The sequence below is a fragment of the Phycodurus eques genome, chromosome 5 (genome assembly GCF_024500275.1).
Source record: "Phycodurus eques isolate BA_2022a chromosome 5, UOR_Pequ_1.1, whole genome shotgun sequence".
Taxonomy (NCBI): domain Eukaryota; kingdom Metazoa; phylum Chordata; class Actinopteri; order Syngnathiformes; family Syngnathidae; genus Phycodurus; species Phycodurus eques.
The window spans coordinates 16,618,127-16,721,445 of NC_084529.1; the positions used below are offsets into that span (position 1 = coordinate 16,618,127).

A 103,319-nucleotide genomic window follows, 5' to 3' on the forward strand; every position below is an offset into this window, starting at 1 on the left:
CGCTAATTTCTTCTACTGACCTCTTTGGCCTCGTTTGTTGAGGCTGTCTTGTAATGGTTCATGTAGCACATCATCCCATGTGGCACCTGCTTTCATCTCACCACTCCAACCTCCTGAAATGTGTGTATGTTTGCGTTGTATGTGTTTTACATTGTGCTTAATCCAAGTCACTGTTTTCATCCAACCATTTTCTATTCCGCTTATTCTCATTAGTGTCACGGGTGAGCTGGAGCCTATCCCAGCTTACTTTGGGCCAGAGTCATCAACCAGGGGACAGGGCACATTTCGACAAATAAGCATTCACACATTCACATCTATGGATCATTTTGAACCTAAAATTAATTTTCAACAACAGCCTGTCACTGAAGTTGCTTGTCTTGTCTGGAGATGGTCCTGTACCGTAGATGTTGTGGATTGTTCACGATGGACAGAAGCTTGTTCAGCGTCCTCCTTTCGGCCACAGATGTCGGGCTGTCCAACCCTGTACTCACAACAGAGCCTGCCTTGGTCCTCAGTTTGTCCAGGCAAAAACACAAGATTGGGATTTGAACCTCCAACCACCGAACTATGATACAGATGTGCCCCATTGATGAGACATGCTGTCAATTTGGCTCCACTGAGTGGACTTCCTGTTTCATAATTAAAGCATTCTACATGAAAGGTCCTCATTCACCAGAGTTTCTTATGAACAAATGTCTTCTTTTTAGTCCTACTTAAGAACATTTACACGCAAATTCGTAACCCTTACATACTGTTCCTTTTCCATGCACACATAGTATGTTCTTGGGCAATTTCGACCCGAGCCAAGAATATCCTCATAATAATTGTCTATTTGAAATTATGAGCTGCGGATCTTTTCAAAATGTATTGATTAATCCTTAATTAGTGTTTCAAAGAAAAGGGAAAGTTTTTTTTTTTTTTTTTTTTACATATTTTGATCAAAAACATCAACTATCAAAAAATACAAAAAATATGATTTCCTATTTTACCTAAGGCATGAAAAAAATAAGAGACATGATGATTTTGATACTCTTTCATTGTTTCAAGATTCCCCCATTTCCCTTTAAAGACAATCAGACGGAGCTCTTTTCAAACATCTTCGAGGCATTTGTGATGCAATCAATACAAAATTGAGCTGACGAAACCCGTTTTTTGATGCAGAAATGAATCTGCAAGCCCTTAACTCATGGGATGACGTGGCTGTCTTCCTTCCTCAGAGGAATTTTAACAATTGATTTTCAAAAAAAACAAGCCAATTAAAATGTTTTTTAAAAAATCATTATTTTCACTCGTCATTGTCTAAAAAAAAAAAAAAAAAAAAGCATCCATACTTTATACATAGTAATTCATTGAGGAAATGTCCTCGCCTTCTGCCCTTGACATGACAGGCTAAGGTGGAAAAAAATGTGGGCGGGCCAAAATCAGAAAACAAGCGTAAATTCAAGCATTTATCAACAACACCCAGAAACGTCGCCAGCTTCTCTGGGCCCGAGCTCATCTAAGATGCACTGATGCAAAGTGAAAAGGTGTTCTGTCGTCCGACGAGTCCACATTTCAAATTGTTTTTGGAAATGGTGGACGTTCTGTCCTACGGGCCAAAGAGGAAAAGAACCATCCTGACTGTTATGAAAGTTCAAAAGCCAGCATCTGTGATGGTATGGGTCTGTGTTAGTGCCAATGGCATGGGTAACTTAATCTGTGAAGGCAGCATTAATGCTGAAAGGTACATACAGGTTTTGGAGAAACATATGCTGCCATCCAAGCAACGTCTTTTTCATGGACGCCCCTGCTTATTTCAGCAAGACAATGCCAAACCACATTCTGCACGTGTTACAACAGCGTGGCTTTGTAGTAAAAGAGTGTGGGTACTAGACTGGCCTGCCTGCAGTCCAGACCTGTCTTTCATTGAAAATCTGTGGCGTATTATGAAGCGTAAAATACGACAATGGAGACCCCGGACTGTTGAACAGCTGAAGCTGTACATCAAGCAAGAATGGGAAAGAATTCCACCTACAAAGGTTCAACAATTAGTGTCCTCAGTTCCCAAATGTTTATTGAATGTTGTTAAAAGAAAAGGTGATGTAACACAGTGGTGCCAGCTTTTCTGGAAACTATTACAGCCATAAAATTCCAAGTTAATTATTATTTGCTAAAAACAATACATTTCATCAGTTTGAACATTAACTATCTTGTCTTTGTAGTGTTTTCAATTAAATATAGGTTGAACATGATTTGCAAATCATTGTATTCTGTTTTTATTTATGTTTAACACAACGTCCCAACTTCATTGGAATTGGGGTTGTAATATGTTTGATTGTGTTTCATCTTTTAAATATATTAAGACATTTTCTTTTTGCACATCCTCTTTTGTCAATTGATGTAGTGACGATAGGGTTTGGAGTAGAGTGCCATAAAATGGTGGCACTTGCTTGACGTTGACTGATGGGGGCAACGCTGATCCTCCCTGAGGCCCACATGCCACTTTTGACCCCCGCTGACATCCGCGACCCTTTTCAAAGTCAAAGGATGACGCATATTTTCAGCGACTCACTCCTTGCTAACACAAACTACAGCCTGGGGGCTGTTTGCGGCCCACCGTCCATTTTTTTATGAGCCCGCGCCATATATAGTGGTGCAAAGAGATAAGTGTGAGACCCGATTTACGACTTTTCTGCGACACAAGCCGTTTTTTTTTTTTTTTTGGCTTGCGAGCAAAAACTTCAGATACAAGAGTATGTTGACAGTGAACTCAACTCACTTCACGACAAGCAGTAGTTTAGCAGATAGTGAGCAATTTGTCAACCATACAACTTTGCCTTCCGCTAGCTTAATGCTAAGACGCAATGCAAAACACCATAGATGAGCTAACGAGGAGCATCTATGTAGCGGTGTTCCGCATTAAGCAAAGAATATTTGAACACAAACTGTTCAGCAACTTGTAGACAGACAATATAACAATATATTCTTTATCCTTTAAAAAGAATGACTAATATTACTGCAGATAACTGAGTCACTCCCAGTAGTTGTGAAACTCTTCTTCGTTTCTGTCTGCTTGATTGTATTATATTGCCCCCGGTGGCCAAGCAGACGAGAAGGAGCAGCAATAAATTCATCATGATGCACAAATTGTTTAATTCTTCAGATTCTGTTTAATGATGCTATTACAATATGTTTTTAGAAAGTGGAATATTATGGTGTGCTATTTACCTTGTTAAAAAAAAAAAACATGAATTTTTTTGGAGGGGGGGGGCTTGAACTGATTAATGGCCTTTTGAATCATTTCAATTGGTAAAGAATAGATGACACGGAATGAATTAAAATCATGTCTCAAGGCACCATTGTACTAAGAATTCAGATTTGACACGGCCTGTGGAAAGTGTTGGCGCAGTGTTAAGCTTGTTTCATAAATTCAAGTCGAAGAATTTCAGTGCATCCTTTCCATTTTTCTGTGTGTCCCTTGGAGAAAAAAAGTTTGGACACCCCTGCACGAAGCCAGTGTGTACCCTAACATACAATCCACCCATTAATTGACACATAGTTTAGTTTTGTCAAGCGTCTCACCATTTAACCAAATATGGACACAGGTCTTAAGAGCGGAGCGTGTTGTTTCCACTTCCAGATGTCGACTTTGTGGGAGAGATTTTCTGCACTCCGAAGTCCATTGATGATGTTTTTAAGAGCTTGCTAAGTGTGCTCATGGAGGGCGAAGCGTCGTAAAAAGTAGTCACTTTTGTGCCCGTCATAAAAGAGTCATATGGACTTCTTTGAGGATGAAGCAGGGAGATTCGCTACGACTCACACACGCACACACTGTAACACGTACATTATATTATCAAGAGTTGTGTCATAATTATAAATTTTATTTAACTATTTTTTTCTTAAAAGTGATTGATTAAAATGTATTCATTCATTTCTTTTTATTCATTGATTAAATAATCAGTTTCTGGATTTGTTGTAAATAAAAAAACTGTAAAATGAAAATCTACATATACATTTTCAAGTTTCTTTTAACAATATTTGTAATTGTTTATGATTGTAAATAGTAACATTTTAAAATGGGAATGAATTTGTTGTTTTGTTTAAAAAAAAACCAGTACGTTTAACCTATATTCTATTGTATTACATAATGTATAATTATTAAATATAACCAATCATATTTAAAAATGAGAAAAGTTAATATTTTCTCATAAAAATAAATGGACATATTTTGCATCCAGATTTTATCTCTTTTATTGTATTAATTAATTAATGATAAATTATGACATTTGAATTATCATTGTTTTATTAAAATGAACAATTTGACATATTTACATACAAATGTAACTATTTTATTGTGTTAAATAATTGGTTAATCAACTATTATTAATTAGTACTGAAGGAATAATATTTTTAAATGACTGAATTCTTATTGTATAATTATTTTGAAAATAAGTATTAGATCTTATATGTATGGAATTAAATAATTCCTTCACTTGTTGTAATTACATGCATTATAAATAATGAGGGTAAATTATTTTATTAAAATAAACCATTATACACATTCTTATCTGCACAATGTAACTATTTGTATTGTTTTAAATATTTTTTATTAAGTTTCATTAATTGTGAATAAGAGAATGAGAATGAATTATTGCATAATTTAAATAAACTATTTTACATAGAGCCGCTTTGTATTGTATTGAATATTTTTTTAATTCATTATCATTAAATTAAGTACAAATAATTTTTAAAAAATGCAAATAATTTTATTATTAAAATAAGTTATTTTACTTTTTTATTTGACCTCATCTACAAATGTCCTGGCCTATCTTTTTGTTTTAGAAATCAAAAGTGGCCCTTGAGCACAAATGTTTGTCTTCACGATATGAACACGCAGACCTACAGATCCAAACAGTCCCCCGTTGATGCACCAATTAAGTGCTGCCACATGGAAGTCATCGAGTGTGAAATTGAAAACAGGGACGCTGTCGCTGCTCCACCTTCGCAGCAGTCAACCGGTCGACCTCGCCTCGCAAAGCAAGCGCCCGCAAATCAACTTTATCAAGATGAGTCACACGAGTCACAAGATAAGCTTGTAATTGACTCCACGGAGTCCATATTCGGCAATTGTCCATAAAAGCGTCTAAAAAAAAAATTATGTAAATTTGCCCAACAGCTGTGCCCGAGTTGCACTTTTCAACAGTAATTAGCCACGAATGTTCCCTTTTTTTCCACATACGAAGTTGGCACTGAGTTAATTACTCCTGTAATTCTTAGATCAGGACAATTAAGTCATAAACTAAATCAAAGACGAGTTACGAGCAGGGGCAACATGAAGACAAACAAAGAGCTTTGCAGTTTACAGTCAACTCTGGGCTCAGCATGTAGCCACCCCCTAGTTGTCATTTTAATGAAAGCCGTGCTCCGCAGCAGCCCTGCGCTCGTGAGCAGTGGCTCATTTGCACGAGAAAAGAAACATAACGTCTCCATTCATTTCCTACAACCGTCACATTCAAAATGTCATCCCTTTGGTCTCCAAGGACCGAGCCGAGTCGTAATCATCTCCAATAAATCCACTCTTTCATCCTCTATTTCCCTTTCCCCTGTTTTCCTACTGTTCAGTTGTAAATTTCAGGCTCTTGTTTTTGGCTTTGGAGATGATATTTCTGTCAACAGTCTTGACGCTGTCAAAACATAGCACACGAATTTCTCTCTCGTACCCTCCTCCTCCTCCAACCCGAATTAACCTCATCACCCAGGTTGTCAGGTGTCAAGCGGGGAGGGCACAGAGGTTTCTGAGGGGGGGGAGGGGTCACTCCATCCCCCTGAGGCGGAGCTCTTCAAAGGCTAGCTGCGGGGATGCGCACCGTGTCGGGCCGCTTTAATCACCCACGTCGTCGTTCATCACCGAGTGACGGCGGAGGTCTCGCCCAGCATTGCGACCCTTGCCTTGAGAAGTCATTGGCCTTTTGTCTGGTCGTTTTAAATTCTAGCGGGGTACAGTGAACCGAATACCGAAAATCCGCACATAACTGACGCCCGCACAAAAAGGTTTGTAGTTGCATATCGATGCCACAAGATGGCGGCAAAATAATATAGTGGGACCCTGACTTACGAACGACCCGCGTTTTTTCGAGATATTAGCCGTTGCTTGGCTGATTCTTCTGTCTTGAGTTGCAAGCAAAATCGGAAGTCCACTGTCTTCACGTTAACACATAATTCAAAACGGCATAAATGCGAAGGAAACTTGCATCAATGTCGCAGTGGTATAACCCTTTAAGCAATGGATATTTGAGCACAAACAAACAGTATTGGTATGAAAATATGAATGAAGCACTCAAGATGTGGCTCTTGGTTTTCATTCATTAATTTAATATTTTTTTAATTTTATTTACCCCTTATTCATCCAGGTAAGGCAATTGAGAATAGATTCTCGTTTGCAATGCCAACCTGGCTGCAGACAGCAGAGTAAAACAAAGCAAAATAAAAGTAAATACAAATAAATATTAAGTCATGTTTAAAGTAATGTAGCCCATATTCTGACAAAACATTAAACAATATATTAAAACATAACACAGAAATATTGAAAGTAGTAATGTACTGTAAGCATCATAAAGAAATTCAGACAATATACAGTAAATATTCAAATAAATGATGCACTCTGCACAACAAAACAATTTAACAATTAAATAAAAACAATACCCTGGAAATATTAAAACCTAACTTTTAACCCTAACCCCATACTTATATACTGTATTTAACAATAAAATCAATAAAAACTATTAAAATTAACCTTTAATTTATTTGTAAGCATGAAAGAGCAAAGTAATGTAGCAATAATATAAAAAAAACAATCAATGTACTATGCAAAACAAAGCAAAATAATAAAAAAAAAAAAATCACATTAAATATCTTATCTCTCAAATTGATGTTAATGTTGATTACATACTTGTTATTGAAGTAATTCTCACGAAATTTGGGAGAAAGAATCCTGTCTTTTGCATCCAGGATTTTTATTTTTTTTTTAAAGTGGAAATCAAGAGCAAAAACAAAATGGTTGTGTTCATATTTCCTTTGATTGTAGACTTTCATACCACTCCTGAAGAGCCACTTGGTGTCACTAGTGAGCCTGTGTGAAATCTTTTTGCCAGAAGGCCCTGCCGGCATGTGGCTTGAGACTTGTTTCCCCCCCCAAAAAAAGAATCAGTTTGCACAGATTTCGTAAATTGTATCAAGGATCTCACACTAAAGCTTCGATTGCTTGACGCACGATGGCTGCTGCTCGTCATTTATGTGCATTTGTGTACAAGAGTGAGGGGAAAAAAAGTGAGAGCCGTATCGACTTGAAACAATAAATACGTAAATGAAGAGCAAGTTATCAAAGTTCAGGCGGAATTGTTCGGGAGGTCATTGAACCGGAATAAGAAATTAACACACAAAAAACACACGGAGGAAATGACTTGAGTTTGTCGTCGATGCGCTAAATTAATCACGGCCTGAATAAATGGATTAGCGGGAATGCTCTGCATGTTTGCACACGTATGTGCACGCGTATGCACACGCGCGCGCACACATACACACACAAACACACTCACAGTGTTGGGAAGATGACTTTGGAAATGGTTACAATCACAACTTACCCTGTTGTAAATGTAATAGTAGTGTAACTATTTCAATTCCTTGCAAAGTACAGTGATACGTTTGATTACAGGACCCTTGGATGTTTCGTCTAAAAAAAAATTTTTAAAAAGTGTCAGCAGACAAGATGTATTTTCGGGGTGTGAGCTTAGCTAGCTAGCTGCACGTCGCAATTGCGCCGGATAACCACTGATGCGAACCAAGGTGGGAAGGGCACCCTAGTGCGTCACTGGGCGCCATATTGTCCACGGCTAAAAGATCAAGAAAACTCGAACTCTAACAAAAACAGTTTAACGCTGTATCTCGACAAGTGAGTTCTACACCGTTCTCAGTCTTTGCACAGCTTTTCAACAATTCTCTTCAGACATGTATAATGCATTCGGAAATAAATCTCTGAATTCAGTTTCCAAGGTCTTTAAGTAAAGGTGCTGAATCAGTACTTCTACTTTTACCAGCGTCTACATTTGCATCGGTACATCAGTCCTTTACATGAATACAGTTTACAGCTGTATCTTTACCTACGTACTGAGCGTGAGTACTTTTGCCACCTCTGCATTTTATAGGAACAACAAGCAGTGCACACATCTCTTCCCTCCTTTCAAATGGAATGGCATGTGTCCTGCGCCTCGCTGTGTTGTCATGGCGATGTGTCATTTTTCTGCACTTGTTTTTTTTTTTTTTTTAAAGGCTCGGTATGCAGCACACAAGCAGCCGTTGAAGGTGAAGGTTGTTTCCATGTTAACAACGCTTTGAGAAAAGCTTCGTCGTGCACAGGATTCCAAAGTACGTCTTCCCAGCGCGGGCTTATTAAGTACGCCTGTGTTTATTATTCTGCCCGATCGATCGCCTTTATGGGGGCCCTCAAAATGCGAAAAAAAAATGCCCCCCATTTTTGCCGGCGCCTGTATCCTGGTGAAAATGTAATTTTGGGGATCTCATCTCATCTATTGTGGGCGGAGCATTAAATCAAAGTTCATGACCATTTCGAGGATTTGGCTGCTAGCAGCATTAATTATTATTAATGTTATCATAGAAGCCTGCTCAGACTTTGAAAATAGCATTTTACTTTTGAGTCATTTTAACCCGCTTGAATTTCTCATTTTTTTAATCAGATCCCCCCTCGCTCTTTAATTGCAACACTGCAACAAAGCCAGGCATTAGTAATCGGTGAAGAGGAGAACGCCTCACTAATCTTATTTAGAGTTAATGGAAGACAGGCGTGAATAGGCCGGCTTGACTGTCTCATCATCTTTTTTTTTCCAGACATATTACACACACGCAGACACAGTAGATATTAGTAATGTCAGCGGATGATTAATTATCACATGTATCGGATATAGCCGAGTTAATACTCTAACAAAGGGGTCTTATGTAATCGACTGAAATGTTGATGTTGCTTTTTCGTGCTGACAAAAAGATAAAATAGCGGTGCAGTTTAGTTGGAGTGCCCCGAATTTGAAACCAATTTGTGGTGTCTGTCATCACATCTTGCTAGACTTTTTTTCAGCCAGCATCAAAAGGGAAATAAATGGTTGATTGTGGATTTTTGGTCTCCAAGTACTTTTTTTCTGTCTCGTGATAGGTGGGTATTGCAATAGTCACATGGATGATAAGTGTCGCTTCAATGAAGACAGAGAGTTGTCAGCTTGGTTTTTCTTTTTTTTGGGGGGTGGGGGGGGGGGTCTGTTTTTATGTAAAGGGTGTATCAAAAGTCACTATCCCCTTCCTCATTTGGACAGATATGAGGCTTAGGCTTTGTAGTTTTTGTAAGCATGCCTTGGCTATGGCTCGCCAATCAACAGGAGTGTTGCAAAATTGCTCCTGGGCAAGGAGTTTTTCCTGTTACTGACTGCAGTTCAGTCCAGTGCAGCACTCCAGATAGTAGATTGTGGTTGGCTTTGCGAGAATGCCTGCTCTAGTAGTTCGGTGTTTACATCAGTTGGTAGGAGTAACAGGCCTGTTTCGAGAAACTTCTAGTAGCTGTAGAAAGTTGCACTTGTTGTTGGAGCAGTGTGATGGCATTAAAGCTTCTCATACTCACGCTGAATTGCAGTCAGGGACAGAAAATCTTCTTGCCAGGCGAGAAGATTATTTTTGTTTTGCATATATTTTTTGTAATATACATGGTACCATTTGTTCTTTTATAATACCTTCTTATAATTGTTTATAACATTTGTATATAGTTAATGTATTCAGTAATTGTTAAAACTATTTGTCTCATGTTTAGAATATTATATATAGTTATAGTTATTGTTCACAACTGTATATTTTGAAAGTACTATAAAATAATAGTTTATTTTGTTTTGTTGTTGTTTTTATATTTTTATTGTTTTATTCCTTACATGTTCAAATTCAGACAATCAATCAATCAAAACAGCTAGCTCAGACACATTTTGGGAAATAGGGTTAACACATTGTCTTTACAGTTGATCAAGGTTTTATGATGGTGACCGTTGAATAGTGGTCATTATGCGTGTTAAACTTTTAACACACACCTGTAACCACTCCTCCATATAAACACAACCTTTTGTTCAACACAAACACACAGAGCCACATCCCCAACAAAATAGAGAGAAAAAAACATGATTATCAAGGCAGGCAGACAAAACAAAGCATTGTGCCGATGAGTGTTTTCCTATTACAGTTGAACAGGAAGCAAATTCGGACGAGGAGCGACTGGATGCCAGGTGCAGTGAAGTGGCCGCTTTGCATATCAGAGAGCTCTGTTACGCTTGCATGTGTTAGCCGCCGCCAAACGAGGGCTCGGCGGCAACACTCACCTATGCAGGTACTCGTGCACAAGATTGAAGGCTGATGTGTGAAACAATCGGACAGGAGGAAGCCCATCTCCATTATCGTCGTTGGCCCCGCCATACATATTCAGATTGGGAGGTCGTTAGCAAATGAAAAGTAGTTTAGCATGACAATGAGCCCGTCAGGTCACCGGAGGAGAGGGAAGGCATTCCAGCCTGCACGTAATTGGTGCAAGACCGCGGGGAGGCAACAATGTACAGTGCCGTTGCCTGAATCTGGCTGTCTATGTCTGAAAGAAACATCTGCTTGCATAATGGGGCCATTGTTATTAGCCCGCGTCTGTCTGATATTGAAATCGGACATACAGATGTTGGTTTACAGCAGAAGTGCAAATATTCCTGGATTACAATTCCTCATTCATTCCTATCTATCTATCTATCTATCTATCTATCTATCTATCTATCTATCTATCTATCTAGCTAGCTAGCTAGTTAGCTAGCTATCTAGCTACATTGGGTGTAAAAGTCAGCACACCCCTTCCTGTTCAAATGCCAGGTTATTCTGATTCGAAAACTGAGACCAAGGTAACTTATTGCGAAGCTTTTTCCACCATAAATTTGACCTTTACAATGCAATTGAAACAAAAAAAACCTTGAGGCTTCTGCTAGAAAGAGAAACAAAATGGCAGGAAAAGCCTAGTAGAACATCTTAACTTTGCTTGGAGTTAACCAGAGGGACTTTAAATGGGGGCAGGCATGTGCTGAGTCCTGATTCAAATTAGTTTGAGTGTGATTGTGTAATTCTAAGCACAGCCACATCCCCGATTGGAACAGGGTGTGTACACCTAGGCAACCACATATTCTCGGTTGCTTATTTTTACTTTTTAAATGAGTTATACAGGTTATTGTCACGTAAAGAGAGGAGCTGGACCCAAGAGCAGGCGGAGGCAGATTGTCATGAACAGTTTTATTTCGGAAGCTTAATGGAGGTGGTCCTGGGTGTGTTGGCAGGCAGTGGTGTGGACGGGTGGCTGGCAGTGGGGAGAACAGGCGGCTGGCTTGGCGGCAGGAGTGATGGGGATCAGGAACACGGGGAACACTGGGAACGAGGAGAGACAAAGGAGTCAAAAAAGGGAACAAGGAACAGTGTGGCTTACTTGAGGCAGGTGGGCCGTGGTACCGCTTGAGTTAGCTGCAATACTTTGGCGAGGATTTACGGGAACAGGCAGGCTTAAATGTAGGTTGTGATGAGGGTTGATTGGAGACAGGTGCGTGGCTTGAGGAGAAACTGAAACAGAGAGGGGAGGGGAAAGAGGACGAGAGGGCGCAAAGCGCCATCCAGGCTCCAAAACAGTACTGCAGGGCAGTACATGACAGTACCCCCCTCTCAACGGACGCCTCCACCCAGGTTTCCCTGGGTGAGCCGAATAGAAGTCATCCAGAAGAGACTGATCGATGATGAGCTTCCGGGAGATTCAAGACCACTCCTCCTTGTTTTCCCTAAAATTCTGATTAAAATAATGTTTTCCGCCACTTCATTAAAACAAAAACAAAAATGACATTATTCAAAGTTTTGTTTTGGGGAATTGTTTTCCCTGTTCTGGGCTTGGCTTTATTAGTCCTGAAACCAAAAACATATTTTAAAAAAAAAAAATCCAGAATCAACTTCCACATAAATGTATGTTTTCGTTTACAGACAAAGGGAAAGTAAAATTCCTCTCACCTGGGGGGATGGCCCTTTACATATAATGTTTAACACACTTTAATAAAACAAAACTTTTGTCTTGTAAACAAAACCCTACATACACTAAGTACATAAGTTACCAATTTTGGCAAGGAAAATAAGTCTACATCACCAGGCTTTAGGGGTGCCTTGTTACATGTTAAAATGCCACCCGTACACGCAAACCCATCGCTGATGGGGCTTTTGTAGCAGAGGTAGAGAGAGAGGTATTAGAGAGTTAAGAGTTAAAAGTCATTTGAGACTGTTTGCTCAGCAGATAACTCCAGTGTGCGGCAAGCTTACAGGAACAAGAAGAATGTAAGAATACACTTCAAATGCATGAGAGTTCTTTTCCCCAAAAACTCCTGCCATCCATCGAATGAAATTACACGCTCCACCATCTACAGCGCATGCTCTTTTACTACCTTGATATTATCATGTAGGTACAGGTGCCTCTTATAGAACCATAACCTCTCAGGGCGTGGCTAAACGCTGGAAACGTCAACATTGCTTTTGGCTGCTGTGTTTAATGGGAACAGACGGTTTCCCTGTTGAATTTTCTCCACTCTGTCCTGCTCCAAAGTGGACACAAATCATATTTACGAGGATCCTTCGTGTTGCTTTTGAACCTCCACTGGTGCAAATAGGAACATGTTCGTAAGCATGACGTCGGGCCCAGATGTTCATCACGGGCCAAGACTCAGCAAGACTGATCAGTAATCAAGATCTACAGCAGTCTGATCCAATTTACACTCAACGTAGAGAACCAGCCACGCTCTACTGCGTCTCTTTCCCCCAACTTCTCTTTGCCTTTCTTTGTCCTTTCTTCTCTCTCATACACTCTTCTTCTTTTTATAAATATATATGTAATCTCTTTGGCCTGATTTGTCCACGGAGCAGAAAGTTATTAAGTGTCAGAGGGGGTGACAGCATGCTGATGGTTCAACCTGAGAGGACACAGGCTCCTGAGCACGGACACTCACCGTGGTGACACGGATTTGCTCATTACAACTGTGTGCATGCGGACACGTGTGTGCGTTTGTGTGACAGTAGAGACAGACTCCAAAGGACAGAAGGTGATGCAGGTACTCAAATGTACCTAGTAACTTTGATTCCGTTTTTTTAACCCCTAAACACCTAATTTTCCTTGCACACAATAGTATGTTACGGGTCAAGAATATCCTCATAAGAATTGTCTATATTAAATTATGAACTACAGATCTTTTCAAAATGGATTAATAGTCTGTCTAATATTAATAAATTGATGACTAATCCTTAATCAATGTTCAGAGAAGAGGGAAAGTCTTTTTTTTTTTTTTTTTGCTTTATACCATTCGTTTTTGGATAAAAATGTATACTATCAAACAATGCGGTGTCCAAGTTTACCTAAGACTTGTGGTGAAAATAACAGACATGGTGGTTTTGATACTCTCACTGTTTGGAGATTCCCCCATAGTCCTTCAAAGACCAACACGTGCAAGTTTCTGCGGGAACCTGTGCAAATGTGGTGGAAACAGAGACAGTTCTCGGGATTGTTTCAAGCCCCATCTTGAACACTGTTTCCACTGACTTATAAAAAAATATGCACGTTTATTGTCATGTTCTGTCTGGATTGTGTTTTTATATTATTTACTTTTTTGTTGTCAGCTGGCATTTATCTGTGTGTTTTTCTTGTTTCCGTTAGGGAGCACGGTTGAGCTGGGTGGCGTGAGCAAGGATGTGCAGACCTGGGAGCAATTGGCAATCACCTCTCAGTCTTAAGCACTACGTGTACACCAGGAAGACACAGATCGATTCCTCTTGTTTCTTTGTTGGAGCCGTTTGCCAGCTTGCATTCTCTCGCCCCAGTATACGTATTTGGTACTACACCATTATACTCTTTGTTTTTTCCTCCTTATTCCTGTGAGTTAAGTGTCTTCCTGGCGACCCGCCTTGCTCTTGCTTCCCATTACCGTAACCACGTGTGTTCTTAAGGTCTCTTTATACTAACGCCGGCATTGCATCACATGACCGACGAATTGGCCCGCGTGGCCCCTCTGCGTAGCTTGACGCGCACACGGCAAAAATTGTTGCTGCGTGTCGAACGACGCGGAGATCATCTCTCGTGATTGGTCCATTTTATTCACATACTGTGATGACGTACTCAGCGTGTCCCTTGGTTCTACAACCCCAATTCCAATGAAGTTGGGACGTTGTGTTAAACATAAATAAAAACAGGATACAATGATTTGAAATCATGTTCAACCTATATTTAATTGAATACACTACAAAGACAAGATATTTAATGTTTAAACTGATAAACTTGATTGTTTTTAGCAAATAATCATTAACTTAGAATTGTATGGCTGCAACACGTCCCAAAGAAGCTGGGACAGGTGCCAAAAAAGACTGAGAAAGTTGAGGAATGCTCATCAAACACCTGTTTGGAATTGCTCAGTCATTCACAAGCAAAGATGGGGCGAGGTTCACCTCTTTGTGAACAAGTGCGTGAGAAAATAAGAAAATAGTCGAGCAGTTTAAGGACAATGTTCCTCAACATACAATTGCAAGGAATTTGGGGATTTCATCATCTACGGTCCCTAATATCATCAAAAGGTTCAGAGAATCTGGAGAAATCATTGCATGTAAGCGGCAAGGCCAAAAACCAACATTGAATGCCCGTGACCTTCGATCCCTCAGACGGCGCGTGATCAAAAACCGACATCAATGTGTAAAGGATATCACCACATGGGCTGTGATGGTATGGGGCTGTGTTAGTGCCAATGGCATGGGTAACTTACACATCTGTGAAGGCACCATTAATGCTGAAAGGTACATACAGGTTTTGGAGAAACATATGCTGCCATCCAAGAAACATCTTTTTCATAGACGCCCCTGCTTATGTCAGCAAGACAATGCCAAACCACATTCTGCACGTGTTACAACAGCGTGGCTTCGCAGTAAAAGAGTGCGGGTACTAGACTGGCCTGCCTGCAGTCCAGACCTGTCTCCCATTGAAAATGTGTAAAATACGACAACGGAGACCCCGGACTGTTGAACAGCTGAAGCTGTACATCAAGCAAGAATGGAAAATAATTCCACCGACAAAGCTTCAACAATTACTGTCCTCAGTTCCCAAACGTTTATTGAATGTTGTTAAAAGAAAAGGTGATGTAACACAGTGGTAAACATGACCCTATTTGGAACGTGTTGCAGCCATAAAATTCTAAGTTAATGATTATTTGCTAAAAACAAGAAAGTTTATCAGTTTGAACATTAAATATCTTGTCTTTGTAGTGTATTCAATTAAATATAGGTTGAACATGATTTGCAAATCATTGTACTCTGTTTTTATTTATGTTTAACACAACGTCCCAACTTCATTGGAATTGGGGTTGTACATACCATCTACGTCGCCACCTTCTCTATCTATTTTACAGCATAATTAAACGTATCATCTGGTCATCTAGGTCCATTTGTTCCAGCAGACACTGTTCCACGGTCGCCATTGTTGTTGCTTTGTTCCTTGTAATAACGGCTACCGGAAATGTCCCAAAAAAAAGCAGAGGAAACTCCACCCTGTGGTATCCTAGCCAATACCAGTCGTAGCGACACCCCCGTCTTGGAAGTGAACTGCAGTACATTTACAAAACTGCGCGCGTGGGTTGCGCTCGAGTATAAAGGCAAACTACGCGAGGGACAGCTGCAGTGACGTCAGCGTGCTCGCTGTCCGCGCGAGTATAAAGAAGCCTTTAGTCTTCGCTTTTTGTTGTGGTGCTTTTGTCTGCTTTTTGCCTTGCACCAAGATCTTCAGTTATTTTTTTACTACCCGTTTGGTAGTACTTTATGGTCCCTAGTTTTGGCTTTTTTTCTGTTTACTTGTTACTTTTGTTTGTTTTTAGATAAAGACAGTGAATTATCACAACACTCTGTTACTGCGTTGAGGTCCAACCTGTCACAAAACGTTTCACCGTTTCAAGATTACCACCATTATACACACTGGTAAAATACGTTTTAGTAGACATGGGTCAAATTTGGCCCGCGACAGTTTCAGAGCACACAAACTTTGTAGCACCTGTAGAAAAGAGTGACAGTTTTCATTTTCATTTTTGTGTGTTTTGAGTCATTTTAGGAAACGTCGTCAACATTCAGGGTGAAATAAAAATGACAATTAGGGTATTTTTATTACTGTCATTCATGCAAACAGGTCAAATTTGACACATGACACATTCAAACTATGGCAGTAGAGATGAACACTAAAATCATCAATCATCAATCCCTTACTCCTGTTTTTTTTTCAATCGCTGTGCCTTGGTCAAATGTTTGAAGTCCACGAAGTCAATATTTTTGATACCGCAACTGTTGACTGTACAGTGTGTGCATATGTGTGAGATTCTATCCAGCTTGATACATTTGATACTGACACGTAGAAGAATTTGCATGCGTGAATATGACACGTGCATGTGTGTGCAAGAGTGTGTAAACCTCATTAAGCACACTGCACGAGATCGGCCAATAACACTGTATTCTCCTTTTTTTCTCCTCCTTCTCATCATTCCTGTCTTCTGGCATCTCTCCCTCAAAACAAACACAGGCTCACTCAAATCAATCCGACCCGGCAAAATGGGATTAATTTGAAGCCATGCATCATTAGGGTTAGGGTTAGCCCTAACCCAAACTCCTATACATTCAACAAAGAGAATTACACGTGGATTTTAAAACAATCGCATAGCTTTCCCTCATACAAACATCCGCTGGCTTAATGCTAACAAGTAATGCAAAACACCGTGAGGTATATTTCAAAACAAACATCGAAGCCACACGTAGACAGACAATATAACAATACGCACAGGCATTTATTCTTTCTCCTCTGCAAAAAAAATGACTGCGGCTTAGTGAGTTTTTAAAATCTTTTTTGTGTGTCTCTCTATTATGCTGTCCCAAGGGGCGCAAGGCACACACACCAAAAGGAGCAGCACAATATCCATTGAATTGAAGCAAAAACATTCTATTCTATAGTGCTATTTTCTTGTTCAAAAACACATTTAAAAATGTGTTGTATTTTGGCAGGCTGCAACAGATTAATGGTATGAGCGTTTTGAGTTCTGACGAAAGAAATGAAACTCGTATTCCAAGGCAGGAACCAATGTATACAGAAGTGAATGTGAACAGCACCAGCAAAAGTCAGCAGCATTGTATGGAGCAGGAAAAAGAATGATCCACGTTTCAATTGATATGTATCATTTTGTTTTGCTGCATACAATGCTGCTGACTATTCTTGCTGCTCAGGGAGATTTTTATTCATTTTAGAATATCCAATGTAAGGTGATTTTTTTTCACTTATCTTAAAACATACACAAATTATTCTCCGTCCCATATCCAAGAAAGGACCCTATGAACCTTTTAAATAGAATCTGATGTCAGGTGATCAAGCCACCAGTCATTATTTTACTACACACAAAATGTATTTTTCTTAGTTAATGATGACGATAAACCTTTATTAATTCAGCTGTTAACGCCTCTAAAAACAATACATTATACAGTATACTGTGACAGCAATACAAATAACACACTAGCAAGACAAACAAGGGCTCGTTAAAGTGTTGCCCGTGCTCTTCTTAAATTGACTTATACATAATGCATTATTTGTATTGTGTAAGTGTACGGTAATTTGCGTGTATCTTGTACAGTCTGATGAAAGCAGCATCACGGGTGTCCAAAACAGTTGTGTTAAACTTCATTCACTTTTCTACAGCAGTTGCTTTAAAAAAACAAACAAACAAACAGCCAACTTCAGCTTCATGCTGTTGTTAGTCAGCAGATATTGAAATGATTTACATCCGTTTTTGTAGCAAGGATTATTTCTTCTCAGAAACCATGGGGATATGTTTAAAAGGCATTGAATTTTTAAACAGTTGTTACAATAGCAATGTTTACTCGGGCTAGAGCAGCTTGAGAAAAAAAAAGAAAAAACCTTTGACGCAGCACTGTGCACAATAATAAATTAATTTGCTGTCAGAACCCACTGATAAGTGCCGTCTTAACATTTCATAAAGGTTCTGCATTGAGTTGAGTTTTTTTCAACTATTTTTAAAATAACAACAGTGTCACAAGATGGGGAAAATGCAGTAGCTTGAAAACATCAAAATAGTTTTTAACACTTCAGCTAAGCTAACTTCTACTACATATTAAAGGGGAAATGGATGGAAATTTTTTAGGTCTGAGGAGAGAGAAAACTCGAAAAAAATAGACTGCGGAAAGTCAGTTTATGAATGAGCGCACATTTTAAAAAGATTTTCATACAACGTTGCAACAGTGATTATTCCGTTGTCAGAACTGACTGTGATATGGTAAAACAAAATTCTCAGACTTAAAATTAAACACTGTTTTTAAAGTGTGACGAGCAGAATACTTCGGAAAATCAGTTTATGGCCAAGGGCAGATATCAAAATGATTTTCGTACGACTGTGCAGCAGTGATTCAGGATCCACTGTGATATGTTCAGAAATTCTCTGGCTTGAAATTACAACCTACATTGAATTTTTACACTGAGTTGAGCTGGGAGGAAAAAATAAATAAATAAAAAATAAACACAACAAGACAAGAATATATGTATAAAGTTTCTAAATACGGCCAGATATTCAAACAAATATTTCAGCAACACAACCCATTTGTTCAAACATTTTGTGACTTGAAATTTCACCACGACCCTATAATTGCTGTTAAAATAACAAATGAGGAGACCTCGGTTTTACATGGTCTGAGAGGAAGGCTCCCCTGTCCCACGCATTGAAAAGCCCCTGAAGTAGTCAACGGAAACCTCAAGTGGATCGGCTGGCCATTTAAATCGTGTTTAAGTATGTACGGCTGGAAAGTAGTTGGCCAAAACTATTCAGGAGGGAGGTGTGTGTGTGTGGGGGGGGGGGTTGTCATGGCCAATGGAGACCCAGCTAGACTGTGGTTTCCCATGACCCTTTCTAGTCCAATCGGAGGGCTCTTCAAGTTGGAACGAGTGCCAATGACACTCATCCATACACACACTCGCTGACCCACTGTGGTCTTCTCGAATGTGATCTCAGACTTGCTCAGTGGCTCCAAATCCAGTCAGTGGAGATAATCATCAAGCTCAAAGAAACTTTTGTCGCTCATCCCGGTGACGGAATCTTTTGTGCGTGTGTGTCAGAAAAACTCCGGATCTCTTGGCGGCAAATCAGACGTTGAATATTGATAGGACAGGCCCGTATCTAAAATATGAATTTGCTAATCAGAGCTAATAAATATTTGACTCGTGGTGGCGACGGCGCAGATGAATCGACATTTGGGCGCTGAATTGTTAATGCGATACAGCACGCGTCCCGTCAAGAAGTCCAGTCATCTCTGTCACCTGACGTCATTTTGGTACCGTCGCATGTCGTCAGCAGTTTGAACTTCTTTTTAACATTCAAACATTTACATTTGGGGACCAATCCATTGTTGAAAAGTTACCTTCTTAATTTCACTCGTACAGTATTTTACGTGACCCAATTTTTTACTCATCAGGGCACATCATTCTCTCTCAATAAATCCTAACAACAGTCGTAATGTCATAATTTGCTGCCCTCCAAAAAAAAAAAATAATTTTTACGTTTTTAGTAAAGGAATGTAGCACCGTATTGTATGAAAACATAACATTAAAAATTAATGTTATGAAAATAGAAAGGTTTTATAAGGGGTAATTGCTGTAGTACTGGATGAGTGTGTTGGTCTGCCTTTAAGGGGTGTGGCCTAGTGAGTGACATCAGGAGCTAGACTTGTTCTCATTTTGTATTTGAGTATTTGACTGTTTCTCCTGTTCAATAAATAAATGAAATGAAGTTTTATGAAAAGGATGATTTCCGATGACCCTAAAACCTTAAGTAGGGTGGAAAGACGGGTATGTTAGGTAAGTCAGTGAGGTAAGTATTATCGGTAGGGTAGGTTAAGTCAAGTATGTCAGGTAGGCGGTTACGACATATAGGTAGATAAGTCGTGTAGGTAGGCTGTATGTAGGATACATATAAGTAGGTTGTCCATTTGGCATGGTAGATAATAGAGCAAATAGAGCTGTTCTACATGCTAAGTCATAATTAGATAACTTCCATCCCAAGTGGTGTGTATCCAAATAGGTGTAGCTTTCAAACAAGACAGTAGCGTGTGTGTGTGTGTGTGCGTGTGTGTGTGTTTGTGTGTTCAGCTGTTGCACTTGTGTGTTTCTCCAGTCCACATGTTCAGGGAATAGTGATGCGATGTGTTTGAAGTGCGGCGGCGGCACCAACCCAAGTGTTGCATGCCGCCGGATGGCTTTGTTGCCACATGAAACGTCGAGAAGAAATGGAGGAGAAGGGGCGGGGGGGGGGGGTGGAGAAAGACAGAGCGGGAGTCACAGCTGAACCCAAGTAACCCTCCGACGCTTTGAATTTGAGCGAGAATTTAACTCAAAGTTTAACTTTTCCTGATTGTCACTTCCCCCCCTAACTTTTGCGGCAGAACACTGGAGATGCAACTTTGTCACGTGTTGTTATGTTATAGTCAATTAGCTAGGATAGGTCGGTAGATACATTTGTAGTGTAATCGCTGAGCCAAGTACGAATGTAAGGTAGCTATGAAGTTAAGTTGGTATGGTAGGTTAGGAAGGTAAATACCACCCCAATTCCAATGAAGTTGGGACGTTGTGTTAAACATAAATAAAATCAGAATACAATGATTTGCAAATCATGTTCAACCTATATTTAATTGAATACACTACAAAGACAATATATTTAATGTTCAAACTGATAAACTTTCTTGTTTTTAGCAAATAATCATTAATTTAGGATTTAATGGCTGCAACACGTTCCAAAAAAGCTGGGACAGGTGGCAAAAAAAGACTGAGAAAGTTGAGGAATGCTCATCAAACACCTGTTTGGAACATCCCACAGGTGAACAGGCTAATTAGGAACAGGTGGGTGCCATGATTGGGTATAAAAGGAGCTTCTCTGAATTGACATTCACAAGCAAAGATGGGGCGAGGTTCACCTCTTTGTGAACAAGTGCGTGAGAAAATAGTCAAACAGTTTAAGGACAATGTTCTTCAACGTACAATTGCAAGGAATTTAGGGATTTCATCATCTATGGTCCCTAATATCATCAAAAGGTTCAGAGAATCTGGAGAAATCACTGCATGTAAGCGGCAAGGTCGAAAACCAACATTGAATGCCCGTGACCTTCGATCCCTCAGGCGGCACTGCATCAAAAACCGACATCAATGTGTAAAGGATATCACCGCATGGGCTCAGGAACACTTCAGAAAACCAATGTCAGTAAATACAGGGTCGCGGGCGTGCTGGAGCCTATCCCAGCTGTCATCGCGCAGGAGGCGGGGTACACCCTGAACTGGTTGCCAGCCAATCGTAGGGCACATACAAACAGACAACCATTCGCACTCACAGTCACAGCTACGGGTAATTTAGAGTGTCCAATTTATGCATGTTTTTGGGATGTGGGAGGAAATCGGAGTGCCCGGAGAAAACCCACGCAGGCACGGGGAGAACATGCAAACTCCACACAGTCGGGCCGGGGATTGAACCCGGGTCCTCAGAACTGTGAGGCTGACGCTCTAACTAGTCGTCCACCATGCCGCTGGTCCAAAAGCCATCTCAGAATTCTTTTTTTTTTTTTTTTTATCATCTTTTTCCAATTTGATAGCAGACGAGTGAGTGTTTGCGCACACTCAGAGCAAGATATGCTGTCTACATTCCACATTCCTAAGATCTGACTTCTCAAAGACGAGACAGCTGCGCTACGCTGCACGCGCAAGAGGTGGGAGTGAGGGTGGGGAAAGGCAAGGTGCTTTTTTCCTGCGAGTTTCAAAATATACCCACCCAGGACCTAATGACTCAGTTCGGTAGCAAATTTAAGCCAAAATGAACACATACAGAAAGTGTGTGGGTGACAAAAGAAGCCACACAGCTATTTTTTGCTTTCGGATATTTTGAAGACTTTTTCAAAGTGCCTGACAAATATTGATGCCTGGCGTATATTCGCTTCAGCCTGCACGTCAACGTCAGTTCGCCTGTTTACCCTCGAGCGTAAACACACACGCACGCACACACACACACACACACACACACACACAGAGGTGGCCCGACTGCACAATAAGAAGTCAACATGTAACACCATGAAAGGGAACATTCTCATGTAGGATTTGCAACGGAATGCTGGAAAAAACAAAAACATAAAAGACTTCTGCAATGTTTTGATTAGCGCCTCAAACGCATTGTTGTAGACGCACCCCGGAAAACTAAGCAACCGATTTGTCTTGCAAGACAACAAGATAACATACCTAATTTACATATTAGACATCCCCTGCCGAGAATAACGTTGAAGTAGCCATTGATGGCTTTGCGCAAGGTAAGGAGAGCTGCATTGAGTGTTAGCTTCTGATAAGCGACGCTTACATGATTGCTCAGTGAAGTTGGCGAGTGTTTGGCGATGTGTCCATGCGCCACATACACGCAGTACAGGCCCTGCTTTCCACAAGAGGAAGCTCCCTTCCTTCCCTCAGAATTGCATTTTATTCTCGAATCCTCACTTCCTTCCTTCCTTCACTGAAACCTACATTTTTTTCCTTCCTTCCTTTGTTCCTTCCTTTCCGACCTTTTTCCAGATCCCGACACACTTTTTTCACCTGGCATCTTTTCCTTCCTCACCTCTTTCCTGCCTTCCATCCTTCTGTCAGACCCAATTTCTATTTATGATCCTTGCATCATTCCATTGCTTAAGCCTGCTTTTTTGCTTTCCTTCCACCTCAGACATGCTTTTTATTTTGCATCCTTTTTTTCTTTGCTTAAAGCTACTTTTCTGTCTTCCATCGTTCGCTACATTTCCAATACTGCTTTAGACTTTCATTGTCCTTGACTCAAATCATTGACCATTCTTATTATTAAAAAAAAAAAAAAAAAAAAGGTAATTTAACAACATGGATACAGCAAACCCTCGCGTTTAAATGTTTTTTTCTATGGAACCCATCCTCACTTATTTGCTTGGAGGAAAGTATTAATTGGTGTCCAGGAAGTATTTTGAGGTGATACATCTCGACAGAGAGACTAAAATATTTGTTTGTCTGGGAGGAGCTAAATTTAGTTCGGGTCGTTAGTGGAAGTTAGGTAGAGTATACGCAGCATGTACACATGCTCTTCAGGTGTATTTTCTCTGATGAAAATCACCTTTAAGACATTTATTTTCAGGGTAATGTAAAACGAGATGTTAAAGTGTTTCGAGATCAGTGTATTATTTACAGTTACTTTTCATATTACAAACGTTTTTGGGGGGTGTCTTGCATTTTTTTCACTGTTCATGGTCATGTCTCCTTTGAAGTCAAAGATGTGAGCAACACACACAAACTCAGGTAATTACCTTTAACATCTGAACCGGGTTTCAGTTGAACTTTTTCCTGCAGATGGCGACTGCCGTGCTGCGCCATCCGTCTTCTTCACTCGCTCATTTGCTGTCACCCACAGCCTCGCCGAGGCTCCCAGCCGCCCCGCTCAGCGTTTACGCCGCCGTTCTCGTCTTAGACCGCGCATTCTGTATGGCGTGTCGTTTTGGTATCCTAAGCACTTCTCCTTGTTTATGTAATATGCTGAAATGAGTATCTGTCACTCTGTGCAAAAAAAAAAAATTGTGATTAATGTATGATGCTCCACATACTCAAATAGCGGGTCCTGCAAAATCAGCTATCCTATTCTATGAGAAAATCCGAATATCAGTGTAGATAACTTTTCTGCATAACTGCCCCTCCAACTCTACATACAACTTACGTACACAAAAACTTCTATTAGTACAGGATATGCCACCATTTGCTACCATTAAGAACACTTTTAGGGCAAAAAATAACCCCTATGTCTTTGGCAGACATTGTACAACATGATTTGGCTCGATCTTCTCAAAGTTTTGTAACAATGCGATTAAAGGTCGATGAGGTGTGGGCAGTTTTTTCTGCTAAGAAATGTTTGGTCTGTTTAATAAGCAATTTTGCTAAAATGTTATGGATGTGTTTCAGTCCACTTAGGCTGTGTGCCAAGTTTAGTAATCCTATCTCTAAAATTAAGGCAGCACGGTGAGTGTCTGCCTCACAGTTCTGAGGACCGGGGTTCAATCCCCGGCCCCGCCTGTGTGGAGTTTGCATGTTCTCTCCGTGCCTGCGTGGGTTTTCTACGGGCACTTCGGTTTCCTCCCACATCCCAAAAACATGGATGGTAGGTTAATTGACAACTCTAAATTGCCAGTAGATCTGAATGTGAGTGCAAATGGTTGTTTGTTTGTGTGTGCCCTGCGATTGGCTGGCAACCAGTTCAGGGTGTACCCCACCTCCTGCCCGATGATAGCTGGGATAGGCTCCAGCACACTTGCGACCCTAGTGAGGAGAAGTAGCTCAGAAGATGGAGGGATGGATCTCTCAAATTAATGTCCAACATCTACTGTCTGAACTCGCTTTTGTAGGAAGTTGGAATTGTGTTTGATTGTTCTAGCTGAAACTTTACACACTTCCCATTTCATGCAAATTTGCAAAAGAAAAATACATTGGGCCGTATTTTGTAGAGCGCAACAAACTGAACCTGTGTGAGAAGTTTCAAGTCAATCTGACCTTTTGAGGTGAGAGGCATGGCAACACTGTCATGTTCTCCCCGTGCCTGCGTGGGTTTTCTCCGGGCACTCCGGTTTCCTCCCACATCCCAAAAACATGCATGGTAGGTTAATTGAAGACTTTAAATTGGCATGGCAACACTGTCATGTCAACACTGTCATGTTCTCCCCGTGCCTGCGTGGGTTTTCTCCGGGCACTCCGGTTTCCTCCCACATCCCAAAAACATGCATTAATTGGAGACTCTAAATTGCCCGTAGGTATGAATGTGAGTGCGTATGGTTGTTTGTTTATGTGTGCCCTGCGATTGGCTGCCAACCAGATCAGTGTGTACCCCGCCTCCTGCCCGATGATAGCTGGGATAGGCTCCAGCACGCCCACGACCCTTGTGAGGATAAGCGGCTCAGAAAATGGATGGATGAATGTGGAGGCAATCAGGCCTGAGCATGGCCAGTGAAATTGGACTCAGCTTTTCAAAAAATCACAGTCATCTCAATTTCGCAATGACTTTTTTTTTAAATTATTATTATTTTTTTTTTATGTTGGGTCTGATTAGTTTGGAATTTTAGATTTTTTTCCCCCCCTCATAATAAATTAAATTATCAGCTAGAAACTGCATTTGTTTTTCATTTGGCTTGTCAATATATAAAATAAGCTTGATGATCCAAAACATATTACCCGTACATAATGTCCGCATTTTGACATTTGACGGTAAAAAAAATACCATAAAGGTCATTCTTTCACCTTGAAATGTGCTGACTTTTCATAAAGTGACCCAAAATAAACGAAAATAAAATATTTGAATATTTCATGTCATTATTTTTTTCCAGGTGCCACAACATTTGTGTACACTTTGATAATAAGGCCTGTAAATATTTCTAGAACTATTTATCTGGCAGGACTCGAGCAGTGGTGGCCGATGGTTGCCAATCAAGTTACCTGAATGTCTGTAAAGGTGTACCACAAGGCTCTGGACCACTGTTGCCTTCCTTGTATATTAATGAATTCAATGTTGGGATCAAAAACAGTTTCGTGGATGATGCAGTCATCTGGTCAATCTCTCTCTGTTCTGCAAAACATGCAGTCTGATTTCTATGCAGACTTGAAAAATTTAAATTGGTGTGCAAATCAAACAAATTCTTCACACACAAAAAAAAACCTTGCTGTTGATTCAAACAAAAAATATATAATTACTGTTGATGAGACTTATTTTAGAAAGTTTTCGTGTTAATAGTATCTGGATTTATGACAAGTTGTCAAACAAAAACTGTTATTGGCAATCTTTACGGAAATAAATCTCTTCTTCAATATTGTAGAAAGCAAATCAGAAAAGCTAATTTTTTTGTCAGTTTTGGACTGTGGAAATGTTGTTTATGCTGTGTATGTATGCGCAGCCCTCTACATAAAAACCACTTGATAAATTTTATCATCCTGCAATTAACTTCACGTGTGACATACTATGTGTTCATTGAAAAGGAACAGTTTGTCAGGGTTAAGTGTAAAAATATATTTAAAAAAAAAAGGGCAAATACTTTTTCACATCGCTGTATGCCCGAAGCATGCAATTACCTGAGTGCAAGTGACTAACTGGCGGCGCTGTCACCTTTTGGATGATATTAGCAGCAGCAGGAGCATTTGACATCCCACGGGGCTGCTTAACAGTGCAGAAAATAAAGGCCCGGAACGTCATCAAGACCCGTTGACAGTGCGCTCGCTGCTACTCAGTGGTCTGTTTTGGAGCCGGCTCCGCCAACTGTTAGCCAGCATGCAAAGTGAATTTACACGCCGGCCCAGCTTGCGTTGCAAATGGTCCCCCTGCTACTCGTGGAGGAAGAATAATAGGAGGTGTGTCCTTTCAAAGTAAGATGAGCACCGTATGTAAATCACCACAACGACCTTAATTACTTTTTATTCTTAAACAGAGTACACAGATAACATCTTGAGCGACGTACATGGATATCTGTTCGCAAGATTTAAACCATGTTTCTTCAAGGAGAGCCACAGTCGCTGATGTACTTTGTCGTGTATTAAACGGGACAGTCAAACACACAGATACAAAATGAAAACACTTGCAAGGAGCATGGAGTAGACACTCACGCTGAACTAACTGTCAACCTAACTGACTCCAGCTCCTGATTTTACTCAGGATGCGCATATCAAAATACCAATACTACAATGTGTGTATGGAATGACATTAGATTTGTTTTTTTTTTAACCATCAGTCCTAAGAAAGTCAGCGCTGAGGAGTCCAAAATGATGTCCATTGAATTAAAGCATGAAATAAAATGAAAAATGAGCAAGCGTGCGAAAAAGGCAAAATAAATGAGATTGAGGTTAGTGAAAGTAAAGTGGAAAAAATGAACATAAAAGGGAAACAAACTGAAAAGCGTAAATCCACAGATAATGATGATTATAATTGCATTGGGAAATAAATTTTTTTTCTAAACCCCCCCAAATTTTGAGTAAGCAGGGATAAACCACCAATAAGCGTTTTCAGGGGAGTTTGCCGCCCCCCCCCCCCCCCCCCCCCCCACACACACACACATAAAAATGAAAAAGGAAACAAAATTTAAATTGAGAATTTCTTTTTTTTAATTGAAAAAAGAAATGTCAGCGGTGAGGTGAACCTGCGGGTGCCAAACCGCAAGTATGCGAGCAACCACTCAACAGTACTATTTTTCTTTCATTACAAAAAATGATGGTGTATTTTTGGTGGCTGGAACGGTTTATTGGCATTTCCATTCATTTCAATGGGGAAAGTTGATTAGAGGTACGAATGATTTGAGTTATGAATGTTGGTTTGAAGGTTCCATTTGCAATTCATGTGTGTACCTAATATTCCATCTGTTTTACATTCACACCCAAAATATAGAAGATAGACATACAAAAGGAGGAAATGACTCCACTTATGCGCATCAGACTATTCAGCGCTTAAGAAGTTCATTTTCCCAAAACGGCTCCATTGCCTCGGTTAAACGTTCGCATAAAATCGCACAGGTAATTCCACACAAACACAAGCTGGCACATATGGTCTCATCGAAGTGTTCACTCTTTAAAAGCTGCAAGCTCAAAGAGGATGGCAAACAAAAAGCAGGTGGATTTTCAAATTACAATATGAGAGGGCTTTGTTTTTTTTAAACAGGCATCTTGAAAATTCATGGCACAAGACAATAATCATCCATCCATCCATTTTCTGAGCCGCTTCTCCTCACCAGGGTTGCGGGCGTGCTGGAGCCTATCCCAGCTATCATCGGGTAGGAGGCGGGGTACCCCCCGAACTGGTTGCCAGCCATTCGCAGGGCACATACAAACAAACAACCATTCGCACTCACATTCATACCTAGGGGCAATTTAGAGTCTCCAATTCATGCATGTTTTTTGGATGTGAGAGGAAACCGGAGTGCCCGGAGAAAACCCACGCAGGCACGGGAGAACATGCAAACTCCACACAGGCAGGGCCGGGGATTGAACCCCGGTCCTCAGAACTGTGAGGCTGACGCTCTAACCGCTCGTCCATCGTGCCGCCCGACAATAATCATATTCCACTTTTTTTGTTACTTCCATTTTTCTTTCAATGAGCTTGAAAATCCCTGCACAATTTCAAGGGCAAATATTTGTTATTCAAACAGGCGGCTTGGAAATATATGCCAAATTTCAAGAATTATTGAATTCCACTTTTCCTTTATAATTTGCAAGTTGTTTTAAACTAGGTCGACACTTCACTGTAAAAGTCAAGCCAATGCAAGTGAGTGTTTTTCAAGCAGGTGAAGAAATTTTATCCCAGCTTTTGCTTTATAACTACAGTAGTGGTTGTAGTTTTTTTGTTTGTTTGTTTTTTAAACAGTGCTTAAATTCATGACACATTTCAAGCTCAGATAATTTATTTTCAGACCGGGCTTGAAAATTCCTGCCATATTTCATGCCAAAATAAACTTCTGATGCTTTTTTTTTTCCTTTTTTCTTTTTTTTTTTTTTACACTGCATCCATCATGCTCCAGGCATGCAGGACACACATTTACTTGTCAACGTTTTCCCTTTTCTTCATTTTTGAGCACAATAATGCACAACCTGTCATCCTATAATTAATTTGGGAAGTTTCTAGCACACCATGGAGCGTAGATAACAGAAAAAGCTGCTCCATTGCCAAGTTCCAACCTGGGCATCGCCTCAAAGCTCGTCATAGCGGCCATCGCAGAGAAGCCGGAAATAGCAACATGAAACCCAGGGACACGTGGGCGGCATCCACTCGTCCAAAAGCATCGTTTTCATTCATCGGCCTTTTCCTAACTTTCTTTTGTGTGTCACCTTGAGCGAGGCGACACAACAATGTTGAGAGGGTCGGTGTACCTGAGCTTAATGCTTCGTAAATAGCAACTGTGATAATGAAGCAGATGGGAGATTAATGGACGGGGGACGATTTGGACGCTGTTCAAGCATGCGTGTCGCCAGAGATAACAGGATCTCATAGCAGATCATGATCAGACACGCTCAAAATAGGAGGATTTACAATAGGTATCACACTTATCACCAAAAATAAATAAAAAAAATCAGGGCAACAGTTCGACATATTTTACTTTGTAGTAATGTTTTGTCAGCAGGACTTGAAAATTCAAGCTCGATGTCAAGTGTTCTTCAAAATGGGTTTGTCAAAGCCATGCAATGTTTCATTGTTTTGATTTTATTTTAACTAATCTTGAAAATTAATTTCATGTCAAACCAAAATTATTGCAATCAACTTTTTGTCTTTATAGTTTAGGTGTTATTTCAGCTGGGTTTGAAAATTCACTCCAAATGTCAAACCTAAATATTTGTTTTCAAAAAGGTGGTTTGAAAGTTCATGCCAATTTAAAGGAAATCATTGTATTCCATTTTCTTTCCTTTCTAATTTATTTAAACGAGGCATGTTAATTCATGCCAAAACGTCATGCCAAAATTTTATTTTGAAGGATTTTGCAAAACAATACAACCAAGGCTTGAAAATTCATTTTAAAAGTGAGGTCAAAGTTACTGCGTTCCACTTTTTTTCTTTATAATTTATGTGTTATTCAACCAGTGCTTGGAAATTCAGGCCAAATGTCAAGCCAAATTTTTATTCTTCAGTAACTCTATGCCATGGTTCAATGTTTAACTTTTTTTTTTTTTTAAAAAACAAAGCTTGAAAATTCATTCCACAGTTTACATCATAGTTATTGTGTTTCACTTTTTTCTTAATAATGATGTTATTTAATCCGGGCTTGGAAATTCATGCTAAATGTCGAACTGAAATGTTCGTTTTTCACACAGGTGGTTAAAGAATTCCTGCTAAAATGTTGAAGTTTTTTTTATTTATGTTTTTTGAACACAGTTTGAAAATTCAGGCCAAATGTCCTGCCAAAATAATTGTATTTCAACAGTTTTTTTTTTGTTTGTTTTTTAATCCATAACAAATTTCAGGTCAAAATAAGTACAATTCAACCATGATATGCAAAAAAAGAAATAAACAGTACATTGGTACTCGTAAAATTACGAGTTTAATTCATTCCATGACCATGCTCTTAAGTCAAATCGTCCAATCAACTTTCCCCTTTGAAATGAATGGAAATGCCTTTAATCCGTTCCAAGCTTTAGAAAACACCATACACAATTTTTGCAACATGTATTTAAATAAGAAACATAGGCTTCAACAGTATTGGATGGTATAAAAACATAGATAACAGTAAAGTATTAACAAAATAAAATGTAAAAAATTAAAATAAAAAACATTTCCCTTATTGCGAAAAAAAATAAAATAATAAATAGATCACTCATTCACCTTAATATTTTTCACAGTTTATTTGCTTCGACGTTTGTCATGGGTAGGGGTCCGCATCTTGGGAATTATTTTAATACCCTTTCGCTGGCCTTCATCAACTGCTTCAGTGTAGTACAAATCGTACAAGTACTACGCTCGTACTACTTCGCCAAGTCAACTGCAAGCACATCTCGCTCGTAAGTTGAGGCTTCAATTCACTGGACATCGTCCACTTCTTTTCAGAAATCGCTTTCGTAGGATCCATTTTTAGAAAAGAAAAGTAAAAATTCCTGCACAAAAAAAATAAATAAATAAAATGCGAGCCCAAAACACAAGAACTAGCTGTACTTTCACCGCCAGGTAACCACGTGAACTGACAGTGGCCGGATGTTGTGAAGTTCGCCGCTTCCGGCCAGCAGCGCGACGGTTCGTAACTTGCAAAACTTGTTAGGTGGGCTACTAGTAAAGTCAACGTACACCTTTACGAGTAGAAGTATCACTCTGGGTTGCTCTTTTGGGGCCCATCATGAAAGAAACATTTGTTCCTATTGGATCAATTAAATATTAAAACGTGTGATTGTGAACGGTGCCCTCTTCTTTTAAGACCGAACATGAACACACGCACACACACACACACACACACATACACGCACACACAGATCATTACTGGACTTAAAGTGGTGAGACAGCCGCCTGTTCATCACTGCAGTGATGGTCCCGGTCTGTTTCATCAGTGCTGACAGTGACCACGTCTCACTTTTGGGTCTCTCTGCGAATAGCTCGCTCGTCCCTCAGCCTGACAGTCAGCTCTCATCTTCCCCGCCATCATCATCATCATCATCACCATCAGTGTCATTATCCCAATTGCATTTTGTCATGTGGATGTGAATACGTATGCAGCTCGTGCACATTGTGCTGTGTTTGTGTGAAGACTGGTAGGAAAGAGTATATTCGTGTAAATAATATTTTTTTTTTAAGTAACTAGAAGATGTACTGTAAGTGATGATCCAGCTCACGCAATGTGACATTAAAATTTAATTCAGAATTCCAAAACTCACTGGCTGGGTGTACCCTCCCGATCTAATAAAAGCGGGACCAAAATAATTCTGGTTTTTCTCCCCTCATACAGTGGTACCATGAATTAGGAGTTAAGTTTGTAACTTGATTCACTGGTGTCTTAAAATTAATTTTCCCCATTGAATATAATGTAAATGCCATTAAGCTATTCTGGTAAAAATAATAATAATAATAATAATAATAATTGTTAAAAAATATGTAACCTGTTGTTTAATAAGAAAAACTTTAATTTTAATTAAATAAATTTTCATCCACTCCGCCTCATCCCGCAATAGATGAAATCTGTGAAGTAGCAACCACCAGCACTGTAATAACGTCCCCAGACTCTTATCTTCCCCGCACTCCTAATAACTGCTACCATAGTCTTTTAAACACATTTTGCACTCTTAAACACATTTTAAACTCTTAAATGTGCAGTAATGCACAGTAGTACTGTAAACTATGCACATTTTATTCCTTGTAATATGTGTTTTAATAATAATAATAATTATTATTATTTTTACAGTTTTAATGTTTTAGGCTACGAAGTGTTTATTTTCTCACAAAAGAATTACAGCGTACACTCAAAATCCCACGATATGATGAATTATGCATGGTATGAATATGAAAATGAATATCTGCAATGCACTGAATCCGCAATAGGTGAAACACGTTATGAAGAGGGAACACTATATGTCCTTTATTTAAGCGCAGTTTTTAATGTTCAAACTGTCCATAATGTTACAGAATGGCTTGCAAATTTGAAATGTAGCTTTTAGAAATAAAGCATCTACCTTGTTTTTGAGGAACACCTGAGTCTGCTACGCTACTGTATTTTAATGTTGGTAATGAAAACTTGTTTAATTTGAGGTGAAGCGTCTATGGGTCAAAATACTAGAAAATGAGGTCCATCAAGGAGTCCGTGGCTCGGCCGACTCAGCCACACACAGGGATTTGTGAACGTAAATATTGAACAGGTTTAAACATTTTTACCATTTTAGGAAAGGAAAAAAATCACACTTAACACATTCACTGCCATTGACGTCTTAAGAAGTCAAATATCCATGTTAACTGGGAAGGCTGGCAGTGAATGAGTTAACACACCCCACACCACAGGATAATCCCTCAGGATAATCCGATAGCGACATCCCATAATTTGGCTTTGGCTGATTTTGATTGCAAGGGGAGAAAACGCTCAAATTTGGCCTGATTATTGGTATACGTGTACCCCACTTTAGAGGGAGAACATGAACAATTTTCTCTTTTTATTACACATTGATAACAAGTCAGGTGCTCATCACAGACTTTTATTTTCCTTATTACACAAACAGGCCAATCCCAGGATAAAACAAAGTGTCACGCCGACGCCAGTAAAGCTCGCCAAACTATGTCGGCCACAACAAAGTGCATGTTTTCAGAGTGTTTTCATACAGTTGAGCAGGATAAGAAGCAACGTAGGAAAAAAAACAAAGAGCAAGACTAATTATAGGAGAAATCCATCCATCATTAGATATATATTGATATTGACTGAGACATTTCTTGGAACATAATTAGTTAGCCAGTGAGTAAAGTAAGGTCAATTTCTCATTGAATATTTGTTTGCAACCTCTGAGGTCGCCACCTGCTGGCCATTACTAAAGATGCCGCTTCGAGTAGCCTGAAAGACACCTTTAACCCTGACCTACTGTTTGGGCCCATTTTGGTATTTAACAGCAATCAGTTTGCGCTAATGTCTTTCTTTCACATTGAAATTTGATGATTGTTCTTAAAGGGTGGCAAAATGCACAAAAATAACAATTTTATTTTGAAATGCCCTTTTTTGTGCTAGAAAGTTTGTGTACACTGAGGCTGAGGATTTTAGATTTAACTTATTGCAAGGATTTTCTTGGCCAAAATTGACCTGGAGCATACTACTGTATGTATGCATGGAAAATGAACAGTATGGAAGGACTTAATTGATACAGTTCTGCCTGTTCCACATGACTTTTTGCACTGGCAAATTAACCTTCAATGTCATCTAATATAAGCTACACTGCCACGGAACAAGGCGATAATGTATCGAAATGAAATGATGAGCTGATGCGTGAGGGGGTGAGTGAATAATAGAGCACAAATGACTGAGTGACATGGTGTGTGAGTGTGTGTGTGTGTGTGCGTGTATTTGTGTGCATGTTGGCTGTTGCGCATTAAGTGGCGGTTTGGCCGCTGTGCTCTGCCGCTGCTCTTATTGTCAGTATGCTGCTGCAGACCGCCTCATATCATTAATCAATTATTCACCACAAGCCTGTTAATGTTTCATGAGCGAGGCTGCTGCGGTCAATTACTAATGAATCGTGCTCGTAGTCAGAAAAGCTCTGAGTAGACCACAAATCACAAACTGTACACTGCATTTTGGGGTGCGCGTGTGGGCGGGGGTCTTAGTGTTATTATGTGTTTTTTCTCGAGAACTGAGTTTGGGTCTGTGACACTTTTACAGTTTTTTTAAGTAGTTTTGTGTTTGTTTCCAGGAGTGAAAATGAATAACATGAGCAGATGAACACCAGACAGGTCAGTGCATGTTTTATGAAGTCTGTGTGTGTGTGTGTGTGTGTGTGTGTGCGTGTGTGTGTGTGTGTTGGCCCTGCAGTCTGTTAGCCATCCCTGTGTACAGAAATTAATTACAAGACCACCCGTTTGGAGACCCACACAGCCCAAAACAATATGACCGACAGTACCATTGTACAGTACGTCCGACCTTATTTTCTATCTAGAACTGTTTTAATGACAGACAACATAAGAAGGATTGGGTATTTACAGCCCTGAGCTCCACCCCTAGTCGCCATGGTAACGAAATCCTTATATTCGCTATTGACCTAACAGGTGGAGGGATAACAGGTGCCCTCAAAACATCCTTCCCGTTAATTTCACCAAGATCGAAAATAAGTGTGCTGTAGTTCTTGATTGTAGGGTTATTTTGACAACTGAACTAAACTGACTAGAAGAAAAAATGCATGTGTTTTCTTTGCACAGTGGTGCCTTGAGATATGAGTGGAACACTCTTAACTCAAAGTACTCATATCGTGAATCATCTTTCCCCATTAGAAATGAATGGAAATGGCGTTATTCTGTTCCGGCCTTCTCAAAAAAAACCGAACATAACATTCTTGTCATGTGGGTTTTAATAATTATTTTGTACATACATATATTAAATACATAATTTCATAGAATGTAAATAATTAAACACTTTCCACATCATGATTAATTCATTGTAGCTCCTTCTGGTGTGTGTGTGTCTTGGACAGCGGGGGCAGTATAATACAAACACAAATGAAGAAGATTTTCATAACTCCTGTAAGTGACTCAGTAAGTGGCACCAAAATTAGTCATCTTTTGCAGAGGATAATTAATATATGCCTGTGAGTATTGTTTGTTATATAGTCTGTCTGCATGTGTTGATGAGCCGTTGGTATTGAATATCTGTTGCTTAGAGCGTTAGAATACCACCGCATAAATGCTATTCATTAGCCCGTCAATGGTGTTTCCTATTATGTTTTAGCTTCGAGGTAGTAGACTTTAAAGCTATACTATGTGGTTATGTGTAATTCTCTTTGTTTTATGTTAAGTTTGACAGTAACCTTCAGCTGAGAGTGACAATAAAGAGGTTCAAGCCTCTTTTTTTTTACATTTAATTATATGCCGAACCGCTGCTTGTTGTGCAGTGAATTGAGTTTTCTGCCACCATACAGTGCTCATATCTCAAGTTTGCACCCGCATGTCAAAGCTAAAAATTGGTCGAAGGAGAGCTCACATCTCAAAAATCGCAAGGCGCCACTGTACTTAATTACATTTATAATTTCAAATGTACCTGTAGCTAACAAGCGAAGCGTGGAGAGTCTCTGTTGCCAAAAAGTGCAATCATTGAATTGGGCGGTCATTGGCAACAGCCTTTCAAATATCCACACTCATTCATTAATTTCTCGTGCATTTACTCTCTTTGTATTATTATAATATAGCTATGTTGTCCATGTTAATCCACTTCTTCCTTGACAAGTTATTTGTGGTTCAATTAAAAATAATAATGCAGTATTGTACTGTCTATCTGGAGCCTCACAGTGTGTTTCTGTGTGAGGGTCACTCACCAGGTGTGCGAGTGCGAGTCGCCGGCTGTAATTTTCTCACAATTGCCCGGTTCACTAACAATTGCTTTAATAAATATTGGGAGAACTCGGCCACATCACAAGTGGCTACGAGTGCAAAAGTCAATGGGAGCTTACGCGCACAAGTGTCGGTCGGGCCAGCAGTGGGCACACTTGCGAATCGTGTGTACGTGTGTGTGCGTGTGTGTGTGTGTGTGTGTGTGTATGTGCGTGTGCGCGTATCACTCCATCTATCTCGGGGGCTGGAGACGGGGAGCGAGGCGCGTGTGAAATGAAGCACGGCTAATGCTATTAGCGCACGGACGCAAACCATCTGTGGGGAATCGGAGAAGGAAGCGCACGCGGCCCCGGTGGACTTACTTCCTGCTACATGAACCGGCGATGAGGCGAAGCACACACACACACACACACACACACGGTGCCATGTGGTCTTCAAATGGTCCATTTTTATTGACTATCATTACTATAGCTTCCTGCATTCATGTCTTTCTTTTTTCTCTTTTATTTCCATCCATCCATTTTCTGAACCGCTTCTCCTCACTAGGGTCGCGGGCGTGCTGGAGCCTATCCCAGCTGTCATCGGGCAGGAGGCGGGGTACACCCTGAACTGGTTGCCAGCCAATCACAGGGCACATACAAACAAACAACCATTCGCACTCACAGTCACACCTACGGGCAATTTAGAGTCTCCAATTAATGCATGTTTTTGGGATGTGGGAGGAAACCGGAGTGCCCGGAGAAAACCCACGCAGGCACGGGGAGAACATGCAAACTCCACACAGGCGGGGCCGGGATTGAACCCGGGTCCTCAGAACTGTGAGGCTGACCCTCTAACCAGTCGATCACCGTGCCGCCTTCTTTTATTTCCATCTTTTATTTATTTAAAAAAAAAATAATTCCCGTCCGTCTGTGGGGAAGTATTGGGCACAAAGCCCCCCTCGCTGAAGGACCCTTATTGGACAAAGCTTTGCTTTCTGGGGCTCGCTGCATATATGCATGCTGCGCAGACAATGAGGCCCTTATTAGTGTGGCCAGCATCTCGCTCACTCGCTCTGGGATGCGGTCGGGGGAAAGCTGTGACCGACACTGTGCGAAAGTGCGTGCGTGCGTGTGTGTGTGTGAGTGGGTGCGCAGTTCCCACCTCATAGCTGCACACATGCGAGTCACAGGGGTGTGAAGTAGATGCTCTTAGTCCTCCTTTGGTCGCTTAAGTGATCAATCACTGCCTGATCACACGCAGTTTTACCCTGCAGCGTGGCAGCACATCAGGGGCGGAGACAAAATATCATCTATCGCATCACAAATCCATACTGTCCAAGGAGGCATACTTATTAATGACTTTTTTGAGCCACTGAGGACTAGAGCGGGACAACTACTTTTTTTGTAATTTTGTGCAAAAGTGGTTTTGTAGTTTTATGGCTGCAGTAAAATCTGAGGGATTTATACCTGGGTGATAAATATGTGGATGTGATTACTTTTTTCCGACTGCTTGTTTTCACAGAAATCTTGTTTTTTTTCTCAGATTTTGGCATTTTGGCAAATACAGTGCTGCCTTGAGTTACAATTATTTGCTTTGACATGCAAGCGGATATTTGAGATGCGAGCGCAGTATTACGGCAGTTCACTCAAGTCAACTCCACAACAAGCAGCAGTTTGGCAAATAGTGAACAATTCTTCAAAAAAGAGGCTTCGAGTTGTTTATTCCCGGTTGGATTTGACCGTCAAACTAAACATAAACGTAACAAACATAAAAACTAAACTAAATACAGAGAATTTCACTTTGTGTATTTAACCAAGCCAAATTGACTTTGTCTTACGAAAGTGTGCTAATGCTGACACACAATGCAAAACACCATAGACTGGCTACTGAACAGCATCGCTGCTGCGGTGCCCCTTTACGCAATGGCTATTTGAACACAAACTGTGGACCAACACAAGTAGACAGATAATATAACAGCACTCACAGTCACAGGCAAATATTCTTTATCCTCTGACGACTAATATTTGTGCAGCTTACAGACGAGTATCTTGTGACCGTCTCCATCCATCCATTTTCTACCGCTTATCCGAGGTCGGGTCGCGGGGGCAGTAGCTTTAGCAGGGACGGCCAGACTTCCCTCTCCCCAGCCACTTCATCCAGCTCTTCCAGGGGTGAGCCCGAGGCGTTCCCAGGCCAGCTGAGAGACGTAGCCTCTCCAACGTGTCCTGGCCCGATAGGACTCCTTCTTCAGTTTGACGGCATCCCTCGCCGTTGGTGTCCAACAACGGGTTCGGGGATTGCTGCCACGACAGGCCCCGACTACCTTACGGCCACAGCTCAGGTCGGCCGCCTCGGCAATAGAGGGGCGGAACATGGTCCACTCGGACTCAATGTCCCCCGCATCCCCCGAGACGTGGGTTAAGTTCTGCTGGAGGTGGGAGTTGAAACTCCTTCTGACAGGGGATTCCGCCAGACGTTCCCAGCAGACCCTCACAATATGTTTGGGTCTGCCAGGTTGGACCGGCATCTTCCCCCACCATCGGAGCCAACTCACCACCAGGTGGTGATCAGTTGACAGCTACGCCCCTCTCTTCACCCGAGTGTCCGAGACATGTGGCCGCAAGTCCCATGACACGACCACAAAGTCAATCATCGAACTGCGGCCTAGGTTGTCCTGGTGCCAAGTACACGTGTGGACACCCTTATACTTGAACATGGTGTTCGTTCTGGACAATCCGTGATGAGCAAAGAAGTCCAATAACAGAAAAGAGTCCAACCCCTCTCGAGAGGACTGGTACCTGTGTGTGGAGGAGAGCCCGACTATATCTAGTCGGAACTTTTCGACCTCACGCTCCTTCCATGCCAGAGAGGTGACATTCCACGTCCCTAGAGCCAGTTTCTGTAGCCGGGGATCGGATCGCCAAGGTCCCTGGCTTCGGCCACCGTCCAGCTCACACTGCAACCGACTCCTATGGCCCCTCCCACAGGTGGTGAGCCACCCCATCGGTGCAGGCCCGACCACCAGGCGCTAGCCTTCGAGCCCCACCTCCAGGACCGTACCGTCTCCGTGTCCTGTATATCCATGTCTGTATTAAACTGCCCCCAGGTGGCGAAGGCACGCACAACAGAAGAAGCAGTGCACTGGTCATTGAATTGAACCAGAAAATCAGGCAAAAAGTTTTAACTCTTAACATTCTAAGTAATTATGTCCTTACTGTATGTTTTTATGAAGTACAATATCATCGAGTACTATTTTTCTTAGTAAAAAACACTTTTAAAAAAAAAAAAACATTTTGGGGAGGCTGGATCTTAATTTGTTGGCTAACCAAGCTTGTCACTCAATTTACCCCAAAATTGTCCACCCTCTTAGTACTTGTAATCACGCTCGTTTACGAGAAAAACAGTAGCACATCTACAGCCGTTAGCGGCAATCAGAGAGCGCTCGCACAGTGTATGTCTATGCACTCCACTTACATTGCAATACAGAAAATCAGGCCTCTCCACAGACCGTGTGTGTGTCAAACAGAGTGAGGAGGCTCTGTGACTCAATCATGCATGAAGAGGATTTTCTGTTCAATAGGCACTGCAGACGTGCATACTTGCATTCTAATGAGCGCGCGTTGTCATACAAACAAGTTGGCCCTCACAGATTTTTCCTCCTCACCTCAGGCTTTGGACTCGTTTACACGTTAGCTTTGGATGGCCATCTGGAGAGACAATGGGTTTGAATGCAGAATCACCTGTTAGCTGGCACCTTAAGAAAGGCTCTGTTTAGGGGATGTAACATGCCTGAAAACTGATGGATTTTTTTTTTAATGCAGTGTCCAACACAACTCACTTGGCAGCGCCCCCTGGAAGGTTAGAAAAGAAAAAAGGAAAAAAAAGCCCCCATCACCAGTGTTACTGATCGAGACGAAATTACAATTGGACATGTCAATGATGACAGGACACTCGGGAAAGTCTCGAGGACACATGCCCAAAATTCAGCAGGAAGTCGGCCATTGTGGTTTGAAGCGACCTTTTTTGCCAAATTCCATGTTTTTACAAACTGCTACTAGTGAACTGACCCAGTCAGAAGTATCCGACACAAATGCCTGATCTTTTGCATATCCCATCTAATTTGGACAAAGAACACCGTTTAAGTTTGACCATTTTGAAGAGTTTTATAAGTAAAAATAAAAAAAAATAGCCCCCACCACCAGTTTCACAGATTGACACAAAACTTGGTGGACATGTCTAGCATGACATGACACATGAAAAAGTCTCAAGGACCCATGCTCCAAATTAAACAGGAAGCTGGCCGTGTTGGTGTGAAGCAGCCATTTTGGGAGAATTCTATAGCATTGACAATGGAATTCAACCAAGTGAATCTCATTTAGAACCAGGTATGTAGACATGTTGGCGACGCTTAATTACAAAACATTTTCGCCTATACCATCTAAAAATTTGCCTATGCCATCTAATGTGGGCGTAGCATGCTGTCGAAGCCACCAGTTTCTCCAATCAACACGAATTTGGGTGGACATGTCTATCATAACAGGACGCATGAAAACGTCTCAAGGACCCATGCCAAAATTAAACAGGAAGTCTGCCATTTTGGTGTGAAGCAACCATTTTGGCCAAATTTAAGAGTTTGTACAATCACCAACTCCTACGAGGGAATTAGCCAATCAGAAGCAGGTGTACTAGAAATTTGGGACGTGACATTGCCAAGCTTTTTATCCTGCACCATGTAACACGGGCAGAGCCTGGTGTCAAAGTTTGATCATTCTGAGGATTCGCTGCATGGCTGCTTGCATCTTTTTAAATTTTGTTGTTGTTGTGTGCTTTTTTAGTGGACTCGCAAGTGGACAGATGGTTGAAGATGAATTCTGCATCTCTTTACTCCTCATCGTCGCTGTCTACTGGCTGGCTGTTGAGCCGAGTGGTAAACATGTGCAAGGAAGGATGGCGGTGGAATGGCTAAGTTTTCTTTTTATCCAATAAAAATGTCTCCGTGCAAAGATCAATTGTTGTTGCTAGGAGACTGAAGCATCCTTTGGCAGCGGGCTTCAGCTCACCACGTCTGTTTTTTCCCTCCTTCCCTCTCTCTTTTTCTCACTCTCTCTCTCTTTCTCTCTCTCTCTCGCCCTCTCTCATATACAACCACACATTCTTCCTCCCTCACTCTGTCTCTCAGGGAACACACACGCACTCACTCACACACAGCGGCAGCATCCTCTCTCTCAGCGTGACTCCTCCGGGGATCGCAAGTAGACCCAGTCAAACTTCCAGCAGAGAAGGGATTCACTACAAGACAACATAAAGGTGAGTAGGGGGGAACAACCGTCCCTTCATTCTCTTTCTTTGCTGGATAAAAGAGGAAAGAAATTTTCCGCAATTGGTGTTGAACTTTGATTTGTTTTGCTTCTACTGGTCGCGAGAAGATGTTGTTCCGATGGTTCCCTGCAGCAGATGCAAGCTGAAATGATGCAGTCGGGTGTTGGAACTTTGCATGGAAACGCAACGTACGCCGCCGTCATGTGCATACAGGTGGAGCCGTCTGATAAACGTGGTGTCTTGCATCACAATCCTATTAAAAGTGCACTGACAGCAACAAATAGTTGTTTTTTTTCTGGCAAGTAAAGGTGCAGAAGTAGCAAGCAGTTGCATCAAATCTGCATGAATTATGTCACGCCGCCCTTCCAATAGGCTTAACTTTGTCGTCTGTTAGAATGTGACACACTTTAAATCAAAGGAACATAGAGAGCTGCGTGTTATTGTAGAAGTGTGACCTTGCTTTCTCCTTACTTTCTAAATGAATGCGCATTGATATTGTTCGTATTTGGGACTGACTGCAACATTAGGTGCACCTGTACATCTGGGAAAAAAATTCTGCCTTTACAAATACAAAAACAGCACCTCGAAACAGTTCGAAACTTACCTGCTTTTTATTGTTATTCTATATACATTTTTAACAGAAAATTTGAATTTGAAATTTGAAGTCATGGAAAATAGTGACAACCAAATAATTAAATATAATGTAAAACTATTGTTCGATTTATGTTTAAACGGATTTGGTGGGGAATAAAAATGCTTGTAATATCTATACCTATAATGATACAATTATGGGAAACGAAATTGCGATATTTATTAAAAATCAAATCATGTATCACACTGGGGCCGGTTTTCTGTCTAAATGAAAAGAACAAATCCCTTAAAGGTCCCCTTCTACCAGTTTTTATTTTTCATTTTTCATAATATTTGATTTCCTTTTATTGGGTTTGTAGGATAACTTGGGTTGGAAATGCCCAGAATGTTCTTCTATAAGCTGTTCGAGTTGGCCTTTTCCGCCGGGCATTTGAGATTTCTCATTAATATGCAAATTAAATTGGTGACGACTCTTAATTGTCCTTAGATGTGAATGTGAGAGTGAATGGTTGTTTTTCTATATGTGCCCTGCGATTGGCTGGCGACCAATCCAGGGTATACCCCGCCTCCTGCCTCAAGTCAGCTGGGATAGGCTCCAATTTACTCACAACCTATGGATGGAAATTGATGAGTTCCTTTTTTCATGCAAAAATCTGTTGACGACCACAGAAAATTGCCAATAAATGTCACAAGATGTCCCAAAGCACTTTTTATATTAGCCAATGCGATGGCCTGACTACATGAAGCCCCTCCCCACAGTTCAAGATGCCGCCAGATTTCATAAAAATATGGATTTTGCGTGAGCACAAAAACAGCCAATATGTGTGTTTTTCAAAGTTATAACAGAAGGTAGAATGTGGGGGTTCTCTAGTTTCAAAATTCAGTTTTTGCTTATGAAAACATATCACTAAAGTAATAATACGTCTGACAATTAAGCAATGTAGTCTTTGTTTTGGTGGAGTCTTTGGGGTTGCGAAAGTGTACCCAATCTTTTGTCCAGTGTACAGTATTGTCATATCATTATCATTATAAGCCTAATAGCTTAACCGCCAAAGTCAATTTTTTTATGTTTTCGAAAAACAAGAAGTCCAGTTGCCTCGATTCAACCTTTGCGGATTGCCGTGACCCAGATGACTGAGAAGCTCCACAAACATAAAGGAAAAAAAACACAATTTTCAGCAAGCACATTGGTATTTTTTTTCCTGTGACAATAAGTTAAAAACGACATTTACTTTTAAATATTTGTTTGTGTGTATGTGTTTCTTTGATCATCTAAGTAAGAGCGGGTCAAACAAGGTGTGGGAGTGGGTGCGGGCATTTGACGCGTGTGTTGAACCTTGACGATACACTTGTGTATGGGTTTATGTGTGTGTGTTCTGCATAGATGGATTTTGTGTGCTCAAAGGCAGTGTGCATTTATGTGAGAGGGGGCGAGTGTGCAACATGGCCTTGTGTTTCAGCAATTCTGCACTGGTGAATATGCTTACATGAGCTCCTGTTGGAGCACCTTGATGATGATGATGATGATGATGTGTGTGCGTGCGCAGCCTTGTAGCTCCCACCTCTTTTCTGACTGTATGCAATCTGCCTCAGCAATGGGAAAGTAATAGTATTGTTATAGCTTAAGTGTGTGACATACAGTATTGAGTGTCTCTATGCTGTGATTTTTACACACACTGCATTTCTGCGGCGATGTCACAAATGAGCCAAAGAAAAAGCAAAACACAGGTGTGGACTACTTAACTAATTCACTGGCAGCCGTTTTAGAGCATTTTTTGCTGATCTTTCAGGAGCCACAGATTGTGTGTTCTGTGACAAATACAATCATGGAACCTGCAAAAAGAAAGCGCAGACTCTTTTCTTTCAATAGAACACGGGTTGATTTCACCAAAATCACCGGTTTCTGACAAATATGCAGAGGAAATGAGCTTTTTGTGAAAAGCAACACAACAGTGACTTTTATGCTAATATTTTTTGCTTCAGTGACACCTCACCCCATAAAAGAACAAAAACAAGACTGAGAAAGGGCTTTTGATGGTAAATTTGGAAGAAAAAAACAATTGGAACAAAATGCCAGTAAGTAAATCTGCGCGTCCCAAACCGCAAGTATGCGCGGGCGCACACATACTCCGTTTGAGTGTCAGGTGCCTAAAGTTGTCCAATTTTTAACGTGTTGCCATTTCCATCATAATTGACGTGACGAGCCGATATTCACCCCCAATCTTCATCTTCCACTCAAAAGCCGTGTTGCTCTCAAATCCAAAGAAATGCAACGGGGCCATCTTCAGGGTTCTGTTAGTCCTTACAGTGATTTAAAAACCCTCTTCCACTCCTACCCGTTGAGATGTACAGTACACTTAAGCTTACCTTTTCCATGATGATGCCGGTTTAAAATTTGTAAGGCTTGCTAGTCTCGTGATGACGGTTTTGGTTTGACTTTTGAGACGTTTTTCACCCAGAACGCATTGTACTTTGTGTTAGTGAGAATGGAAAACCTTTGTTGTTGTTGTTTTTCTTTTATGACAAAGCCTTTACCTACAGCACCAACTGTGAGAGCTTGGATGGATGGAAGGATGGATGGTCTTTAGTCACAAAATCCGGTCACCATCAGTTCATGTGTGTTTTGAGGTCCCATTTTCAGTTTTTTTGGGGCAGCTATTTTGCTAAATTTCTTTTTTCTAACAGCGGGTCCTAAGAAAGAGAGTTCTGAGAAGATGAAGCGGATGAAGGCTGCTGAATTAAAGATGGGAAATCGTAGAAAAACACAAGCAAGGCGTGCGATTAGTCGACTCGGCGAACCATTCCGAGCGTCGTACTTTTATGACGTGTACTGAAGCAGAAAGAGTCGATAGTTCCTTCCTCACCTGCGCCTTGTTATCCCCGATGACCTCATACTTAACCTTATGCCTGATTCTGTTTTGACACCGTTTCGTTGTACATTGTCATCCCGTTCCAGCATTCCTTCACTGAGTCATTGTAAGCCCTGTTTGATTATTGTTTTGCCACGCGTTTTTGGATACTGTTGCCTTGGCTGACTGCCAGGTAAGGTGAAGTCGGGTTTGACTTCAACGTGTGTTTGATGGCGAGTCAACTGTATATTGGGACGATACCAATGTTGGGGGAGGGGGTGAATGGCTATATAGTAAAATTACACGTCATCTTTATACAGCCCCTCACCAAAATGTAATAACAAGGAATTCTTCCTTGTGACAAGCAGCTCCCCAAAGTAACCTGAAGTTGAAATCGCGGGCAGGATTGTGATGAATGAGACCGTACTACCGATCCATCCATCATCCGTTTTCTATAGCGTGTGTCCTCATTAGCGTGGCGGGTGAGCTGGAGTCAATCATGGCTGACTTTGGCAGAGAAGCAGGCTACATGCTGGACTGGTGACCAGTCAATTTCAAACAGCCATACATGTTCAACGTTCACATCCATCAATTTAGTCTTCAGTTGACCTAATCCTAACACGTTTCCTCAACTGAGATTTGAACCCGAATCTGGAGACTGTGAGGCAGAAGTGCTGACCAAAACACGTTTCCAAGACCGTACCTTTTAAAAAGAGCGAGTTCAGTAGAAAATCCTGTAAATCCATTTATCTAATTTTTCAAAGGACTCCAACTATGTCATGAACCTCAGTGGTGTAGTTTTTACATTGTTCTGCTAACTAACTCATGGGGAAAACAATACTTCTTGCCTTTGATTTTGCACTTGGTCATGGCACAAGATACTTTCCAGACCGGTCAGTTAAAGTGGAAAATCCATGATATAGAGAGACTGGATTAAAAAAAAAAAAAAAAACATGATTTTGAATAGTTTTACTCCTCCCACACGCTTTAAGCACACTTAAAATTATGAAAATACACTTTTTTAAAAAGTATTCTTGAGCGCCTGTTCTCTCTCACACACAGTTCTCCAAATAAGAGGCAAACTGTTTATTTGTCAAATCTAGTTGAATTTTACCAAAAAACTGACACACAAAAAACAAAAAGGAATTAAATATTGTATGTTTAAACATTTTGCCTAATGAAAGTTAACTAGCTTAATGCTAACATATAATGTGAAACACCATAGATGGGCTAATGGAGATTAGCATAGATATTACTAGTAATTATAAACCTTCAAACAAATGCAACTTTAACACACACGGCGCAGCAACACATTCCAACAGAGCTTACAATAATACTAAAATTCATATATTCGCGCTGCTCTGTTGGAACAACAAATATTAAAACGGCAAAAGGTGGCACACTGAAGTGTCCTCTTCTTCTTTGCTCTTACTTATGCCGCATCTCTTCCAGTAGAGCTCAGTGCTGCCTGGCGTGTTGTGGTTGTGTGGTGGTACTACACTGAAGGCGCACAACTCTAAATTCAGACTACCACGAGTATAAAAAAATATATATTTTGACAAACACAGAAGTGGTTGCATGTCTGAAATGTTCGTACGGTGAATGTTGGTATGTAGGCGCAGTATAGTTGTGGCGCGAACTGTGAACTGCAATATACAGTAGTAACAAGGTAACCTCTTTTTGCATCTTTTTACCGTAAAGTTAAGAGGAGCACTCTGCTCATTTTACAAGAGTAGGTTAAATAACCTCCAGCCTTGTTTTGTCTCCACATGAAGCACAAATCGCACAACACCTAAAAAGTGGGACTTCATAGAAATGAATTGCTCAAGTTGTCCTGTAAGTTTAAAAGTAAGTTTTAAAAAAATTAAAATATTTAGGGTTTTAACATCCGTGTGTGTATCAATTTGCATCTGAGCCATAATTATAACATTAAACTAATTACCTTGGAGGCTTCCTGTAGTGCTGTATGCTTTTCAGGTTTTTGTTTTTTTTGGGTGGGGTGTCGGTGTTTTTTAATATTTTGCTGTTTCTTCTGCTTTAATGAAGAGCGCCTGAAGATCACTGCTGCTTCCGTCTCTCTCTTTCTCTCTCTCTCTCTCAAACACACACACACACACACACACACACACACACACACATAAAGGGTTCGCAGTGAACAGCCCCCCCCTCTACATTCAGCGCCATTCATACGCAGACGTTCACTGAGCGGGGAGGAAAGGCCAGTGGGATGTTCGCCTGCGATGTATTTTAGGGAGATCAGACTCTTAAATAATTGATGAAGTGGAGCAGAGAATTGTGTGTGTGTGTGTGTGTCATCATCTCTCAGGTAAATAAAGGTGTGAGACATTTTGTGTCTCGTCCACAGCTGAGACTGGGAGGGCTCTGAGAGCTCCGAATGTTGTCAGCTGGCCGTGATCCTAATTGGACCAAAGGGTGCAGAAGTGGGTCAGTGTTTGTATTGGGGAGAGCAATTATGACAAGAACTACAATCAACTCAGGCACTTTCTCTCTCCTCTTAGAAATCCAGAGTTTTGATGGCACTGAGTCACTGCCGTCTTCTGCTATTGTTTACTTCATCCATCCATCCATCCATCCATTTTCTGAGCCGCTTCTCCTCACTAGGGTCGCGGGCGTGCTGGAGCCTATCCCAGCTGTCATCGGGCACGAGGCGAGATACACCCTGAACTGGTTGCCAGCCAATCGCAGGGCACATACAAACAAACAACCAGTCACACTCACATTCACACCAACGGGCAATTTAGAGTTGTCAATTAACCTACCATGCATGTTTTTGGGATGTGGGAGGAAACCGGAGTGCCCGGAGAAAACCCACGCAGGCACGGGGAGAACATGCAAACTCCACACAGGCGGGGCCGGGGATTGAACCAGAGTCCTCAGAACTGTGAGGCTGACACTTTAACCAGTCATCCACCGTGCCGCCTGTTTACTTCATATTACACTCAAGTAAGTTGCACACTTTTTAACATCTTAATCGAGTATCCCACACACAAGATGAAAAAAATGCTATGTGCACTCAAGATGACCACCAGAGCACACCACACACATAACGATATCTCCGCTGATAATCGTGAGTATCCTCACTTGAGCCAGATATCTGTCGTTGTACCAAGACTGACCTGTGAGAGGCAGCATGTTGCCACAGGGCGTCATACAAAGAAGAAGAAAAAGTAATTGTAGAAGAAGAATAAGAAGCTATGCTAAGAGTTAGTTTATCTGGTAACCACAGTAGTAACTTGACTTACAAGTTTAATTTGCTCTGTGACCAAGTCCATCCATCCTTTTTCTTTACCGCTTATCCACACTAGGTTTGCGGGCGTGCTGGAGCCTATCCCAGCTATCTTCGGACGAGAGGCGGGGTACACCATGATCTGGTCGCCAGCCAATCGCAGGGCACATAGAAACAAACAACCATTTGCACTCACATCCACACTTACGGGCAATTTAGAGTCTTCAATCGACCTACCAGGGATGTTTTTGGGAAGTGGGAGGAAACCGGAGTACCTGGAGAAAACCCACACAGGCACAGGGAGAACATGCAAAGACACAGGTGGGGCCGGGATTTGAACCCCAGTCCTGAGAACTGTGAGGCAGACGTGCCAATCAGTCATCGACTGTGCGGCCCTTTGTGACTAAGTATCAAACTTAATTTTCTTATACAGTGGTACCTCAACTTACGAGTGATCTTATTTAAGATTTGTTTTGAGATGTTTACAATTGTTTTTTGGTCTTAATTTGCTAGCAAAACATTTTGGAACAAGTAGGTGGTGGCAGTGAAATTCACAACAAGCAGTAGTTTGGTGAATGTGTGAACAATTCTTCCAAAAAGTGGGTTCAAACTGCCCATCGCAGTTGAAGTTTACACGAAAAGCAAACACAAAACAAAGGAAATGACCAGTTTTATATTTAACCAAGGCGGCACGGTGGACGACTGGTTAGAGCGTCAGCCTCACAGTTCTGAGGATTGGGGTTCGCCTGTGTGGAGTTTGCATGTTCTCCCCGTGCCTGCGTGGGTTTTCTCCGGGCACTCCGGTTTCCTCCCACATCGAAAAACATGCACGTTAATTCAAAACTCTAAATTGCCCGTAGGTGTGAATGTGAGTGCGAATGGTTGTTTGTTTGTATGTGCCCTGCGATTGGCTGGCAACCAGTTCGGGGTGTACCCCGCCTCCTGCCCGATGATAGCTGGGATAGGGTCCAAGCACGCCCGCGACCCTAGTGAGGAGAAGCGGCTCAGAAAATGGATGGATGAATACTTAACCAAACCATGTAACGTTTTGCCTTAAGAAACTCTGCCAGCTTAATATTAACACACAATAGAAAACACCATAGATGGGCACACATAATTAGCAATGGTTCCGAACTTTTAAACAGCATATATTTGAACATAAACAATGGAGACAGAGAACACATGGAGACAGAGAATACATTAATACTCACAGGCATATATTTTTTATCCTCTCCAAAAAACAACTATCTGCCGCTTAGTCAATTTCTGTGTTTCATCATCAAATCTACGTGTATTATGCCTGTATGTATTATAGTACCTGTAGCAGCTCTTTGTGACTTCACATTGTATGTAATATTGTGTCTCACCTCTTTGCGACGCCGAATTGGAACATTGTGTAGCACCTCTCATGCTTCCACCGCCGCAGCGTGGATATGAATCAAGCAGGAGCCGGCTGCCACGCATTTAAATGATGCCTCGGCGATAGCTTCCAGGGTCATTACGTGACATTTAGGTTTGATAGATGTCACACCCAGAAGGCTAATTCTGCTTTTGACGAGCCGGCCGTCAGCACGTTGATGGAATAGTCGTCTGACAGATGGGTTCTGGGTTCCAATCTCGGCTCAGGTCCTCTTAGGTGGGGTTTGCATTTTCTCCCCGGGCTTGTGAGATTTTTCTTCAGCTACTCCAGCTTGCTCCCAAATTCCAAAAACATGCATGTTTGGTTTATTTGAAACTCCTAATTGTAAGTGGGGAATGCTTGTTTGTCTTCATGTGCCTCGGCCTGTCACGATAATTACTATATCGACTTATTGTTCGATAAATAAAATAGTTTAAAACGATAGTTTTTCCGGATTCGATAAATTGTCCTTGTTGTGGTGAGCCGACGTAGAGATGGACGACTGTGTCATTAGCCGCTAGTGGGCGGACAGGTGTGCTGTTGGCTGATTCCAGTACTCCACAGCCTTGCTCCATGTGCAGCGCGTAGCACACAACAGAGACACTTAAGGGAAAGTTAACTGTTTATTACATTCACTAGCCCTTTGCTAATGACCTAGCAAGCTAAGGCGCTAAATAGCTCACTCCACTGCTGCAACATCGTTTAAAACATCAGAACCTCTCTCCGAGTTGTTGTGTAAGTCCCCAAATAACATAAAAACGAGAAAGTTAACTGCTTATTATGTTCGCTAGCCCACAAGCTAACAAGCTAACGAGCTAAAGTGCTAAAGAGCTAGCTCCACCACGGTGACATAATTTAAAACGTCAGCGCCTCTCTCCGAGTTGTTGTGTGTGTGTTAGTCACAATTCACACACACGGTGAAAGTTAACTGTTTATGAAGCATAACCTCAGTGGTCACGTCATTCAGCTAGTAGTACAGCAAATGTATTTGATTGACAGGTGAAGGGCGCCTCTGCCTCTCCAGCGCCTTCAGCGGACCAACTACACAGCTTGAAGGTGGGCCGTTTTTTATGATTTCAGAGGCAATCACAACATCGATTTTATCGTTTACCATGAGTTTTTGGAAAAATATATCATCCTAAAAAAAAATCAATGTGACAGGCCTTTATGTTCCCCTAACAATGACTAGCGACCAGTTTATTGTTTCACTATTTGTGACCTGACACCGACTGGTACCCAATCTTTTGTTTGTCCATATGCGCCCTGACAGTGAATTGCTCAAAAGACGGAAAAACAGCTGTTGGGAAAAACACAACCAAATAGAGCAGCATACTGTAGCTTTGCTGCAATGTAATCTGCTGCACTTGGTGCACCAAGGTGGTCTACGCGTCAACCCTGCATGGATGCGTTCTCCTGCACAGCACTCCTGCCTCTTAGAGGACGAGAGGATCCGGTGATGGAGAGAAAAAAAGCCGGTGAAATATGAGAAAGCAGTGTGTATTTCATGTGTCCGTCAACTGCTCTTCTCTTGCTCAGGATTGTCTGTATTGTTTTTTTTCTGACTGTTGTATGTCTGTCGTCAATAGGTGTGGTGATGTTGCTACCTGCCATCAGCCATCTGCTCCGTTCCATCTTCTCTCAGGTGAGGCAATTTACAGTGTACATTGGTACCTTGACTTGTGAGTTAAATTTTTTCGTGACCAAACTCATAACTTAATTTATGTCACATCAATGTGATATGAACAAACAAAAATGTCACACAAAATCTACACACCTAATAAAAATAATTTCATCTCACTTTACTCCCAAATGTACTTGCTCGTTGTGAAATTTTGGCCTGTTTAAATTTTGTGAGTCAGAGCGTCTGACTCACAGTTTTGAAGACCGAGATTCAATCCCCGGCCCCGCCGGTAGGGTGTCTTATTACGTCATCCTTGTGCCTCCGGGGATGAAGAATCAATTTGCACTTAATCCAACTGTTACATTTGAGTAACAGTCATTTGTATTATTTCACTTCCTCACCCAATGAGAATCGATCGAGAATCAATAGGGAATCGGATCAATAGGCAGTGCTGATAATGGAATCAAAATTGCGATATTCTTCCTTATTCCCATCGCTATTTTTTGTCAGCATTCTCAAAATTCTTAAAAATTAAAACTATGATTTCTACTGCAGTTAACACTAAGTGCTTTTTTTTTTTTTTTAACAATAACTCCAACTTTGGACTTGTACAAAACATCTCAAATGTGATTATTTGATTTACAAAAGAGCACATTTTAGCCTATTATAAAAATAAATACATACATTTTCCACCCTATAATATGACAATGCAATATATATATTTTTTAAAAAACATTTTGTTCTTGTTTGAATCATATTTTAGCATCTTTTTTTAATGCAAGCATTGATTTGTTCGATAGAGGAACAAAGTCAGTGGTTCTGCTTCTGATTGGGTCTCCTTTGGGCAAATTCTATAGTAGGAATTTGTCAGAAATGTTTTCAGTGTTCATGAAATTATGAGGCATATAAATCAATTCATGGAAAGTTTAGAAAGTAGTCAGACTTTGACATTCAATAGGAGCTCAAAAGTGCACCTCTTTATTATTTCTGCAAGTTCTGCAATATTCAGAAAGTAAAATAATGTGCTGAAATTTGCTGGCTTTGCTATGGTGATTGGAGGATTTTTCCAAGAAGATCGAATGAAGCACACACTCAATAGGAGATGCTATTTGGCCCATTTTGAGGAATTGTTCAGAGTCCTCGCTGCTTTTATATAACGACACCTCAACGTCTGTTGCGTAAAAGTTAAACACAAAGCACATACTGTAGCTGTTTTTGAGTCTCAATGCTGGATGCGTGATCATCGCACAGCGAGTCAGCTCGCCTCCTGCGGGTTTTGTGACGGGAAAAGATGAAGACGAGAGCGACTCGGTCATACAAATCTGACTTCAAATGTCTTAGTGCCCCGCTCCTTTTTAAATCGGTCGTTTACGGTGTTTGCTGAGTTTTTCAGACATCTGTAGCAGAGAGAGTGAGGGAAGAGGAAGACGAAGAGGGAGGTGGCAAGACATAGAAATAGTCTGCTTTTAGGTCAACTCCTGAGAGAAGCTGCAGAGGTGTGTGTGTGTGTGTGTGTGTGTGTGCGTGTGTGGGGGTGGCTGTTTGTCTTTACGTTTTACATGTGTGTGTCTGTGTGTGTCTGTGTGTGTGCGTGTGTTTGTCATATTACAGAGTAGAGTGGTAAAGATATGGCAGCAGCCTGAAGAAAAATCTCTGCTGCCTGCATCCAAAGGGAAGCTTTCATCCTCCTACCTGCCCACACACACACACAAACTGAGATTCGCATTCAAGCTTGCTCTTATCGCCCAAACCTTTGTGATTCTGAGGACTATTTTAAAGAAGACATGTTATACATTTTTTCTCATAATTTTAAAAGAGTGGATTGTTTTTTTAGCTGCCCAATTACACTTCATTTAATTTAAAGAATCTGTAAATGTGGTGGATGTAATATTTTTATCTGAGAAAAGGCTTTGGCCTGAGCACAAAAACAACAAATATCTGTGAAATGGCAAATTCCAGACCGCGAAAAACTTAAATTTTACTGTCGTATTTTGCTGCCATCTACAGTAGTAGCATCACAGAACTAAGTTGAAGTGTGTTCAAGAGCTTCATTTAGTCCAGGTGAATTTGCCTATTCTGAACCGTGAATAATGCAGGGTTTTACTGTGCTTTGCTGACATCTTAAGGCATCTTGGTGCCAAACAACTAAATTGAAGTGAATTGAGGAGCTTCATTTAAAATAGGCGAATTTGCAAATTCCAAACTGTGAATCATGTAGAAGTTTGTTGTAGTGCTTTGCCGCCATCTTGAGGCACCTTGGTGCCACGGAGCTATGTTGAAGTTAGTCGAGGAGCTTCATTTAGAATTAGCGAATTCGCAAACTCCGGACTTGGAATAATGCAGGGTTTTACTGCAGCGCTTTGTTGCTGCTATCTTGTGTTATCTCGGTACCAAGAAACTATGTTGAAGTGAGTTGAGGAGCTTCATTTAGACAAAAGCAGTACCTGGCCACATATCTTGTGGCATCTATAAGCAATCATAAACCTTTTTAAGGGCGGTGGCGGCAATTATTTTAAGCATTTTCGCTATTAGCTTCAGTGTTAGGTCCCTGTCGCAATGTACCTCCTTTATTACTGCTAATCCCTGTAGCATGATTTACCACTGCTGTGATCAATTCTATTCGATATGATTCCGATCAAAACTATGATTCAGCTGAATGTTGGTACTTTGGGTAAACAGGGGGCTTGTGGGGGGGTGGGAGAAGTGTGACCTTTAATTCCGTTGGCTGATTGCGACCTTCATGTTTCACCTACACTTGGCCGTCATTAGCATGCGGGCCAGACCTCCGAGCTCAGCCATATCGATCCGATCAGTTTTCTGTGTAACACGTGGAAGTGGATGATACAATTCAAGCGATCGTGGCCACTTTACTGCATTGATTCTGACCTTTTATGCACCACAAGTCATTGATTCCACCATTCCACTTTGCGATACATTAAAGAACCCGTTGTTAAGCTTCCTAAGCATGATAAGAACCGCTTTCAGGTACTAAAAAAAGCACCTGAAATACTGTAACATTTTCTTGAAATCGGATGGGGGCATATTGTGGAAAAATGACTTTTTAATAGCTTGTACACAAATGCCGTAGTGTAGTCTTTGGAGTGCCCGCCCACCTATCAAGTGTGAAAATAAATAACCAGGTAAATCTTTTGTGAGCTGCCTAGTTCCAATAATGTGCCTATCAGCACTGTATTTTTGTGCCCATGACTTGATAGCTAAGCTGGGCAAAGATGCGCAATTTTCAAGCGGCGGACAGTCAACATGGAGACACTGTCATGTCAGAACCAAAAGTTAAGCAGAGCTGTGGTGTTGTTGGATGCACACATCATCGTTAATTTCTGATTATCAGCACATACACAAATTTAACCATAACCCTGGTCACCACATTACTTTCCTTAACGACAAAACATTGCTGATAATAAAATAAAAATATTTCAAAAATTAAGAATTTCTGTTTTTAGATGAAGTCACTGATAGTGTAGTGGTGCACTCGCCTGACTTTGGTGCGGGCAGCGTGGAATCAGTTCCCACTCAGTGACGGTGTGAATGTGAGTGCGAATGGTTGTCCGTGTCTATATGTGCCCTGTGACTGACTGGCGACCAGTTCAGGGTGTAGTCCGCCTTTTGCCCGAAGTCAGCTGGGATAGGCTCCAGCGCCCTGCGACCCTAACCAGGATAAGCGGTGTTGAAAATGGATGGATGGATGGATGGATGGATGGATGTTTTTAGATGAGCCAGATACATATTATTTAGCAAATGATGAGTAGAGTTATTTCAGGGGGCGGAGCCAGGAATTTGGGGGGGCTGATCCAACTTTTTGCTCCTTTTACCACGATTTCTTCCCAATGAATGCCCACGCGCGAGGGGGGTAGCCATCGGGGTGGCCGACCTTATCTCTGTGGTGGGCGCAGCCACCCTTGACCGCCCGCTGGCTCTGTCCCTGCCCGTTCACACTCGTTAAAGGTTTGACAAGCGCAGCATGGGGTGAACATCTCGTCCTCCAATAACACCCCAAATGGGCGCTAGATTTATTGCTGGTCGCTTTTTAGGGAAAAATAGTTGGAGGGGTGCAAAAGTCATTAGGTTGGCAGCACTAAGTCGCCCTCACTTAGTCGCAACACCCTAGCCCCGCCCCCGGTCGTTAGAGTGATGAAGCCATACTCTGCATTTTCATGACACAGAACCAACCCCCTAAAATCGGTTTCATTCTTCTTGCGACAAATCAATTGCCTTTTCTCCACATGCCCGTGTTTCCTGGTGTCCCGATTTCACCTAAAAAACTTCAACAGAGATCAACTTACTTTGAGACCATTGAGTTACGACGGCCACATTTTGAAGGTGTTTCTGGTGTGTTCTGCCCGATTAAACCAATTTGTGCTTTGATTTTTTTCTTGTTTCAGTATTTGAGGTGAAAGTCCGGGATCACATTAGTGAAAGCGGCAGCCGAAACAAGGCCTCTGATAGCTTTGATTGAGTCGTGAACTTGGTAGTATCAGATGTCCTTGTTGTTACACACACAAGCATGAACGCACACTCGCCTGAGGAGAGTGGAGAAGTGTTGCAAGCGAGATCAGATTAGAGCAGCTTTTCTTATTTGTGCTATGAGAAGTCTCATGTATCAAGCAGTCATCTAAGATGGTTTATCCAGATGCAGCCAGGGACGCGCGCACACACACACACATACACACACGCATACACACACAGCCCGAAGAAGAAGAAGGGTGGCCATGTGATCTCAAGGCTAGCCGACTGGAGATCAGCAAGGCACAATCTCCAAACAATTCCAAATCCCTGTTAGTCATGGCAGCAGATGTATCGCTCCCCACTCTCTGATATCAAGTACACCCTTGAACCTTTAGGGCTACATTGTCTCTGTACGCTGAAAGGCACCACTGACTTTTACAGCGCAGGTTCTTATAACTTATGTGCGTTGTTTCTGACACACGACAGCGACGCCCCGTTCATCGCAGGGAATAGGTTCCTGACCCGATCGATATACCGCAGGTGAAATTCTAAACGAAGGATGCACCGTTACCAATATCGGTGACGATACTGTACATCGGTGCTCGATCTAGTTAAAATGGTCAGATACTACAACACAGATGCGACGCCACTATAGCAGCCCGACATATACTATTCTGCCCTACCTGAGCGTGTGGTGTGTAGTATAAAAATAACTCATAAATTGGGGCACTCGTGAGTCAAGGTACCGATATGTAATTGATCTGGATTACATGTTGTCTTCCGCCCTGCAGGACTGATTTCCTCATGGTGTGTCCCTCAACGTGCACCCCTCTTCCCGTCCTCCTTGACCGTTTCATGGGCCTCCAAGTGACCCCCGCCGTTCCACCCTTAACCCCTCACCCTTAACCTTCCACCACCTCACCCAGCCCCCCCCCTCTCCCCCATCTGATCCCCTACCGCCGAACACCCAACCATGGTGGCCCGCGCTCTCGTGGTAGTGATGATGTGTCGAGGCGTCCTGCTGTCTGTGGGAGACCCGCCATCGTCGCGCCGGGAGATCCGCATGGAAGGCGACCTGGTGCTGGGCGGCTTGTTCCCCGTGCACGAGAAAGGCGGCGGCATGGAGGAGTGCGGCCGTGTCAACGAGGACCGAGGGATCCAGAGACTGGAGGCCATGCTGTTCGCCATCGACGCCATCAACCGGGACCGCCTTCTGTTGCCCGGCGTCACCCTCGGCGTGCACATCCTGGACACGTGCTCACGAGATACCTATGCACTGGAGCAGGTTGGCACACTGATACTCTCTTAAATACTTTTTTTAAATTTACTGTAGACCTTTTCACCATAACGTCATACTGTACCTGGAAGAAAATGTCTTCCACAAGGTTTGGTTCCCAGTCTGTCCATTTAGGAGTGCCTACTCTGTCTTTAAGCAGTCTTGCTAGCTTCTCTGTACAACAATTTATGATCTCCACTTGATTTATCCGTCTAATCCCTCAGAGTAAAATGAGAAATTAAACTGCATACATTTTAATTATATATATATATATATATATAAAACATTTTTATAAAGCTGGAAGTGTTCTAAAACCTTTGACCGGCAGTGTATATGTGGAAATTAATCTTAATCATCAAAATTAATCATTGCTGTCTTCCGTCCTCAATGTGGTATTTCATCAATCGATAAAAAAAATAATAAGAAAATAAAAATTTAAAAAAAGCCTATTTAAATGTTTCACTATTACTATTTTCACTTTATTGTCTAATAAAACATCCAAGCTTTCAATACAGGTAATGATGACACCACATAATAGTTCAATGAGAAAAAGGCTGTGACAGGCTGACGTGACCAAAATGTGGGCGAGCCAAATCTGGCTGAAAATCAAATATTACATCAGAAAAAAAGCCTAAAATTACTAATAGGTCTATTTGGGAGGGATTTGTTTTGTCTGCAGACATCATTTGTAATTCCAGAACCATGAAATAAGCGCCAATGTTGACAGTATCAGAGAGTTCCTTTATATTAATTACATCACATGTAATTCATTCTTATTGGCTACCACATAAACAAATTGTATCAAACATTTCCCCTTTACAAAGATGATAACATTAATTACGGCATGCTGCTTGTGATGACCAAGTCTGACGAGCGAACGGCACTTGTGTTTTTGCAGGCGCTGGAGTTCGTGCGCGCGTCGCTCACCAAGGTGGACGACTCGGAGTTCATCTGTCCGGACGGCTCTTACGCGTTGCAGGACGACAGCCCGCTCGCCATCGCCGGTGTCATCGGCGGTTCCTTCAGCAGCGTCTCCATACAGGTAACGAGTGACGCCGTAGTTTGAATGTGTGAAGTATTAAAAAGATGTGAATTATGTCAGGTATTTGATTTCAAAAGGTAAGTTGATTTAAAAAAGATGTGGTGGAAATTCAAACATATTTGACGTGATCATTGAGGGATTGGCTGATTAATTGACCTTTCTGTAGCTTGGCACATTATTGGCACAGATGTGCTCTTTTGACGCCACTAGCACAACTAGCCTTTTTTTTCCCTGCTAAATCACTCGTACACAACCCAACCAAACATTTTATACACACAGTGGTTTATTAAAAGTCAACACATATTCACATATTTGCAGATTTAAATTTGATTTATAAAGTACTGCATGATTTGGCTCCAGCTCCTCTGGCTGAGTTCATCAGCCAAAGAAACAGCTCTGAGCGTGTCACTCGAGGCTCTGTCAGAGGTGACTGTCTCATTCCTCTGCGCAGGAGCACTTTCAGTAAGTCAGCCTGGTCAGTGAGGAGCGCTGGTGAGTGGAACTCAGTACCTGAGGAGGTTAAACTGCTTACAACATACAAGGCCTTCACAAAAAAACTGAAAATGTGGTTAGTTAACACCTATAGCTGCTAACACTAAAAGACAAGTATGTTATGATGTTGTTTTTTTTTTTTTTTTTTTTTTTGTTATGATCAAATGATTTGTGGTTTTATTCTCTCTTAATTGTATAGTAAGTCTTTATGTATCCTGTTTTATATTGTCTTGTAGATGTATTTTACTGCTTTTTTACATCATGGCCAGGGGACTACAGATGAAAACTAGCCTTCTGGCTAATTCTGGCTTTTTTAACCATGTGTATTTCATGTGTTTTATGAAATTGCATTGTCCTCTTTCGAATAAACTGATTAAAAAAAAAAAAAAAAAAAACAGCCCTGTTCTAATGCCAGATATTTTGATGTAAAAAAAAAATCAGACCAAGACAAATTATTTCAAAAATGTATGCACCATTAAAGACCTATAGCCTTCACAATTCAATTTAAAAAAAAATGAAGAGAGGGGAAATAAAATAAACAACTGAAATAATGTGCTTGCACAAGTGTACACACCCTCCTATATTGGGGGACGTTGTTGTGTTCGTAATTAACCAGTCAAATTTAAACTCTTGTTAAACAGAAGTTAGCACACGCTTGCCACCATTTAAAGTGCCACTGATTATTTTTCTAATATTTGTGTATTTTTCATCTCATATTTTAGAATTTGCTGTGTCCTAATGTTTTTGTATTTTTTTCTTAATATTTTTCGTTCTTTTTTTAAAGGTGCATCTTAATATTTTTTTTCATGATATTTTGTTTTTTTTTTTTATTATTTGTATGACTTTTTATTTATTATAGTTCCTATAATAAAAACATTTTGTTTATATCACAATTTTCTGAAGTGAATTCTCGTGAAATGATTACTTATCATACTGCAATTTTATTCCATTAAAATAATTATAAACTTTTTTTCTATTCTCATAGATCACACGTTTATTTTACCATCAAGACTTTTTTTTGCCCGTAATTTTAAGACTTTTTCTCATAAAACGTCTTCCCTCGTAAACTTTTATCCTCTTAAAAATCCACTTTATTCCCTTAATATCATACTTGGAGCGTCTCTATAGTTGCTTGAATAAATCCTCGCTTTCTTTTGAGGGTTTGGTACAACAGATGAAGAACACAGAGGGCTGATTAAGCATTTGGGTGCTGACAGCCGACTTGTTTGTCGGCCTGTTATGTGCATTGTGAGGCATCCCTGCTGCTGGCTATTTGGAGACTCCGTGCTGACCTCAGCCTCCTCCTCATCCTCTTCCTCCTCCCTTTCCTCTTCTTCTTCTTCTTCTCCTCCTCATCCTGCATCCTGGGGCAGCCACTGAGAACACCTCTGCTCCGTCTCTGCTGCTGAGAATCCTCCCTTTGTTGAGCCAAGCAGCGCTCATCTTACTCAAGTCGATGCGGCTATCGTACCCCCGTGTCAGGGATTTGCTAATGGGACTGGAAAACATAACAAAACATAACAAAATAGAAGACAAAAAAAATACATAAATATTAGGGGGGAAATGAGATGAAAGACAAAAATAGTGTATGTAAAAATAATATGCAGGTATTTTAGATTATATAACAAAAAATTAAAAAGAAAATACACAAATATGAGGAGAGAAAGTCAAAAGTATGAGATGATAAATACACATATTTATTTATAATTTATAATATTATTACTAGGGTTGGGACTTTAATGCATTTATCGTGATTGATTAATTACAAACCAATTAATTAGTTTAAAAAGAAATTACGCATTTTCTAATCACATTTTGTGTTCCAAACAACGCGGAACATTTGTCAGTTTTTCTGGTATGCCGATTACACTGATGCATACGTCAGCAATCAGCTACCAAAATTGGGCGAAATAGCGTCGTCAATTGTTGACTTTAAATGTCATCATGACGACTTTAAATCATGTCACAGATTTTTTTTTTTTCTCTCACTAGGTTAACCCAAATATGCCGTCATACAAAACAATACACAATATTTGGAAAATAATAAAACAAAAATCTTAGATTAAATATTCAGAAATGTGAGGGGGGAAAAAAACAAAAATATTGATATGCTCTACATATATATATATATATATATATATATATATATACATTACAAAGTATTATTACAACGATACAGTTTAGACAAAAGGCTTAGATGAGTTTTACAAACAGTCAGAAATAAGTCAAATACAAAATAATCCTCAAAAAAGTATAAAATTTGATTGCAAAAGAATACAAAATATGAGACAAAAAACAACAATGAGAAAAAATGAGAAAAAAATAAGAAGAAATAAGAGACAAAATCTTTGAAATACACAAACGTGAGGAGAAAAAAAGTGTAACTATTTCACACAAAATATAATTACAAAAATAAATGTCAAACATTTGTGTCAATGTTGAGGCGTGCGTGTTTCTCACGCTTTACTGACAATTACAGCGCATTTATCCTTCCTCCCGCACACGTGTGTGCGTGTGACTTGCATTTCAATCAGAAAATACACACACACAGCATTTCTCCACTGCACCTTTTTTTTTTTTTTTTTATGTCGGCAGCAAATTTCTCCAGCATCTATTGCATTTCCATGGGTTCCTCAAGTGGGCACGTGTTGGTTGTTCAAGGGGCAGCTAATGGAGCAATGCGGTTCTGACCTTCACTGACATTTAAATCAACGGCCAGCTTGAAAGCATTAAACCTACCCACACCGTCATAACCAGCCATCAATATGTGTCTGACTGTCTGCGTGTGTGTGTGTGTGTATGTGTGTGTGTGTGCCTGAGTGTGTGTCACTTTTATAACGAGCAAAATGATCACAATATACAACCCCAATTCCAATGAAGTTGGGACATTGTGTTCAAAAACAGGATACAATGATTTGCAAATCATGTTCGACCTGCCTTTAATTGAATACACTACAAAGATATTTAATGTTCAAACTGATAAAATTGATTGTTTTTAGCAAATAATCATTAACTTAGAATTTTATGGCTGCAACACGTTCCAAAAAGCTGGGACAGGGTCATGTTTACCACTGTGTTACATCACCTTTTCTTTTAACAACATTCAATAAACGTTTGGGAACTGAGGACACCAATTGTTGAAGCTTTGTAGGTGGAATTATTTCCCATTCTAGCTTGATGTACAGCTTCAGCTGTTCAACAGTCCGAGGTCTCCGTTGTCGTATTTTACGCTTCATAATGCGCCACACATTTTCAATGGGAGACAGGTCTGGACTGCAGGCAGGCCAGTCTAGTACCCGCACTCTTTTACTACAAAGCCACGCTGTTGTAACACGTGCAGAATGTGGTTTGGCATTGTCTTGCTGAAATAAGCAGGGGCGTCCATGAAAAGACGTTCCTTGGATGGCAGCATATGTTTCTCCAAAACCTGTATGTACCTTTCAGCATTAATGGTGCCTTCACAGATGCGTAAGTTACCCATGCCATTGGCACTAACACAGACCCATACCATCACAGATGCTGGCTTTTGAACTTTCATAACAGTCAGGATGGTTCTTTTCCTCTTTGGCCTGGAGGACACGACGTCCACAATTTCCAAAAACAATCTGAAACAGTCCTCAGTTTCCAAACATTTATTGAATGTTGTTAAAAGAAAAGGTGCCGTAACACAGTGGTAAACATGACCCTGTCCCATCTTTTTGGAACGTGTTGCAGCCATAAAATTCTAAGTTAATGATTATTTGCTAAAAACAATAAAGTTTATCAGTTTGAACATTAAATATCTCCTCTTTGTAGTGTATTCAATTAAATATAGGTTGAACATGATTTGCAAATCATTGTATTCTGTTTTTATTTATGTTTAATACAATGTCCCAACTTCACTGGAATTGGGGTTGTAGCTAAAGGAAAATGTTTTACATGTGGAATTTGCTAATGGGAGTGGTGCAAGTCAATACATTGCCAAAGTTATAATGCTTGGAATATTACAAAACTATCTAAAAATGCATGAAAGTTAAAAAAAAGAAATGCAAAAATAAATACAAAAATACAACATTATTAGAAAAATACATATTTCTAAAATAATGTATATGTAAAAATATTTGGAAAAAAACTATTAAAAACTAAAAAAACTAAAATTATACACGGAACTATGAGGAAAATGGAAAATGATTGGGAAAATATGTATATTTGATATAAATACACAAATAATAGGGTGAAAGGCAACAATTTTAGATTTTTAGATTTAAATTTGCACATATTGTATTAGAAAAAATACAGAAATGTTGGAAAGAAAATAGAACAAATCCATCCATCCATCCATCAATTTTCTGAGCCGCTTTTTCTTCCGGGCATGCTGGAGCCTATCCCAGCTATCATCGGGCAGGAGGCGGGGTACACCCTGAACTGGTTGCCAGCTAATCGCAGGGCACATACAAACAAACAACCATTCGCACTCACATTCACACCTACGAGCAATTTAGAGTTGTCAATTAACCTACCATGCATGTTTTTGGGGTGTGGGAGGAAAGGAGAAACATGCAAACTCCACACAGTCTGGGCCAGGGATTGAACCCTGGTCCTCAGAACTGTGAGGCAGATGCTCTAATCAGTCGTCCACCATGCCGCCAATAGAACATTGTAAATAAAAATAAAAAATCTTTGACAAAAATATACAAATATATTTGAATGAAAATATACACAAATATGAGAAAAATGGTGCCAAACAAAAGCAGTAATTCTTGGAATTTTATGAAATAATCTACAAATACATTAATGTTAGAAAACAAATGTAAAAATAAATATGAACATAAATTATTAGAAAAATGCACCAACATGTTAAACAAGAAATGTACGCGGAAAAATATTTGGGAACATTTTAAGACTATTGAAAAAAATATCCACAAAACTAATAAGATGTATTACAAAAAAATATATTTATGTGATATGGATAAACGAATGTTAGGGAGAAATACAAAAATGTTTGACCAAAAATTTGCACATATTAGAGAAAAATAAATCCAGAAATACTGGAAGTAAAATGCAATAAATATTGTGACAAACATAGAAAGATATTTCACAAAAAAATATAAAAATATATTTGATGAAAATTGAGAAAAATGGCGTATAACCATAGCAGTAATGCTTGAAATACGAAAATACTAAACAATAATATATATTAATATTCACTGCAAAATTTTCAAGCCTTAATGAATATGCAGTTTCCACCATTTGTAAGCATCCCATATTTTCTGAATCCTCGTCGTTCTCCATTGCCTTTTGCTGTGGTGGCTCGTACCAGATGGGAGTATCCATCAAAGAATGGCTGTGTGTTTATTTGCGCCAATGTATGCATGTTGGATTATTCCTGTTTACGTCTTTGCAGCCATCTGTACGTGTTTGTGTGTGTGTGTTAGTGTGTGTGCGTGTGTGTCTTTGTGTGTGTGTGCGTGTGTGTGTGTGTGTGTGTGTGTGTGTAGGGCGTTGTGATACTTCCACTGCCTCAGAAAGCTCAGATGATACATGAGTCAGTCATGTATGAACTGTTAGTGCGAGTGATAATTTAACAATCCGAATTAGCCACTCGATACTTTTCAATTTAGCTGTGTAACAATTCTAAAACACAGGCTTCCGCTTACTATGCTGTTTTCTTGGCAACTTGAGGGCTCGGCTGCCTCATGCCACAGCAAAGGGACACGGAGAGTTCGCTGGATTATGACCCTTGGTAAGGAAAATGGAGCAATAAGGTTCATTTAAATGACACATTGGAAAGTACTATTAATAACAACTGTGACAAGTCTAAAAATAAACTCATGAGTAGCAACACAGGTCACTTCAAAGTTCAGAAAAATGATCTTTGAAGATTGCAAAGAGATTTAGGGATTTAGTCACTTTAAAATGCATACATTTATTGAAGTCTCTGCGCCATTTGCACAATGGTCACTGTACCAGACTATTGTTCTATTAGTCATTTCAAACTGCACTAAATTGCTAGAGTACTCGGCATCATTTGCACAATTGTCAAAAAAAAAAAATGTATCAACATTACTTTTTTTAACCTTTTATTGCTCAGTGACTGTTTTTATGTTTTTATGTCTCAAAAGTATTCTCTGTCAATTGATCGTCTGTTGTCGTACTAGCGCGGCTCCAACTACCGGAGACAAATTTGTTGTGTTTTTGGTAAACAAATAAAGATTCTGATTCTGAAGGTTAAGGGCAGACAGGGTCGGCAAATGAAGATCATTCCATAGAATCTTGCAACCTTGCACAGTGAACAATCTGAGTCAGTGAACAGCAGCTCCTCAAATAGGTTCGTATAAGTAGAAAAATACTCTAAAGTACCAAATCGACCTATGTTCATGACATTGTGAAAAATGTACAAATATTGGAAAAATCTAAAATTATTTGGTGAAAGATTTTCAAAAAATAGGGACTTATTAGATGCAAAAAATATCTGATGTACTCGTCCACCGTGCTGCATTTACTTTTTGTTATAACTATACAATGTAGGATAGAGAGCACAAATTTGACTAAGTGTCCTCAATATCACCGTTACGTATATTTCTGTGTGTGTATGTGTCTTTGCACTTCCTACTCGTATATTCACCGTTTCACATTATGCATGATTGCCGGCAGCAGCAACCTTCCAAATATATTGACATTTTATCTTTGAAAGGGAGGGGGGGGCAAAATGCATTAATTACAGGATCATTTTTTTATGGGTTTTACACTCCAAGGTTCTTTTTTTGAGCAGTCATTTTTTTATCAAACCTTCATTAAGGCGCTTAATTAAAAACCTACACACACGCACACACACACATTCAAGGAGGTACTCGCCAATACAAAGCAGCGAGAAGAGGAACACAAGTAGAGTATGTGCTTGTACGTGTCCATCTCGCTGAATATTTCCGTATTTGATGTGTTTTGACATTAGTGAAACACATCATTAGCTCCTCTGTATGCACATGTCTTTACTTGCCATCCAACCAGGAGGATTCCTTACAAAGACACATTTGGGGATTTTCTGGTGACGGTTGGGCTGCAAAAGGTTTGTTTTCATGCTTTTGGTATTTTTTTGGTGTTTTATTTTTTTGTTTTGGTTTTGTTTTTTTTCCCCCCACGAGGCTGTATTAGAGCTGTGAAGGAAGTGGAAGGTACACTCGTTTTTTTTAGCTCGACGAACTTTATCGTGTGGAATTGCCAGGGGCCGCTGTTTGCGTATTCACAGAGTTAAATCAACATTGTCAACCAGCCAGGGAGATTTACCCGGTTTTTCATAGAAGTTCTATCTATCTGTGTTTTTTCACAACAGCAATCCCGTGCTATCTTTTTGATAAATATTTTTAAAGGGAAAAAAATTATGAGATGTGTTTTAAGTGAGACTTTTTGACACATATCAGTTGGATGTTTATTTTATTTAGTTAGTTTTATTTTATTTTTAAAATGTTTCATGTATTTATCTTTTTATATATTTTATATATTTCCATATTGAATACATTTTCATTTTGAGACATTTTTGTATTTTATTATTTCTGTATATATGTTAATAATTTCACATATTCATTTATTAATATTTTGGGTAGTAGTAGTAGTAAAAGTAGTACTAGTGTTAAATAATCACCTGCTATTGATTGTAGCGTGAGTATGCCCTAAATATAATTTCTAAATGTATTTTTATATTTTCGGGAGAAAATATAAAGTGTTATGTGTCCGCTACACTCAAATTGACAAGCATAATTAATCGGATTGATGATGAAGCGCTGCCTCCACAAGTTAAATTCCACCCATGATTTTACTGTCTTGAAGCACACTCTGTTTTCTTTTCTTCGAAAGTAAAATTCTAACTCGGGACTCAAAACAGCTGCGCCCCTTCTCGTCACCCTGCAGTAAAGAGGGCCGGGCGACCGACGGCCTGATTTCAACAGGGCAGTTAAATAAGGGAAAAGACCTCGTCTGATTCTTGATCTTTGGAGTTTGAGCATGCGAAGACACCTGAGGACTGTTTTCAATTGTGAAAAGAATCCATAATATGTCAGCTTTACGCCCTCTCAAAGTTATGACTGTTTTAGGTTATTCCAAGAAAAGGAGGCTATGTAAGGACAGGTCCCCCCCCCCACCTGCCATTCCATTCTAACCTAGGGAAACACCTGATGGAGAAACGTTCTGATCTGTACTTAAGAAAGTACACGGGGTCCTCGATTTACAACGGTCCCAAAATATCCATTTTCAATGTCACGAATGCCGCTCAATGAGCTTATTTATACAAATATTTACTGTAATTTTTACTTTACTACTATTTAAACGAAAGACTGGCGCGTTCCGAATTACTGTACATACGAACTCAGGTTGCATTGCCATCTTAGGGACAGAACTACATTGAAAACCGAGAACCCGCTGTACAGATATTTTGTAAAGATGGAAGCAACATAAAAAGAAGTAAAGCAATGTGTCAGTCAAGTGACTGAATGGGCTTTTGGAACCACAGTCAAAATTGTTGGAGAGGGTCGGCAACTAATACAAACTAGTTGGCCTTCTCCTGTATCTCTTGTGACACAAAATCTTTGAAGATCTCGCTGCCTCCAGGCGTCATCTTCACCATCTGCCCTCCTCCATCCAGGTTGCCAACCTTCTCAGGCTCTTCCAGATCCCCCAAATAAGCTACGCGTCCACCAGCGCCAAGCTCAGCGACAAGACCCGCTACGATTACTTCGCCCGCACCGTGCCGCCCGACTTCTACCAGGCCAAGGCCATGGCAGAGATCCTGCGCTTTTTCAATTGGACCTACGTCTCCACGGTGGCGTCAGAGGGTGACTACGGTGAGACCGGCATCGAAGCCTTTGAGCAGGAGGCCCGCATGAGGAACATCTGCATTGCCACATCCGAGAAAGTAAGATCTGATGATGATATGAACCAGATTGTCCGGAATCAGAAGTCTTGAATATGCGCTGATGCCGAGTCTGAAGCTGCACCATTGACAATGAATGGGCCACTTTAACCTATTGGTTTATCTGGATATGGTTTTACACAAGCAAGGTTTTGATTGCCGTGGTGTTATCAGTAGTGAATATAAAAAGAGTCATGGACAATACTACAAATGATAGCAATGCGATACCAGGTAAAATAGAGATTGTATTTGACAGTAAGGGAATTACAGTAGACATGATGGCAAATAATAATCGATGATGTCATTGATATATTTTTCCAGTTGTCAACTCGCTATGTGCGCTTTTGCCTACAAACACAAATTTCCTTGCTCACTTTTCCCGCCTATCAGTTGCACTGGCCCACCCTCCAACTCATTCATCCAATCATATTCAGACACTCGCTCATCCAGTCACTTTCAGATACCGTGTAAGAACGTGTGAAACTCAAGTTCACCTAACGCAACTGCAGGGTCGCTAATAACGCATTGTAGTAAACTTGCATTTGTGTTATGCGGATTGCTACAAGGGTTTAACAATTACGACTGGTGAAGGCTTGAGCGAAACACTGATACAAAAACAAAACGAGAATAACTCTTTAACAGTCAGATTGACCTTGTATGTTGGTGGCCGCTTTTTTTCACGTGACTGACCGTTGAGTTCAAAACCTTGGATCTGCACAGGTGGGGCGTTCTAACGCCAAGAAGTCCTACGAAGCCGTAATCCGCCAGCTGCTCCAGAAGCCCAACGCCCGCGTGGCCGTTCTGTTCCTGCGCAGCGATGACGCCCGAGAGCTGCTGGCCGCCGCCGCCAGGCTCAACGTTTCCTTCGTCTGGGTGGCCAGCGACGGCTGGGGGGCGCAGGAGAGCATCGTCAAGGGCAACGAGGTGACGGCGGAAGGAGCCATCACGCTGGAGTTGGCCGCCAACCACGTGCCGGACTTCAACCGCTACTTCCTCAGCCTGAACCCCAAGAAAAACTTACGCAACCCCTGGTTCAGAGAATTCTGGGAGCAGCGCTTTCAATGCTCCCTAGGCGGTGGCGGAGGGGAGACGCCGCTGCCCCCGTGCGACGAGGACCTATCCATGGACGAGAGCAACTTTGAGCCAGAGTCCAAGATCATGTTTGTGGTGAACGCGGTGTACGCCATGGCCTACGCCCTGCACAATATGCAGCGCAGCCTCTGCCTCAACACCAGCACGCTGTGCGACAGCATGAAGGCCTTGGATGGCCGCAGACTCTACCGAGACTTCATCCTGAACGTCAGCTTCACAGGTAAGACGACATGGAGACTGTAAAGACGGAAATGTAGGCCACTGGTGGGAAGAAGCCAAGTAACCAAATACCTTGTTACTGTGCTTAAGTTGGGCGGCATGGTGGTCAACTGGTTAGAGCGTCTGCCTCACAGTGCTGAGGACCGGGGTTCAATTCCTGTGTAGAGTTTGCATGTTCTCCCCGTGCCTGCGTGGGTTTTCTCCGGGCACTCCGGTTTCCTCCCACATCCCAAAAACATGCATGGTAGGTTAATTGACAACTCTAAATTGCCCGTAGGTGTGAATGTGAGTGTGAATGTTTGTTTGTTTGTATGTGCCCTGCGATTGGCTAGCAACCAGTTCAGAGTGTACCCCGCCTCCTGCCTGATGATGGTTGGGATGGGCTCCAGCACGCCCGCGACCCTTGTGAGGAGAAGCGGCTCAGAAAATGGATGAATGGATGTGCTTAAGTTGTTTTCATACTCACGGCTTGACACCTGCGGATTTAAAATAAAAAAACATACATGTACATTGTTTTTTTTCCCAGTGAAATTATAATGGGTGTCAATTATCCCATTGAGTTTGGCAATTCGTATTTGTGCTTTACTTGAGTATTTCTTATTTTGACGACATTTTACTTTTACTCCCTACATTCAAAAACAGATGTCTGTACTTTCTACCACTTTCTTCAAAATTAGCTCGGCAACATGACTTGTAGATAAAAGTCAACCGCGGTTGAGATCTTCCTTGACTGATTGGATGAGATCTCGTGGCGTGGGGGAGTAGTGGTTGGCAAATCAGCCTCACAGTTCTGAGGTCGGGGATTTAAACCCAGAATTCTTTTGGATTGGAGGAGGAAGACGGAGGACCCGGAAACAACCCATGCAAGCGGGTTGTTTCCGGGTCCTCCGCCTTCCTCCTCCATTCCAAAAACATAGATGTTAGGTTTGTTGAGGGTCCATACATTTATTACACATACACTTTTTTACTTTTACCTACAGTGGGTACGGAAAGTATTCAGACGCCCTTAAATTTTTCACTCTTTTTTTATATTGCAGCTATTTGCTAAAATCATTTAAGTTCACTTTTTACCTCATTAATGTACACGCAGCACTCCATATTGACAGAAAAAAAATAAATTAATTGTTGACATTTTTGCAGATCTTTTTAAAAAAGAAAAACTGAAATATCACGCAGCCATAAGTATTCAGACCCTTTGCTCAGTATTTAGTAAAAGCACCCTTTTGAGCTAATACAGCCATGACTCTTTTTGGGAAAGTTTTTCACACCTGGAATTGGGAATCATCTGCCATTCGTCCATGCAGATCCAGTTCTGTCAGGTTGGATGGTGAACGTTGGTGGGCAGCCATTTTCAGGTCTTTCCAGAGATGCTCAATTGGGTTGAAGTCAGGGCTCTGGCTGGGCCATTCAAGAAGAGTCACAGAGTTGTTCTGAAGCCACTCCTTCGTTATTTTAGCTGTGTGCTTAGGGGTAATTGTCTTGTTGGAAGGTGAAACTTCGACCCAGTCTGAGGTTCTGCGCACTCTGGAGAAGGTTTTCGTTCAGGATATCCCTGTACTTGGGCACATTCATCTTTCCTTCAATTGCAACCAGTCGTCCTGTCCCTGCAGCTGAAAAACACCCCCCACAGCATGATGCTGCCACCACCATGCTTCACTGTTGGGACTGTATTGGACAGGTGATGAGCAGTGCCAGGTTTTCTCCACACATACCGCTTAGAATTAAGGCCAAAAAGTTCTATCTTGGTCTCATCAGACCAGAGAATCTCATTTCTCACCATCTTGGAGTCCTTCAGGTGTTTTTTAGCAACTTCCATGCGGGCTTTCACGTGTCTTGCACTGAGGAGACTCTGCCATAAAGCCCTGACTGGTGGAGGGCTGCAGTGATGGTTGACTTTCTAGGACTTTCTCCCAAACAGGTCGTCTCCCAAACTGGTCATCCCAAACAGCTTCCATTTCAGGATTATGGAGGCCACTGTGCTCTTAGGAACCTTAAGTGCAACAGAATGTTTTTTGTAACCTTGGCCAGAAAAATTTAAGGTGGTCTGAATACTTTCCATACCCACTGTAAGTAAAGGCATTGAGTCAGTACTTCTACTTTTACAAGAGTCTATTTTCACATAATTATGTGTACTTCTACTTAAGTCCATATTGTGAGTACGTTTTCCACCTGGGATGTAGGGACAGGGGAGAGATAACGGAGTGTTGTGGAGCTGTTGTCATTCTCAGCCTCAGCATCCAAGTCCTGAGACCAATCGGCTTAATTTCCCTGTATTGTTAAGCAGCAGCCGGCTATTGACAACTACTACCGGTGACACGCCACTACTAAGTTGCTTTGAGCAATGAGAGTGGCAGCTAATCTGCCGGGCCATATTTCACCCACCCCCCCTCGCACTAATCAGATTGGCTGTGCGTGCATTATAATAACAGGCTGCCTGCCGCTGCTCTCAGTGGAGGTGCTGGAGAGAGAGGGAAAAAATGTGGGGATTGTGTTGACTGACAGATTGCACAAGAGAGGGAGCGGTATAAATAAACTGCAGTGTCTCGGGTACTGACACAGGTGTAGAGATGCTTATTTCCTGCACCGAGACATCAAAACAGCGCTAAAAGGAACGTGAGGGAGCTCTTCTAACTCCTCTTTCACACTGCCCTGTGCTGGAAAATGGAGGGATTCCGATTGAATTTTCACTGGTGGAGGCAACACTTCGTCGCTGAGCTGCTGTATTAAACTTGTCAATTAGTGTAGTGGATCATCACCAAAACCAAATGCCCCCTGAAGCTCCTCTCACACTGCCCTTTGAAATGGGATGGAGTAATTAAGGTTCTATTTCCACTCATGGAAGCAGCACTTCATCACCGAGACACTTGACACACGTCAATAAGTGTAGTGGATCCGTGCATGTGGTGCATGCAGCGGACTCATTGCCAAATACCCACCAAACACCTTTCACATGTCCCTGTTCTGTATGGAGGCAACCTTGCTATTCCTCAGCCGGGTGTTAGCTTCTTAATGTCAGTTTTGCCAGTCGCTGTTGTTTATTGCTTTGTTGTGGAATTGGCCATGACTCACTGGCATGCTGCACATGTATGCATCCCCATCTGAGTTGAACCGTATACATGGTTTCCATCTGCGGTGGCCTCTCAAGCAGACGGAGAAGCAACAGCATTCCGGGCTCACTGTGTTCCTTCCTATCTTCTTCACTTAAAGGAATTATGCATTTGTTTTCCTCAATTTAACCCTTACATGGGGTTAATTTTCCATGAACACATAGTAAGGTCAATTTTGAATCTGGCCAAGAATATCCTCATGATAATGTAATAATTTTTATGCTATATACTGTTTTGAGATGTCCCATGACTCTTTAAAGGCCAACAGGTGCATGTTTCTGAGGGAACCTTTGCAAATGAGGTGGTGCACAGACAGTTCATTGGACTGTATTCCAAGTAACTGAAGGTAAGTGCAGAAAACACGTGCAAAGACTGAGAACATTAATTAATTCATTCATCTTCCGTTCCGCTTATCCTCACTAGGGTCTTGGGCATGCTGGACACTATCCCAGCTATCTCCGGGCGAGAGGTGGGGTACACCCTGAACTGGTCTGACTGAGAACAATTTATCTCTGAATTGTTGTGATATAGCATTTAACACTTTTTCACTATCTCAGTTGTCCAGATTTTTTAGGCGGGACTAAAAACTAGCCCAAGTGGGCTTTTGGGTTTTGGTGCAAATTAGTCAATATTCTCCCACTATACAGTAATAAGTATCAAATGCCCTTGTTCCATGCAGTGGCTTTTCGGCGCAATAGTAACTTCCTTATTGATAATAACTTGTCCCATTTCTACCACTACAGCATGCAGTTAACCATCAAGCTATGCCTACAACCTGAAAATACATCCTAGCTGAAATGTTATTTTTTCCGTGTTATTTGGGCTACTTTGTCTTTGCCGTGTGCATCCACGTGCTGCACGTAGCAAGGCGGCCGCAATTCGGGCGGCCCTGCCGCCCTGTGCCAGCCTGTCAGCGACTAAAGAAGCCGCCAGTGGTTAGGGCCTTCAGGCTCACAGTGGCCCCCGTGATGTCACAGCTCGAGGGGGAGGAGAATAAAATATAGTCTAGGGGGACCACAGTGCATCGTGCCGCTGTGGTGCACCCTTCGGCGGCCACAGCAGCATGCTAACAGCCCGGTGGATTTCAACGGAGGCAAAGGAGGGGAAAATTGTCCCGGCGCAACTGCCAGTCTTCACGTCGGGGCTCAGAGGCTGCCTGATCGCCATAGAGTGCCTTTCTGCTGACTTAAACATATATTCATTGTGCTAGCAAGAGGAGCTTTGAGGAGGAGCTGCTGATCAAGACACACGCAAGTGATATATCAGTTTTACTCACCCCAATGAAAAAAATAAATACTTTTGTCTAATATACAGTTTCAAGATTCCCACCATTACCTTGATTCAACATACATTGGTAAATCTAAAATCCATTTGACCCAGAACAGCCTCAGTCTACATAAACTTTGTAGCACCCGTACTTGACAATTTAGGAAAGCTCATGACATGAAGAGTATTTTTATTGTTATCAAATGTCAAAACAGGTCATATTTGAATAAAACTTTACTGAATTTAAGGGTTAAAACATTTCCCAGGTGACCTAATCACATTTCTGTGACACTTTTAAGTTAAAATACACAAATGGGAAAGAATAAACATCACACTTAAGATCCACTTTTAACACCCAGCGGCAAATCAGTCGGTTTTGCCGGGGTGGTTCTGTCACAAGGCAGCATGGTTGTGTAATGGTTAGCATGTCTGCCTCACAGACGTCCTCCCATTCCAAAAACATGCAAATGAAGTTCATTGAAGACTCTAAATTGTCCATAGATGTTATGTGCATTTGAATGATTGGTTGTCTCAGCGTGCCCTGTGATTGGCTGGCGACTGGTTTGGCGCCTGGTCCCGGTGTACCCCACCTCTTGCCCAAAGTCAGATGGGAATACACATTATTAGAAATGAATGGACAGAGTTGTGTGACGTGGTGAATAAGCACTGAGAGGAGGGCAAGATTCCCATGCCTATGTTTGGAAAACAGTCTGTGAGTGCGTATGTGCTGTTAGCGCACTGCCGCTGCTGCATGCTGGCGTGTGTTTTCACATTCTGTTCATCTCGCCGGTTGCTATGGTAATCAAGCCGACACTGTTGCCAATTGTTTGGAGTGATCCGGTCGATCACGAAAAGGGCCCGATGCTAGCCAGGCGACACACACACACACTCTCACACACACACGTACAGTATACATATATACGTAGATGGATAGATAGATGGATAGATGGACTGCAGTTGCACTTATACAAACAGTTTTTTGTTCTTTTATTATTTTTTTTTTTTTTGACAAAGGCAGCTTGTATTTTTTTTAAACTAGCATGACATTGCAGACACCCCAACCCACACACACACACACACACACTCATAAAAATAATGATGATACATGGGAGACACTTAAGTCATGTGTTTTAGCTTGTCTTCCTGTCTTTATTGGGGCCAAACAGAGTATTAAGTCAATCACAGGCTTATTTTATAGTGAAGCTTTTTGGGGGGTTTGCATCACGTCTACAGAATTAAAGGTATTATTGGTGCGCTAGCAAGAGGAGCTTCAAGGAGTAGCTGCATGTCAAAATTTCAAAGATTTGCAAGTGATTTACATGAAATGTCTCTATCATATCTGTTTTTATTTGCCCGAAGAGATTGTATGTGTTTTATGTTTTCTTTTTTTTCTACCTTTGTGGAGACCAAGTTGAAAATCTATGTGTTTAAGGCACACTTGTTATTAAGTATGAATGAGGAAGTTGGGTTTGTTTTACTCATTGTCATATTTATGGGGACCAAGCTGAGTACTAATTATTCTCTTCGGTCCTATTTTCCAGTTTAGCTGGTTTTGTTTTTGCATCACATGATGCGGTTGTCAGACTTAACGTATTCATTGTGCAAAGGAGTGATTTGAGGAGCTGCACACTAAGAGTGATACGCGTAGTATGTCTCAGTCATATCAGTTTTTATTCTCCCCAAGAGAATTGTGTATTGTAGTTTTTCTCGTCTTCCTGTGTTTGTGGGGACCATGTTTAGAACTTGTGTTTACGCTGCAGTTGTCTTTCTATCTTTAATTAAGCAAGTTGAGAATGTGTTTTAGCCTTAGTTGTCATAATATATTTATGAGGACAAAGATAAGTATTAATTCAGTCACAGTCTTGTTTTGTAGTTTACTGGTTTTGCTTTTTGGATCGCATGATACAGTTGGCGGACTTGAACATGTATTCATTGTGCTAGTGAGAGGAGCAGCTGCACACCAGGGCACGGGAAAGTGATTCACGGGGAATTTCTCAATTATATTAGTTTTTATTCGTCCAAAGAGATTGTGTGTGTGTTTTAGTTGTACTTGTCTTCCTTCTTCATGAGGACCAAGTTGTGAATGTGTGTTTTAGCCATACTTGTATTGCCAAGATGAATATTAGTTCCATCAGTCTTATTTTCTGGTTTGGCTATTTTGATGGAGTTCACTGACTTAAATATATATTCATTGTGCTAGTGAGAAGAGCTTTGAGGAGGAGCTGTGTGTTAAAACACATGCAAATGATTTACGTGACATGTCACTGTTTATTTACTCAAAAGAGAAGATGTACATTTTAGTTAGACTTGTCTTCCTAACGGCAGCATGTTAGACTAGTGGTGAAGACGTCTGCCTCACAGTTGTGAGGTTCTGGGTTCAAATCTTTCCTATCTTTCTGGGACCAAGTTGATATTTTAGATATGAGCGATATATGAATGTGTATTAACAGAGACGGAGTGCCTTCAGGGCCAGATTGAGCAGCAGAGAGCTTACTGCGACGTTTGGATGCTCGAGAACAACCTTCCTCATCGCCTCCTCCTCCATCTCGATGGCTCTCTTCCTTATCCCTCCGTCCCTCTACATCTCCCTCTCTCTGTCTCCTCCTCCTCTTTCGCACCCAGAAAGTGTTCTCTCGCTCCACATTCAAAAAACAGCACATCCCACTCAGACTTCACAAGGTTGCTCTCCTGCCTTCGCCATCTCTCTGCGTCAGTCTGTTTGTCGACTCCTTCATCCCTCCCTCCCTCTGTTCATCCGCCCATCCGTCCTTCAAGCATTCCTCTATTGAACGTTGCGGTCCACCTATATCTCCTGTCGCCGTCCTCTCCCTTTCCACTCACCGCCTTTCTTTGCCCTTATCTTGTCTCTCAGCTCGCCCCCCTGCCAGCTCCTCTTGTAGTCTCCCTTTTGTTTCCCATATCTCAGCTACCTTCCTGACGCACCTTTCCGCCTATGCATCGCTCTGCCTTGTTTTAGTCTTCCCGCCCTTCGTCTCTTTCCTCTGTGAGCTGCCACTGCTGCTCGTTTTCCCCCACCCCCCCACCGGGGATCGACTCCATGGGGAGAACAAATATAGCGACTGTGTGTGTGTGTGTGTGCGCGTGTGTGTGTGTGTCTGTGTGTGCGTGTGTGTGTGTGCACGCATTTGCAACACATGAGTGCATCTCCGCGTCCAGATCTATAAGTGTTTTGCTTTTACGCTCTGTGCGCTGGCCACAGGTGTACTAAGGTCATTAACTCTCTGGAGTAAATAAAAAAATTAAATAAAAAAAGATGGTTGTGTCTGTGAGAGTATGGCCATAGCATCTGCAGTGCATTGATTGTTCTTTATCTTCTATGTGGAGCAGGTGTATACTTACAGTACATTCTGTATACACATGCCCTGATTCGTAAGGAACACGATTTGGTAGCTTAAGAGGGGATTTACAATAGATCCACACTATTACACCGTATGAACACAAATGTTTGCAAACAAACAGTTCTTTAAGATTACATACAAATGTATTTAATTTAAATGTTAAATAGAACTGAATAGTACTTTGGTAGTGATTTTTTTCGTGCACCTTTAATGCCACACTTTCAGAATCACTGGTTTCCATTATTAAGAATAATTACAAATGCATATACTTCCATTATCTTTTTTGAAAACATAATGGAAGAAGAAGGTAATATCCATCAATAAATTATTCTCATCATAGCAAATAGTATGTTGTTTGTATTCAAATTTTGGGCCATAATATGATCAAAACAGTGTTTGAAATTAAGCTTATAGTAATTAGTATTTGCATTCTTATTTTCTAGTTTAAATGTTTTTGGTTTTGACAGACAAATATTTATTCATTGTGCTGGCGAGAGGTATGAGCTGCGCACCAAGATATGAGCTAGTAATTACGTGATGTATTGATCACATCCAAGTTTTTATGCACCTAAAGTTAACATTAATGAGAGTTATTCACCTTGATGGCTTATGTTGGCAGAGCGGTTGACTTATGTTGTAGTACACATGACATTTAAAAGTTGAGTATCAAGTCAATCGCAGTCTTGTTTTTCTAGTTTCGCTTGTTTGGGTTTAGCATCAAATGATGCAGTTGACAGACGTGAACATGTATACATTGTACTGGCGAGAGGAGCTCCAAGGAGGAGCTGTGCGCCAATACATGAGCGGGGTTTTTATTCAATTAATGATAAAATACTGTAAGCGAGAGGTATTTACTCGTGAAGTGGTTTAGAGATTTAAAAATGTATTCATTGTGCTACGAGGAAGTTTCACATGACCTTGTAATTATGTATTTTATCATATCGTGATTTTACTGCAAATGCAATGATCAGTTCATCCCTAATATCTGGTACAGTATACAGTAGTAATAATGTATTGGAGCCTAATGTTGTTTATCTCTTCTAATCACCAATTCCAAATTTGCATCAACAAAGAAAAGTTCAGTCAAACTCACCAACTTAATCTCCTCACTTTTAGATGACTTTTTCCAGCCACCAAGTTCCTTTGTCATCGTCTCTCTCTATCTCTTGTTCTCTCTCGCTGCCCTCCTTTAATACCCACAATCCCCCCTGGGCAAGACTTAGCCTGACATGCTCGAGAACATAATTAATTACTCATTCTGAATGGAAAAGCCTCTTTTCACCACAACCCTAATCTGGAATAATAAGCACTTTCTCATTTTGGATACTTGCTGTAGGACATTGTGTGCCGCCTGCTCTCATGGTGCGATTTTTTTAATTTTTTTTTTTTTGGGTGACACTTTCGTCATCCTATATTAACATTGTGTGCTCAGATATCACAATAACACCTCTGACCTTCATTTTTTATTTTTCGCCTGTTCCTTTACATCCAGCAGCAGAAGCGTGTCATTCCCTTGTTACCTGCATACCGGAGAGCGCAAGAAAGCTCGGAAACACCTTTGAATTCTATCCATCCATCCATTTTCTGAGCCGCTTCTCCTCACTAGGGTCGCGGGCGTGCTGGAGCCTATCCCAGCTGTCATCGGGCAGGAGGCAGGGTACACCCTGAACTGGTTGCCAGCCAATCGCAGGGCACATATAAACAAACAACCATTCGCACTCACATTCACACCTACGGGCGATATAGAGTTGTCAATTAACCTACCATGCATGTTTTTGGGATGTGGGAGGAAACCGGAGTGCCCGGAGAAAACCCACGCAGGCACGGGGAAAACATGCAAACTTCAAACAGGCCGGGCCGGGGATTGAACCCTGGTCCTCGGAACTGTGAGGCAGACGCTCTAACCAGTCACTAACCGTGCCACCGGCCTTTGAATTCTAAATAAATGGAAAGGTTTGCCACATGCTGTTGGCTTGTTAATGGAAGCACAAAGTAGAAAAGTATACAGCTTTTGGTCTGTGAACAGAGAGAAATCACGATTAGTCATTTGAGGCAAGACGAACGCCATCTGCAAGCATGGTTAAACTTGCAGCCTAATGTCAACACACATTTTACTGCTATTGGCACTTTTGACACAGCTTTTATACTGCTAACGTTAGCTGCTGGCTGATGTAGTGAGACTCCCCCCTCGCATAAACTGGTACAGTGATACCTTGACTTACTGTACTGTCATTCCATGACAATGCTCGTGAGTCAAATCACTTGTATCTCAAATGAGCGTTCCCCATCGAAATGAATGACAATGCTCTTGATCCGTTCAGCCCCCCAAAAAACACCAACATTTATATATATCGCACTTTTCATACATTAAAATGCAACACAAAGTGCTTCACATAGATAAATACAGACAATTAAAATCTCAAGAAATATATAACAAGCCACGCCTCCCATGTCCACATATGAACGCAAAACATCCCCACACGTACACACGCTCACAGCACATATTGATTAGGAGTGTAGCGACATGGCAAGGCACAGAGGATCCAGTTGAGGAATTAATTGCTTTCTTAATTGCAAAAACAAATAAATAAAAATAAAGAATAATCACTTCCCTTTCACTGAACTTTATCTTTGTTGTTTTTTTTCCGGGGGGGCGCCATTTTGGCCACTCTGTCTTCACTTTCAGCAGGTTCTCCATCTTTTCAGAAACAGAGGGCCGCAACATAAATTATTTTAACACTCTTGTCTGGTGGTGTAGCCTTTATCGACTCCTTCTGCTTCACTCTAGTATATAACGCAGAAGCACCACGCTTGTACTGCAGGGCCCAGTTGACTACATGCACTACTCGCTCATGTTTTTTATTTTTTTATTTCAAGCTTTAATTCAATGGACTATCCTCTAATTCTTCTTGTCAGTACTCATTTTCGTAGGACCCCTGATTAGAAAAAATACATTTGTACCTGTACTTTCACTACAAGGTGACCATGTGAACTGATCGTGGCCTGATGTTGAAGTTCTCTGCTGCCACATAGGGAAGATGTCTCTGAAGCGCACTCGTTAATCACATTATTGCTTGAAACACAAAACAAAAAAATTGATCAAGCGACAGTTCGTTTATCAAAAAACTGGTAAATTGAGAAATTGGTAAATCAAGGTACCACTGTAGATAATTGTTGTAAATTGGTGATTAAAAGCTTGCAAGCACTGACAGCAATGAACGGGTACGTGAACCCCTTTTTCAAGGCCAGTCCCGGAATTGATCATCAAACTCTGACCCCATGCTCCGCCCACATTAGATGGGGTAGGCAAAAAAGCTGGGCAATTTAGCATTCCCTACCCGCTTTTGATTGAGGAATTCCCTAGTAAGAGTTTGCAAAGTTCGAGCTCTGGAATTCACCCTAAATGTCTGCTTCACACCAAGATGGCCGACATTGTTATGATAGAAATGTCCACCTGATTTCATGTCAATCGTTGAAACTGGTGTCAGGGGCTATTTATTTATTTATTATTATTTTTTTTTTGTGGTGTCGGGGCCCCATAAAAGTCTTTTTTTCAGCAAATTGCTGAGGGTAGGTTCCACAGAAAAAAAACACGCCTCGGTGAAAATCGTGAATAGCAAACATCTAATTGTCTGGGGTTCACTGTATTCATCACAAAAGCCAAATTAAAAACACTGTTATAATGTTTTGTCAAAAATGTGAATACAAACCATTGTAAGACCACTCATACATTGTTTCCATTTTGTTATAATAAAAACTTCTTCTTCTTTTCCTTTCGGCTTGTCCCGTTAGGGGTCGCCACAGCGCGTCATCCTTTTCCATGTAAGCCTATCTCCTGCATCCTCCTCTCGAACACCAACTGCCATCATGTCTTCCCTCACGACATCCATCAACCTTCTCTTTGGTCTTCCTCTAGCTCTCTTGCCTGGCAGCTCCATCCTCATCATCCTTCGACCAATATACTCACTATTTCTCCTCTGGACGTGTCCAAACCATAGAAGTCTGCTCTCTCTAACTTTGTCTCCAAAACATAGAACCTTGGCTGTCCCTCTGATGAGCTCATTTTTAATTTTATCCAACCTGGTCACTCCGAGAGCAAACCTCAACATCTTCATTTCCGCCACCTCCAGCTCTGCTTCCTGTTGTCTCTTCAGTGCCACTGTCTCTAATCCATACATCATGGCTGGCCTCACTACTGTTTTATAAACTTTGCCCTTCATCCAAGCAGAGAGTCTTCTGTCACATAACACACCTGACACCTTCCTCCACCTGTTCCAACCTGCTTGGACCCGTTTCTTCACTTCCTGACCACACTCACCATTGCTCTGGACGGTTGACCCCAAGTATTTAAAGTCCTCCACCCTTGCTATCTCTTCTCCCTGTAGCCTCACTCTTCCCCCACCACCCCTCTCATTCATGCACATATATTCTGTTTAACTTCGGCTAATCTTCATTCCTCTTCTTTCCAGTGCATGCCTCCATCTTTCTAACTGTTCCTCCAGCTGCTCCCTGCTTTCACTGCAGATCACAATGTCATCTGCAAACATCATGGTCCATGGGGATTCCAGTCTAACCTCATCTGTCAGCCTATCCATCACCACTGCAAAAAGGAAGGGGCTCAGGGCTGATCCCTGATGCAGTCCCACGTCCACCTTAAATTCTTCTGTCACACCTGCAGCACACCTCACCGCTGTTCTGCTGCCCTCGTACATGTCCTGTATTATTCTAATATACTTCTCTGCCACTCCAGACTTCCGCATGCAGTACCACAGTTCCTCTCTGGGTACTCTGTCATAGGCTTTCTCTAGATCTACAAAGACACAATGTAGCTCCTTCTGACCTTCTCTGTACTTTTCCATCAACATCCTCAAGGCAAATAATGCATATGTGGTACTCTTTCTAGGCATGAAACCATACTGTTGCTCGCAAATACTCACTTCTGTCCTGAGTCTAGCCTCCACTACTCTTTCCCATAACTTCATTATGTGGCTCATCAACTTTATTCCTCTATAGTTGCCACAGCTCTGCACATCACCTTTGTTCTTAAAAATGGGCACCAGTACACTTTTCCTCCATTCCTCAGGCATCTTCTCACGCACTAGAATTCTATTGAACAAGCTGGTCAAAAACTCCACAGCCACCTCTCCTAGATGCTTCCATACCTCCACAGGAATGTAATCAGGAGCAACTGCCTTTCCATTTTTCATTCTCTTTAATGCCTTTCTAACTTCCCCCTTACTTTAATGCCTTTAATGCCTTACTAACTTCCTGGTCCACCACACTTGCCTCTTCTACTCTCCCTTCTCTATCATTTTCCTCATTTATCAACTCCTTGTAGTATTCTTTCCATCTAGCAAGCACACTGCTGGCACCAGTCAACATATTTCCACCTCTATCCTTAATCACCCTAACCTGCTTCACATCCTTCCCTTCTCTATCCCTCGGTCTGGCCAGCCTGTATAGATCCTTTTCTCCTTCTTTAGTGTCCAACCTGCCATACATGTCATCATATGCCTCTTGTTTTGCCTTTGCCACCTCTACCTTTGCCCTGTGTCGCATCTCAATGTATTCCTTTCGCCTCTCCTCGGTCCTCTCAGTGTCCAACTTCTTCTTAGCTAACCTTTTTCCTTGTATGATTTCCTGTACTGTGCGGTTCCACCACCAAGTCTCCTTATTTCCTTTCCTGCCAGAAGATACACCAAGTACTCTCCTGCCTGCCTCTCTGATCACCTTGGCTGCAGTGTTCCAGTCTTCTGGAAGCTCCTCCCGTCCACGAGAGCCTGTCTCACCTCTTCCCGAAAAGCTGCACAACACTCGTCCTGTCTCAGCTTCCACCACATGGTTCTCTTCTCTGCCTTTGTCTTCCTAATTTTCCTCCCCACCACCAGAGTCATCTTACACACTACCATCCTATGCTGCCTAGCCACACTCTCCCCTACCACTACCTTACAGTTGGTAACCTCCTTCAGATTACATCGTCTGCACAAGATGTAATCCACCTGTGTGCTTCTACCGCCGCTCTTGTAGGTCACCCTATGTTCGTGCCTCTTCTGGAAAAAAGTGTTCACTGCATCCATTTGCATCCTTGTTGCAAAGTCTACCACCATCTGTCCCTCCAAGTTCCTTTCCTGGATGCCGTACTTACCCATCACTTCTTCATCACCCCTATTACCTTCACCAACATGTCCATTACAATCTGCACCAATTACGACTCTCTCTCTGTCTGGGATGCTCAGAACTACATCATCTAGCTCCTTCCAGAATTTATCTTTCACCTCAAGGTCACATCCTACCTGTGGGGCATAGCCACTAATCACATTACACATAACACCCTCAATTTCAAATTTCAGCCTCATCACTCGATCTGATACTCTTTTCACCTCCAAGACATTCTTAGCCAACTCTTTTAAAATAACCCCGAATCCATTTCTCTTCCCATCTACACCATGGTAAAATAATTTAAACCCTGCCCCTAAACTTCTAGCCTTACTGCCTTTCCACCTGGTCTCCTGGACACACAATATATCAACCTTTCTCCTAATCATCATGTCAACCAACTCCCGAGATTTTCCTGTCATAGTCCCAACATTCAAAGTCCCCACATTCAGTTCTAGGCTCTGTGTTTTCCTCTTCTCTTTCTGCCGAAGAACCCGCTTTCCACCTCCTCTTCTTCTTTGACTTAGACCCACAGTAGCTGAATTTCCAACGGCGCCCCGCAGGTTGACGGCGCCGGTGGCGGACGTTGTTAACCCGGGCCACGACCGATCCGGTATGGAATTCTTTGGATGAACGCTCATATTTGTTTGGCAAGGTTTTAAGCCGGATGCCCTTCCTGACGCAACCCTCTGCATTTATCCGGGCTTGGGACCGGCCTACAGTTTGCACTGACTTGTGCCCCCCATAGGGCTGCATTTATAATAAAAACTAATGGCGGTTAATGCATTTGTAATGTCCTACACTGTAATTAGCCCAACATACTGTATCAGCATATAAGAACCCTCACATGTTGCAGTTGATCATTCACAAATTCGCCTGTCTGATTTAACAGACATGTTAAATCTAAAAATAGTATTTTAGCTCCATCTTCGTGCCAAGGAACTACTTTATGTTGAGGTGAGGGGAGGAGGAAGACCACATCCTTGTCTGATTGAAAAAGTGTTTTGCCTCCATCTTGTGGCATATATACGTTTCGTGTGTATCAATTACGTGTTATTAGGAATCCCACTCATGGTCTAGGCAGGATACACCCCGCTGCATTATGATTGGTTGTGGTGTTTATATAAAGCTCACTAACTGTAACCCATCCTAATCCTAACCCTAACCTATTGCAACCTATCCTAACCCCAAACCTAGCCCTAAACCTAACCATAACAAACTTGATTGTTTTTGTTTAATACAAATGTGATAAATATTTAGAATTGTCATTTCGTTACATCTGCGTAGCTTTCCCTTCCCGCAATGCAGGAGCCAATCATGTTGAAGCGGGGGGTGTCCTGCCTATAACACAAGTAGAATTCCTAATAACACATCAATTATTCATGGTTTTTGCTATTTACTGCAGGGCTCGGTCCCTAACTCCTGGGTTAAGAAGACTCAAAAATCAACGCTGCCGAACATGACATCAGCTTGTCATTTTGGCGGAGGTTCAGGGTTAGAACATTAGCGCTTGACATCAGGCCTACGCCCAAAGCGCTGCTGCACACTGTGACGGGTGGTCACATTGAACTCAGCACGACAGCCGTCAGTCAAGGCCATGTTGGGTGTTCTCGGTGGCCTTCTCGCTTGCTGTGCAAAATAGCCGCTCAAGCAAGGTCGTTGGTGTTAGTTGTGGCTAATACTCCCTAAAATGGGACCACATCGCTTTAGTTATCGTCATACACACACTGCTAATTAGGCATCAGCGCGGCTTCTAATAAAACGCCGTTATGATCATCAGCGGCCAACTGTTGTGTTAGTGTGTGTGTATGTAAAACAGGAGGTCTTGTTTTACTTGTCTTATTGCTTTAGTGTTATTAACAGACTTTATTATCTGCCTTCTTGGCAGTTTAATGGATTCATATCTCCTCCTCCTCGTCGTCTGCAGATATTATCAGCGTTTATTTAAATCATTTTCATTTAGCTGTCACCCCAACATTTATCCCGCCCCAACCGCTCTCCGCCTCCCGCCCCCCACCCCCAAACTCTGAAATAGACTTGACAAGGAGAATTTCCTGTGACGGAGACGCGAGCGAGGGTTATGTTGTCTCTGTGATTTATGGATTTCATAAAAGTCCCAACTCCCTCCACCGTTCAAGCAGCTTTTCAATGCTAGCCTCGATTTCAATTTAAACACCACTCACAGCAGAGTCCAAGCTGACTTGTGCCGTCCAAAACGAGAGCTGGAGCCAGCAGTCTGCCTTGATAGAGATGATAACCGTCAGTTAGTGGCGAGTGCTGTATGAGACGGACACAATTTTAGAAACACCTCACAAATGTTCTTTTATGAAATATCTGCTCACTATTTATAGGACATATTTGCAGCTGCTACATTCATAGGTTCTCACAATTAGAACATAATACAGCGGTACCTTGACTGATTAGAATTTCCATGTTTTTTCATGTGAGGTGTTGTGAACCAAAATTTGAGGTACATGCAAGCATACATACATCCGCCCAACCTGACTCTAGCTCCTGATGTCACTCACTAGTCCGTGCCCCTCACGAGGTGTATTCAAGGGTCACCAACTAAATAGGATATCTCAAAAGCAGATGCCACAAATGGGGCCATAATACAGTAAATCCCCAAATTTTCGCAGTTCAGCATTTACGAGTTTGCCAAATACTCGTGATGAGCCTCATCTGAAGGTGGTTTCTTTGTGTTGAATCATAGAACTACTGAATACTGCCATTTACACTGGGTACGTAAAGTTTTCAGACCCCCTTAAATGTTTCACTCTTTGTTATAGTGCAGCCATTTGTTAAAATAATTTTTCCTCATTAATGTACACATAACACCCCATATTGACAGAAAAAAAAATTATTGTTGAAATTTTTGCTGATTTATTAAAAAAGAAAAACTGAAATATCCCACAGCCATAAGTATTCAGACCCTTTGCTGTGACACTCATATTTAAAATGGTTCTTCACTTTCATTGCAGTCCAGCTGTGTTTGATTATACTGATTGGACTTGTTTAGGAAAGCCACACACCTGTCTATGTAAGACCTCACAGCTCACGGCCCATGTCAGAGCAAATGAGAATCATTAGGTCAAAAGAACTGCCTGAAGAGCTCAGAGACAGAATTGTGGCAAGGCACAGATCTGGCCAAGGTTACAAAAAAATTCTGCTTCACTCCTAAGAGCACAGTGGCCTCCATAATCCTGAAATTGAAGACGTTTGGGACGATCAGAACCCTTCCTTGAGCTGGCCGTCCGGCCAAACTGAAAACCTTCTCCAGAGTGCTCAGAACCTCAGACTGGGCCGAAGGTTCACCTTCAAAAAAGACAATGACCCTAAGCACACAGCTAAAATAACAAAGGAGTGGCTTCAGAACAACTCCGTGACTGTTTTTGAATGGCCTGGTCAGAGCCCTGACTTAAATCCAATTGAGCATCTCTGGAAAGACCTGAAAATGGCTGCCCACCAACGTTCACCATCCAACCTGACAGAACTGGAGAGGATCTGCAAGGAGGAATGGCAGATGATCCCCAAATCCAGGTGTGAAAAACTTGTTGCATCGTTCCCAAAAAGACTCATGGCTGTATTAGCTCAAAAGGGTGCTTCTACTAAATACTGAGCAAAGGGTCTGAATACTTATGACTGTGTGATATTTAAAACAAATTGTTTTTAATAAATCTTCAAAAATTTCAACAATTCCATTTTTGTCTGTCAATAGGGGTTCCTGTGTGTACATTAATGAGGAAAAAATTAACTTAATTTATTTTAGCAAATGGCTGCAATATAAAAAAGAGTGAAACATTTAAGGGGTCTGAAAACTTTCCGTACCCACTGTATGTAATATGGGACTATGATTGTCTACATCACAGGTGTCAAACTGGTGGACCGGGGGCCAGATCCGGCCTGCTATGTCATTTTATGTGGCCGGCGAAAGTGTGCATCGACTTTGTGTTTCTTGCTAAAATACCAAAATTCCAAATTGGCTTCACTTTTAAAAATATTGAGATATTGCACGCATTTTTTTTTTTTTTTTTTTTTTTTTTTTTACCAACCCCACTTTTGAAATAAAATAATTTCATGCTGGAGTTGAACAAACACTTTGTATTGTCTTTTGATTTCAAAAGTAATTATCCATTCATTTGTGTATATGTAATAATATGAGGCAACCATACATTCATATGGGTTTGCAGACATAATGGCCTTCCGAGTGGAACCATAACTGCGATGTGGACCGAGACAAAATCGAGTTTGACACCCCTGGTCTACATGCTAGATGCTTGGTCAACTGATTATTCTTTCTGTGTTGTTACAGACCAGAGTCAATTAACCAATCCAAACGAAATACCAGACTCCATTTTTATTGATTTACCGCCATCTTGTGGCATCTATAGGCAATTACAGTCCCCTTTTCTGCATATGACAAAGGATCAGTGAAAAAGAAATCTGAAAAATGGTCGCTTTAAAATCTGCAGTACATTATCATTAAAGCTGCTCTGCACCAAGGCCCAAGGTCATGTTCTGCTCAGTCTTGGCTGCTGTCACATCATCATTTGGCGTCATTTGTACAAGCTGCTTTCAGAGCTGATCACCAATCGGCGACTCGGTCGGGTGCCGCTGGCCAGCCAGGCGTCAGGTCTGACATGACTTTCTCTTCTTAGCCACACACCATAGATCCTGTTTTTCCTCCCGGGCTTCTCCATTACCGTTCGTGCATCTCGTCGCCAATGTTACAATCTCCCCGAATGTCCTCGGGGTGCATGCTAATCCTCACATAACAACTTGTGTACAAACCAATTTGGTGCATTTCCGCAGCGTACCTCCCTCACAGAGGAGCCCCCGAAGCCAATTCCATCAGCGAGTAGGCAGCCCGAGCGACGCCCAGGGATCGTGTGCACTGCCTCCGTGCCAATATGATTTTACAGGCCCTTTGTTAACGACGCATTTCTGTATGAGGTGTTGTCGGATCTCAATGCCGAGCGGCGATTTTTGTGCCGATGTTGCCTCGGGGACAGATTGGAGGCCATTGATAGAGGCGGACATGGCCAAGCATAGCAGGCGTTTATAGCCTCTTTGCAAATACTTAATGAAAACATCTCACTGTGAGTTTTTCAGCCTCACAGACAACAGACATGACTTTATAATGAGCGCCCGAGCACCGGGCGCTGCCAAAGTTGCAACTGCTGGAAAGTGAGAAAAATTAGCCACCGACACCAGTCTCTCCAGTTGACACGAAATTCGGTGGACATGTCTGTCATAAAGTATGCACGAAAAAGTCTAAAGCACACGAGCTCAGAATGGAACAGGAAGCCATTTTCAGGCAAATTCCGGGTTCTCCTACTAATAATTCACCCAAATAAGGTCCAATCAGAAGCTGGTATCCTAAACAGATAGGCAACACTAAATTGCCAAGCCGATTTCATATAATGTGGGCAAATCATGGCGTGCGTCCATGTCTGATGATGACTTCAAAAGTTGGATATTTAAAGCAGGAATTTTCTGAGAAATTCCAAGGGTCTAACTCCCTCCGTTGAACTCCTACTAGGTAATTTACCCAAACAAAAGTGTGAAATTGCTCACCAGTTTTTGCAAGCATGTAAATCCTGGTGAAAGTGTTTGTATTTTAGCGGTCCTCGAGATGACACCCCTGATTTTCGCTCAGTAGCACCCCGTGGAAATTTTGAAATAATTAGCCCCCGGCACCGGTTTCACCGACTGACACAAAATTGGGTGGACATGTCTATCATAACAAGATACAGGAAAATGTGTCGAGGACCCAAGCCTAGAAATGAACAAGAACTTGGTGATTTGGTGTAAAGCAGCCATTTCTGAGCAAATTCCAGGGCTCTTACTTTGTCAAACTCACAATCGGAAGTATCCTAGACAACTAAATTGTGGAACGTAGGCCGAGCAAAAATTTTATGATTATTTCAAGCAGATGTCGTGAAAAAGCGAAGAATGGATTAATGAGCATGTTGTTTATTTTGGTGAAAATGTATGTATTTGAGCGGTCCAGACCATAAGGGCCAAAAACTCACTCAGCAGGTCCGCCTGAAATTTGCCCCTGACACCAGTTAATTGACACAAAATCCGGTGGACAGATCTGTCATAACAGGACACACAAAAAAGTCTCAAAGACCCATGCCTGCAATTGAACAGTCAGTTGGTCATTGTAGTTTGAAGCAGACATTTTCAGGCAAATTCCAGACAGACTCGACAGATAGGTGATGCTAAATTGTGAAGCTTTTTGTTGCCGCTGCCATCCAACGTGTGTTGAGTGTGGCGTCAAAATTTCATGATCATTTCAAGGATTCACCATAATAAAGAGGGTGCGAGGGCCCCATCATCACAGCTCCCAGTTTTAATAGTTTCACGGCATGATTGTCGGCAATTGTCCACTCATCACTTAATCTCTTTTTCAGCCCCGTTCTCCCCCGCCGGCAGCGAGACGGCCGTCAAGTTCGACTCCCAGGGCGACGGCGTGGGCCGCTACAATATCTTCAGCTACCAGCACTCGGGCGAGCGCTACGCTTACGTGCCGGTTGGCGAATGGGCCGAGAGTCTGAGTCTTAATGGCGGTCTGATTCAGTGGCCCAGGGAGGCGGCGCCCACCTCACAGTGCAGCGACCCTTGCGAGCGCAACGAGATGAAGAAAATGCAGGCAGGTGGGAGAGCCGAAGCATTTTCACCACACCTTAATAGTCGGCGAGCAGAGCAAATCCTATTGCTGGCTTTTTTCCTCCGTGTGCCTCACAGGCGAGTACTGTTGCTGGATCTGCACCGCCTGCGAGCCTCATGAATACCTTGCCGATGAGTTCACGTGCTCGCCCTGCGCTCCAGGTCAGTGGCCCACCGACGACCTGACGTACTGCTATGAGCTCCCTGAAGATTACATCATGTGGGAAGACGCGTGGGCCATTGGGCCCATTACCATCGCCTGTGTGGGGTGAGTGATGATCACGTCTGGGGTCGATTTGACCCAAGCAGATTAAACCTTCAGAAAATTATTACGTTTGTCCTCAATTAGGATGGAGTTACATTTCTGAATTTGTACGTTAAGTCGCAACTAACCTACACTAATGCAGTGGTGAAGTCATCCGTCCATCCTTCTCCTCACTAGGGTCGCGGGCGTGCTGGAGCCTATCCCAGCTATCTTCGGGCATGGTGAAGTCATAATTACAGTAAATACAGTACCTTGAATTTACAATTTTTTTCAGTTACGAGACATCCCTTGGTCGATTTTTTTGGGGGGGTTTGTGTTGCGATCACAAATTTTAGATTTGCTTCAGATACGTCGCCACTCAAGTGAAGCGGAAATAAAAAGGAGCAATTAAGGTTAGCGTAATGTCTTCACACGTGGGCAAGGAGAGCCACGCTCTCTTATTTGATGACACGGCCGTGCAAGTATGGAATTGACACCCTGTTGAAATTGATGAAATTTTAAAAAGAAAAATAATAGATTATTGATAAAACAAAGATGTCTCTGTACTGTATATACAACTATGATGATGATGATGTTGAAGCCTTTGGCTATGTTAGCTTGAATGTTGTGATTACTTTAGATGGACCTGTTATTTTTTTATACTTAGAATATACTGTATATGATTAGCTCCCTATTTCATTACTATTATACAAGTCAAATCTGTCTACATTTTTTACTTCTTCCTACTCCTATTGAGCATGTACACTTGTTTATTTTTGTTTTGTTTATTTTCCCTTTTATCTTACAACCTATATAGTTTTGATTTATTTTTGTCTATTTTCAATTAAGACAAAAACAAATATTATTATATAAATGAGTCATACATGTCTTAATCCTTGCTGGGTCAGATCCAGATGTTTGAAAAAGGAGTTAGCTAAGCGGAATAACGCATTAGCCTTCCAAAGAGCGTCGATGGAGTGCTGTACACGTCCGTGCTGTTTTGCGTCGAGGTTCTGCTAATCTGTTGGTACGTTCTCCTATTAAAAGGTATTGTTTTCAGTGAACTTATTGAATTACTTCATCTCTTCTCCTATTTTCCAATTGTCTCAGCTACCGAAGTTCAACCCAGTCGACCCTCCCTGACTTATTTCATATTTTTCTTACTCAAGGTGACTCAGCTGAGCATTGGGGCGGCGCCCTAGCGCCCTCTATTGACCGGCCACCACGGCTTTGCGTACTTATATTTTCCTGTATGTGGTGCATTCGCAAACCTTAACTAACATACATGTATGCTATGCTAAATCTGCTCCTTTAGCTTCATGTGCACCGGCCTGGTGCTGTGGGTGTTGGTCCGGCACAACGACACGCCGCTGGTGAAGGCGTCGGGTCGAGAGTTGTGCTACATCCTCCTCCTGGGCGTCTTCATGTCGTACGCCATGACCTTCCTCTTCCTGGCCAAGCCGTCGCCGGCCATCTGCGCCCTGCGTCGCCTCGGCCTGGGCACGTCCTTCGCCGTCTGCTACTCTGCGCTGCTCACCAAGACCAACCGCATCGCCAGGATCTTCGGCGGTGTCAAGGATGGAGCAGGCGCGGCCAGGCCGCGCTTCATCAGCCCGTCCTCTCAGGTCAGTGTAGGCCAAAATGTCCAGCTGTGCGCAACGTTAGCTACGCAGTCCATTGAGATTTGAATGGCATCGCAGGTCTTCATCTGCCTGAGCCTGATTTCGGTGCAGTTGGTGATGGTGTCCGTGTGGCTGCTGCTGGAGGTTCCGGGCACGCGGCGCTTCACGCTGCCGGAGCGCCGGCAGACGGTCATCCTCAAGTGCAACGTGCGCGACGCCAGCATGCTGCTGTCCCTCAGCTACGACGTACTCCTGGTCATCCTGTGTACGATGTAAGTGAAGTCCCTACTGTTTGTTGTTTACTTTTTTTTGACAGAGGTCACTCTCTTTTGTAAAAAATACTCTGGTAAAAACATTCAACTCCTGTATTTAAGTAAAAGAGTGCATCATCTGATACTGTATTTACCTCACCTTTACAGATGTGTAAGTGCGGCCTTTTTTCCTCTTGTTTGTTTGTTGTTTATTTTTTTTTTGACAGAGGTGGAAAATGCACTCACATTCTGAACTTACTCAGCTCGACTTTATTTATAGAGAAGTTTTAAAAACAACTGCAGCACAAATAAAGTGCTGTATACATACATAAAAATCAAACATAAGAGCATTAACATAATGCAATTAAAAAAAAAAAAAAAAACAGTTAAAAGTTAAAGTTAAAAACAAATAAAACAATCAAACAAGAGCAGAGTCTCATGCTGAATTGAAAGCCAAGGAATAAAAGTAGAAAGATGTTTTTTACTTGTGTTAAAAAAAGGACTGGTAAAAGTAGAAGTACTGATTTAACTCCTGTACTTCAATAAAAGTAAAAAGTACAGACTCTGATATGTACTTAACCCTTATACAGTATATATGTATATATATATATATATATATATATATATATATATATATATATATATATATATATATATATATATATATGTGTAAGTAATTTACTCTGTTTGCTTATTGTTAATTTGTTTTTCACAGTGGTGGCTAAAGTACTTTCACTCTGTACTAAAGTAGAAGTGCAGATACTTGTGAAAATATGTGTAAAAAAAGTCTTTCTTGAAACTAAAAGTACAAACAGATTTGTACTTAACCCTTCCATACTGTTTGGGTCAAATTTGACCCATTTTGACATGTCACAGCATTATAAAAAAAAAAATACCCAAAAAGTCGTTCTTTCAGCCTTAAATTTTCTTTTAATTTACTATAATGCATTTTAGATTTAGCAGATATCTATTTTCAAATGTGTGTGGGTGAGTAAGAGTAAAAAGTCGCCAGAAAAATAAATGTAATGTACCGATACCTGACAAATCTACTTCAGTATAGAAAGATAGTATTTGTACTTGGTTACTTTGAACCACTGGTTATTGAATATGAATATGCTTGTCCCCCTCCTGAAGATATGCCTTCAAGACCAGAAAGTGCCCCGAGAACTTCAACGAGGCAAAGTTTATTGGCTTCACCATGTACACCACCTGCATCATTTGGCTGGCCTTTCTGCCCATCTTCTATGTCACCTCCAGTGACTACAGGGTACTTCACTACCGTTCACTATACACTAACATAGTGTTGAGAAGATTACTTTAGAAATGTAGTTGCTTACCCTGCTGAAAGTGTAATAGCAGTGTAACTATTTCAAATACTTTCTTAAAGATAACTAATTACATTCGATGACACTGAAGTCTGTTCTTAAATTTGAATGAATACTTCAACAGGAACCTTTGGACGTTTCCTCTAGATAAGTGGATTAAAATCATAGATCAGTATTTTTGGAATGAACCACATATATGTTCTTTACACAAATAATACTCTGATAACAAAATATGATGAAATGTAAATATGTAATACAAATTTATTTGTTGCATTATATGTGTACAGCATGTGGAAAATGTGATACCATGTTGACCTAATGACAAATATGCACATTTGTTTCTGTTTTTTTTTTTCTGTTCTAAAAAAAGAGACTAATTACAAAATTCTTTCTCAGTTTTCAAGACACGAGCAGTCACTTTGTTGATTTTTTTTTTTTTTTGCTTTGTTCTCTTAATTCATGTTTTTTTAATTTATTTTATTTTTTAATTCAGCAACGCTGCTGCTCGAGTGAAGAGAAAAAAAATGGAGCAACACATGTGGGCAAGGAGAGCCACAGTCGCTGATGCACTTTCAGCCGTTTATTGAACACTCACAAGGAGCTGCTGTAAGCCACAACTCACGCCCAGACGCTCACACGCAGACAACCAAACCTGTGCCTCACATCACTCGCGAGGCCACGCCCCTTAAAGGCACACACCTAACATGCCAAATGCTACAGCAGTAACTTGATTTACAAGTTTAATTCGATGTACCGCCAACAAGTGGTTTCAGGGTTGGTTCCCCCCCTCCCCAAAAAAAAAATGAAAAATAGAATTAAAAATTATAAACATTTTTAAAAATTGTCGAAAAAAATCAACAAAAGAACACAATTTGAAAAACAAATCAGCAAATAGGTGAATCTGTGAGTGCCGAATCCAGAGTATGCGACGGTCCACTGTGTAAAACTTTTGTTACGTTAAATTTTTTTTTTAAACTAGCAATTCATCCATCCATCCATCCATCTTCTACCGCTTATCCGAGGTCGGATCGCGGGGGCAGTAGCTTTAGCAGGGACGCCCAGACTTCCCTTTCCCCAGCCACTTCATCCATCTCTTCCGGGGGGATCCCGAGGCGTTCCCAGGCCAGCCGAAGGATGTAGTTTCTCCAGCGTGTCCTGAGCGTCCCCGGGGTCTCCTCCCGGTGGGACGTGCCCGGAACACCTCACCAGGGAGGCGTCCGAGAGGCATCCGAATCAGATGCCCCAGCCACCTCATCTGGCTCCACTCGATGTGGAGGACCAGCGGCTCCACTCTGAGATCCTCCCGGATGACCGAGCTTCTCACCCTATCTCTAAGGGAGAGCCCGGACACCCTGCGGAGGAAACTAATTTCGGCCGTTTGTTCATTGTTTGAAAACACAATAATAATTTAAAAAAGAACATGATGAAATAAGATGGTTTTATAAAGTGAAATTACTGTACGTACTGTAGTATTCGTTTGTGTGTAAGTTGTGGCCTCCAGCGAAGTGTTCTCATTTTGTATTTGTGTTTTGGACTGTTTCTCTCGTTTACTAGACGGCTGAAAGTGCGTCGATGACTGTGGCTCCCCTTGCCCACATGCAAGGGCATCACAGCACTTTTCCGTACTTTTCTCTTCACTCAAGCGGGGCTTTATTTTAAGAGTTTTCATAACTAAAATTTGGGCTCGCAAAACAACGCAAAAAGCATATACCAAGCGTTATAACTGTAAAAAGTAGTTAAGTTGTGACACTGGTAAGTCGACATACTGTAATACTGTCGTGTTCCAAGAGAGTTGACATGATGCTGGGCGCGCTTTCAGGTCCAGACGACCACCATGTGCATCTCGGTGAGCTTGAGCGGCTTCGTGGTGCTGGGCTGCATGTTCGCCCCCAAGGTTCACATCATCATGTTCCAGCCCCAGAAGAACGTCACCAGTCACAGGCTCAACCTCAACCGCTTCAGCGTCAGCGGGACGGCAGTCGCCTCCTACGCCGCTCACGGTAACTCAAGGCCAGGGGGTCGGAGCCGGCTCGCCGCTTTTTTTTTTTTTTTTTTTTGTGGCCCACTAAAGCAAATCAAGTGTCGACTTCATGTTTCTTGCTGAATAGTTTTGTTCCTTTTATTTTGCTACATCATCTGTACACTTGTTATAGATATTACAAGCATTTCTTTCTTCTCTACCAAATCCCATAGATTGAACAATAGTTGTACACTTAAATATTTGTGTGGCCAAATTTTCCATCACTTTTGATTTCAAATTCAATTTGTATACCTTTTACCACATTGAAATATGACAAATTAATGTCACACATTACAATAGTTTATATTAATAATAATGATATGCAAGTTCATTAGAAATTGTAAAATTATTTTTACTTACAAAAAATGACATTATATTTTTGTCAGTTGACAACTTAATCCTCAAGGGAGGGGTTTGCCTTAGACAATAAAAATGTTCTCCCACACAACGAGAAAAGCCAAAGAAAAATCCAAACAGACGCATAGAATTAAGGTATTGAACCAGGGTGCTACTTGCAAGCTAACGAGGAGGCGGCTAACTAGCTAGCATCTGACAGCTAACCAGAGAAGCTAATGTTGCAGTCTGCATTTGTACTCAGTTCTCACAGTCCACGAAAGAATTTAGGTTGTACACTAAATTAAAAAATTATAATAATTCTGACAACCCAATCACCATTAGTGTTTAGCATATTGAAGCTAAGCGTTAGCCATGAGGAGGTAACATAGCAGCAATTATTCTTTCAACCATACAGCCACAAATAGATGGACTCTAATGCACAGAAAATCCAAAAGCAAAGTACTTTGTCCACAAAAAGGGCACTTTTATTTTGTTTGCAGCTTCCGTCAGCACCCACTACGTCCCGAGCGTGTGCAACGGCAGAGAGATCGTCGACTCCACCACTTCTTCTCTGTGACCGCGCAGCCCACCCGACCCCGCCCTGCGACTGTTAGCCACGCCCACACAGGCCCTAGCAGCCAATGAGGTTTCATTGGCTCACCTACTGTTGCGGCCTCTGTAACTTTCCCGTCTGAGCAGTGTAGGAAGTGTGTAACTATAATTAAATTATTTTCTAAAAGGCTTGTACATATGTGGAATGCACATTGTTGTAAGTAGACCATCATAGAAGACACACACACACACACACACACACAATCATTTTTAGGAGGAACTTTTGGGGCCTTTTGTTTTTTGATAGCTTTGTTATTCTGATGTAAATAGATTCAGGACGGTGGGACGGAAGCGGACGCTTGCAATACCCCACTGACTTTTTATTAATGTTATGATGATTATTCTCATCTTCTTTTTGTAGGTTCTCGTTGTAATAATGATAATAATACTCCAATGTATGCATTTCTAATGTGTACCTTTTTGTGCAGTATGGCCGACGGTTGAAACAGCACAATGTGTGGACAGTATTTGGGCAAGACTGAATGTGAGCGTGATGGACAACATGTACAAAAAAACAAATACATCACATGTATGTCTTCATGGATTTTGTTGTATTTGACATTTTTTTTTTTGCAAAAGAAAACATTGTTTTAGAATCCCTTTATTCAAATGGCCATAGTTAAACACGTGCTCAACCAAGCAATAGAAATAGTCGAAATGGAAATGAAAAGACAATTCTGGGAAATAAAAGAAATTTGCGCAGCTTATGCGAATATTGTGACAAAAGAGTAGAAACACTACGAGAATGATGTTGACGTATTAAAAGCGAAGTCTTAATCACATACGCACATAAAGCCAAGGTATGAGGAAAAAAATCTTAATTTCACAAAAATAAAGTGATGACATTATGAGAATATTACGACAACAAATTGTGAATATTACAAAAATATAGTTTAAATATTATAAGAAAATGTCCTAACTACATAATGACAATAAAGTAAAAAAATATATATGTGGGGGGAAAAAATATTTCAATTTTATGAAAATAAACTGGTGAGGTTTTGAGAATAAAATCTAAAATCAGTCTAAATTATAACAATAAAGTTGACATATAAAGACTCAGATGAAGGCAATACAACCTAAATATCAGGAAAAGAAAATCTACATTTTATGGAGTGGTGAGATTTTGAAAATATGAGAATAAAGAAGTTTAAATAATAGGGGAATAAGTTGAAAGTATTACAAGAAGAAATACTGACAATCAAAATACTAAGAGTAAAAAAAAATCTTAATTTTCCAAAAATAAACTTGAAGTAATTGTAAAAACATCAGGATGAGAATGAAGTCAAAATACTACAAGCAAAAAAAAGTCCCAATAAACCTCTAATCGCATAACGACAATGAAGTCAAATTTTACGAGAGCAAACATTTTGTGAAAATAAACTGGTCAAGTTATGGGAATTTTATAGTTATCATTATTATGGTCAGATTATGAGAATATTATGGCAAAAGAGTGCAAATATCACAATCGAAAAGTGGTAATGTTATTTAGCGTACTCAATTACTTTTACCAATTTTACGAAGAAAAAACTCAAAGCATCATGAGACAAAACTCTTAATGTAAAAAAATAAAATCATCGGATTACCAAAGTAAAGTCTGAATATTGCAATGGAAAAACACATCAATAACCGTGATATGAAAAAAATGAAAAATATTACAAGATTGTCACAAGAATAAAGGCATCTAAATCTTAATTTTATTAAAATAAAGCTGACATTTGAAGACTAAAATAGACTTAATACGACAAAAAGATGGAATGTTGTGAAGTCGTAATGTTACCAAAATAATTGTAGTTGCATTATGACAGTCAAAATATTTAATGCTCTGAAACTAGTTATAATATTATGATACAAAATTCTTAATATTACCAGAGTACTGTATTTGTAAAAACCCCCAAAATCCAAATGTTAAAAAAAATAAAGTTGTTCTTTGAGAACAAAGTAGTAATATTACACCCAAAAAAAGGAAAAATATTAGACAAACGAAGCAATATTAATAGATTAAGGTAATAACATGAGAAAAGGAAATACTGTATAACCAGGAAAAAAATGTAATATTAAGAGAAAAAAAGTAATAAGAAAAAATGTACTACAAAAATTAAACATAATAAGAATTTTAATTTAATTAAATATGAAGTTATGATGTTACGAGAAAAATTTATCATAAGAATAACAATGTAATCCATCTCAACAATAAGTACTGTTGTAATATTATGAGTTGTTAAAATATATATATTTTTTAAATCGATATGTTATGGAACGAATAAGGATATGAGGAATAAGTAGTAATATTACAATGAATAAAGACGAACTATTAGGAGAAAATAGTAAAACTATTAGGAGAATAGACATAATATTAAGAACAAAATTAATATTACCTGATTTTTTTTTATCTGGTGAAAATGTATTATTAATAGAATAAAGTCTAAATATCATGCAACACGATTGATGTCATAATACTAACCTTTGTAAAAGTGCACTTTGATAACAAGCAAGTAAAGCAAAATAAAATAAATTGCGCCTGTGAGAACTAGAGTGGGCTAACTCCATTTTTGTCATTTTGCAGAAGAGTGATTTAAAATGTTAAGGCTGCAATAAAATCTGGAGGATTTATCTCATGGGGATTATCTGGCAACGATTACATCTTCTAGATAAAATATTGAGATTTTGATTTGCCTCGGTTTTGGCCATGTTGTCAAGTATCAAGGTTTTTGATGAGCTATAACATTTACCTGCAAAAATATGCTTTTTTTTTTTAACTGTTTATTTTTCATTGTTTTTCTTTTCAAACCCCCAAAAAATCTTGAATAAAAGGGGATAAACAGCCAATAAGCGTTGTCAGAGTTAGTTCCTTCCCCCCAATAAAAGAAAATACAAAAAGAGAACAAAATGTGGAGGGAAAAAGGGAAAAAACAAAAGAATACAAATCCTCAGATAGCTGAATCCGTGGGTGCCAAAACGTGAATTTGCGGGGTCCGCTGTGCTTACTTTCTGAGTCTTCTATTAATCTCACTTTCTGGGACGTTGGCCAAGTGTCGCACTGATGAATGAACACTGCCCTTAATATGTCAAAATTGGAATTTAACCTTAATTCAGAGCAGAATTCATCTGAAAGATATACCATCCATCCATTTTCAACATCGCTTATCCTGGTTAGGGTCGCGGGGCGCTGGAGCCTATCCCGGCTGACTTCGGACAAAAGGCCGACAACACCCTGAACCGGTCGCCGGTCAGTCGCAGGGCACATATAGACACGGACAACCATTCGCACTCACAATCCCACCGTCACTGAGTGGGAACTGAACCCACGCTGCCCGCACCAAAGTCAGGCAAGTGTAACACTACACCATCAGTGACTGAAAGCTATACATTTTCTTAATTCATTTCTGCATTCAAAAATGACCAAAATGGAGTTAACCCACTAGTTCTGAGAAGGCTCAACTGGAATGAAAGTCACGCTTGGATGAACACATGTTGCGTTGGAGAAGAGAGACGGAGGAGTGCTCGTTGCTTCTTCTTCTGATTTCTTTGTGATGTTTTCGATATGGCGACGTGCCTTATTATGTGTGATAGAGCTCGGGTGGAGATTGTAACAGGTCACTTTTTGAACCATGTCAAAACAAACAAAATGGTGATCTACACTACGCCTGTGTAGTATTTGGAACCTCTTCCTTCTTATCTTCCTTACTTGTCCATCTAGCAATTAAAATGACATCGAGTGTTGACATGTTTATGCTCCATATCTGCGTTGAGATTATTGAAGTGTGCGGTGGGAGGAGCAACTTGATGGCAGAGGGAGAGAAACCCTTCACCGTCGGTACGGGAAGAACAACACAAACAACACAAAACAATCAACACAACAAGAAACACAAAACAGAAATACAACACAACACAGAAAACGCAAAAAAATCGTAACACAACAAGAACAAATAACACAAACACAACACAAAATAATCATAACACGACTACAAAAAAAAAGAAATACAACACGAAAACAGAAATACAACACACAAAAGAGAAACGTTACAAAAACACAAAGCAAACACAATACAAACCCAACATAAGACAACACAAATCCTACACAGAGACAACCCACAAAACATAAATAGAACAAAATCAACACAAATACAGCACAAACATTAAACAAACAAAACCAAAAAACATTTTTGTTTTTTTTTAAACAACCAAATCATTTCTCTCCTATTTGTACTTTGTTACTTTGCTCCAATGGTTCCGGAATTTTTATGGAGGCCGACGCGCACCAACGCAACGTCGCCTACATAGATCTTGGATGCGTATGAGTGCGCGTGTAGGTGTGTGTGCGTGTGCGTGTTTGTCTGTGTGCTCCCTGTGCTGCCGGATTATGGAAAGCACTCACACAAGTCATGGCGCTTGTGTGCAAGCTCAAAGCATCTCACGCACGCACGCGCACACACACACACAGGCTCAGCCATTCCCACAAAGATGCACCCTGCATGGATGGCGCGGTTGCTACGGACAACCGCATCCCGCACGTCTATTTGGAGAAGGCGGAATAAAATAAAGGAGGGAAAAGGGGGCGACTGTGGGAGTGGGAGGGGAGGGCGGGGGGGGGGGGAGATTGTCGCCCACAGGCTGTCTGAAAAGATTTTGGCTCGGTGAGGAGGCTCCTAATGGGACACTTAACCCGTGTCATGCACTCATTGAGTAGGCCGAATAGTCTCACACTCTCCCAGCGACAAGCCCCTTGCCCCCCCCCCCTCCCAACTTCGCCTAACCTCGCCTCTCGGATGAGAGAGCAAAGCACTCGGACGGCCAAACGAGACGCAGCCTTTTGGGACACTGGGAGAGTTAGGAAAAAAAAAGGAAAAAGCCCAATTAATAATGGCTGAGAGAAAGGAAATATTGGGACGAAAGATGAAAAAGTGTTGTTTGTGGAAGAAAGTCCAAATATTCCAAAAGTATGGTCAAAATATTACCTTTTTTTCCATATTACCAAATAGAATTACGAGAATCCACTGTTGAGATTTGTTTTATTTTTTGTCTGCATGTTCCCAGAATGAAATCTAAATACAGTATTATGAAATTAAAGTGTGAAAAAAGTGGGAGAAGAATGACATTGAAACATTACCAGGAATAACAAAACAAAATAGTCACGTTCTGGGAAAAAGTCCAAATTTGATAAGAATTAAGTCAGAAAAAAACCAAAAAACATTGCAAAACAAAATATTAAGCAAATTAAATAATGGTTGAAATGAAATAAAAAGGCAGAATGTTATTAGAATAAGATCAAAATTTTAAAAATACATTTAAATCAAATACAAAATAAATTACTTAATACATTCAAATCAAAATTAGATTTAACAAAAACATGTATTTTTTTCAGAATGACAGAATGTTACTGGATTAAAAATTAAATACTGTAATGCGAAAATGAAGTGTGGAAAAAGTGTGATTTGAATAAAGTTGAAACAATGACTATAAAAAATTTTCATGTTTTGTTGTGGTTTATTTTTTTAAAACTACAGGAAAATAATTACAAAAAATAACTAGAATATTAGGATTTTAAACAAAAAAAAGTCCTAATTCTATTATGAGAATAAACTACAAAGATAAATAATTTTTCAAGAAAAAATATATATATATATTTCAAAAAATGTATTTGTACGAGGAGGAAAAAGTCATAAGATTGCTGGAATAAAGTTGGAATGTTCAGGGTTTAAAAAAATGAGTGATGTTAATAGCATAAATTATTATCATGAGAATTAGATCCAAATATTACAGGAATTAAGTTGCAATTTTGCACGAAAAAAGTCCTAATATTGCGAGAATAAAATTGTCATTGTGTGAGAATAAAGTCTAGATATTACAAGAATAGAGATGCTGTGTTATGAGAAAGGTCAAAATATGATGGGAAAAGGTGTTAGTGTTATAGGAAAGGAGTCACAATATTATGAGAACAAAACTAATTTTGTGAAAAATAAAATATTTTGTCAATAAATGGCTACATAGTACAAGGAAAAACATCTACAAATTACGTGTAGTAAATTCACATATTGTGAGAATTATGCCAATATATCACAAAAAATAAAATCTCTAATGTGAGAAAAGGGAAAAAATGAGGGGAAAAAAGTCCTAACTATTATGACAGTTTATGTCAAAATATTACAAGATAAAATATTTCAAATAATATCAAAATAAAATAGTCATGAATAAAAAACTGCAGTCTACTTGTCAACATGTTCAGTGTACCCGGCAGCTTGAAAAAAATTAAATAAATCCACCACAATTCCGGAAACCTTCCATGGGAATTCAAACCCTTGGTGAACTTGAACTTACGAGAGCAGAGCCCAGTGAGGGAGAGAGAGAGAAAAAAAAAAAAAAAGGGGGGTGAACCTGCAAACACGATAATGAGCATTTTCGCCCATGGAGGCAGCACTTCACCGGTGATTGCCAACCAGTGTGCCGTGAGAGATCATCACATGTGACACGTGAAATGATCCGAATTCACAAAATAATGATTTTTCTCAACAAATAATATAGCTTTGTTCATTTTAGGGTTCCTCCACTTTTTAGATTGCCAAATTCCATACTTCTTCTAGACCCTAATTTCCAGATTTCTTGGTTAAAAAATAAAAATCTACTAACTTGTGACATTGGAGCCAAGTAATTTCCCAAAGATTACAGCGAGGTAATGAAAAGTAGCTCATTCAAATAAAGAGCAAACAACAGATGATGCGACGACAGTTCACACCAAGTCTGCATTTGGTTTACTTCAAACTTGAAACCTAACCATTATTTTCAAACCCTAATTTGAAACCCTAACCTTGTTTTCAAATCCAAATGTCAGACCTTCACCTAAACAATACTACTTGACTAAAAGTCTGACAGCATCTGACATTTTCTGTACAGAAATCATTTTCTGATTTGGAATGTATTGGAAGTAAAAGTACGACAAAACAAGGGACTGGTTGAATTTTTGATTATAGTTTTATTCATATTTATTTTGTGTCTTATTTTCGGGTCTTCTACCTAGTGCAAACCATTTTTTCTCATTTTATTTTGTTGTAAGCAAGATGGTTTGGGCAAATGTACCCTAGTGAAAGTATACATTTTGTTCAGGAAATGTAGGGGGATACAAGTGAAGGTTGCTTATGTACAGTAACAAAGTATTTGTACTGTTACTTAATAAGACTTCTGCGATTCACATTTTAGCAGGCAAGTTGAAAAAAAGTTAGTTTTTGTTTTTAAAGAAAAATCATTCCGACATAGTTAACGGGATCACTTAAGGGACTGGTTGATTAATTGACTTTTCTGTTGCTCAGATGAATCCAATAAAATTTTTTATTAAATCTGCTTTTATGTTGCATTTTTTAAGCATCACAACATATAATACCAAATTGCAACTGTGCACAATTCATTTCTTAAACGCACTGAATTCTTTCACCCGAACCACAAAGCAATTTGACTTAGCAAACCGCGTGTGACATCCTAAAAATAAATAAATCTGTTCGTGCAAAAAAAAAAAAAAAAAAAAAAAAAGCTATCGCTTTTCAAGAAAGACTTTGAGACTCCCACAACGTCCAAAGAACAGATCTTTCTCTTTTTAAGAAAAAAAATCTAATGTTTCCAAAATTAAAAAATATACAACCAAAGTTCGTTAACCTCATAGCAAAATTGCCCAATTTATTATTTTTTTTCTTACCGTTATAAAAAATGTTCGAAAATGTTCATATATGACTTGGGCAACTGTGCTAATAGGGTAACAGGCTGAAACATTAGGAGTAAAAAAAACAATTATGAAAAAAAAAAAAAAAAAAAAAAAAAGTGTGGTTGTAGCAGGAGTGTCGTGCTGAGGCTTGTTGTTTCATGTTAGAACGTCCTCTAGTGGTCGCTGGGGTCATTACATTAACTTTCGCACGCACTGAAGTTGTGAAATACGTCAAAAATAATTCTGCTAATTGTGTGCAAGTTATTAATACACCAAAATACATCGTTCCCAATAGTGCTAGTCTTTATTTTGTATTTTCCCTGTATAATTTGGGTAATTCATTTCAAACATTTATATTCTATAAATTATTTAGTCAAAAAATAATCATTCTGCATTCGTTTGATTTTATTTTTTGTACTATTTGATTAAATCTAATTATAAAAAACATTTTGTAATTAATTTTAGACATTCAACATTTTCATTCATTTAAAAATTAAGTATTTGAAAAAA

At 40.8% G+C, this 103,319-nt stretch overlaps 1 protein-coding gene across 2 annotated transcripts; it reads left to right on the forward strand.

Moving 5' to 3' along the window:
• Positions 1–40,837: 40,837 nt before the first annotated feature.
• On the forward strand, positions 40,838–95,607 carry grm3 (glutamate receptor, metabotropic 3). 2 transcript variants are annotated; one of them, XM_061677777.1, is made up of 13 exons: positions 40,838–40,961; positions 50,646–50,701; positions 55,936–56,429; positions 57,319–57,462; positions 66,569–66,838; positions 67,556–68,147; positions 88,454–88,696; positions 88,788–88,977; positions 90,269–90,578; positions 90,654–90,847; positions 91,961–92,093; positions 93,971–94,151; positions 95,008–95,607. In XM_061677777.1, the coding sequence occupies exons 3-13, from the start codon at positions 56,118–56,120 to the stop codon at positions 95,082–95,084; spliced, it is 2,646 nt and encodes an 881-aa protein (XP_061533761.1). In that variant the 5' UTR covers positions 40,838–40,961; positions 50,646–50,701; positions 55,936–56,117; the 3' UTR covers positions 95,085–95,607. The 2 variants fall into 2 exon arrangements, with proteins under 2 accessions (XP_061533761.1, XP_061533762.1); XM_061677778.1 differs by lacking the exon at positions 40,838–40,961 and adding an exon at positions 50,481–50,552.
• Positions 95,608–103,319: the final 7,712 nt, after the last annotated feature.

What these genes read in the sequence shown, in the direction of transcription:
- grm3 (XM_061677777.1), top strand. Translation starts at nt 56,118, where the DNA reads ATGGTGGCCCGCGCTCTCGTGGTAGTGATGATGTGTCGAGGCGTCCTG. An exon ending in TCAGCAGCGTCTCCATACAG is followed by an intron (nt 57,463 to 66,568) that starts GTAACGAGTGAC and finishes TCCTCCATCCAG; the next exon opens with GTTGCCAACCTTCTCAGGCT. An exon ending in ATTACCATCGCCTGTGTGGG is followed by an intron (nt 88,978 to 90,268) that starts GTGAGTGATGAT and finishes CTGCTCCTTTAG; the next exon opens with CTTCATGTGCACCGGCCTGG.